The sequence below is a fragment of the Loxodonta africana genome, chromosome 18 (genome assembly GCF_030014295.1).
Source record: "Loxodonta africana isolate mLoxAfr1 chromosome 18, mLoxAfr1.hap2, whole genome shotgun sequence".
Taxonomy (NCBI): Eukaryota; Metazoa; Chordata; class Mammalia; order Proboscidea; family Elephantidae; genus Loxodonta; species Loxodonta africana.
In genome coordinates, this window is record NC_087359.1 from 60,172,306 (window position 1) to 60,302,454 (window position 130,149).

At 49.2% G+C, this 130,149-nt stretch overlaps 2 protein-coding genes across 6 annotated transcripts; both read right to left on the minus strand.

Moving 5' to 3' along the window:
• Positions 1-913: 913 nt before the first annotated feature.
• PHF12 (PHD finger protein 12) lies at positions 914-41,756 on the minus strand. Of its 5 annotated transcripts, XM_003416990.4 has the most exons (15): positions 41,531-41,756; positions 40,716-40,897; positions 20,113-20,185; positions 17,115-17,508; positions 15,597-15,717; positions 14,268-14,400; positions 12,323-12,487; positions 9,446-9,604; positions 8,086-8,881; positions 6,750-6,875; positions 5,853-5,996; positions 4,852-4,950; positions 4,022-4,104; positions 3,291-3,429; positions 914-2,977 (listed from the first exon to the last, which is right to left on the minus strand). In XM_003416990.4, the coding sequence occupies exons 1-15, from the start codon at positions 41,594-41,596 to the stop codon at positions 2,643-2,645; spliced, it is 3,015 nt and encodes a 1,004-aa protein (XP_003417038.1). In that variant the 5' UTR covers positions 41,597-41,756; the 3' UTR covers positions 914-2,642. The 5 variants fall into 5 exon arrangements, with proteins under 5 accessions (XP_003417038.1, XP_064127552.1, XP_064127553.1 ...); XM_064271482.1 differs by lacking the exon at positions 41,531-41,756 and having other exon boundaries at positions 40,716-41,524; XM_064271483.1 differs by lacking the exons at positions 40,716-40,897; positions 41,531-41,756 and adding an exon at positions 38,172-39,748.
• A 134-nt stretch (positions 41,757-41,890) lies between these two features.
• Positions 41,891-93,122, minus strand: SEZ6 (seizure related 6 homolog). The gene is made up of 25 exons (XM_064270335.1): positions 93,118-93,122; positions 92,225-92,838; positions 91,671-91,850; positions 91,142-91,414; positions 90,581-90,723; positions 85,930-86,021; positions 85,570-85,695; positions 82,865-82,995; positions 68,930-69,598; positions 68,360-68,493; positions 58,382-58,577; positions 54,421-54,606; positions 51,840-52,008; positions 51,543-51,709; positions 50,397-50,591; positions 50,022-50,160; positions 49,731-49,927; positions 48,930-49,124; positions 47,684-47,875; positions 47,380-47,577; positions 47,087-47,099; positions 46,693-46,830; positions 46,494-46,596; positions 42,105-42,288; positions 41,891-42,009 (listed from the first exon to the last, which is right to left on the minus strand). Exons 1-25 carry the CDS (start codon positions 93,120-93,122, stop codon positions 41,891-41,893), a joined length of 4,758 nt encoding a protein of 1,585 aa, XP_064126405.1.
• Positions 93,123-130,149: the final 37,027 nt, after the last annotated feature.

The window sequence follows — 130,149 nt, forward strand, 5'->3', positions numbered from 1 at the left end:
TTGCTTATCCTCACATCCAGCCCTCCACTTCTAAGATTCTTCCCTGTTCTCCCCACCAAGGCCAGAGAGATGAAGCAGTATGTTCAAGGTGGCATCTTCAGTTAATACGTGTCAGGATTCACTCATTCATTTGTTCTCTATCTCCCTGCCTTCGCAGTGTCCCTCCTGTTTCTGAAGGGAAGCAGGGAGACAGTAAATTCTGCTACCTGCCCTTCAGGAGGAAGGTTCTCCCAGGTGGTAGAAATAGGTAAGGAAGCTCCATCACTCAGTGGAAGAGCTATGATGGTGAGGTGGGTGGGGAAGCCAGGGAGGCACAGGTACAGATGTTGCTAGCCAGATGGCTTGCCAGGAGGAAGGGAAGCAAGGACCTTCTCAAAGAAATACAGTACAATTAGCATGTGTTGTTTGGCACTTACAGTGTGCACGGTAATGTGGTTAGTCTTGGAAATACCAAGCTCAACAATGTATATGCAGCTTCTGCCTTTGGGGGAGTTCAAGAGGCCCTTCTGGGCAGAAGGAACAGATGGGTAAGTGGAAGCCAGGCACAGACCTCAGATTCCAGGGGGATCTTCCTATATTTAGCTGCACCGTGGATTCTGGGCTCAATTGTAGGTGCTGTAGGATGAGGCTGGGGATGCAATAAAGGTGAAATAAATGGATACATTGTCCACCCCCAAGGCAAAATCCTGATACACCAACAGTTACTACCTACTCCCAAAAGTCCTGGGATACACACACATGGTGCTGTTTACGTAAAGGGTAGAAGAGGCTGTTCTCAGGAAAAACATAGTCTAGAGAGCTTCTGATGTAATGTCTGGGAGAAGGAAGGGATGGAGTTTGATGTGAGAGGGTCTCCGGAGCTTTAGGGTAAGGTAATGTGCACTCACCTCTTGATGAAGAACTGGCTGTTGAGAAGCTGTGATTTTAAGTCACACAAGCTAGAGGTGGCATGGCTCAGTCTCGAGACCGGATTTCACACTTTTTGTCGTCATGTTTCCAAGATATTTGAATCACCAAACTGCTAAACATTCCAGACTTAGGCTCTAAGGGGCAGGGACCGTATCTACCCTGCAGACTGCTGTGTCCACAAGACCTAGCACAGGCCTGGCAAAGAGGAGGGACTCAAGCATTACGTGAATAAACGAATTGCTCAATGCTCAGCTAAGGCTTGAGGGGTGGGGAAAAGTAAAACCAGTTGTTTAGATTTCTCCCAGAATCGGAGATAAATATGATAGCAAACACTTGGAATCAAAGGCAACCGAACTCCTTAGGTTAATGCTTCCAGACCAGAAAGCAGAGGTCTTGTACTAGCTTCAGTTTGATGTCTTGGTTTTGGAGCCAACAGGTGCAGGACTCCCATCCCACAGTCCAGGAACCTACAAGCTCTTGAATTCTTGCAGAATCTGATAGTGCCAAATGACTAAGCCCTCTAAACCCTCGAGTCACCCATAAAGCCATACAGTAGTCCCCACCCCAGCAGGTATACCCTATGCTTCCATTTTTCCCCACCCAGCTTAAGCTCCTTTCCTCCAATAACTCCCCTTTCCTGACTCCCCTTGGGGACTGAGTATCTGGCTATCAGACCTGTTTCAAAGGCTCCCTCACCTGTGGGACCAGGATCTAAGGGAGGGTCCCCTTTAGGGGTGATGACAGGTAGGACAGACAGGCAGAAAACATAATTTGAAGTATTTTTGTTTTTTTATATACAGAATACAGGAAAGTTTCTGTAAAGTCTAAAACATTACAATTACTATGTACATTGGTACTAGTTGTCCAGGTGGGAGGAGAGAAGGGAGCCAGGGAGGGGGGGAAGAGAAGTGGCAAGAGAACAAAAAAAGGAGACAAAACAGGTTTACGACAAAAACATTTTTGCTACAATAGACAATTTGAAGAAAACGCTCTACCACATGTAGTACTGTACACAGTTTTTAAAAACACTGAAAAAAAGTCATCACTAGATGTATTTACACAAAATCCAAATACACTTTTCCTTATCTGAAATAAAATAAGATGGACAGCCAGAAAAAGAATTCATTTCTCATTTGTCCATAATACACAGTAGCTACCTGTAGTGCAACCGCTGCAGAAAGGGAAAATAACTGGGAGGTGGGAACCATGGAAGGAGGGTGGGAACCATGGAAGGAGGGTGGGAACCATGGAAGGAGGGTGGGTAGCGATCTTTATATTAAATAAAACAATGATATTGTATAGATTTTGCTGTATGAAAACTGTATTTTTTTCTTTTAATATAAAACTATTGTCACTGCCACAAAATAGAACAAGTTTCTGATTATTTTACAACGGCGGGCGAGGGGGAGGGAGCAGGAGGTGGGTGGGGAACGGTTTTTGTGTTGTATCCAGAACATTGGCCTCCCCTCCCTGCCCTCGCTGTTCCTCAGCTCAGGTCTGCCGCTTTCCCATGAAATGTGGAGTACAAATATATGTGCAAATGCCCCCTAGAACTTGAGAAAAGAAAAAGGACTTTTATAAAACAGTCAAAAGGTTTTCTTCATTTCATGCAAAGATTGTAGTTGAAGGGTTTCTGGTGGAGTATAAAAAAACCCGGGCTTGGTTTGTGTACATTTTTGCATTGCAGGAGTCTTGGGTTGGGTGCCAGGTAGGTGGCGGGGTAGCCGCCAGCCCTAGGGAATGGAGTTGGAACGCAGCACAGGGCCCTGGTGGGGCTTGAGGGAGAGCTTCTCGGCCAAGACCCCATCCTGCAGCAGGCCGGCATCACCTTTGGGCTGTTTGGTCGCAAACTCAGTGATGCTGAAGACAAACTGCAGGCACCCCAGCTTGATGTAGCTGCCATGGTGCAACAAGGCCGTGCCCTCCCAGCCGGCCCCACTGCCCCCAATCAAGCTCGAGCTGCTGGCTTTGCAGTTGCAGGGTTTCCGGTTAGGCCCTTGGGCCTGGGAGCTCATCATGGCTGCCTCCTCACTTGGCTCTTCATCCTGTTTCTGGTGCCGGTGGCGCCCTGGGAAAGAGGGGGATGGTCACATGAGAGGAAGTGTGAACAGCCAACCCATCTGGGCTGTGTGCCACGCTGGCCCCACACCTCCCCCATTCTAACTGTGGCAGGACTAGGGTGAGGGATGCTCAGAAAGAACTAGAGGAGGCAAAAGTCCCAAAGCAGGCGTGTATACATGTGTGGGTGCAACAGACAACAGGGCTGAGAAGGCAAGGCATGAGCCGAGAGCCAGCAGGTCATCCGCAGCAAGCCAGAACCGCCCTGACTGGGGCCTTAGAGAATGTGTCGAAAAGCAGCTGGCCACTCTGCTCCAACTTACTGATGACACTCTGCACTTTGGCAACAATACTGCTTGGGGGGGTTGGCGGGGTCTTCTCAGAGAAGTCACACGAATACAGCACATTGTCCACCGTTGTCCCGTGCTCACTGTAGTTTAACAGCTCATAATGTTTGGTATTCTGAGGAGGAGGAGGGAAGATAAGATGTGTGGTCTGCTGCCTGGGGTTAAGGGGAGAGAGGACATATGGAGAAGGCTGTGCTGCTCTCCCAAGGGAACTCTCTTCCCAGTCGTGCCCCCCCCACTTCAGGATGGGGCTCAAGACTCACCTCCTCTAGGAAGCCTTCCTTCCTAGCACCCCACACCCCCTGCACTCCCACCACTCCTTTACTGTCTCCTCAGAACTGGCTCCTGTGATGTGATGTCACTGGCACATGACAATGAAGGCCTGTGGCCTACAAAATACTGATGGGGCCACACCCTGAGGGCTTGGCTTCTTTCTACGCTGGTCCCCTCCTCATCTTAGGTGGGCTCCCTCTGCTCTGCCTGTGAGCAGCCTCAGCGGAAATGGCAGCCCTGCTCCTGGGGAGCAGGTGGGCCATTGTAGGATACCCTTTCACACCAAGACTCTTCTCCTCCAGGAATGACAGGGAGGGAAGAAAAGGAGACGACCTCAACCCCCTTCCCTCACCCCAGTGCACTGAACAAAGACCCAATGCCTGGGAGAGGCCTCAGGTTGGAGAGCTCCCTCCCACCCCATCCCCAGCCCTCACCTCATCGTAGAATATGCAGGCGTGTTTCCCGGACACGTAGTTACAGTGACCATAGTTTGTAAGGCACACGTCCATGTCAGCTCCTGCAAGGTGGCAGGAGTAGAGGAAAAGGCAGAGAACAGATTGTAAGGTGTATGTGTGGGGGAGGTGAGGGGGGAGGGAGTCAGCTTTGGGGTGGGCACAAGTAGAGACCTCCAGGGGCAAGTAGCCCAGGGCCCTCTCCTTGTATTTTTGAACAAAAACTGATGTCATTTCCAATCTCCTGCTAAAGAACAACTCTCCCTGCTAGTAGACTGCTTTACAACATGTGGCTGCTGCCCAAGGGGAGCTCTGAGCTACTGTAGAAGACAGGATGTCTCCACAAGATACAGCATGGGAGTACAGGGTTATAAATCACATCACCTGACAGAGTGGGAAATCCCTAGGCTAAGGGCTCAGACCATCATTTGTCTGTCCTTTTGTACCAGATACAGGGTTAACTGACGGTTGGCCAGGTGTGAGCTCCATCACTTTTCCAAACACCTCCAGGGACGAGGCATTTGCCCTCTCTTGGGGGTATTTCCTTGCAGTGTTTAGGACGCCTCACTGAGCAGCAGTCAGAGCTGACTTTCATTCCTCCTGATGCCACAGTGGGCAAAGACAAAGCAAAAGGACTTCAGCCAGGGAAGACAAGCACCCATCTCCTTTCTTAGTCCTTGTCCAGACATTCACGGGGTTAAATCATTCGGCTTGGAGGGCTTCCCTCTCCCCTGTCTAGCCTCTGAGGTAGGGGTGTAGACTTTTAGGGATAAACAGATTTAGCACCTCTCCCAGCTTCCTGGCTGACTCACCTGTCCCGATGTAGAGGGTTCGATAGCACATGTTCACAGCTCCTCCCAACCCTAAGAGGGGGTAGAACACAGCTCGGGCCTGTATCTCCTTTCTTTGCACTATAAGCCAAACACAGGGATAGATCATTTAGAAACTCAGAAACTGTGGCCCAAACGTAAACCAACAGAAGCTGGATTTTCCCAATTCTTCTCTTTGGCTCATGGCCTGGAAAAAATAATTCCACTCATCTTTCCAAATTCACGTCTGACACTGGGAATTGGCTGCTTCAGGGTAAGGCATCCTCTCCCCACCCCGCAGCCTCTCCAACATGGGATGAGGGAGACCATCTTTGAGGACTGTCAGAGAATTCAAGGGTAGGCAACAACAGTTCCTTAAGCTCCTCGGGGATATACCAGCTGATACATAAGGAGGCTGTGGAAAACAGGAGTCAAGGACAGAATTTCGCAAACTTTAATGTGCATACGAATCATCTAGAGCTCTTCTGAGGTGGGGCCTGAGCTCTGCATTTCTAATAAGCTCTCAGGTGATGGTGATGCTGCTGGTCTGGAGACCACATTTTTGAGTAGCAAGACTCTTGGTAGCTAATGCACAAACAGATATCCTATGTGGAGTTAACCTCTTAGGAAGAATTTCCAGGAGGCTAGCTCACTGTTAGTCTGTTTCACACCTTGAACTTGAAAAGGTCCCTTTTGGGAAACCCCTCTAACATCTGAAAGCAACTGAGGAGAAAGAAAGCATACCACAAATACTAAATGTACTGTAGCTGCTTTCTGTGTCTCAGAGTGCACTGCTTTGAAAGCAAATTACAGCAGACTTTCCCAGGTCTATTTGAAAGCTGTGGTTGCCACCTCTCTGAGAAGAAAAGCCATGGTGCTTTATTGAGCCTATTAAAACACACATGGAGGGTTCAGATATTGAAAGCTGAGATTCTCCACAGAGGGGAGATCACATACACAGAGAGGAGATCTGAAGGCGGGATGGCAGGTGTATGCATGCCCACCTTCTGTGTGGTGCCCTCCAGAAGCCAGTGGATGTGCCCCGCCACTGCCTGGTGATGCTTGGACCCGGGAAGGGAAAAGCTGATGTATTCTCTGCAAGGCCAGAAACTTGATCAGCTTCTCGTCCAGCATATTTATCTCGATTTCTATTAACCAAAGAGAAAGATTGAAAAGCAGCTGAGGAGAAAATGGAATGCGGAAGTAGAAAAGGGTCAGAGGGCAAATAGCTGAGCATTCCTAAAATCCAGCCAAGTGACTTTTTTCTCAAACAGTATAAAGTACAAAATGGTACAGGGATCTAGAGGCAGGCATGTCACTAGCCAAACATCAGTGACAGATGGACCCCAAGGAGCCTGTGTAGATACCTCCTGCAGCTGGATAGCTTGATTTTAGGTAAGTAGTCCTAAAAAGGCAGAGCAAAACAAACTACTTGCCTGTCTGTGGGGAGAACCTGGGTGTCTGACATTGAGGTTTGGATTTTCCTCCCATCCTCTATTCCCAGAGATCAATATCTGCCCCTGTCCTCCTCGACTTTGGGAGTTTCCCACAGATGTGTGTGTGTGTGTGTGTGTCGGCGGGGGGGGATCCCCTCCTTTGGGAGCAAGGATCCCAGGGATTTTACTCTGCACATCCAGGTGATTTCGGTCTCTTCTCACTGGTTCACCTTGGCTCTGCTTCCCCTTTATCTTAGGTTATGGGTTTATATACAAGGCAGAATTGGAGAAGGGGTTTTGTTTTCTACCTCACCCCTCTACCCAAAGGGACACCGCTCATGCCCATTTCCCTAACCTTCTGAGATCAGGCATCCCTTTTCTCCCTTTCTGAAATGAGCTGAATGCTGCACAGGGCAGCATTTTCACCCCAACAGCTGGGTGAACAGCAGCAGCTCACTCACTCACCTCCATTGACATCCATAAACGCTCGAAGTGAGCTGGTGAGGTCCACCATGGCAGTAGAGTTGGCTGGGAAAGAGGGTACGGTTAAAGCGCTTCCTATGGATAACGTGCCGGGGCTGACCTTGCCATCTGGGGACGGAGCAGGAAGACCGTTACTTACGTCGCCTGAGGGAAACCCACCGGTCCAATCCCCCACTGCTGAGACAGGACTGGTTTCGGACCCAAGGTAATGTTCCCTTCTTGATTCTCAACCCATAGGCTCTGGAACTCCTAGAGCTAAAAACGTGTGGTGAGGAAGGGGAGATGGAACGACAACGCACCCGGGAACGCTGGAGTCTCCAGAGTACCAAAAACCAGTGAAATCTACTGCTCTGGGGAAAGTGGTGGGTAGCTGCATTCTCTGGGCCATGACCACCTCCCTGCTGTCTCTACTCTAAAGAAGTGGTACCTGCCCCTGCAACTCCTGCCTACTGAGGGGTGATTCACAGGGTGCAAAATCTCCAGGTTGGTACTGAAGGATGATCAGAGAAAAACAGCCTGACAGTAGGGGCCGTCCTGGGACCAGGGGCCCCCATGCAGAGAAATCACAGTCACCTGGTTACCGAGACTCCCAGCTGACTAGGAGGCCGGCTTCAGTTCAGACAGGAGAGACCACAGGGGGTTCCAGCAGCATCTGAAACCTGGTTCAGATGCTGGGGTCAGCAACCTCGAGGTCCTGAGTGCTTACTACGGACAACTGATAGAGCAAGTCCACACTAGGCCAAGTAGAGACTTAAGAGACTTCCCTTTGGCATATGGCCCAAGGGCAAGCTTCTGGGCAGACCAACCTAAGCAGTGGTGTTTTCTACTCCCTGTTTCCCTGACACGGAAGTTCCTCAAATGGGCTGGTTCTAAGAGTCTGGATCAGGCATGGGTCTAGTCCCCATGTGGACCATGAAACACTGAGGCCATCACCTAGAACCTCAGGCTGATCACAGCTGTTCCAGAGAGCAGGCTGCCTTTCTCTAAGGTGATGGAACAAAACAGGCAGAAAACTGGGTTTGGAAGGTGTGAGGTGGAGTTCAGGAGACCCAGGCTGCAGTTTCAAACCTTCAACCAACTTGGTAGGCCACTTTAATGAAATCACTTATCCTTTCAGTGGCTTAGCAGCCCCACCTATAAAATAGGGACAAGTTAACACGTGCTTCCCCTTCTATCACAGAAGTGGGGGAAGACAAACAGTACAGAGATCAAAATCCTCTGAAGCAGTTATCGGGATGTGTTTTTTGAATCTTAAGTGTTATATGCTAGGAAGAGCATAAAACCATCCCAAGTCATCCCAAGGATAAGCAGCACTCACCTGATGATGGTGCTGGTGAGCAGAATCGTTGGTTGGCCCCTGTGGCTAAGATACCGTCTCCTGCTGCTTGGGGGGGAGTGAGCACCCGGGTGGCATTTGGGGGTGAGCCCAGTGGCCTTGAATCTGTCAACGGAGGTCCTATCTGGGATTGGACAGTCTTTCTTTGCAAAGTGCTGGTGTTCTCAACGCTGGCACAAGAGCTGGCAATGGAAGGGGGCAGGCTTGGGACAGGAACCAAACTCCTCTGGGGGCAAGAGCTGGGGCCAGTGGCATTCTCTGTCTTCACAATGATGCCGACGGTGTGGTTCTGAAGCCCCCCAGCCGTTGGTGGCGTGAGGGGCCGGGGCCAGCCTTGCCGATGTGAGAGGCCTGGTAGTGGGGTGTTGGTGCCTGGAAGTCGCCGGGGGTCTGTGGAGTCAGTGGGGCTGCTGTAGAGGTGTGGGCCATTGACTTTCACCTCTGCGTTCACTGGCCCGTTGGCAGTCCCACAGGGGGCTTTCTTGGATTTTTCCGCACAAGAACTGCAGCTGATGTCTTCTAGGGCTGGGGGCTGATGGGGTGGAGAGCAGCTCAGGGAATTCTGGGTGTTAATCCCTGAGGGGCAGGACAGGGGGTAGTGGGAAGGGGTAGGTGCCTTGTCAGCTGTTTGCAGGGAGGTGGTGATTGAGCTGTCAGTCACAATAACAGGCTTAATATCAGCCTTCTCTGTCTGTTCAGAGTCCCAATGCGAAGGCATCTGCTTAGCAGATAAATGTTTCAATATGCTGCACTGGAGCGCAACAACACTACAGAGCCACTGCAACGGAAGGAGAGGAAAGGAGATGAGGGTGAGAGGCCTGGGAGGCGCTGGTCTTTCCTGCCACACCTACAGCAGAGCTGCCAAGTACCATTTCCAAGGTTCCATTGAGAATGCCCAGAAAGCATATGTTAGGCTTCTGAATAGGATTCCATTTCCATTCCCAAGCAAGATTTGTTGTTACACTTAGAAGGCAACACCCTGGTCAGTGCAGTCTGGAATTCTCATTCTGGCTCTGTCTCTAAGCCCTTACTGTGTGTCTAGCGCTGTCACAGAACCTCTATGGGTCTACTGATCTCGTTCTACAAAACAGATTTGCCCGTCTCCTGGTATATTAGGGGACTGATAGAGAGAAGTAGGCTGGCTGACTCTGGTCTTTCTTACTTGCCTTCAGAACTTTAGTCAGAGGTACTCTCTGAAATACTTACCTCTTGGAGGGCTAGGGGTTGGGGTGAGTAGAACTGTGGAAGATGAGGATGGGAATGACACTGAGGCTACTTTAATAACAGCTATGGTGAGACGGAAGGAACACTGGATCTGAATCCCGGCCCTGCCTTCACTCACCTCTTGCTGCTCTGCCTGGGTGGCTAAGTGCTCAGAGTTCAAAAGGTGTGTCTGTGTTTCCTCGGGGATCCCACTGCAGATCAGCTCCCCGTCCCGAATGGCCGCGGGTGCAATGAGAGGGGGTGGAAACTGGTACTGAGATTTTATAGCATCGGGAACCTGTTCAGGGTAGATAAAAGGAAAAAGAGGGAGATAGTGCCAATGCATCCAGGTGATCCTGCCCTGGCCATGCTGTTCTGTCTGAGGTGCTGATGCCCAGAATCATCCACTCTGGGTACAAGGAGGCTCGTGTGCTACGATTGCTCAGTGCCCCATCTCTTCGACTGGCCTGAGAAGACCCAGAGCTGGGTGAGCAGGCAGGGCCCCACTTTTCTTAATCAAGGTCTCAGGCTTGCAGAATCCACAAACTATTGCATGCTGGCTTCTGCTTTTGACCTGAATAAGTTCCACGGAAGACTGACACTTGACGGGACTTCCGAGTGGTATTCTACGCTTCTATTGCTCAGTGCCAAGTTTGGGAGGTGGGTGAGCAACAACTGAGAGGTCAGAAGTTAAATGAGGTCACATTCACTGTCAAAATGCCAGCCTAATGCCTGGCTCATGAGAAGCATTCAATCAATATTAGTTTTCTTCATCCATTCATTCATGACTCATGAAACAATTGAAGACCTCTTTGTTGCACAAAAACAGAAGACAAACTCTGAATCACACCATGTTAAGAATGAAACAGCCACACAAGCAAGAGTCATTCATACATTCAACCACCATTTATTGAGCACCTCCTGAGTCTGGGTACTGTGCCAAGTCCTAGTGATCCAGAGGTGAATAAAACTTAAGCCTTGCTCTCAAAGAGCTCACAGTCTAGTGGGGAGATAAACACACAAACATTACAATACAATATAATGGGTTCTAGAAGAGAGGCATGTCTAAGGTGCTATAAAAAAAATAGAGAAATGTGCTCATTTCTGTCTGGGGATGGGTGGGAGGGAGGCTGGGATTAGCAAAGATTTTATAATAAATAATACAGAGAAGGCAATATTTGAGCTGAGACTTGGAAGTTGCAAAGGAACTTCCAGGTAGGCAAAGGGACATAAACTGAAGGCATCTCTGGTAGGAGAGCAACATGTAACATACAGACTGGAAATATTTAGTGGATTTGGAAAACACTTGGAGAATCAACAGATTTGGTGACCAAGGGTTTATAGAAGATAGGGGAAGAGGAGCTGAAAGTGGTTCCTAGAATTTTGCCTTGAGGGGCTGAGTAGAGATCACTGTCATTAACTGAAATAGGAAATATAGGAAGAGGAACAGATTTGGAGGGGCAGAAGACTTTTGGTTGGACACACTGAGACTGAGGTATCTGTGGGACAGGCAGGCAGATATGAATCTGGTACGAGGAGAAAGGCAGAGAATATGGAATTGAGAGTCATCACCACAACAGTGTTAGCTGACGCTATGGGCTTCTCTGAGCTGACTCAGGCATGGGAGGGGGAAGGACAAGCAGTGGGCTCGTCTAAGGCTCTTCCTTGGAGGAGAGTAAAGGGGTAGGTGGAAGAGGAGCCTCTGGTGAAGATATCAAGTTCTTAGCAGCTTTTAGCCTGTATTGTTATGCATCAAAGATAAAGGCCAATGTTCTAAGAGAGAGCTGGAGTAGTTCTCTGTCACTGTCCTCTGGTGCTACAGTCCTCACTTCACTCTGAAACTGTCCAAGTACAAAAGGCTTTTTAGGCAATTCGTACTTTTGAATTTCCCTTAAATATGGAGAACTATTAAAAAAAGAGAAGAGTACCATAAAATCAGAGGGAAATTTCATCAAGATCCCTGGCCTGTTCACTCCAGCAGCCAAGATCTCTTCCAAATCTACACAATGGAATTCTACAGCCTGGATACTTTTACATCTGTTTAACTGAGGTTTGACACCTCCAATTTCCCCTATCTCCAAACTAAAATACCTCAATTTTGGAAAGCTTGTGTTTCTATGTAAGTATAAATATTTATGCAGTTAAGAGTCTGTTACACAATTTCCAACAGTTAACATCTTGCTATCGCTGACATTCACTGCAAATGACAGGAGGGTTTAAAGTGTGGCTGCCATCAAGTGGCCATATTTGTGAATTGCTGGTTTTTACTGACACAAAAGTATCTGAGAGGGTTATTTCAAAAGAGAAAAATCAATTTATTTGCAAGTTTATATATGGGTATATACTGTCGGACTCTCTAGGTTAACTGAATGAGGAGTCTGAATAGCCTAGGAGAAATGTTCTCATCTTCACCACCACCAATGGTTTTCAACAAAGGAAATCTTTGTGGACACACTAGAAACTGTAAAGTGCATACAAACATTAGGTATTATTACGGCAACACCATAATTTGGGTCATTGGTGACACATTAATAGCAGCCACAAAAAAAACCAGATTTAACTCTCTCTTGAACATTTTCCTGTTAAGTTCCTTGGCTGGGAATAGCTCCTCACTTTCCACATGGCTCTTTCGGTTTAATCACTCCTACTTCACCTCAGCAGAGAGCTCTGGGACAGGGGCCGCCTACAGTAACAGGTAACAGACAAGATGAGCACCAGGCAAGGGGACAGTAACAGCAGATCACACCTGGGTTCAGTGGGCTGGGCCAAAGGGTGCTTATTCTCAGGAGAACTAGAGGCTTACAGAGTCCAAAGGCCAGTTTGGGCTTTGGCCCTCACAATCCTGATCACTACCTCAAGCATGAAAACGTACGGTCACATCCATTACTTTCTGAGACACCACAGACAAATCTCAGGAGTGTCGGTTTCCACCTATAAAATTGGGACAATGATCCTCTTCTTATCCCACAAAGGCACTCAGAGAGCACTATCCTGCCTGCACTAGTTTGTGACTCACCTTCAAACTCCTTCTTTTGACCGACTGGAGCACACGGCGGTTAGGAGGGTGTTTCTTGTGGATTCGGTTCAGGAAGTCCACTTTGACGACATGCTGTGAAATGGTGTCCTGGAAACGGTCAAATACCTGGCACCGATTGCTCAGTGTCATATTCTTCTGGTTCAGCTAGGGACAAAACAGACACACTCCTGCAGTGAGCTTCCAAGTGCCCATCCCCCCATCACCAGCCCCATTTTCTAGGTTTGAAAAATAGAAGCCCTTAGTCAAATGTGTTCCTTCAGTCGGGCGGGGGCGGGGGGGGGAGGCGGCGCTAGGATGTTGTCAGAGAGCAAGGGAAAATGTCTGAGACTCTTCCTCAGCCCTGACCAAATCCAGTGGGGAGAAGCTAGTATATTCCTATCCCCTAGAGAGGTCTGAGGGGAAAGGAAATAGAGACTAAGCCAAGAAGTGCCCTTCCAAATTCAGCCCTCGACAGCCTTCTGTTCCAAGTCAGAACACCCTTTGTCGGGTAACCAAAAGCAATACATGTTTTAGGAGACCCAGGCCTTGGCCCTCAATAGACCCAGACTCCCCCTCTGCACGGGACTCTCTTACAGGAAGTAGGACTATTTCCTATATAAGAAGGAGAGTGGCTGACAACTGGAGTCGGCACCAGTATCCTGTGAGCCCTGTCCTGTTTCTACTCCGTGGTACCAGAGAACGTTAGTGAGCCCACCTGGATATCATTATTTTCCTCTATAGGTAGGGAAGCCTTGGGTTGTTTTTAGATGCCAAGTGGAGGGAAGAAAAGCATCCCTGCAGAGGCATACGAAAGGCATATGGAGATTTTGCCATTCTTCTCTCTACATTTGGTCTCCTACTCTAATTAAGAAAGGATCTACTGTAGCAGCTTCCTAATTAGTAAATTAGGGATTAACTCCTAAGCTGTAATAAAAAAAAATCACCAAATTAACGATTTCTCATCTGCTGGAGAGCTACTCTCTAAGATTCATACTTGGGTAGACTGCTCATGTCCCGTTTGTTCTTTCAGCAGAAGGCAAAACAAGATACTCCGATGTTGAGCCTCGAAGAGAAGATTTCTCCTAGCTAAACCTTCCTGAGCAGCATTAGCCAAAATAAGAATGCAAAGCAAGTTTTCTATTCCACGTGTGCAAGTCCCTAACTGAGGTTCCCTCGCCTCAGGGGCTGGGGCCACACTGCCATGTTTAGAGGCCAGCAGTCATTCCATAGTTACTGCCATAGAACAGATAACAGATCATAGGCAGCAACCTGTTTCACTGGAAAGGGTTCTCTTGTGAGGGAGCTCCTCTGCCTGAAGCCTCTTCCAGTCAACCTTGTGACTGACTTGTGAATGACTATTCCAACTGCCCGTAAGGAGACATCTTAAACCTCTTTTGGAAGTAACAAACTACAGCTCTGTTCTAGCCCCAGGAAGCAGTCTAGAAAATGTGCCCAGACTCGTGGGAGATAAAATAATAGGATCCTTGCATCGTTCATTCATTCAACAGGTTACTTATTAAACACCTATTATGCACCATCAGCACAAGGTGGTTATAAAGAATTAAAGCACGAGAAGGGGAAGAGTCTCATCTAGTGCCTGGGACACATTAGGTATTCAATAAATGAATGACTGCCTAGGATACCATTATCCATGTTAATGCTTCAAACCAGAGAAGTTACCATAGCCAGTGCTAATTCCTGAGATTTGAGAATATTTTAGAATTAGTTTGTTCCTTCTAAAAATAAGAGGTAGGAAAATATGGAAACAAATAATGCACAGCTGAAGTATGTCAAGATAATTGGAATTGAGTAGGATGGTCTGCAGAAGCCAGCATCTGAGAGATGAGTGAACTCTGGCACAAAGCTGCCCTTAATATGCTTTCTACTGAATCAGTCCCTGCCCAGCTGTGCCTATAGAGTACTGAATGCACGCTACTGTACTTACCACCACATGTTCGATGTGATTCGGACACATCCATCTGCCCAGAGGCATGGCAGTGAGCGGCGGCTCGAGGCAGTCCATGTGGAACAGGAGGGGGCAATAGTCACACTGGATGAGAGGGGCCACGCGGCAGCTCCTGCAAAGAAGAGATGTAGGCCATTTCTGGGGCAATATGGGGGAATTCAAACCAACTGTGCACTGTGAAACAGCCTCCTCTTGTCAACCCTAACCTCCTCCTCGCCTAGTGATTTAGTTACACTCAAGATCACTGATGACTGAAGTTGGGGGCTACTACCAGGCTCTTCATTATTCTCTCTCCTAAGACAAATGTGTCTTTTTGGGAAGTGAATGTTTATTTAGAGTATAGCTAAAGTGGTTGTCAGGGCAGAAATGATCAATGCTCAATACCCACCATGGGAAGACAGTCAACTTTGCTCTCATCTTCCTACTACTCAAAAAAGAGAGCAACTACCTCATTTAAAAAAATCACCAGCAACCTTTCTTCTTAACCACAGTGAGAAAACATTTCCGCATGAAGCACTTGGCAAAACTGGCAATCTGCCAAGGAGTAGTGTGCTGGGAAAAGGATTTTGTATCGTGTTCATGTAAGCATGGTTCAAGGAAAGGGGCTTGAGCAAATGCCAATGACTTGTAACCATGACACTCCTTGGGTCCCTGAGATGCGCTGAATGCCACAGTCTGGGCCTGGCTCAGGGTTCTGGTGTGCTACCATCTAGTTCCTTATAGCTTTTGGTATCTTTTTGATAACGATTTTCTCCTGCTATCTTGCCCTGTTCATAATATACAGTCCTTTTAATACACCCAAGCCAGTAAGTCTAGCTTGAGTAATTGAAGCAGCTGGTTCCCATCGTTGAGGAGGTCCAATCTGAAGGAAACCAATGTCCCAAGGAGGATACAACTGGGCAGCCAAGAGGCTTGTGGAAGTCATCCAGTCCTATACACACCATGGATACTTGTACTACTATTAAACTCATTTTTAGTGATTTAAAAACTCTACTTTTTCCAGGGACTTGTGTCCCACTGGCTAGAGTTCTTCCTGTTAGCTAAATATCTTATGCTTCAGTTTAAGCCCAATTCCTCTCATTTTAGCCTCTACAAACATAGTAAACTAGTTTCTATGTACTGAGATTCTTCACAGAATGTGTTAAGACATTCAAAGCTCTGGTCAGTTAGTCAGCCTCTGTGCCCTCGCACTATTAGAATATGGGTTATCAACATTTACCACACATGGTTTAGAAGAGGAGAAGGAAGACAGAAAAATCATCATTTGCTGAATTTGAGGGAGAACCCCTAGGTATGGAAGAAAAATACCTGTTACACGTGAAGCAGACTTTGACGGGTAAGGGAACAAGACCATTGTGATCTAACTCATGTTGTGTCTTCTTAACATTTTTCCCTGTAGTCTCCTCTTTTCTTCTCCTCTTGCTAGAACCTAGAAAAGAAAATGGTGGTGCTGAACTATTCCCCACTTCAGAGTTCCTAGCCTGGGATATGAAAACAACAGTAAGTAAAAGAAACAGATCTTAGCAAAAGCATGTGCCATGGAGTGGTCATGGACCTCTTTCTGATTTTAAGTGAGAAAGAAGAATGAGAAGGGAAGATAAGACATAAGTTAGAACTACATGTTCAGAAAAGTCACTTGCTCTCCGGCAGAAATACATTTTGATGCTTTGCAGCATAAAGTAGTCAGGAATGTAGCTTAAATATTGGCAACCTAAAAAATATAAATGCCCAACAGAGAACTATTCTGGGGAGAGGACTACGGAGAAGACTACAATTTCACCATATTTTTACAGAAATCAGAAAAGCTTTGATTCTATATACATCCTACTGACCAGTAGGCTTCTTAAGCCTTACAATTTATCTTTGTCTGGGAAAAGAAAATAGTGTCTATTAGATTCATATTATCAAGCAGAAGTTACAATGATTTATTTAAAAAAAAGAGCAGGGCAGTGCTCTATTAAAACTATAACCCCATGTAACTTTTGACCCAGCAACTCTATTATGAATTCATGTGACAGATACACTCCTACATGTGTACAATGATGTATTTACAAAGTTATTCCCTGAAGAATTGTCTGTAATAACAAAATATTGGGAATAACCTAAATGTCTATTAATAGGAAACTGGTTAAATAAATTATGGAACATCGGTATAACGGACTAGTATGCAATCATTTAAAAAAAAAAACTGAGGAAATTCTATATTAATATGGAAAGGTCTCTAGAGCATAAGTGAAAAAAGTAGTATAGCAAGTAGTATGCTATTTTTAATTGACATCACTGAACTGTACACCTGAAAAATGTTGAATCGGCAACTATATCATTAAAAAAAGTAAAATTGCAATAGCAACAAAAAATAAGTATGCTATTTTTGTTTAAATAAAAGGGGACATACAAGCCATGTATCTGCATTTACTTATATCTCCACAAAGAAATTCTACAAGTATACACAAGAACCAAATAGTGGTCATCTGTGAGGGGTAGGGAGTGGAAGCTAGACAGATGGCAGGCAGAAGTGAGAGGGAAACTTTTCATTGTTAAGTTTTTTCATGTGTTTTGATTTTTGAACTCTGTGGATGTATTACCTATTTAAAAAATGAGTACCGGCAAGTGGCGGAGAAAAGAGTTTAGAACTCAGAAAATGGAAAACAGAACGAGCACTGTAACAGCTAAAACCTTCAAAGGTCTCTCCAGGCAGAACTAAGAACAGGAAGTTGAGACAGCGGCTACAAGGACAGTGACCCTGCAGGCAGCACTGCCTTTTAGCTGGACGATAATCCTTTGGGGAAGCTGGAGTGGGGGAGGAGATGCGATGGTTTGGCTAACCTGGTAGTGCAGTGGTACAAGTCAGTTCATTGGGCAACTGAAATTGGGTGGGGTTCCGCTCCATGGCAGCAGCAATCAGCAGCTCAAAAGGCCGCCTCAGCTGGGGCTGCACATAGTCCGGCTCTGCTGCTACTGGCTCCTCGTCCACGTCAATGATGTCCTCGTCCATGTCGTTCTGCTCAGAGGTGGGGGTCTCTGTGCTGGCGTTGGATGTGGGTGTGCCAGGCCGGCTGGCCCTCCTCTCCAGGATCCGGGCATGGGCAATGGCCTTGAGTTCAGTTTTGCTAGCTGATCTGTCCAACAAGTCAGTGTCACTGCTGGGGGATGTAGTCCGTTTGCCAGATTTGTCCACCAGTCCATTGACATGGCCCAGCTCCTTTTTCTGCTCTCGTTTCTGTGCAAATGAACAGGTGGGCCCATCATACAAGTGCCACAAAACAGAAAGAGATGGATGCTACAAAGTCCTGCTAGACCACTAACCAAAACTATGAAAAACCCTAACATATCATAGAATCATCCACCTGGGAATGGAACACTGGTCTATTAAAGCTGACAAAACTATAGCTGGATAATGTTTGCAGGAAGGAAATCACCAAAAAATATGAGAAGTTAGAAACAATTACACACCATTTACTCTAACTCAGCACGTGACGCACAACATCTTAACGTGAAGTACAGAGGGCTAAAAAGTTAACACAGTGAGCATAAACTTATTCAATAACACACACAGGTCTGCACCTGGAGGCTGCCTTAGAGCATCCTGACCTTCTGAATGGTTTTTAAACCTTTGTTCAAAGTAAAGATAGTCTGCAAAAGCAAAGGTAAAAGAAAAGAACCAGGTAGAGCTCCCTGTACTGGGAGGCAGGGTGCTGACAAGGAAGGTAGCTTTGCTACAAAGAGGAGGGGGACAGGCACTCCAGCAATCATGATGTCCAAGGATGGTGGCTATCAATGTTTCAAGTTTAACCAGAACTCTGAAAATGCTACCTCTTAGAATAGGAAGGTGGAGAAATGAAAAAGACTAAATGTACTGGATAGGACTGGATGACTAATAAAATATATTTTCCTCCAGGACTCCAAACAGAATGATTGAATGAGGGTTTAACACTGGTTTCCAGTCAGAAAACCTGTAATCTTGTCCCAGTTCTGCCAGGGATCCCCTCTCACCTTGGGCGACTCAGGCTGGTAGGCAGGAATTTCTCCGTCTATAAAGTGAGACTAGTAAAAAACCTCAGCTCTCTTCCTGTCAGGGATATGGTAGGGATAAAGTGGGTCACATATATGAAGGGATGACGCTAAGCTGGGGAAGTTCTACTGTCCACTAGGAATTAAGGTAGGACCTAAACATCAGAGGTTGATGAGGCCCACAGAATGTATCATTTCAGTCTACTTTAGTAACTACAGGAGGCCAGAGAACAGGCAGTGGTGGTGGTAGAAAAAGCAGATTTGGGATTGGATGGCAAAGTGGTCCATGTGAGAGCCGGTCAGAAGAAGCACACTGTTAGAGAAAGACATAATATAATCCCCAGCACGCAGCTCTGCTTCTAGTGAACTGATGAACAGATGATAGAGCTTTGGAGCAAGGTAGAACTTGGTTCAAATATTGGCTCTGTCAATTCTTTTGAGCTCTTGGGGAAGTTACTCTACATTTCTGAGCCTCAGTTTCTTCATTTCTAAAACAGAGATATGATTACCTGTACCCACAGATAGCTATATGGATAAAACGATAACATAAGTAAAATACCTGGCATAAAATGGGCACTAAAATAACGCCAGTTCCTTTTCTCCGCCCCTTTGTCCTGGCTTCGCCTCTTTCCCTTCAGCTCTTCTCAACCCTTTCAGGTCCAACTTATTTGAGTGGGAAGTTTCTGAAAGACCTCCAGGCTGGCAGGTGCCTGAATAACGGGCCATGCTCTAATCTAATTGAGGATGCACAGAAAGGGATCACTGGAAGATGGACAGGCTGGAGGATAGCTGGTTTGTGGATTTTAGGAGAAATCGATCTGCAGCTGTGGTTAGGTGGTTGGCTTGGCTTTGGCTTGCTTCTTAATAGGAACCCTGAGCACATACTTGAAAAATAATGTCTGCCTAACTATTTACCTTCTTTCTTAAAGGCTGAAGACTGTTACACACACAAACCACAATCTCTGAATCATCTCCTCATCCTGTTTCTGCAACTAGGGAAGTCATCATTCATTGTGACATCATGTACAGGGGCCAGAAAAACAGAGGTGATGTCACAACAAAGGAAAGTTGCTCAGAGTATACTTAGGGTAGAAGTTGTGTGTGTGTGTGTGTGTGTGTGTGTGTGTGTGTGGGAGGGGTGATGCTGGTTTATAATTCACAGACAAATCCTAATCTACAGCCTATAATTTGAGGGTTGGGTCTCTCCTAATCTGGGTGGAAACACATCTACTTCTTTTTGTGATAAGAGAGAATTCAGCTTTTGCACCCCACAAAAATTCTCAAAATAGAAAATAAAGAGCCACATTCTCAAAGCCAGTACTGAATTATTAAGGCTAAGTGAAGGGGAACTCAAGAGAGATTAGGCAACCTGAGGTACAACTGGGTTTAAAGTCCTCTCAATCCCATACCTGGCCAAGCCTCTGGATAGCTGCAACTTATTTGCCTTGAGGTGAGGGAAATCCTTTTTTTAATCAAGCTTGAAAAGCAGCCTTTTTCTTCAGCCAGTTTCAAGCATGGAGGTGGCTGCCACGTTCAGTCCACTATCAGAAGATCAGACTACTCTTGTCACTAGTGATTGAACATGTCTCAGTCAATTAAGACAACTCTTCTGCCCATTTTGGCAGCCCATGTTTGGATTTTTAGGCCCTACTGGATTCCAAACAGTCACCATGGGGAGACGGGGGGTGATTCCAGGGGTGGAAGAGATAAGAAGGGACAAAAATGCCTTCAGGGCCAGGCTGTCTTAGCTCTAGAATATCAGCGCTCTAGATCTGGCATTCTGAGCAAAGTCTTCAAAAAGCAGCATTATTACCTTTCGGCGAACAGTGCACCGGTGACACATCCACTCCCCAGGAGGCAACATCTCTTCACTCAGTGGAGGGTTACTGTGGGGGAAAAGACAAGGGCAAGACTAAGTAACTAACCTTTTGATGTAGCGGGAAGAAACACAGCTAGGTCTGGCATAAAGCTGCATGTTCCTAAGCCCCTATCTGGCCAGTCCTGCAGCACAGCTAGGGTTCTGTCATCCTTCAAAACGCTCACTCAGCCCCATTTAGAATAACCCAGGGAGTGAGCATTCCTTCCCACACCTTAGAAAAAGCCAAATCCAAAGCTCTTAACACTGGGCTCACAGGAAAAGGTATTAAGCACTAGTGTGAGGCCCTGAGTTTTAGGGGCATTCCCCAAGTCTGTACCATGCTAACAAAACTACTGATAGATCCTCCACATTCTTTTCAAAGTCTGTATGTTTGAGTCCAAGCTTCCATCTGATGTTCAAAGGCCTGTGAAATATGGTCCCATTTCATCTTCTTGGACCCCCTTCATATAGCTTTCTCCATAGTCAAATTGATGGCTTGCTATTTCTTCCTCTAGAACACCCTTCCTCTAGAAAGCTATGCTCGTCAAAACCCCATTCATCCTTTAAGGGCTGCCTCAATCAGCTTATGGTGGATTAAAGACAACTACAAACTCTTTGCTATTTCTCCCATCCAGAGGTAGGGTCATTTCCTTCCTCTTGGATTGGGCTTGCTCTGTGACTTGCTTTGAATAACAGAATGCAATAGAGGTGACAAAGTTGAAACTTCTAAGGCTGGGTCTTAAGCGATCTGCAGATTTCATTTTTACGTGCTTGGAATGTTCCATCTCAGAGCCCTGCCATCATGCTGTGAGAGGCCACATGGAGGAGACCTGAGGCGCTCCAATCAATAGCTTCAGCTGAATTCCAAGCCAACAGCCGACACCACCTACTATACCTAAAGGCGCCATCTTGGACACTTCAGCTCAGTTGAGCCTCCAAATGAGTGCAGTCCCATTCAATAACACGTGGAGCAGAAAAACCAACCAGCTGAGCCCAGTCAACTCTCAGAATTATGAGAGATAATAACTGGTTTCTGTTTTAAGCCACTGAGTTTTGGGGTAGTTTGTTATATAGCAATAGATAACCAGAACATAGGTCCTCCGTGAGGTCTTTCCAGATTACTCATATACCTTGGAACTTTCACTGCATGGTGTAGTTCTCTTGTGGTACTTCTCATGCTTTGCCTTAGATGGCAATTCTTTTATTTCTATTAGAGGGACCAAGACAAGGGCTGAATCTTTTTTCCTCTTTGTATTTCTATAACAGAAACAGTTGTACACACAGTAGTCGCTCAGTGAATCAATACTGAATCAAATTTAGTGCTGTGTAGGGCTGGGTCTTATCTTCCAGGTCAGTGATTTCCATTAAGGTTATACCAAGAGCTGCAATGAGACTTTTTTAAATCCTTGGGAGGGCCATTTATAATGCCTATAAAGCAGTGGCTCTCAAAGTGTGATCCCTGAACCAGAAGCATCAGTATCATCTGGGGAAGCTCTCAGAAACACTGGGAGGTAGGCTCAGCAATCTCTGTTTAGCAAGCCCTCAGGGTAAGTCTCCTGAACACCAAAGTTTGAAAAGCAATTCTATCAGTATAAGGCTACCTTTATGTTTAAGAAATTCCTACCTTTCTTCTTTGGGAGTCACCTGTTTGGAATGGCAAGGAGAAAACTTTTTTTCAAAAAATGTGAGAAATATGCAAAAAATACTTGAGGGTTATATAAACAAGTTAAGGGCTCAGCTGCTAACCAAAAGGTCAGGAGTTTGAATCTACCAGCAGCTCCTTGGAAACCCTAGGGGGCAGTTCTTCTCTGCCCTACAGGGTTGCTATGAGTCTGAATTGACTCAGTGGCAATAGGTTTTTGGTATAGACAAGGACTCTCTTTTAAATGTCAGGGTTTAGAGAGAGGCTGCTTTACTCTTTCTATCTAAAACGGCACTTGGCTTGGCAAATTTTCTTGGCTCCTGCTTTGCTGCGCTTTCCTGGAGCCCTCAATATACGTGTCAGGATGTCTACCAAGCCCTCGCAGCTCATTGCTTCCCTTCCTCCTTGTTTCCTTGGTGGAATCTCAGGAGGGTACTTAACAGGAAGCAGAAAATTGGAGGTACATTGGCTCACTGGAACAAGTCTCCAGGCCCTGGAGGACCACAGGTAAATATCATCTACAAAATCTTCCCTAGTTCTCACCGATGTATTTATGCAACAGGCCACACTGAAACTAATGAAATGCATGCATGCAATCTGCAAAGGCCTACAGACTCTGGTATGCTTCAGTAGCTATCGTATTAAAATTAACCCTGAAGCCTGTCACTTCTGATTCTCTTTTTCATCAACTCTTTTCATCTGCCCGCTGGCTTTGTAGCAACATACCCTACACCAAACACATAAAGCAGAGAAGGGTGAGGGAAAGTAGTATGGGCTTAGATCTTTTACAAATATGTGAATGGCCTCCTGGCCACCCTTCATGTTTCCTTCAATCTATTCCTAACCTTGCTGGCAGGATGATTAATCTAAAATGCAATTCTCATCATAACACTCTCCTAATTAAAAAGCCATTCAATATGCCCCATCCCTTATAGAATAAAGTTTAAATTCCTTAGTACTGCAGTTAAGGCCCCTGTGGCCAGAGCCCTGCCTCTTTATTTAGCTCCATTGGTTGGGAGGCTCCCTATACAATTCATGCAGTGTCACCTCTGTCTTTGCTCATTCCAGAGCTTCTACCCACAACCATGTGAGCTAGGCCTTCCCCCACTCTTTCACCTGGTGAACTCCTAAATCTTTGGAGCCTCAAGTCAGGTTTTATCTCCAGGACGCCCTCTCTGATAGCCCAATTCCCCATAGCACTCCTGTGCATACCGCGCTTCTAGTGTATTATGTGTCTGAATCCCCTTCTCTATGCCTCATTTACCTTTGTACTTTCACACCCTGCACAAAGCCTGGCATGTAATAGGTGCTCAACAAAACTTTAGGCAGGCACTTGTTTAAATCATACATGAAATGACTTGCGTTGTCTAAGTAAGAAAAAATGAGAAGACATCAAAGTCCGTACTTGCAAGCCTCCAACATACTGAACTGCTCCCCACTTTCCCCATTTTCATTTTCGTGAAACAACTTGATCTTTAATCTCTTTTTTAATTTTTTATTGTGCTTTAAGTGAAAGTTTACGAATCAAGTCAGTCTCTCATATAAAAAAACTTAAACATGACTTGCTACATTCTCCTAGCTGCTCTCCCCCTAACAAGACAGCACACTCCCCCTCTCCACCTTGTATTCCCTGTGTCCATTCAACCAGCTCCTGGCCCCCTCTGGCCTCTCATCTCGCCTCCAGACAGAAGCTGCCCACATAGTCTCATGTGTCTACCTGAGCCAAGAAGCTCACTCCTCACCAGTATCATTTTCTGTCTTACAGTCCAGTCCAATCCCTATCTGAGGAGTTGGCTTTGGGAACGGTTCCAGTCTTGGGCTAAGAGAGGGTACGGGAACCATGACGTCTGGGGTCCCTCCAGTCTCATTCAGACCACTAAATCTGGTCTTTTTAGGTCTTTTTCTTGATACAGAGATAAAATACTTAAAAATTATATTAAGAGACTCTTAAAAGTAGCTTCTTGTTGATTTCTAAAGGACTCACTTTCAGAGATGCCAACTTTAAGAACACACATGTATTCCTCAGAGTTCTAGATAATGGCCACAGGCTCCTCTTGCCAAGTCTGTCGTAAAATGTGGGATGGAGACTGTCAGCTTAAGGAGTAGTCCAGGGAAGTCAATATGTGACTTCCAGGATGAATTCAAGACATTTAAAAGACTGAGGCCATCACTTGTTTACTTGTCAAGATTTGCTGCTTTTTTAGAGACAGAATATGCATCATGAAATAACAAATTTAGATGTGCAGTGTCTTCAGAGACAGCTACAACATCTAAGATGGGATAGATGGGGAAGGAAGGTCTAAGTTTCTAGAAAATCATCATCGCAAGCACAGCTGGAACAGAGAAATCGCTCTTCAAAAAGCTTTCTTATGGACCGGAAGAACTAGATGGTGCCCAGCTATAATCAATGACTGCCCTGACAGGGAACACAACAGAGAACCCCTGAGGGAGCAGGAGAGCAGTGGGATGCAGACCTCAAATTCCTGTAAAAAGACCAGGCTTAATGGTCTGGCTGAGACTAGAGGGACCCCCCGGAGGTCATGGTCCCCAGACCTTCTGTTAGCCTAAGACAGGAACCATGCAAAAAGCCAACTCTTCAGACAGGGAATGGACTGGACTATGGGATAGAAAATGATACTGGTGAAGAGTAAGCTTCTTGGATCAAGTAGACACATGAGACTATGTGGACAGCTCCCGTCTGGAGGACAGATCGGAGGACAGAAGGGGTCAGAAGCTGGCCGAATGGACGTGAAAAGAGAGAGTGGAGAGGAGTGTGCTGTCTCATTAGGGGGAGGACAACTAGGAGTACATAGCAAGGCGTATACAAATTTTTGTATGAGAGACTGACTTGATTCGTAAACTTTTACTTAAAAAACAAACAAACAAAAAAGCTTTCTCATGCTCATGCTTCCTCTCTGCTCAAAGCAACTCCTTTCAATCTATTTAGAAGGCAGCTTTTCAACTCAAGTTTCTAGGGGAAAAAGATTCATGATACAACTCCAGAAAAGGCAGACTGTCATTGGGGTGTGCTTAGGAACCAATTCTAAAGAGGCTGTTTTGCTCCGTATCAGAATGCTGCCGAGGGGAAAGGATTCCACGGAGAGAGGAGGTTCTGCAGTCTCAGGACTTCCTCACCTCAGCTGCCCATCTCAAAGCTTCTCCCCCATAAGAATGGTGTTCCCATAAATTTAATGTGCAGCTTTGAAATGATTATATGTGTGTAAGAGTCTTTAAATCACGATATGCCCATCAGGAAAAACAAGGTTCTGCCCCAGCTCCCTCTTATCCCAATATATCAAATCAATGAAGACAGGGTGCCAGAGGCCATCCTCTACAAAACAATATCACTAAAAATTAAAAGTCAGGTAATGTTGACATTACACTATCAGAGTTTTGGCTGTTCAGCAGTGAAAACCAGGAAAATACTATAATGAACCAGTACTGCTTGTAAAGACATCAATACACTCTCTAATCACTAGCACTTAGAAATGGCAGAGTGATAACCCCATCTTACATCTAAACATTATATTACAGTTCACAGAGTTTTAACAGGTGCTCTTATTTGATCTTTACCACCATACTGTGAGGTAATTTTTATTCCCACCGTACAGTGAGGAAACTGACTTTTCTAAAGCCATGAAGCCAGTAAGTAGCAGAATTAGAACCCAATCTAAGTCTTCCGGCTCTTTCAAATCTTGAGTCCAAGCCATGAAGCGGTTCTTAAGAACCTTTAACAGTCCTCTTATTTCTAGGGAACACGGAGGAGAATCCACCAGTGTACCTTCCTTAAATCTCAAGGCCAAGCCTCTTCTTCTTTATCAATCAATTATTTATTGAGTTCCCATTGCTTATTAACTAATACACCTGGATGAACACAAAGCAAACAAGTTATGATCTACCCCATCAAGAAATGTAGCCTTGGGGAGAAAGGACCAAAGCTATTCCACTCAAACATTTACTGGACACTTATTTTATGCAGGCAATGTGCTAAGTGCTGGGATTCCAGACATGGTCCTTGCTCTCAGGGATCACAGGCTAGAGACAATGTGAGGACACCCGACAATGAGACCACATGCAATGAACTACAAACTGTTTCTTGCCATACTTGCCATACAGACCCATATAACATTCAATTGCTTAGGGACGCCAGAATCATCAAAGAGCCCCAACAGTTTGGTCATTTGGTACAATGCCTTTTTCCCCATTCTGCCCAGAATTCAGAGCCATTTAGCGAATGCTAGTTTTTTTTAGTTTAGCTAGTGATCCTTTGAAGATGAAGTTCAGGAAGAAGTTATAGTTTCAGAAGAGGGTATATTTCCAAATTTTGAAAAGCTGGCTGATGAAAGGCAAGTTCTGGGAATGGGGGTATTTTTCTTGGGAATAGATATTTGGGTTAATCAAGGGCTCAATAGCGTTTGAACCTTGAGGTTCCCTCTGAGAACTGTGCAAGTCCTAACAAAGAAGGTGAGCCCTGGAATCACTGGCTTCTGTACCTGGGCTGGCTTGCCTTGGAAAACTAGTAGCTCGTCAGCAAGTAGGCCAAGGAGCTCTATTTTATTTTCTGGCTTCAAAAGCATATAGTTTATAATGCTATGAGATAGGCACTCTTCTCCACAGGCAAAGAGTGTGCTCTGGGAGGGTGGAGTTCTTGCAAAATATATTCCCATATTCACTGCTGTGGATAAGTTTCCTTCCAGATCATTTCTTAAAAAGCTCTGGCCTGCAGTTCCTGGCCAGAAGGGACTGCTCCCTGCTTTCTAACTCACTACTTCAACCACTACCTGATCTTAAAGACATTCTCTTAGCCATAAAATAGTTCATAATGGAGGTCTGAATCTTCCAGATTATACAATTAAAGGATACACTTCTCAGAGGTCACAGTGTGGCTCTCTAAGAGGCCTGAAAGGGTCTACAACCGCCTCCTCCAGCTCTGCCAAATTTATGATTGTTTTTCATTGACAACTGTGGTATTTATATTGTTTTATTAGGACCTACAAACTTTTTTTTAAATTGTACTTTAGATGAACGTTTACAGAACTAGCTTCTCATCAAACAGTACACGTACTGTTTTGACATTGGTTAACAACCCACAACATATCAACACTGTCCGTTCTCGACCTTTGGTTCCCTATTACTAGCTTTCCTGTCCCCTCCTGCCTTCTGGTCCTTGCCCCTGGGCTGGTGTGCCCCTTTAGTCTCATTTTGTTTCATGGGGCCTGTCTAATCTTTGGCTGAAGGGTGAACCTCAGGAGTAACTTCATTACTGAGTTAAAAGGGCGTCTGGGGGCCATAATCTTGTAGTTTCTCCAGTCTCTGTCAGGCCAGTGAGTCTGGTCTTTTTTTGTGAGTTAGAATTTTGTTCTACATTTTTCTCCAGCTCTGTCCGGGAACCTCTATTGTGATCCCTGTCAAAGCAGTCATTGGTGATAGCTGGGCACCATCTAGTTGTGCTGGACTCAGTCTGGTGGAGGCTGTGGTAGCTGTGGTCCCTTAGTCCCTCGGATTAATTTTTCCCTTGTGAAGGTCTACAGGAAACCCTGGTGGCGTAGCGGTTAAGTGCTAGAGCTGCTAATCAAAGCGCTGGCAGTTGGAATCCGCCAGGCGCTCCTTGGAAACCCTACGGGGCAGTTCTACTCTGTTCCATAGGGTCGCTATGAATTGGAATCGACTCGACAGCACTGGGTTTGGTTTTGGTTTGAGGGTCTACAAACTTTTAACAGTAGCATCTATACACAAACCAATTAGAAAGCTGGTCAAGCACATCATTTTTCAGAACAAAAACTTCCTAAAGCCAACCTCTGCAGCATGACTCCAGTATCTAGACTCCCTTAAACAAATCTAAAATGACCCACCTCTATTGCTGATGACAGTGTCTACATTAGTCTATTTCTGAAATCATCCCTGAGAAAACTACAAACACACCCCTCTCAGCTAACTGTAATGCCTGTACTGACATCTCTCCATGTCAAAGATTCAAAGCCCAGGGACAGATGACCCCAACTTACAGCCAAAGGATGGAGCCCAGTTTTAATTTAGAATGGCTCTTTCACTCACTAATGAGGCTATAGCTCACCACTGCAGGTGGAAGATGTTGGTAGTTGTCATGGTCCTTGGCTCTCTAATTAAGAGGATCTATTTCAAGTCACATACCAGTGGGGCTGATCTGAGTCCAACCTTGCTCATTTCCTTTGCCTGTTAATACATGTGAACCTGCAGGACACTAACGTTTACTTCAGATTTAGTCGCCACCAGTGGGACCTGTTGCTCCATAGCTCTGCGTTAATTATCCATCCAGTGAAAGCAGTTTTTCAACATGGAACTGGAAAGGAGAAGGGGGAGGAGACCAGGAGAACAAAAGGAGGAGGGGAGTGCTGGGGGGACAGAGGGAGACAGGAAAGCAGAAAAGACTGCCTTTTATTTCAGAGGCCCTTTTTGGTGTGTTATAACATGCAGACAAAAATGGTGTTGGGCTCTGGACATTTTTTTCTTTTAATATATAATGTTACTCGTATTTGGGTTGCAAATGGCCATCCAACTAAGTAGCAATGACATTTTAAAACTGTAGCCTGAGAAACAAGAAAATCTCATTTAACCAAATTAAAACCTTTGGGGTACATCTTAGGACAAAAGGAAGCAAGTGATGAAACGTATTCAAGAAAGGACACGCTCTATTTTCTCTTCCTGGACTGACAAAATATTCTATTTAATACAAAGACTTAACAGAAACACAATATGCCAACAGCCTTTCACTGAAAGAGGTCAATCACATCAGCTGGTGGGGGTTCCTCCCGTCAGAACCCATCATTCTCCAGGAACCAGAGGCTCTCTAGCCACATATGGCATAATTTCATGTGAGATAAAACATCAGTTAGACTAGGAAAGATTTCACTACTCCCCCCCCCATCATCTACATGTTCTCCCCCTTTTTTGGTGTGGGGAGGAGGTGTTCAGCACCAAACAATAGCACTGAGCAGTTTTGATTTTTAATTTCACAGTTCATGGGTCTCATCCATCCGAGGTCCACTACCAGATAAAAATTCTGCAATTATATTTCGTGGCATTGTGTAAGGCCAACTGCAGAAGACAAATACATGCTCAGTGCAGGCCTATTCTCTTTCGGACTGGTACTGCTGCCCTCAGCCAGCTTAGGAAAAGTGTTGGTTCCAGGGCTTCGAACTGGTTTGTTCCAGTTTGAACCCCTGCTGAGAATTTGCATTTCTACCCCAGATACACTGAATCAGAATCTACAGTTTAACAAGATTCCCAGGTGATTCTTACGTATAATAAATTTTGCAAACCACTACTCTACTAGTGATTCTCAGAATTAGTCCCTAACCAGCAGCATTAGCATCGCCTGGGAACTTGTCAGAAATAAATTCTTAGCAGGGGTTCAAACTGGAATGAAATGGTTCGAAGCTGGTTGGTACCAGTCAAAACAGGGAGTGAAGGTGATAGCTGAGAGGATCACAATCACTCCTCAGCCTCCCAGCGCCACCTTGATTTATCAAGGGATCTTTAAGAAAACAAGCCTTTTATAAATGAAAACCAACTTAAGTCCTAGAAAACCTAAGAGGTGATGGGTAAAGTTTAATGTAAAAAAAATTTTTTTAATTTAAATTAAAAGTTGTATTAGTATATCCAAATTTAATGGTGTATGTTTTGAGAGAAAAAAAATTTAATGACATTTAAATGTCAGCAGAAACAAAGATTCCTCTGGGCTTGTGTGAGGATTGGCCTTTTAACTTGAAGTATGGCCGGCCTTTTAACTTGAAGTATGGCCGACCTTTCAAAGGCAGAGAAGATGACCATACTGAAGGATAAAATTTCATGGGGTCCCTGAACCTCACCCTCCTTCATCCAAGCTACGAACTCAAATTCAGTTAATGTCACAAAGTACATATAAAGTACAAGGGCTGCTGGCTTTTTTATACACAGCCTCGGTGGCAATGTTAACAAGGAAACCAATCAAGTGCCAGGCTATTACAAATGCCCCATTGAGTAACTTAGCTAGTTGCGTCACTTCCACAGGCACACAATCCTTCCAAACTGGCTGCCTGTGCCCCCCAGTTTTACTGCCTTCTACGTAGAGCTGGCTTGTGGCATCCTCCCAGAGAAGGACACCTGGAGAAGAGCGTTACAAGTTAACGTAGGGAAGGAGGGAGGGAGGGTAGAGCACAATAATTATACCAGGTGTTTGCCTCTGCTACCTTCTTTACCAGCTGAGCCTTGGTGCCACAGGGCCTGATCTATCACTGGCCTGGTTTGGCTATTCTTGCAATCCTGGCTTCTCCACAATGGAAAACAGGCTGGCTATAAACATTTTTAAAAGGGGTTTTATTCATTCACCTCATAAGAGATATCGGAACCCACCTGCTTTGGAAAAGAGTCAGCATTCTGGCCTCAACAGTCACTTTCCAACACTCCTAGGGAACGTTCCATTGGAAGGAAGACCCAACAATTACAACTATGCATTCCAGAAGAGTCTGAGAGACATGGAAAACCGAATGCTATTCTATGGCCAAACTTTAGTGGACTATCAAGAGAAGAGAAATAGCCAGGCCACATTCTTGCAGACACAGTTCAGGGAATCTTGGTCAGTTTATAAATATCGGACCTAAAATTCCATAAAGGCTCAGGAGGCTAAAACACTAACATTATGTTCTTTATTTGAAACCAAATAAATCTAGAAATCAAGTTTCTACTTAAGACCCAGCTGTTCTTCCCTGAGGGATTTTTGTTTTATTTACCCTCCCCTGACAAGGTCTTATAAAAAAGGAAAAGGATAATAATTATTTGGGCCAAAATTGCATAGGACTCATTCTAGACTTCTTTTACCATTACTCTCCTCCCTCCCTCAGTTCTACTCATAAACCTCAAAGCTCCCCGCCTACTTGACTAAAGTAATCTTCTGGGCACGCTGTCAAACCGTGCTGTTGTGGTTTGATGCCATAGCTAAGTGCTGACTTGGGCTTCCGAAGCCTTCCAGTTATACCCTCAATGACCTATTTAGGAGCTGAACATATTTCTCAGAGATAGCCAGGATTTTTCCCCTTTGGCCCACTTTTCTCTCAGAGGGTCCCTAACCAAAAAATGATCACCCTAAATGCTTGAATGTGTGCACACAAATGGTAAGATCTGGGGAAAGTCCTCTAAGAAATGCAGCAAGCCTACAAGCCTTGGCCAAGAGTTGTCATACTTAAATAAACTGCAGACACTTAACATACAGTTCTTAACATACAGTTTACTTCAACACCAACCAAGACACCACAGCCTGCAGTCAAAGATGTCTGATACAGAATTAGGCGTTTCCTTTTTGCTAAGTTAGAATGGCCAAGTGCCTTCCATGCCAGGCAAAATCATGAGGACCACAAAGGAGGGATAAACAACATAAATGATAAAGCAAAACAGTGTTTCCTAAAAGGTCAAAATTAGTGACAGAACTCTCCCTGCTTTTAAGATACTCTTCCAAAAAACGGCAAGCAAAATCAAGGAAGGTTAAATATAGCCAGCCTATGTACAGAACTATGAAAAGTTATAGGTTTAGACATACTTATGAGCTTAATATAGGGTGGCTATGAGTCAGAATCGACTCGACAGCAATGGTTTTTTTTTGGGGGGGGGTTATGGGCTTAATAAGATTAATGGAGTATAATTTCCATAACGTATCCTGACCAATAATTGATGATTGTTGATTGAAAGTTCATTGGAGAGTTTCCCTCTAACACTTCCAAAGCTCTGTTAAAACCAAGAACCTGCAGAACTCTATCTGATGGGTTCCATGAATATGGGAATCACAAAGCTACCAGCTCATCACAGGAGAGCAGGGCTAGTGGGGTGAAGAGAGTAGCTCCACACTGCCCACTTCTGTAATGCACCAAACCAAAAAAACCAAACCCAGTGCCGTGGAGTCGATTCTGACGCATAGCGACCCTATAGGACCGAGTAGAACTGCCCCTTAGAGTTTCCAAGGAGCGCCTGGCGGATTTGAACTGCCGACGCTTTGGTTAGTAGCAGTAGCACTTAACCATTATGCCACTGTGCACAGGCTTCTCTAAATTCACTCTTACTGCAGTTCTGTGCATTTCATTGGTTTCTCTGCTCTGTTCTCTGCACAAACACAGACATGAGAAAAATAACATTCATCATCCCTCGGATCACAACTGTTAGGTAAAAACTTGTAAATGTGCTTGTGCTGCCACAAACAGGGCTCTACCCGGAACTCAAACTTGCCAGTAATTATGAGAGGTTTCCCCCAGGGCTTCGAACCAGTTTGGTCTGTTCGAACCCCTCTGAGAAACTGCGTTTCCACCCCAGATACACTGAATCAGAACCTACACTTTAACAAGATTCCAGGGGATTTTTATGTATAAGAAATTTCGAGAACCATTGCTCTACTAATGGTTCTCAGATATACACCACAATCAGCAGTGTTAGCATCGCCTGGGAACTTGTTAGAAGTACAAATTCTCAGCAGGGGTTCGAAGCCCTGGTTTCCCTACTCCTGCTTAGCTTGGCGGTAACGTGATGTCTTTGGACTATGATTAAATTCAAACCTCATAGAAAACCCTCTCTTGTTCACTTAAGCTTATTTTAAAAAGAGCCGCACGCAGCCCAGATCAGTGGGGAAGACTGACACTAGGTTCAGGCATGGAGTTTCTCCCCAAACTACTGTTACTCTATCTCTTGTTCTTTCAACACTAGGGGCCAATTCCTGGGAGGTATCCTGTACAAGCTATCGGAAAACAGGGGAAGGACAAAAACTGAATACCAAAGTTACTGATACACAGGAAGGCAAAAGTAATCAAGGAGTAAGTAATGGTCACCATGTATTTGTACTGACAAAGGTATCATCCACTTGGAATAACCCAGACATCACTTCAGTTCCCCAACCAGTGTTTATCTTGCATGTCTCTCATTTGTAACATCACTAGGTATTACACAGCAGTGAGCAGAGGAAACGGGTCATCTCTGCCTTTAAAGTAGTGTAGTGAGCATTTAGAACCAGGAGACCAAAAGGGAAAGATGGAGGAGCTCTTTGGATGTGCCAGCCAAGTTTTCATTACTCAGAAAAATTCACCAATGTGCAAGGTGTACTTGGAATTTGCTTATTGTGAGTTCAACAACAGCTCTATGTAGTAATCAAGTTTCTTCTTGCTGACAGGACAAATCAATGATTTCTTCCTTCACCAGCGTTCACTGTACCCTCAGCTTTTGCCTCTCACACAAATGCGCTAAAACCTCATCCTTATTCTAATTTGCCGAAACCTAGATTTAGAAATCACTTCAGGATTAAAGAATGAGGATTTCAATATCTGGAAATGGCAGGCAGAAAAAGGAGTCACCTTCTCATTCTTCTTAACTGCTCTCAAGTCATGGGAAAAGCAGTCAGCTAGTGACCTGTGCATGCGTCCTGGGCATGGTGACAACTCTGCAATACCAAAGTGCCTTTCTGAAATTTGGTCTAGGACTTGTGCTGAATACAATGTCCTCCTCTTTCAGGAAACTGGCAGGGGGACAGACGTACTCCTGTCCTGTCTCTAGGGAGGCTAGCATTATGCAGAGGTGCTCTTATGGGTGTCACTCATTGAATGGCAATGCCGCTGGCCATGTTGTACTCCCTGGGGCCTCTAAATCAAAGGAAGAGTACAGGGGAGGTGGGAAAATGAACCTATTTTTTTCTGCTCTGGTGATTTAAAACTCTTTGCACCTTAAAAACAAGAATGCAGCTCCAGAAGTGTGTGCTGCATTAACATAGAAAGTGCTTTCATGTCCCCAACCAGAAACTTTTATCAGGGTGACCTGCTTAAATTAAGCACACATCCAAGGAGCTGTGTTTGTGTTGAGATGAGACAAGAGAGTTCAGAGGCGGATTTCAACACTCTCACCCATAGCCAAAAATGAATAATATTCAGCTTCATCTATTTTCAATGGCCTGTCACTTACTGGAGAAAGGTGCACCCATTTCTGTTAAGAAGCGGGACAGCTGCATTTTAGGTAGCAAAAATCCTCTTGGGAGCATCAAAGCAGACTGCTTCTTTTAATGAGCTATATAAAGCCTTCAGGCAAATATTCTCTGCACTGTATTACCCTATTTATTGCTATCTGAGCCTACAGAAAGACACATAAAAACAGGTAAGTTTACTACGGTATACAAACAACTTTTTATCCTTGTTAACCTGGGTTCAAAAGACAGCCTATTAATTGATCTGAAGTTATTTTTGCCCCCAAGCCGTTATCCATTAAACTGAGGCAATTAAAAGCTTCCTTCTTAAATTAGAAGCCTCCAAGTACCAGAGGTGCCTCACGCAGACATTTTCTATTATGGCTGGTGGGTGCCAGGTAGGCATACCGCCTAAAGGCAGGTGGTTAAAAAATTTTTTTATAATCCTTCTAGGGTAAGTTCCAGCCTTAAACTTCTTTGCCAGGAAAGGTCACCCAAAAAAAGTTGAAGACAGCAAAAAGAAAGGGGAAGTGAAAAGATAACCTACAAATGGTACATCTGATAAAGGACTTGTACCTAGAATACATAAAGAATTCTTACAGCTTATTAAAATAATAAATAAAGAAACAAAGGCTCTAAATAGATATTTCTCAAAAAAAAAAAAAATTACACAAATGGCCAATAAGCACATGAAAAGATGCTTAACTTCATTAGCCATCAGGGAAATGCAAAGCAAAACCACAATGAGATACCACTTCGAACCCACTAGACAGAGATAAAAACAATTGTTAGAGAGGATGTGGAGAAATATGACCCTCATACAATACCAGCGGGAATGTCAAACGGTGCAGCCACATCGAAAAATAGTCCGGCGGGTCCTCAAAACGTTAAAATAGAGCTACCGTGTAACCTAGCAATTCTACCCTTAGGCATATACCCCAGAAAAATTAAAACATATGTCCACACAGAAACTTGGAGACAAATGTTCCAAGCAGCAGTATTAACAACAGCAAAAAGTGGAAACAACCCACTGTCCATTAACTGCTGAATGGGTAAACACAAAGCAGTACATCCTTACAGAGGAGTATTACGCTGCCATAAAAAGGAATCAAGTACTGAATCATGCTACAACATGGATGAACAGTGAAAATATCATGGTAAGTGAAAAGTAGCCAATCACAAAAGACCACATAGTATATGACTCTATTTACATGAAATGTCCAGAATAGGCAAATCCACAGACAAAAAGTGGAGCTCTGGTGGCACAGTGGCTAAGAGCTTGGCTGCTAACCAAAAGGTCAGCAGTTTGAATCTACCAGCGAGCAGCTCCTTGGAAACCCTGTGGGGGCAGTTCTTCTCTGCCCTATATGGTCGCTGTGAGTCAGAATCCACTCAGTGGCAATGGGTTTGGTTTTCATAGGGCTAAGGGGTTGGGGGAAATAGGGAATGACCGCTAAAAGGTACAGTGTTTCTTTTCTTTGCATTTTTAAAAATTGTGGTAAAATACATAACATAAAATTTACTATTTTAACCATTTTTGAGTGTACAAATCAGTGGAGTTAAGTACATTCACAATATTGTGTAACCATCACTATTACCTATTTCCAGATCTTTTCGGGGATTCTTTTTAAAGTGATGAAATGTTCCTGCAAAACTCTGCGAATGTATCAAAAACCTTTAAATTGTATACTTTAAATACATGAATTGTATGACATATGAATTTTATCTCAGTAATGCTATAACAACATCAAAAAAGACTGGGGAAAGAAAATACACAGGTGGCAACATAGAGCCTTTTTGATGAACTTTACATATTGTTACTTTCACTGAGAAGTTAATAAAATCAGTGTGTTCCATTCAACACAAGGTAGTGACTACCCTTGTCAGTTCAAATTAGATGACTTATTGGACATTCCTCTGATGTGACTTTTAAAAATTCTCTCGGAGACATATTTGACCAGGAATTTAAAACCGATCAACATGAATCCTGTCTCCAGATTCAAACGAGGGCAGTTCCTAAATATGTCTTTGACACACTTATGTTTACAAGAAACACACAAGTCATTTACTAAGACCAAAAAAAAAAAAAAAAAGACCTATTAAAAACAAAACAAAACAAAACCAAACCCAGTGCCGTCGAGTCGATTCCGACTCATAGCGACTCTAGCAGAGCTCATCCCTAAGGTACTTTGAGAGCCTTAAGGAACAGTAGAAGATTGATGAGACTTCAACTGCATCCTACCTTTCACTGAGTATGGTAATTGTTTTTTTCTGACAGGCCCAAAATGAAAAATTTCCTCCCATAGTATACTATGTACCTATCCGTTTTAAGTTACACAACAACTGTCATTTTTCAAGATTATTACCTCCTTTTCCACTTTTAATATTTCTGATGCTTCCAAGCCATTTGGATCACATACATTCTGTAACAACTCATACCAAATATTGTTCTTATATTTTTAAACAACGAGTATCCTGTACCTTTGAACTGAAGTACTCATCTCATAAGAATTAGTCCCTTAGGTCCACATTAAGTTTAAGAAGCACACAACTGAGCTTGAGTTAAAGCTAATGGTTTCAGGGCCCTCCATGTTTGGGCAGATCATTTCAAACAATACTACATGCCCAGGTTCCAGTGAAACACAGCAAATGCAAAAATAAATAAATAAATAAATAAATATGCATAAAAATCACAAGCCATTTGTAAATCATTTGACTATTGAGAAGGCAGAGTAAGGGGAAGCAGTTGTCACCTCCAGTGCATCAGTGCCAGGCTGCCAGGCACTCACAATGTCAGAAACAACAGATTCACAAGGTAATGTCAAAATAAATATATTTCTAAAGTAAATGTATTTTAATTCATTACATGCCTGATATTATTCTAGTGATACCAAGCGACTAAACAAAACAAAACAAAAAAAAAATCACATCCCCAAAAGTTCACAACAGCTAAGATTTTCTGCAAGGCAGTTTTCTATTCTACGTGTGAAACCTTTCTTGTTATGACTCACTGAAAATTAAATATGCAAAACTCCAAGCTTAGCTTCGTTTTGTCTGTGCACAGAGACTTTTTTACTCTCATTCTTCGAAAACCTCATTTTGGATCTTGCTGCCAACACCAGAGAGAAAAAAGCTGGCCAACAATTCCAAATATAACACGCGGAGGCAAATGCTACAGAAATCTGTCTGACGGGAAGCAACCATGCTGAGGTCTGTTGAGGTAGATGCACTACCTCAATCAGACTGTTTGGTCCCTCGGAGTCTGTTTGGAGCAAAATGCCATGAGAAGGCAATCAGAGGAAATCATCCCGTTTCCAGTCAGCCTCATTGCTTATGCCCTGTGGTACTGACTTTATCAGTGAGAAAAATTCCACCCACTTCAAACAGAAAGATGGGTCAGCCAGCAGCAACTAAAGCTCTATCACTTATTCAAATTTCTTACCCATTTTTAGGGACCAGTCCACATGACCAGTACTTTCAGGAAGCTCAACATCTGGCATGACACATTCATCAGGGAACACTTAAAAATATATCTCTTTCCAATTCCTCAGGAGCAGGTTCAGTAACCCCCACCACCACTCTGAATAATTGATAAACCAGTTAAACTTGGATAAAATGATTACACTATCACTTAAACAAATACAAAGACAGCAGCTCAAGTTGAATTCTTCAGTGAGGCCAGGATACTGAGCACTGGAAAATTCATTTCCTCACACAGACAGAGGATCATCATAGAAAACCCAAGAATATGGCTACGAGTCTAACTGGGGAGAGATGACTGCTTCTCATATAGACCATAAGCCCCTGAGAAAAGACAGTACAAATACAACAGTTTATCTGACCAGTCATTTCTTCCAACAGTTTATCTTAAAAAAATACCCTCTGGTTTATGGCTATGTCACTAAGCGCAGGAGGTAAAGTTTGCCTGCAATCACTTCTGGAACATTTTACCAGATCCTGTTCACTGTGAGGCAGGCTGGCAAAGCACGCTAGAGCCTGAAAGAGGACTTGTCTCACAGAACTTTGAATGGAAACCCACAGCAACTATGACCTACAGTGTTCGCAAAACTCCAGCGTCACTCCTGGACATTCTGTGAGATAAGGGAAATTATCATCACTATCCTTGTCTAAATAATTCAGCCTTAGCCAGTTAAGACAAGAAGTAACAGAAAATACAACCGTACTTCCTAACCTCACTCCCTTACGGCACAAGTAAGCAGTAACTGGGGGGACAAATTAATGCACACACCCAGGAATCAAAATTTTCTGAGACATTTTGACTGCTTGACTTAACTACTCTAGCTGAGTTGGTTAATAGAGTACTTCACTCATGTTGGAAAAATTACAGGGAAAGCCTGTGGGATAAGTCTCACTTCCTGAGTGAAACTCGTCTAAAAAACGAAGGCCCTCTGTCTTCACACCAATACTTACAATGTTTTGTGATTTGTGTAACAATTCTGATAAATCAGTGGTACATCCAGTTCTGGCATCTTCGAAGGGGAAACCGGAGATGTGAAAGAAATCCTACCTCATTTAATAGGATTCCCAAATCTCTGCTTACCAGTTCCCATTCATGTTCTCAAGAAAATAAAAAAGTTGTATTCAATGAAATGCACAGTCTGGGCAAGAATCTCACTAGCAGCTAAAGCGGAAACTGTTAATTGTTACAACTTGACGAGATTTAGACTCATCTAATTAAAAGATTCAGAGGTTAGGTTTCGAAGTTTGAAAAACCAATCTCAGGCAAAACCAACGACGCACTTTTTCCATGACTGAGGTTCCCAATAAACAATTTCAGCTTTATTAAACAAATGAGGCTAAAGATAATACAAACCCACTGCCATCAAGTCGATTTCAACTCATAGTGACCCTCTAGGACAGATCAGAGCTGCCCCACAGAGTTTCCAAGACTGTATATCTTTATGGAAGCAGACTGGCATATTTTTCTCCCATGGAGCAGCTGGTGGGTTTGAACAGCCGTGCAGCTGAGAGCACTTTACCACTGCACCACCAATGCTCCTTAAAGATAGTATCGGGCTTATCAAATTCTCACACTTAACATGAAAGTTACCATTCTTGGGTAACACCAACTTCATTCTACAGGTAAAACATTAACCCACACTCTAAATCCAAAAGTATACAACCCAGTCTTTTTATACAGCTCAAAGAAGCATGATAAAAGAAGTACTCAACCAGGAATAACTGGTAAGCAACACAAGGCACCCAGATACAAATCTCTCCTGTGCTCAACGGCACAGAAAACTTGATCAGAGATATTTTCTCCAGGTAGATTACACCTTATAAGAAGTAAAGCCTAAAAACCACAGACCCTTCTTGCTAGTATCAGTCACTTCATAATAAAAATTTTAAAGCCAGCAGCAAAGCTTCCTCCAGGATAGTCTTTTTTTGTCCCTCCAACATTACAAGCCAGCACGGGATGCATTCCTGGGCAAAGGTATCTTGGGAATGGTAATGGGACACTTCCTACACAACTTCTGACCACAGGCTTAATTTGCCCAATATCAGTCATCTATCTGCCTAATGAGTGTTCCAAAACCTGCAATTAGTACAAATACACAGTAGGCATCATTCCACAAACCAAAAGACGGAATGCGAATAGAACTGTGGAGAGAACTTGAGGAGAACCTTTTTTTCTTAAACAGAAAACTAAGAAAGGCCCCTGTTTAAGAAAAAAAACCGGTGGGAAGATAATAGCCTCCTGTCCTTCCCGCTCTCTCCAGCTCTTCTCCTCTCACAAACGCCGGCCTCAATCAACTGTTACTGAACAGAACAAGACCCAGCAGAACAAGAAGCCATCAGGGCTCTCTGCGCCGATAAGGGATTTTTTTTTTGGGGGGGGGGTGATTTCTCCCGGCAGAAACTGAAGTTTAAACTCTTCTTTGAGGGATTGTTCTGGGCTGAGCTGCTGAGGAGGATCAAGCAGCGGGACATCAACCCAGGTCCCTCCCTCTCTCTTCGGTATCTCCCCTCCCTTCTCTTTCAGTAAAGGGGGGGAGAAAAAAAAAAAAAAAAACGCACTGCTTTCCAGCTCTCCGCGCCTTAAAAATGCTCTCCTGGAGCCACCGCACACAATCCAGCCCCGGCGGCAAGGCATTCTGCGGCGAAGGGCTCGCCGATCCAAAGCGGAGAAGTGAAATCGGCGCCCAAGGGCAATTTTAATTGTCTAACCGGCCCGATTTCCTAAGAGGCGGCAGCGCGAGAAAGGAACGGAGGCGGGAGGCAGCTGAGAGGCAACAGGGGGCAAGCGGAGGCAGGGAAAGGGGAACGAAGCGGCGAGATCCCTGCCCCGGCCCCCAAGGAGCTTCTGCAGAAAGGGCTCCGGGACTACCACCCCCGCTGCCCGGGAGACGCCTGCAAATCATATATGCAGCCAAAATGGCGCTGAGAATAAAAATATAATTTAAAGGCAGGTCGCCATATTGTAAACAGAGAGGCAGCGAAGAGGCGGGCGCGACAGACACCCTCCATGATTTCCTCCAGAGCCGCAGACGCCCGGTCGCCCGGGTCCGGACGCAGGCAGCTCGGGCGGCCCGAGGGCCCCGCGCACCCACCCGAGGAGAGCCCGGCCCGGCAGGAGCCAGAGGGCGGCGGGCGCGCGGGCAGGCGAGCGGCACAGGGCCCGGAGCTCCTCCCCTTCCTCCGCCGCCGCCGCCGGCCGTGCTCGCCGGCCCGGTCCCCGCTCCCCGGCGACTTCCAATCCCAGACGGGCTCGCCTCACTCCTCCCAACCCCCACCTCCGGTCGGGACCCACCGCTGCTCCTCCCCCCAAAACGGCCAGCTCGGAGGAGACACCTGGGGGCGGGGAGGCGTTCGCCCCGGCGGCTGCAGAGTCAGCTAGCGGCTGCAGGCGCCCGTTATTTCGGCAGGCAGGCAGGCAGGCAGGGCCGGGCGGGTGGAGGAAGGTGACGGGGCGGGGGTCTGCCAAGGGGCTCCAGGGGGCTCCCCAGGCCTTACCAGCACTGGAGGTGGAAGGCGGCCGGGCAGTGGTCGCAGCACAGGAGATCCCCGCCTTCCTTGCAGCTATCGCAGCTGTCGTGGTTGGTGGCCCGGCCGCTTCGCCGGGGCTCCTTCTCAGGCTTCCGACTCCGCTTTTCCGCCTCGTCCGTCTTGGGGGGAGCCAGCAGAGCCTGGATTTGCTGCACACACATACAAACGGCGTGTGTGCACACTCGGAGCTCCCGGGCGGTTCGTCGCCCCCCCGACGCGGCTTCTCCGTCACCCACCCCTCTCCCCCCTTTTGTCCTTCTTCCTCCCATCCAGGCTGCTCCCAGAACCTCTTGGGCTCCGGAACCGGGGGGATCCCACCCGAACCGCGTTCCTGCGGCACGAGAACAGCTTCTTCCAAATGGAGAGGATCAGGATAGGGGGATGGGGCAAGGGTGCGAGGTTCCCTTCTCGCCACTTCCTTGTATGGACAGCGGGGGACTCCAAACCCGGCTCGGGAGAGGCCCGAAGCCGGGTACCCGGACGTGCAGGGGAAGCACAAAGGGGCCGACAAGAAGGGGGTGGGGAGGCCCGCCGGTGCTACGAGATGGAGTGGGCTGGCGTCTCGGGAGAGCGAATCGAGGGCGTCGGGTAGGTGAAACTGCGGCAACGTCCTCCGAGGCTGAGCCAAGCCCCCCGAATTGCAAAGATGGGAGGGGGAGGCTGGGTAAGGAAGGACCCCCCCCTCCCTGCAGCCCTCAGGCGCTGCGAGCTCAGGGCCGGCTTTGTAGGGCGGAGGTTCCCTCTCGACGCTGGGGTAAGGGGATGAGGAGGGCCACTCTTACCTCCATCAGCCCCCCCGACGTGTCCAAGTCGTACACGATCGTCTTGGTCTCCATTTTCTCCCACATTCATCCACCTCCCGGGCTGGGCGCTCTCTGCTCCGGCCCCCCCAGCCCCAGAGGGAGGGGGGAAGCGGGGGGAGGGGGCGCTCCTGACCCTGGCCCCCCTTCTTTTTTCTCAACACGGGTCCCGACTTCCTCGCCCTGGCTCCCCCCCACCCCCCGGCCCCCAGTCCCCGGGACGGCAGCGTCCTCCCCACGGGCCGTGAGGGGGGAGCGGCCCCTCAGCCCCGGCCCGGCGGCTGGCTGCACGGTGGGTCCCGGCTCCGGGGGTCAGGCCTCGGCGGGGCCTAGTCCCACAAGCTAAAGCCGGCGCTGGCGACCGCTGGTCCGGCCGGGAAGGCTGGCGGGCGCTGCCATCCCGGGGTTGGGGGATCGGAGGGGGGGTGAGAGGTTAGGTGAGGTTGTGGTACGTGAGGTGACTGGGGGGAGGGTGATGGGGGGTGGTCCCCGGGCTCCGCCTCTCGCCGCCGCCGCCGTCTGCGTCCCGGCTGCCGCGCACTTGGCGCAAACTTACCGCGAGCGCCCGCAAAGCCACCCGCGCAGGCGCCCCGGGATCGCCGCTCGCCGCGCGCAACCGCAGTGACAGCCGGCGGCCCGGCTCCCGCGCAGCCGCGGAGAGGGGGTACCCCCCAGCGCGCAGCCGCGCTGGCATTCGTCTGGCACCCCGAAGCCCCGCCTTTCCGCCTTGCGCCAGCGCACTGAGATAAAAGGGCGGGACTTGAGGTCTCGCGCAGGCGCCCAGGAGGGCTCGCAAGGGTCACAGCGCAGCCGCAGGAACCTGTAGACGCTCCATCCATTGATGTTTGTGTATAGACCAAAAGCACTCTGCTCCCGCGCAGGCGTGTTGGGGGCGCGTCCCCTCCCGCCCCACAACAACACAGCCGTCTCTCGCGCAGGCGTATTGTCATCTACTGGCCCTCACAAAAATGCTTCTCCTTTCGCCATTTTGGTAATGGGATATAGGCTATCATGCCCTTGGTCTTCAGGCAGGAGCAGGAAAAAGCAAGTGTAGCTTTGACTTGAGTTGGTAGGCTGCCGGTGGCAGCAATATTCCTAGAGATGTTGTACTAGACTGGTTTCAGCGTCAGGTGTGGCTGGACCAGGCCGCCATATTGGTAAAGAAAAAAAAGGCCACCGCGACGAAAACGCTTTTGGTAGCGGGTTGGTCGGCTGCGGTTAACAGTGCCCTCCCGCTCTCGAGTTAAATCTTAGCCCAAGCATCCCTGCCTTCCGTCGTGATGACACCATGGAGAGCTCTGCCTGCTCGTTATTATCCTCTCTTGAACACTGTCCCTGTGAACTGTTCAAGGCGAAGCCAAAAGCGGAGTTTCTAATGCCGACAACGCCCAGCCACCTGCCTAGAGCGGACTTCAATTCCCAGTTTGCAATACGCAAGCGACCCAAACGACGAAGGGGAACGCGTTGCACCTTGGGAGCAAGAATCGCGATAGGTCTGATGGGTTGTGGGAGTCGTAGTTCCTTGTGCGTGTGTTGCACACTATGACGGGATGGATTCGGGGAAGAGCTATTTGCCTGCCGGGAAGGAATACTTATGGAAACTAGAGTACTGCATGCTGGGATTTGTAGTCTGAGGTCCCCACTTCGAATTCTGGGCGGGACTTCATGCTCCGCTCTTGGGCGCCTGCCACTCCCCTTGGCATCGCTAGCAGGGATTGCCGGTTGTTTCAGCCTGACTGTGGATGAAGCAATGGGGAAGGAAATCACGTCATTGTGCCTGACACTAGGCGTTTAGTTGGCGTTGTTAAGCTGCGCCTACCCACCTTTGATGTTGAGGCAAGCTTCAAAAAAAAAACCAAACCCTTTTATTAAATTCTAATTTAACCTCAAAATCGTAAGATGAGAAAAGGTTCAAGAGACCATCTGATTTAACACCCTCATTTCCAGACGTCCAGAGGGGAGCAGTGATTTGCCTAGGTCACATAGTGAATTTATGGCAGAACTGGAAATGAATCAGATTTCTTCGTTTCCAGGCCAGGACACTGTCCACTACACCATGCTAACTGCCTCTGAGGAGCTGTTGCTGTTCTTCTTTTGAAACAGTAACGAGAATGAGTTAGACAGGATAGGGATGTCAATATGTGCAGTCTTAGGTTTCTGTTTTTCTGATGATCCTCCTGGTACCTAGAAGGATGATAAGGTTGTAGAGGGGTGTCATGTAAATTGCTGTCTGCCCTCTACCAGCTTCAGCTTAAAAGAGACATCTGTGTCTGGGGGTCAGAGATGTGGTCTTCAGAGAAGGGAGGGCTGTTCTAGATTGCTTGTATGGTGGCGGCCAGACCCCATCTCTCTTGGGGCTGTATTCCATGTGACAGGCCCTCCTAAATTGAGACCTTATGTGCCCTCTCTCATTGGCTTCCTTCCTACTTTCCAGTGCCCAGCTGTGCTGCTATGTCAGCCTGAACGTATCATGGGGCAGATAAGCCATTGGCACGTGCCAAATGAGCAAGGCTTTGCTTTGATCAACACCAACAGTTGCAGGTGAAAACAGAAACAAGAGGTGGGCTAAGGAAAGAAATAAGACTTGGCTTTGTTGACAAGTACCAGGGAACTACTCACTCCCTACACCTTCCTCTTGAAACTTGGAGCATGAGATCCGCCCAGCGGTGCCAGGAGTTGGTGCCACCTTGGAGAGCTCCAGCCCTGGCTGTTCAAGATAGACTGGGGAGATCGAGCAGGTGGGATACAAATGCCTTTGAAAGTGACCTCTTGTGGCTATCCTGGACACTGCACTCTGCACGGACTGGACCTCTGCTTCCTTTAAGGTGGCCTCTGCTAGAGTCCGGGGTGGAATGAGGGTGAGGATGAGGTTGAGGAGACAGTCATGAGTGGTAAAGACCTCCCTGTTGCTGCTATTATTTATTTCAGGGATTTTGTCTTCTGAGTTCCCATAACTCTCTGTTGACTGCCCCTTTCTCTTTCTCCGGAGAGCAGCCATGCCGGGCACACCTTTAAGCATGGCTGTGCATGCTGGGGAGCCAAGGCTGGGAAAATATTCCTATCTTAGGAGGTACTGGGGACAAGAGGGGAACAGGAGCTGGGAGGGACCAAACCTGACAAACTTACGCAGATCCTGCCTAGCCATTTCTCATGGGAGTCCATGGGTAGGGCTTTTGCCTGACTTGGGAGCCAAGCATGGCCCCCGTCCTGACAGTCTGCATGTTCTCTGAGGCCACACCGGACTAGGGCCTCACGCTCAGGGATTCAGTCTCTGGTTCCTATTCCAGTTCTCCAAGCTTTGTTTGCTTGCTGGGAAAGAAGGGGAAGGAGAGATGCATCAGGCTTTCTGGGCCTTGTCAGCAATCTAGTGGAGGACTTGGGAGTGTGCCAGCCTGTAGTTCTGGACCCAGCACAGAGGAAATGTGGCATTGGGGTGGATGAGTAGTTGGGTTCCTGGGCTCCCATGTCCCTGTGGCCCCAGTCATTGGGGCCTCTCATTTCATCTGCCACCTGTTGCTCTGACCTTTTTGGCACTGTGGTCCCTGCCCCAGCAGCACCTGCAAATAACTTTTTTTTTTTTTAAATAAAATCTGTGGATGATTGATTGATGGATCCAGCATGCCTTCTCGTTTCGAAGTCCACATCTCATTTATCTCCCACCTCCCTTTCCTCCAAGAAAGCACTGTCCACCTGGTCATTGCTTAGTTTTTTCAAAAACACCATTTTAATAAGGAAACAACAGAAATAAAAGATTGTTCTCTGACTGGAACCCAGACCCCCTATAATACATTACATGTACAAAGCGGCCTGCAGCCAGCTCCTGGGCCTCTATCTGCACTTCTCTGACCCCTGTTCCGTGCCTGGGTCCTCGGTCCTTTGCTCCTCTCCAGAATATGCCTGCCCACTTACCCTTTCTCAAAACACAGTGGCCAAAAGGGCAGCCTGCAAGTGGCTGGGGTTGCAGGAGGGACTAATGGGAAAGAGAATGTTTGAAACAGCCAGATTTGACATCAGGGGAAGGCCTCACTCTCCTCAGGGTATAGGGCTGCCCGGGGAGCAGTGTGGTGTCCTGCTTTGGTATGGAGCATGAGTGCCCAGGGAAGCCCAGCCTGAGCTTGGCATAGGGTCCCTGGACCCCTTAAAACCCCTTAGAATTATCACCTCTACTGGCAAGGGGCAGGAGGCAGAATTGTCCATTCTGGGGCCTAGAGAAGAACTAGAGACCTCCCCGAGGGGCTAGTGTGGTCATGCCAGGACTACCCTGAGGTCACCCTGGAGACAGCAGTTTTGGCTACTGGCTATGGCCCTGTGAGGAATGCCCAAGTTCAGCTTCCACCACCATCATGTTAACCTGCTGCAGGGCCCTACATGCCAGGGCTGGGTGGTGGTCACATGCAGAGAGGTGCTTGAGCTCTCCCTGTGAATTTCAGGCTGGAGGGTCGAGGCAGGAGGCGGGGTCAGGAGAGTGCTGGTCCTTGGTGCGTGTGCTCCAACTGTGTTCTGCCCATCAGCAGATGCCCCCTGGCTTGGACCCAAGGAAGGGCCCTAAGTGGGCAGTGGTACCAAGGAAATAGGCCCTGGTGGGCATTGCAGGTGGGGAAGGGCACAACTTCTTGAGGGATTGATGGCATCTCTTCCCAGGTGGTATGTACAGGAGGTGGTGGGACAGCCGAAAGCCAAGAGCCCTGTTGATGGGCCATGATGCAGGGCTGAGCCGGCTTCCTTGGGCTGCCTTCACCTAGATGGAGACTTCATATTCTCTCGTCTCCTGCAAAGGAAAGAAACTGCTGGGAGTTGGAAACTTGTATAAGGTTTGCCAGGCCTTAATCCATATTCCCATGGAAAAGGGAGAGTAAGAGGGCTCGGCAGTACGCTCAGGGGTACCTGCCCAAGGGTACAGAGAATCGAGTCCTAGGTAGGGTGCTAGGGCTGGCCTGGTACTTACTCCAGTTTCATAAGTTGGATTGTCAAACGCTGACTCTACGGTAATGCGGTCATAGGGGCGGGGATGGGGCTGGGGCAGCTGCAGGAGGCTTTTCCCCTGGAGCCTGTGGGGACAGAGCAGCCCGTGAGTCAGGAATACTGGGCAGAGCTGAGCCCAGTAGCCCCTGGGTATGACGGGCAGGCAGGGAAGCCAGACTCACCTGAAAAAGTAGAAGTACACACCTCCCACCAGCAGCACCATTGCCACTAGCGGCAAGAAGATGGCAGCTGCAATGTGGGCAGCATCCAGGGTTCTAGAGGCAGCAGGTGCCTTGGCAACTAAAAGCACAGAGGGTGGGCTTGAGGCAGAGATCCCTGTCACCTGGAGCCCATACCCCCTTACCCCTTCCCAGGGGCATCTGGCCACCAGCTCGCTCTAGCTGGCTGAGAGCAGGAAGGGAGTTCTGTGCTACTAGTCCCAGACTTCTCTCTTTCTCTGCCCTCCCTCCTAGGGGAGCCCAGGGCCTAGGAGCTAGGAGAACCAGGGGCAGGGAGATCACTTCCCTGGCCCTCAAGAGTGGCAGCTCACCATCCAGGCTGCGGCCGCTGTAGAACCCATCCAGAGAGGCTGGAACAAGAGGGGAGGGCCAAGGACAGTGTGTGAGCCCAATGGGCCAAACCACTAAGGCAGGGAGTGGAGGTAGTGTGCTGATCATGGGAAGGGTTTGTCCAAGGAGAGCCCAGCCCAGCATTGTCCTGGTGACACCAGGTCAGAAGGATCTGGCAGACTGGGGAGAGACCAAGGGTAACATGAAGGGGGCATGGGCAGGGGGTTTTGAACACTGGGCATCTTTGTCAGAGCAGCCCTATGGGCCAGTCAGGGGTCCTGGGGGTGGTAGGGCACTCACCAGCCCTACAGGTGGGTGGGGGGTGACTCCAGTGTGAGGGGTGCCCGGGTACACACTTGATGCTGGCCTGGCCCTTGAGCACATAGCCAGGGGCACATGAGAAGTGGATGGTGGTCCCCGCTGGGTGTAGCTGCTTTTCAGGACTGCGGGCACCATTCTCAGGGGCACTGAGGCCATGGCATGGCTTGAACTGTTCCACTGCAAAGCAGGCAGTGCTTAGTCAGGGTGCTGGGCCTCTAGTCTCCAAGGACTGCATCTTCTATCCCCTCCCAGAGGCTTCCCCTCCTACCCGTATGACACTTACAGAGACATTTGGGAGCCCGGTCACTCCACTTGGGGCTGCCAGCCTGGCGGTCATGGCAGGTGAGTATGGTGCTACCCGTCAGCACAAAACCTTGGTCACAGATATACTGCACGGTGGCCCCCACGGGAAACTTGGGGCTGGATATGAGGCGTCGGCTGTGTTCCACATCCCCAGGGTCATGGCAGGAAGTCACTATGGGGGGAGTTGGAGGGAAATAGCCCCAGGAGAACTCATCAAAAGCTAGTTCACCCCGCCTTTCTTCCAGCCTGCCAACTTCTTACTAGATAGCTCCACCCCCTATTTATCGGTCCCTACCACTGTGCTGGCATGTCCCCTAATTTGTCCCCGTACCATCCATCAGAGTTAATGAACACTGATTGACATCTACCAGGAACAGGGTATTTGGAGTTCTTGGCTGATAACCCTATGAAAAGATATTATTCCCATTTTACAGCTAAGGAAAATAAGGACATGAAAGACGAAGGAGCTTCAAGGATACCAGTAATAACAGCTGGAGTCTGGTTCAGAATCTGGGAGAAAGGCTTAAAGGTAGTGTTGGGCAGGGAAGCATGCAGACAGTGGTGTCACTAGGGGGGTACGGGAGTTGCAGACCACACCAGGTGACACTATCAGGGTGACACCAAAATGACTGTCTATAAAATTTCTGTGCAGTGTTTCAGCAGAAGTTTATTATTTTTTATAAAAACATCCCTGTAGTTATAACCACAAATTTTTTTTTTTTTTTTTGTAAACCTAGCTTACATATATCAATATACCTACAAGGCTAAAACTCTATGCTAATTTACTCTTTGAATCTTCTAATGCCCTCCACTCAGAGCTGTTATTACTACCCAATTACAATGACACTTTGAATCACCTGGTTTTGTCTGCACTGCCACAAGCGCAAAACCCAAAACCCAAACCTACAGCCATCGAGTCGATTCTGACTCATAGCTACCCTATAGGACAGAGCAGAACCGCCCCATGGAGTTTCCAAGGAGCGCCTGGCGGATTCGAACTGCCGACCTCTAGTACTTAACCACTGCGCCCCCAGGGTTTCCCCACAAGCGCGTGCTGTTGTTTTTCACTGCTGCCAGTGTTTTTACAGTTGCCGATTTGTCAAATTTTTTGGTGTTTTAGCTATAACACTGTGGTAATTAGCATAGGAGGAGGTGACACCATGAGTTACCATACTGGGTAATTCCAACTTTAGCGATGCCACTGCGTGTGGAACAGGTACACTCACCCCGCTGGCAGAAGGGCAGGTCCTCACTCCAGGTTAGGTCCCACTGACACATGAGGACACTAGATCCCACCACCTGGTAGCCAGGGTAGCACTGGTAAGTGACCACGGTGCCGTGTACCAGCTCCGGCTGTGACGGGCTCTTCCAGCCATTGGGGATCTCAGGCAGCTCCGGACACGTGTCGTTGCGGGGTACCTCTGGGGGCACAGGGGCAGCAAGGTGCAGGCCCTCAGCTAGCACCAAGGCGACGCTGTGCTTGCCCACCTCACTCAGGGCAGTCAGGCTCCTGCCAGCTTATCCTGGGCCTAGCCTGGCCTGCGCATGCTCAGTGATACATTCCTCCCTGCTCAAGGGCCACTCCTTGGCAGTCTCTGACATCCTTCAGTCTCATATAGGTAATCATATAGACTTTGGCCTTTCTTCCAAAAGCACTGTGGCCAGTTCCTCAGTCCAGAGAGATGGGGCCAGGTAAGGTGGGGGAAACTGCCACTTCTATTAAAGATCATGAGAAACCCCTAGAAACCTGTTTTTGTTATAAAGTTCTCCCTGCTGTCTAAACCAAGTCCCTCTTGCTGCAACAGAAGGCTCCTTTTCTCTTACAGGGCCCTCAGGGAAGATGGAGAGCAGGGCCAGCTTCCTTCATGTGGTACCTGAAGCACTTCAAGCATTCCCTTGTCGGATGGGAGCGCTCAGGCTCTTTGTTGCTCTGGCCTCACTACTGTCCATGGTGTGGGGTCTGCTCTCAGCTACCCTTTCCGCCTACGCCCGCCCCCGGCAGCACAGTGGGGCAGGGGCAAGCTCACCAAAGAAGTGGATGACAAAGCCCTGCTGGTAGCCCAGCACTGAGGCCCCGGGGTCCGACTGGAATTGGATAGTGACATCAGCCATGGAGGTAAAGAGCTTGAAGTGGCCACGGGGCCCTGAGTACTGGCCCAGGACCCGGGCTGTCAGGTCATCCCCGTCATAGAAGGTAAGCACGTCACCAGGGCCGATGCGCAGCCTGTGGAGGAGGACTGTCAGTGCAGGCCAGGCTAGGGGGCCGCAGGACGGGCTGGGCAGGAAGGTTGGCTTGGCCTGGCCCTGTGGGCACTCACACTCGGACGTCCAGCATGACGCGCTTGTCCTCCTCCACATGAACGCCCCAGATGCAGTCCTGCCCACGGCCATAGGGCTCTGGCCAGTTGGGGGAGAGTACCACGCCAGCTGAGTCTGTGATCTCCCCGCTGCACACGGCTGGAAGGCAGGGGAGGCCTGGGAGGCGCGTCTCCTCCACATTCCCCCCGGTACCATGTCCTGGGGTTGTGACCTGCCCGCAGGAGTGCTCGCCCATGGCTGGTAGCCTGCCCCCTCCGAGGGAAGCTTGAATCACAAGTGTTACAGGGCTTCTGTGCTCCCAGGCTCTGTGGCTGGCTCCCTGGTGCCCACCCTGCTCCCTGCCCCCACAGGCCCATCCACTGGTGCCTACTGACCTCGGCAGGCTGGCTCTGTCTCATTCCACTGGGGCTCATGGGGGTCAATACATTCGATGATGATGGAACCCTGCTCCAGGGTGTAGCCAGGGTCACAGCTGAACTCCACAGTGGTACCCACAGGGTAGGAGGGTGCACTGCTGCTGAAGTTGCCATATTTGACGAAAGGCTCATAACAATGGCCCTGCTGGAAAGCTGTAAACCATAGGGCCCAGCCCAGCTTAGCCTCAACTGGGGCAGACAAAGAGGGCAGGCATCCTCCTGCTCCCCAGGGCCTTTCTCTTCCCGAGTACTGATGGGCAAATTTATGTCCTGGCTTGGAGCAAGAGACACAGCCAGCCCAGGGCACCCATCCCAATTGTGCTCAAGAGACCATCTTGACCAGTGTTGTATTGCCAGTGTCTAGTTTTGTGTTCAGTACACAGCTCAGTCAGTCCAGTCGCCATTGAGTCAATTCTGACTCATGGCCGCCCCATGTGTGTCAGAGTAGAACTATGCTCTGTAGAGTTTCCAAATGGCTGATTTTTCTGAAGTAGATCACTAGGCCTTTCTCCTAAGGCACCTCTGGGGGGACTTGAACTGCCAATGTTTCAATTAGCAGGTAAGCGCTTAGTTGTTTGTGCCACCCCATTTAAAAAAAACAAACCCCTTGCCATCAAGTCAATTCTGACTCAAAGCGACCCTAAAGGACAGAGTAGAACTGCCCCATAGGGTTTCCAAGGAGTGCTTGGTGGATTCGAACCGCCAACCTTTTGGTTAGCAGTTGTAGCTCTTAACCACTACACCACCAACCACCCAAGGATGCCTAATACACGGTAGGTGCACAATAAATGCTTTTTTGAATGAATGAGCACATGCATACATGAGTGATTCTAGAACATCTCTTACAGCAATTCCTGCCTAAGAGTTGAAGCCTTCTCTGCCCTTCAAACTCTGGAGAATTCATTGCCTTGGACCAGGGGGGAGGGGCAGGGAAAAAGGTCTAAGTACAAGGTGGGCAGGGGCAGAGTTGGAAGGGGTGATGGAATAGAGGAAGAGAAGAAGGGGGTGTGAGAGAAGAGACCCTAGGCCCAGGATCCCCCATCCCCTCATCCCTCCAGTCCCCTCCAGCCCCTGACACCCCCCAGTCAGGCCCAGTGGGCTCACCCTCATAGCGCAGGGCCATGCCTGCAGCTGCCCCATTGCTGTCGGTACTGAGCTCCACAAAGAAGTGTCGGCCAGAGCTGAGGAGGCCCTCAATGGGCAGGTATTCCACCTCATAGGAGTCGTACACGGGTGGGGCCTCCACATTGTCACCATTGCGAATGATGAGCCTGGACCAGGAGAGTGCAGCTGGGTGACTGGTCCCTGACCCTGGTAGGCTGTGGCCCCAGGCCTGGGTACCACCCCTCCAGCAGGGTATTACCAGGCAAGCACTCCTATCCAGCTGTCACAGCCCCTCACCTGTCATCATCCTCTGCCAGGGAAACCTTCTCAAAGTGCAGGTGCAGCCGCTGGCCCTCGGGAGCCTCAAGTAGCCAGTGGCAGGTAAGGTTGTTGCTGTAGTTGCCCGGGAAGCCCGGGGAGACAACGCGGCCAGTGGTGGCATTGCGAATCACCCCACCACAGGCAGCTGCAAGACAGGGACCAGGATACTAGGCCAGTACTCTGACCGGATCCGAGGTAACCTCACTGCTCTGGGCCCTAACAAACCCTTCCTTTCCATCCCAGCTCTGTGCCCTCTGCATGGGGCACCAGCGACCTTTGGCTCTCTGCTATCCTTGCCTTCATGGTCCCAAAGGTCAGGCCTTTATCCCTGTGACCCAGCAGCTCCAGACAGCCTGGATTCACACCAGAACCCTACCTCCAAACCTTTCACACCTCTGGACTATTCATGTACAGCTTTCTTGACGGCAGGTGGATCTGCCACTGCTTGGCTGTGTGGCCCTGGGTAAGTCACTTCCCCTTTCTGCTGACTTCTACAGGAAGCCTTCCATGATCTCCCCAGGCAGACTATTAAAGCCTCTTACCTTTGACCCCAACCTTCTTGGGTACGTCATCTATCTCTACATCATGTCATTTTCCTAAAACCAGTTACATGCTTGGGTATGCCCCTTAACTAGGACCCCCTGGGGCAGGGGCCAGGTCTTTTTAGGTCAAGTAGAGTTGGTGTTGGTGTTTGTTGAATAAAAGTGTGAGTGAATGTAAAAGGGGGATAGGGCTAGATCAAGGATGACAAACACCTGGTATGCATGCTGTCCACTCCCAAATCTGGTGCCCTTAGCAGACATGGCTGTGCTAGCTGGTGGCTTGAAACTCTTTGTGAAATAGCTCCCCAGGCATCACTACCACTGTCATCTCTGGGCTGACCGCTTTCTTTTCTGAACAGCTCACCTGTCCCCATCAGTGAGGATTGCTGGCTGACTTGGCCATGAACTCCTGCCATTAAGTGGTCAGAGAAGGGCCTCAGGCAGGAGGAGCGTGGCTGGTTCCAGGCTGCACTTTCCTCTCCTGGACACAAAGCTCAGGGCCCTTCCGGCTTTCAGAGTCCAGGCTACCATGACTGATACACAGCGCTTTGTCTCTAAATGCTTTAGGTGACAGAATCTTTTAACCCAGTGAAGTTCTTGGGGGTGGAGGGATAAGTTTCTTCTCTGCAGAAAGGGCAGAGATACCTTTCTTCTTGGCCTCAGAATGGAACTGCCCTTCAAATTTGATTATGCTCCACCCTTTGCTTAAAATTCCTCAGTGGTTCCCTATTACCCTCAGGATAGAGTCCAAACTCAGTATGATATTCAAGGCCCACTGTGAAGGCAACTTCTCTACTCAGCTTCAGCCTCCTCTCCCCACATCCTTGTTCCTTCAGGCACAGCTCACTCTGTCCTCACTGTGTCAGGCCGTTTCATACCTCCACACCTTGCATATGCTGTTCCAGGAATCCACCCCACTTCTCCTAGCTAACATTCCTTTGACCTTCCTTGCACCCTCCCTTACTTTGGATTGGCTCTCCCTCCCTTGGATCCCCGCCCCTGGCCCCCGCCACCATCTTTGCCCCATCACAGCACTTTCTGCACTGCACTGTCTTCGTTGAGCTTCTCACCAGTCTTCCCACTAGATGGGGAGCTTCTGGAGAACAGAGATCACATCTGTCTTATGCATCTCCAGTTGTGCCTGGTACCCAGGAAGGGCTTATACAGTGAAATAAGGTTCTAAAGCTCAAGTGCCTCTCATATTCCAAACCAAACACTTCATTGTCCTTCCTCCAACAAGCCCCTTCTACTGGCAGCAATCCCAGACTTCCTGATGACCCAGGACCAGAACCTGGGAGCCCCCTTTTCCTCTTCAGTGTCTTTGGACCCTCTGCCCTGCTCTCCGTTGCCAAGGTCACTGTCTAAGAGCAGACCCTCTTGTCTGGCAGAGCCTCCAGACAACCACTTGGCTAGCTCTCCTGAGGCAGTTCTGAGCACCTCCTCCTCCTCTCTAAAACCTTCAGCAGCTCCCTGGTATCTAGGCCTAACGGTCAAGGCCCTTCCCCTGCCCCCTGCACATGCCTCAGGCTCAGCCAAACCTGGCTGTCTTCAGCGTCCCTAATCCCCCCTTCTTCCCGCCTCTGTATCACTGCCCAGGTATCCACCGAAAAGGCAAACTTTCAGTGTTGCTTCTCCCAAGAGGCCCTCTAAATACCCAACTAAGAGCGATTGCTTCCTCTCCTCCCAGGACACTTCGTGACTCCTCTATGGCACTTCTTACTTCCTGCTCTGGAAGTTGGACATCTGTGTGGTTTCTTCTTCCCCTCTTTCCGGAACTGTGGGTTCTTTGAGGGCCCTATTTAATTCAGCTCTGTATACCTGCGGTGCCTCCTTTTCCTTTTAGTAGGTGCTTAATAAGCGCATGTTGGATGAAAGTCATCGAAATGTGGCCATTTTCTGGCTCCTTGTGGAGAATGAGGTTCAGGGACAGTGCCAGCCAGCAACAGAGAGCAGGGATGAGCCGCCCACCCCACTCCCCTGCTCAGCATTGAGTCGTTTCCTTTGAGGCCACTCACCAATGCAGACAGGCTCCTGGGAATCCCAGAAGGGCTGGGTGGCATTGAGACAGGTAAGCAGCCTGGCACCCTTTAGCTGGTAGCCAGTGGCACAGTGGAAGCGGGCACTGCCTCCTGGGTGGAGGCTGGTGACAGTCACGTCTCCATAAGCCGGACGTCGGGGAAAGTGGCAGCTCAGGAGATAGGCTGTGGAGAGAGGAGGGGTGTTATGGGAAGGGGGGTGCTGAGCCATAGTCACGGGAAAAAGGGCCAGCCCCAGCCTCCACTGCCAAGAAGCATCATTTGGGTTCAGAGGAAGGATAAGAAATTGCAGAAAAGACTCCAATCCCCTTCCCTAAAGGTGCTGATGATATTTCCAGCAGCCTGGGCTGGTTAGTGGAGCAAGCACAGAGCCGGAAGTTAGGAGGCTTGGGTTCTGGTCCAAGCTTGGTGACACTTTGGGCAGGTTACTTAACTTTTTTGTGCCTGTTTCTTCATCTTAAAATGAGGTTCGAAATGGCAGCCTATCTACAGGGTTATTGTGAGACTGTAAAAGGGATTATATTTTATTCAACTTGGTATCCCTGGAACTCGGCTGATAGTATATCTTCAAGGCATGTTTTATTGAATGACTTATAAATGGGAACACTTGAAATAGTAAAAAGCCTACGTAATGCATCACTATTCTTCCTATAGAGGATAAATATGCATTGCAGGAGGAAAGGTTGAAGTCAGGCACTAAAAGCTTCTTTTTTATTCATACAGAAATACTAAAATGTTGGATGGAAACGGTGGTGGATTTTTAAAAACAGGATGGAGGCAAGGGTGAGGGTACAGGGCACACCTTCTTGGAAATTGAGGGAGGGACAAGTTGCCTGGGAAACCTGGTAGCTTTTGGAATTGTCATACTATGTATAGCCAAGTGGTGGCAGCAGATCCTACAAAACAACCTGGCAAAGTCCCACCTGGGACCAAGCGAGTCAGGGCTTGGGTCTGAGAGGTGGGGAGAAGGATTGGAGGGAGGCAAAGAGAGAAGCTGAGGGAAGGGTTGGGCTAAAGGTCCTGAAAACCATTAGGAGGTGATAGGAAGGATGAGGACTGGCTAGACTGAGACAAATTACCCTTACTGATGGCACCAGGTGGATGGGAAAAGAGGTCCAGGCAGGGGCTCCACTAGCCTCTATGTATGTTCTTTTGTGTGGCTAGAAAAGGGGTCAGCTCTGAGCAAACCAGGGTCCGACACTTGAGTTTTGCGGCTTTCAGTTTTGTGATTTTCACCTCTCCTGGCCTTAGTTACTATGTCTGTGAAATGATTCCCTGTCTCATAGAGTTCTTAAGTGAGTGATTAATTGAGGCAAATTGTGATTGGCAGGTAGCGCGTAGGAGGTGGGCTCTGGGTCTGACTGTCTGGGTTTGCTGTGCAACCTTGGGCAAGTTACCTCATGTCTGTTTCCTTGTTTACACTCCCATTTAGAGGATTGTGTTCAATGTTGTGGAGATAAAGTGAGAGGAAATATATGCAGTGTCTGACAGAACAAAACACCCAGCACACCAGCCTGCTGTTACTGTATGTAATCTTGATTAATAATAGCACCTTACATCTGCATGCACCTTCCAGCTTCTAAAATGCCTTCACTCTCTTGTTTGAAGCCTACAATATGTTTGGGAGAAAGGAAGGCAAGGTAGGGGTTTTAACCCATTTTCAAATGAGGAAAGCTAAGGTCCAGAGACAGACTGAGAGGCTTTCCCTCATCACACAGTAGTAGTGGTAGAACAGGCACTTGGAGCCCCTGGCTCTAAAGCCCACTTGCTTTATCTCCCCCACACCTGACGTGGAAGCCTGGGCTCAGGAGTCAGAGGAGCCTGAGAGTTAAAAAACACAGAGCTTAGGGCTTTGACATAAGAATCACCTACCTACGTATAACTTCCTGCGAACTTGTTGGAAAGGCAAATTCTCAGCAGGGGGTTGAGCCAGAACAAACTGAAGCCCTGTGCCCTGAGTGGTTGTTCAGTACAGCCACTCATGATGGCCTGGGGAAGGGTCTGGGCCCAGGAAGGGCTAAGAAGAGGATGTGGGGCACTGAACTCAGAATGGAAGGGGCTGAGAGGCTAACTGATGTGGGAGGGTCTAGGTGAGGACCAGATGTCATGCTCAACACTTGTACTTACATCTTCCCCGTGAGTTCCCATCACAACTCTGGGAAGGCAGGACCCCTATTTCACAGATAAGGAAACTAGGCCAGGATGGGGTAAGAGGCAGGGGGCTGGGGCAGAGGACAAGCCCCCAATCTCCACAGTGGGTGAAGTGCCACTTCCCAGGGTGAGCTTCTTCCTGTTGCCATGACGACTGTTCCCGGGGAGCCAGCACCACCGCAATCTGTCGAGTTATTTTCTCACTGGCGTCTGTTTCTGGGGCCAAGGCCAGGGCCAGGAAGGCTCGGGATGGAGGAGGAGGATGGTTGGCAGAGCCCTCTACCACCCCACCCTGCTTGAGCCTGTGGGAGGGGAATTGGAACTTGGCCTTGCGGATGCAGCCCTTGTAGGGGCCCATCCTTGTGTTCTCCAACACCAGCCAGCCCGGGCACCTCTGGCGGGGGTGTAGGTACAAGGTCCCTCACCCCTCTGACACGCTCTTTCTCCAGCCCACGGAGATGTATGTGGGCACACGCTTCTCCTGTTCTCCAGGATCAGGGCTAATTACGGCCTATAATTAGGAGAATTACACTCATTAACGAAAGAGCTGATCATTGACAAAAACTGGGCTGAGGAGGGAGGGCTTCTGGGAGCTGAGGAGGAGGCAGGACTGGGCCGGCTCTCCCAGCTCCTCTTTGGCTCCCCCTCGCCTGCCCAGCCTTCAACTCATTGCCTGTCAGCCACCTTTGTCTGGCCCAACAGAGAGGAGGTCCAGGGTTTTGTGCAAAGGAATTTGCAGGAAGAAAGAAGGTTACTGTGGCGCGAAATTATGCCCACCACTACGGAGGATTGATGAACCATTAGGGAGGCCGGCTGGGATGCCTTAGACACTCACCCTTGCCTTGGCTGGCCCCTGGCTTCTGCCCAGTCCCTGCCCACCACCAGGCTCCCTGCTGCCAATGCCAGGACTGCTGCTCCCAGCTTGGGTGGGGAGGTCAGGAGACAGTGACTGCTCCTTAGGTGTGGTTCCAAGCATCCAGGATTCCCAAAGGAATGCCTGCTCTCCTTCTGGCTATGGCCCCTTGCAGGGCTTCCGAAGTGGTCCATGACAATGCAAGACAGTCCTCTAATTGTTCGCACCGATTATTTCCCCGTTAGCGCCTCCCAATCTGAGTCCAGTTAACCGTCACAGCTGTGCAGAAGGAGCAAGGGCTAGAGCTGACTTTGCGCCTGGGGGTTGGAGGGGTGCTAAGGGAGAGCAGCAGAGTCTCACCTTTCCTCTCCCTTCCCCCTCCTGACAGTTGTTTACTAGTTTCCTTGACAGGGCCTGTGCTAAGCACTTGAGATGCACCATTTTGTTTAATCCTGGCCATGACTTTGTGGTATAGGTGTTGTGGTGTCAGTTTACAGCAGAGGAAAAGGAGGGTCAGAGAGGTCAGAAACCAGTGGGAAGTATACCCAAACACAGATCTGCCCTTCTCCTGAGTCTGTGATTTTCCTGCAGCATCATGCTATTCCCCTGCTTCCAGAGGTGTTCTGAGCAGCTGACTGGGGTGTGGGCCAGGTCCAGGGTGGATGAGGCAGTTCAGGAAGGCCGAGCTGGAAGCTAAGATCCTCCTAAGGCATTGTCAAACCCCTTTGACCTTGACCCTCTTGCATTTGTGGGGAGGGCTTCTATCGTTATTGCCCGTTTAAGTGTCTACCCACCTCCAGTTGTACGGAGCTTCACTGGGCACTTTGTTGTATGTTATTAACCCCTCTGTGTTTTCCCCCAGGGTATAATAGGATCAGAGACCTCCAGGAGGACAGCCAGTCTAGGCTGGCTCCTGTCTCAGCTGCCCACACCTACCTCGGTAGTGGAAATGGAAGGTGCCAGGCCCGGCAGGTGGCGGGAGGCTCTGGAACCTCAGGGCCGCTTGATGTGTAGGGCTGCGGATGACTTGGCCCCGCAGCAGGAAAGACTCGTTGGCCAGGGGCAGCGGGTCTGACCCCCCTAGGCCTTCCACTGTTACCATCTCCCCTTCCAGCAGGCTGATGTTCTGGACCTGCCAATGGAGTAGGAAGAGCAGTTAGGCTTCTTCCTGCCCTCAGGCTCCTGAAGGCCCTGGGCATGGACAACCCTGCTGCTTCCCCACCCCTTGGGCACCAGAGCCCCCAGGTCCTGAGCTAGGCACGTCTGTACAGGAGGGGCTCTACTTACCTTCCCACAACTCCATGAGATGGGACCTAAGGCTCAGAGACACTACGTAAATTACCCGAGGGCACACAGATTATTAGCAGAACTGGGATTTGTAAGCAAGTCTGCCTCCAAAGCCTTTCTACTAGTACACCGGCTGCTTCCTGTCCCTTCCCCTCCCTGGCTCAGTTTTCTCATCTGAGAAGTGGGGATGGGGTAGGCGTATTGAACTAGATGGTGTCTCAGAGTCTAGCCAGCAATGTGAGGTCTCAAGCATTGGACTCAGGTGCCCAGCTGCCCTTGGACATCTCCTGTTGGATGCCTCACCCAGTTTGAAGGATTTCAAACACCTAGCCTGTCTGGTACTGACTCAGCCACCCTGTCCTCCAACCAGTAGCTCCCCTGGCTCTCCATCTAAGGGAATGACTTCACCATCCACCTAGTGCTCAAGTCAGAACCTGGCGTCTTGCTTCCTCCCCCACACCCCATATCCAGTCATTCGGTCCTGTCAATTGGACCTCAAATCATCCCCACTGCCACTTGCCCAGGTCCCTCATAGCATTGCTCACCTATATCACCTCAGCAGTCTCCTGACAGCCTCCCTATCTGTAGGGCTTAACCCAGTCCTCCCCCAACATCAATATCCTGTGAGCTGCAGTCCCAAACCTGTTGCTGATCATGTTACTTCCTCATTTAAATCCTCCAGCGGCTCCCCATTGAGCCCATGGAACCTATTGGCTCTAGTCCAAGCTCCTTCCCAGGCCCTGTGGCCCTGCCCAACCTGGCCCCTGCCAACTGCTAAGCCTTATGCCACACCCCTCCACATGCCAGCCACACTGCTGTTCTCTCTCTCTTCTCTGGGCCTCTTTCTCAGTGCCCCTCCTTCTGGCTGTCACAGATCTACTACCACCCAAGTCCTCAGGCCGTCAACCCCTGGAGCATTCTTCTGGTCCCCATGTCGCCATTCAAACAAATCAAAGAATTGGACAGCAACAGACTCTGCCTGGAGGGGAAGTGGCAGTGTGGTCTGGTGGAAGGAGCACTGGATTACAGCCCAGAGATCTAGGACCTCATCAAAACCATGTGATCTTGGACAAGTATGCTGACTACCTGAGCTTCTGTTTCCTCATCTTATGAAATGGCCTAGGACAGGTCCTTGCTACTTAAAATGTGGCCCCTGGGCTGGCAGCATCAGCATTACCTAGGAGCTTGTTAGAAAAGCAGAATCTCATTCCTCACCTCAGATCTACTAAATCGTAATCTGCATTGTAACAAGATCCCTAGGCAGTTCAGCAGCACTGATCCTACATGGTCTCCAACACTGAATCTTCAGCGGTTAACTACTGGGGTTGGTTAAGTGTCATCCAGCAAGTCACCAATCTTACCTTCCAAATATCTTTCCAATAGGTTCCTCCTCTTCATCCCTTTGTCTTTGTCTTGGCTCTGATGACCCCCTACCCGTTATGTCTCACCTGGCGAATAGCCTTTAACCACCCCTGTCTCATTCCTCCCATACCCAACTCATCTCCAGGGCCTTGGCTGTCTCAGGTCAGATCACTTCTTTCTCCCACCCAAAACTGCTGGTGACTTCAGACTGCCCAGAGGACAAGGTCCAAACCTCCCAGCTGGCCCCACTGGCTTTACTAGCCTCACTTGCCTGCACTGCAGCCACAGGCCACCTCCTGCTCCCACTTCTCTGGGCGTTTGCATAGGTAAGAGCCTGCACAGAGAATACTTTCCCGTCTCCCTCTCCTGGGGAAGCTGGTCATCCCTTCGGATCTCAGAGCCACCAACCTCTGCTTTCCAGGTCAGTCCAGGCAGTCCCTCTCCTTCAGGCTCTCCCCACCTGTCCTCTACCCATTTCTCTATGAAAGTCCGGGATGCCCTGTTCCTTGGCCAGTCTCAATAAAGGTGTGTGGAGAGAATGAATGAGTGGGCCACTCACTCCTCCTGCCCTCAGTGGTGTCCCAGGAGACAGCTTCCTGCCAGGCTCTAGGCCCCCAGATTGGGGTGCTGATGTTGGCTGTCCTATGGGGACCCCAGAGGGGGCAGCTGGGCAGGGAAAGGTCCCCACTCCTGCCTGGAAGGAAGGACCTAGTAGGTCTTCAGGGGGCGAAAAGGAGGCTTAAGGCTGGGTGCTGGGGGCAGAAGTGCCTCCTCTCCATGAGGAGCCCCACCCGGGCACGTTTGGGTGGAGGCTGCCTGACCATCTGCTGGGGACATTCCTCAGGGAGTTCCTGCTGCAGGCGGAGGCTGGATGAGGTTTCTTCAAACGTGGAGATTCTGTGATTCTAGAGTTGGGAAAACAAGCCTCACACACGTGGAATCTGTAATTATCGAGAGATGCCAGACAGCCTCTGATTCTGCCTTAAGTGGTACTGAATGTGTGTGGCAGGAATCCTCAAGGGGGGAGCTGGAGGGGCTGGAGGCTCAGCAGAAGTGCGTGGAGCAGGTGGGGTCTGAGAGCACCTTGAAGGGGGGCTATGAAGAGTGGGAGGGAGGACGTTCACTGCAGGGAAATTAAGAAGGCGAAGTCGAAATGAACTTAGTATGTATTTTCTTCCTAGCTCTCCATATTCGCCCTCTTGACCTCTGGCTTCCAGCTCTGACCCTACTACTTTGTGGGGTCAAAGAGCAGCAGAACAAGAGCAGCAGAGTTAACGATTGTTGCTCACAGAGAGCCTGTGATGTGTCAAGCCTTGTACAAGGTGCTTTATGCCATTTGTTTCACCCTCACCCCAATTGAACAAGGAGCCCTGGTAGCACAACAGTTAAGCGCTTGGCTGCTATCTGAAAGGTTGGCGGTTTGAAGCCATCCAGTGGCTCCACAGGAGAAAATACCTGGCAATCTGCTCCCATAAAGAATACAGCCTAGAAAGCCCTATAGGGCAGTTCTACTCTACTAGTCACATGGGGTCACTATGAGTTAAAGTTGACTCTACAGGCACCCAACAATCACCACCGCACAATTCTATAAGGTAGGTGGTAAAATCCCCATAAATAGAGGCTCAGAGAGGCTAAGGAACTTGCCAAAGGCCACACTGGTGTTAAGTAGCAGAGTCTTGCCTTACAGGAAGCAAAAGGAGCTCTCTCCCCCTCTCAACTTTGTGGAGTGTCATCTACAGAAGCAGACTTGAAAACATCTTTATTCCCAGGCCCCCAGGTTTAGCAAGGAGGTAGATCTTAGCCTGGCCTAGCTTTTTCCGAGATACTGAGATTTGTGTTCTCACCAGTCATCCTTCCCCCGGAAGCCTGGGAAACTGGGAGCTGAGGCCTCTGGCAGCCTCTGGTCTGGGGAAGGCATGGCCCCTTCAAACCTGGTGAGGAGGGTTGAGATGAGAGCGTGGGATGGAGTGGGCTAAGGTTGCCTGGGGCTCCCTCCCGAAGGCACCCTGTTCTCAGACAGAGGTTATCTGGGCAGCTCTGGTCCCTGGGGTTTCAAGCACCTACTTGCGGGCTTGCCACAGTGGCTGGAATGTAATTTGTCACTTGTTTGAGGGCCAGGCCTGACAGGGGCCAGACAGGGCTGGGTGTCAGACAAGGGGGGTGATGAAGTCTTGATGCAATTTGCAGGCGTGTGAAGAGCTTGGGAGACAGATTGAAATGTCAGCTCTGCTCATCAGGGCTATCTTCCCACAACCCTAGCCAATGACAGGAGGGGACCTGGGGGAGGGGAGCAGGCAGGGGGAAGACAGAAGCAGAGGGAGCTGAGGACAATTCCCACAGGGCCCTGGGCCATCTAACACTGCAGCAGACCATGAGGTCACTTCAAAGAAGGAAATAGAGCCAGTTGGAGGCTGGCTCCTTCATGGGTGGGAAGTGGGGAGGGGATTCAGGTTTGCCCTCTGCCAACCTCTGGACATCAGCCTTGATTAGCCTGTCCGTACCCATGGAAACTGCCAGTTAGGTCCCCAGCTACATACCCTAATGGTGCTACCCATAGGTGGGAAGGTGACAGGATTTTTTGTATACATTTGCTGAAGGACCACCCTGTGAATGATCTCAAGGATGACTCTGGTGTGAGACCACCAATCCCAGTCCCTGAATCCCAGCCCCCAGCAATACCGGCTACTGCCCCTCCTCCACAGTGGACTCTCTTGGTCACCCCCTGACGCATATGGGCTCTGACACAGGCCAACCTGCACGCACACAGCCCCTCACGCCAATAGTATACTCACAATTTTCCCTACAAGGCCCTTTATAGTTTTCAAAGATCTTTCACACCCATTATCCTCTCAGATCTCTCAAAACCCCAATAAGGAGTGTCTACGTTCACTTTATAGATAAGGGAAACTTGTAATCAGAGAAGTTGACAGATCCCCCTTGGGTCATGTAGCAAGTCCAACTCCTGATGCCTGGTCCAGTCTTCATGCACAGTGCTCTGGCCCCTCCCCCGGACTGTGAAGACTCCAGATGGGCATCCTTTGGGCCTGGGTCAGGTAGGGCAAGGCTGAGGAAGAGGTTGGCTAGGGCTGTCCCTGCCCAGCATTTCCTCTCTGGACTTGTCCCATGCCCCACCCATGCCAACCTCCAGGGCTATGGGAAGAACAAGGGCTCTTGAGTTTTGGGGTCAAGTCCCAGCTCCATCATTGACTAGCTGAGGGTGCTTAGGCAAGTCACATGACCGTTCTGAGCCCAGTTTTGTCTGTTAAATCGGGAATTCATGCCTACCTCACAGGCTGGAAGGACTATGTTAGATTCTGTCTGTAAGGGGCTCAAGCACAGGTACCCAGAAGGGCAGGAGCATTACCAGTTCTCTCTCCCTTTCTTGGGGAGACATGGGCCCCACCCTGATGAACCCTTTGCATTTGCCATTGTGGTAGCTGGCTGTGGGCCCACCTCACCCTCAGGTTTGCCAGGCCTCTGTCTGGGAGGCACCAAAACCAGGAGCCACCCTCTTCCTGGCCCAGGCTCTGCAGCTGCCAGGAAATAAGAAGCGGGGCCAAGGGCTTGAGTGCTGCTGCTCTGTCTGGCCCACAAGAGAGCTTCTTGGACCCAGAAAATGAGCCACAGACACAGGGACTAGCTAGAATGGGCCTTCTGCATCATCTGGTTCAAACTTTTCCTTTTACAGAGAGGGAAACTGAGGCCCAGAGAAGGCAGGGCTCAGCCTAGTCATCCAGAAGTAGACAGAGCCAGGACTGGCACCTCAGTCCCACACAGACAGTCTCTGTGCCCTTGTATTGGGTGGGGTCTATTTTAGGGATGGGGTGGGGTGAGGGGCCTAAATCCATGGAGTAAGACTTGCCTTCTACTCTGGGGGTCCCCTCAGTTGCCCCTTCTGGGAACCATGAAAGAGGCTTAGGCTGGGGACACAAACTCCTCTAGGGTGGTTGCCCAAAAATCCCGCCCCATCAACCCCCTTCTCCATTCCTGGTGCCCACCTTGGGCCTGGTCCTGACCTAGCTGAAAGGGGCAGAGTGTTCTGGCTACCAAGCTAGGAGCCAACTGGCATGGGACAACGGTGCCAAAGGGGCCTCCGGGGGCACTGGGGCAGGGACTGTGGGCAGCTGTGCCCAGGCTCCAGATGGTGTGGAGAGCAGCCAGACCAAGGTGGAGGCTGGCAGTGGGAGTGCTCTTGGCATGTGAACTGTAGCAAGAGGCAGGTGCCCGGCCAAGAAAGGCCTAGAGCCCTCAGGGGAATACTGGCTGCTGGGGAGGGGGTTCAACCCACGTGGGCCATGGGCTTGTGCCATCCATCCTCAAGGGGATACTCTAAATAAAAAAAAACCCGTTGCCGTCGAGTCGATTCTGACTCATAGCGACCCTATAGGACAGAGTAGAACTACCCCACAGAGTTTCCAAGGAGCACCTGGTGGACTTGAACTGCCAACCTTTTGGTTAGTAGCCATAGCACTTAACCACTACGCCACTAGGCTTTCCTGTACCTCTCAGAAAAGAGCCTAGCCCAATGCCTGACCCCAGCTAAAGCAGGCAAGGCTCCTCTGACCATGGAGGGCCTGTGCTGGCCTCCTCCCTGTGCTACTCAGAGGTCATAAGCAGCTGCAGAGCCAAGACTCGGGGGGATGAAGCAGACTGTGAGGGGCTGTGGTCCAAGCCATGGAGAGCTGGGCTTTGAGAGATTCTGGCACCTCTGAGGCTACAAACAGGAAATTGAGAGAGGGTCTTGGCCGGCCCTGGAGCCTCTGGGTAGTGCAGTTAACACACTTAGCTGCTAACGGAAAGGTTGGAGGTTTGAGTTTACCCAGAGGTAACTCAGAAAAAAGGCCTGGTGATATATACTTCTGAAAAACCGGCCATTGAAAAGCTATGGGGCACAATTCTACTCTGACACACATGGGCCACCGTGCGTAGGAATCAGCTCGGAGGCAATGGTAACAACTGCCCAGCCCCAGACTCCAGCAAGAGCTGTGGTCACATGGCAGGAGCTAGCACAGCATCAAGCTGACCTGCTCAGTGGTGTAATCTGGGGTCCTTTAGATACTCCTCTCCTCCCATGGCTCCTCCCATCCCCCTTACCTCTACTCCACCCCTCTCCTCACCTACTCTGAGCTGTCCCTGTGAATTCATGGAGGGGGTGAGTGGGAGCTTATCCATGATATGGAGACACCATGGGTAGTCCCCTTTCCCCAAGACTGGAGGACAACAGGCAGCCTTCTAGACCCTCCAGCCCCTCACCTATCCCCCCTCCCCAATGCCCAGTGTGGCCTGGCTCAACTGCCAGCCTTGGGCAGGAGGGCACTGCTCTTGGGCCTGGCTTCTGGTAGGAGTCCTTAAGCCCACTCCCTGCTCCTATGCAACGTGCTGCTTCCCAGACCAGGTTTGGCTGCAGGCTTCTCATCTTCGAGCATCAGATCAGGGATCCTCACCTCCAGGAAGCCTTCCCTGACTCCCAGACTCATGGGGCAGGTCTGTTCCTGAACCCCCACAGCCCTACAGCTTCCTGCCCTGTCCCCAGCAGCACTGAGCATCCTGTGGTCATTGTTGATGATTTCTGTCTCCCCGATAACTGTGAAGGCCTGTGTCCACAGTGCCCAGCACAGGGCCAGGCACACAGCAAGCACTCAGTTTATGTTTGCAGAACAAATTTGTTTCTCAAAAAACCTGAGTGAATGATTAACTGAGTGACCTTGGGCAATTCCCTTTCCTTGCCTAGGCCCTGGTTTTTCAGCTCTCCAGTGGGTATAGGTCTGCAGTGTCAGTACTTCTTCAGGTCCCAGTGGCCTGTGTGGGTGACCAGAAGGCCTGGATGGGAGGAGGGGTTGCCAGAATCAGCCTTGGAAGCTGAAGAGCCTTAAGTCCTGCTTCAGCCCTGATTCTATCTCTTTATCCCCAATGCTGGTGCTGACCCAGCTCTGGCCACCCTGTGCCCTGCCCCCACATGGCTTCTGATACTATCTCAGGCCATCAGAGCCAACAGAGTCCTTGGGGATCCAGGATACTGAGATAGAGGGTGGAGCCAGCCTCTGCCTGCCACAATTCCTGACAACAATCCAGGGCTGTGGCAGGTCTTCGTCTCAAGGTTGCCTGGTAACGGCTTTCGCATTCTGATGAAAAACTGTGGCAGCATCAAACAACAGACACAGGGCTTGCATGAGGGGGTGGGCATGCAGGGTGGGGCCCAGGCCAGGGCAGGGCAGACTGAGCCAGCATTTGCCCTACTGTGGCAGGTACTAGGCCTGGGCCCAGCCTGGCTCAGTGGGCTTCAGTGGGAGTGGGAGGCCTGAGGGGCAGACAGCCCAGGCCTGCAGGGGGGCACCCAGCCTGGCATCTGCCCTTCCCAACCCCTTCCCCACACCTGCAGCTGATGCCTTCCACCCGGTGAACCACAGCCGGTGCCACCTCTCATTAGGTGATGATTTTACATTAATTACCTTAATTAAGCGGCGCTGAGTGCTAATGGCTGAGAGGGGGTGGCTGTTCCTAATTACCCTCCCAGTCAGCCCAGAGTGAGGGGCATAGGGCTTGGCAGAGCAGGAGCAAACAGTTGCAGAAAGAAGGGAAAAGGCTCACGGCGGGTGGGAGAGGGGCTGAAACAGGCTTCCTTTAAGATGGACCCTCCTCCTCCCCACAGGGCCTGGGTCAGAGAACTCCCCATCTGCTGGGCCTGGCAATCTCAGAGGGGAGGGGTGGAGCCACTGCCCCAGGACAGGGATAGGTGGCTCCAGGGCAAAAGCCGGGGGCTGGATCCAGCGCATCTCATGCTGGGAAGTGGGGACCAGGCAGCGGTGCTCACTCTGCTCCCTGGACTCCTCCTGTCCCCTCCCTGTGGCTCCTCAGTCACCTGCCTGATTCCCTCACCTGGGCTGAAGGCCTCTCTCCTCCCCACCCCTGTTCAGTCTCCAAGATCCAGGTCACATGTCACCTCATTCATTCATTCAGTCATTCATCCATTCGTTCAGTCAGCACGGGAGTGGCCATCTGTGCCCTGTACTCCAAGGCACCCTCAAGGAACTCACAGTCTAGCTGGGGAGGTAGAAAGCCATGAACAGACTGATAGAAGGCAGTGTGATAAGAGCTAGGATGTGGATGGCCCCAGGTTTGGGGATCAGGAGAGAATTTCCAGAGAAAATGATGACCGGGTTGAGTCCGAAGGAAGGGGATGGTGGGATGACTGTTCCAGGCAGAGGGAACAGCATGTGCAGTTGGGGCTTGTGGCCAAAGAAGGCTTGGCCCACTCAGTTAGTAGCAAGGTGTTCAGTGCAGAGGCAGAGTGGGGAACAAGGGAGCAAGTGGCTTGAGGTGAGCTGGATAGTGGATGGGGTCCAGAGGGAACGGCCTTGATTCAAGCGCCCTGGGAGGCTTAGGGGACAGGACTGATTTCATTTGAGAAAAATTACTCTGTGGGACCCTGGTCCAGGTTTCTGGCTGGTTGGGATCCGTCTCTGAGGGTGGGGTGGTGAGCAGGTTTGGGGGAATGCGGAGGAAGAGTTGGGTTTGGGGCATGTCAAGATTGAGGAGCTTGTGAGACATCCCGAGTTCCTGCAGGCTCAGGCCTTGGTGTTAAGAACGAGTCAGAGCTAGATTTAGGAATGTGAGAGTTGCCAGTAGGGAGATGCCACCATGGGAGGAATGAGATTGCCCCAGGGAGGCTGGGGCTGGGGGCAGGAGGCCAGTGCCACTTATTTCACAGTCACTGCTGCCTGTAGGTCTGACTCCCCCACCAGACTGTCTCTTCTTGGGTGGGGTGGCCATGTCTACCGATACCACCTCTGCAGCCCAGGAGCCAGCGCAGGGCCTGCCCTGAGGAGCCGCTGAGGGAGTATTTGCTGAAAGAATGAATGAATGAATGGGTCCATGGCCCTCAAGCCCAGTAAGGTGGCCCTGAAATCTCTCCACTCAGTCACACAGATTCAGACACTCATCTGAGGCTGCAGCCCCCTCTTCTCACTTTCCTGAGGCCCCAATCAGATCCTTGGGGGGAGGGGTGGGCATACCCTGCCCCTCCCACAGCTCCTCCCAGCCTAGAACATTCTAGAACACTGCTGAGGGGAAGCAGTAGCCCTCTTCACTCGCTGATGGACAGGACAGGATCTGACCTTTCTTTAGGCTCATCTCCCAACCCTGGCCCTAGGCCCCCTTCCAACTGATGCTTCTGGGCATTTTCCCCTCCCCCCATAGCTGGTACCTTTCCGGGAAAAGAGAATGCACTAGCCCCAGCTTTGCCCCTGCCAGATCCAGGCCTCTTACCTTGATTTCTACGCCATAGCCAGGATAGACGGAGATGTAGTAGAAACAGTCCAGGCCGACATCCGGGGGTGAGTTGGAGGCTGTAGGGGAGTCTAGAGAGCCCTCTGGGCCTGAGAAATTCCAGCTGCAGGGGCCTGGGAGGCAGGAGGAGACACAAGGGTAAGCTCAGCTCTAGTAAAGTAGGTTCGAATAAGGCTGGACCGTGTGTGTGTGTGTGTGTGTGTGTGAAGCCCACCTGTTATGATGCCTATTCTCCTGTTCTAAGAAGGAACCACCTTTTATTGAGCACCTACTATGTGCAAGCTTATCTCAACTCTCACAAAATCACCATTTTATGGATGAGGCTCAGAGAAGTTAAAATTCCTTGGGTCATGTTGTAGTTGGCAGAATCAGGATTTGAACCCCATCTCTCTGGCTCCAATCCATGTGTCTCCTGCAGGCTGGCCCTTGGTGCCAAAGGGCAGGCAAGTTGCATGATGTCAGAGACAGAGGAACTTAGGGTTCCCACAGCTCCTCCATCTCCCCCCCCACAAGCCCATTTCCAGATCTGCAAGCCAGCAGGTAGCTGACCTGGTGGCTGGACTGTGGTGATGGTGGTGGTGACGATGGTGGTAGTGGTGGTGGTCTCCTCGTCATCCCCTGAAGCTGTGGAGGTGGCAGTGGTCCCCTCGAGCCTGAGCCCTGTGGTCTGGGACATGACCTCTGGAGACCAGGGCCTTCCCATGTCACCTGGACCTTCTTGGGTTAGAGTCCATGCCCTGCCAGGGGGTATAGTACTGGGCCTCTCCTCTAGGCCTGGGGTGGGCACTGCCGTGCTGGGCCCTGGAGGTAGAGGAGCTGTGACAAGAAGCGCAGGGGGCTCTGACTCCAGGTTCCAGGGGTCCTCCCTGGACTGGGGTTGAGTGGGTGCTGCGGCTGTGGCTGGAGTGGGGCTGGTGAAAACAGGGCGGCTGTCCTGGTTGGCCAGGCGAGGGAGGGGACTCGGGGTGAAGGGCGTAGGTGGGTCAGGCTGGAAGGGCTGTGCTGGCCTCAGCTCCTCCTCTCCCCTCTCCAGCCCCTCTTGTACGAATTCCTCTAGCAGCGGGTGGTGGTTGAGCAGCTTCAGGGTGGGGGCTGTTGTGATGAAGTGGATGCCTCGTTCTGGCCGCTCGGGTGTGGGGGCTGCTGTCAGCTCCCCATCTGTCTCTTCGATGCCTGGGGCCTGCCCTTCACCCATGGTTGGGGGCTCTGAGGAGAGTCCTGAAATAATAACAAATGATCAGAGGGTCTCCTCCTGCCCCATGGGGAGCAGCGTCATACCCAGCCCAGAGAGGAGGAGATCCATCTCTCTTTTGACAGAGAACCTTGGGGAGTATGTTCACTGTTGAGAATCATGGAGCTATTGAATCTTAAACTGGGAGTGAGATGATATCACATACTTTAAGGATGGTGCACAAGATATCCTTCCCCCTCCAGCACCAGAGGCAGACATTGCTAATCCATCATTGCACTATTTCCTGCTATCCTGATTCTGATTTCAGAATCCTTCTCAACACAGGCAGCCATGCCTGAAACCTCAGATTGACATGACAAATAAATATTTGCCATCATTAACGTAGCTTAAGGGCCTATCTTACTGATGAGGAAACAGGCCAGAGAAAGGAAGTGATTTGCTCAGAGTCACATGGCCAGTCAGTTAAGGAACTGAGGTGAGACCATCAGCAAGAGTGCCACCCCTACTACAGTGCCTTTTATGCTTGAGATTATAGGACGTTCAAATTCGTTTTCTGTTCTCAGTGAATCTGCTGGTCATTAGCCTCAGTAAAATGCTTCATGTAGTTGGGGTTTTAATTTAGATTCCCTCATAGGTATACAACTTTTTTGTTAGGGTCCCATTACATCCCATTTCTCTCATGTTTCCTAGGACAATCATTTCTTCAATCCCTCTCCCTTTTTTATGGTTCTTCTAGAGCAGCACTGTGAGTAGAATGGGAAAAGCCAAGCTCTGGTGTCAGGCAGACGTGGCTTTAAATCCCAGATCCATCACTTTGGGACTGTGCAACCTCCAGGTAAATAAACTAAACTCTCTGAATCTCAGCTTTCTCATCTGTAATATGGACTTTTTTTTTTTTTTTTTTTGCTTAACTGAGATAATATTTGTTTCCTTTCCCATTTGCTGTATTTCCCTGAATTCTCTTTATCTTTAGGATACTAGTCAGGGTCCATCTAAGACAGTGTCTCAAAGCAGGGATAACAGCTGGACATCAGGCATGCTATAACCTCCTCTATCTGTGGCAGACATTGCTGATAATCGATTTGGCTCTTGCTGAAGCCACATGGGATTTCAGAATCCTTCTCAACACAGCTATCCAGGTAGCTACTACCAATAGATTAAATAGGCTATGGAAGATGAAACTTGTTTGCTGTCTCTGGTCTGAGGTACAGATGGCTCTGCTATTGATTATGTTTACTTGTTCAACCACAGAGCTGGAGAAATGATGCATATTCTACTTGTGGTCCACTGGGTTCCCCAGATCCTTAACTGCCAGGAAAAGATCAGTGGATACTGGCTCCAGACTCAGCTCACACAGAATTTTGCCACATTTGAGAAGGCCAGGAGGATATTCCTGACCCTTACAGCTCTCAAAATGGCTGCACGAGGATTTGAAGGGAATCACAGCCTGGGTGGGATTAACAGAGTTTACAAGGAGAAGGTCGGTCCCTCTGCACGTCTGGTGACGGGGCTGTCATTCCACGGGCTCACACCCACCCTATGGACTGGCAGGCATGAGGAAGCAGCAGATGGCCTACATTCTGTTCAGGAGATCACGCAGCTCTGATGTGTCAGACAAATGCGAGGAGGGAGGAAATTGAGGCGGGAGGTGGGTGCAGGTCAGAGAGCTCTCCATTCCTCTGGGTAGAAGGGTCTGAGAGCCCCAAAGCCCTGAGAAACTAGAACCCCTGTCCCTTGAGATGCCCACTGAAGCAGCACATCTGTGCCCTGGCATTCCATGCTGCGCATTGGCAACACAGTGTCCAGTTAGATGCCTGGCCAGGCTCATACCCCTAGAGCAGATGGTCCACCAGTGCCCTGTGCCTTTCATTTGAGTCAGAGACAGAGGGTCCAGGCAGTGCCTGTGACATGCCAGGACAGGCCTCTGCTCTTTGCTCACCCCCCAGATGTCACAGGTCTTTGCCAGGTGAGCAGAGACTCAGTATGGCTCAAGGAGGAGGACCCCCCTCCATACACTGGAACACCCTGGAGCTATGCATTGCTCCTGTCCCCTTCCAGGATTGTCCATGGCTCCCAGGGTAGGCACCTGTAGGACTTTTCACTGGGAGAGCATATAGAGGACCTCTGTCTTGGGAAATGACCACAGCAGGCACAGCCCCTCCCGTGGCTGCCAGGTAGGTGCTGGGCAATTGAGCGGAGCTAATGGGCACCTCCCGTCACTGTCAATCGCACTGATTGTGTTATCTGGGGGGACTGAGCACTTGGTTAAATGGGATAGAGATAGCACATCAAACGAGCAAATTGATTCCACAATCAGCTGCCACTTGGTCCCAGTGGGTACCACCCACTGTCAGAAAGAGTAAGATAATCTCTGGGAGACAAGCCATTTCTGGGGAGAGGGCATCTCCAGACACTGTGGTGGACTCTAGGAGGTGTCTGGGCCTGTGGCCAGGAGGTCACACGCTTCTCTCTACCTGTGATGACTGAATTCAGGAGTACAAGGACTGGACAAGGGTGGGCTCCCTGCCACTATACCCCCATGAACCCTCCTGTCCCACCTGTTGTCCTCCCCGCCTCCCCCAACCTGAGAGCGTGATGCAGGGGACAGTGGAAGGAAGTGTTGGGAGCCCAGATGCCCAGTCTCATCAGGCACCTCCTGTGTGCCAGACGTTGAGTTAGGCCTTTCACATACCTTATAGTATTTAATCCATACTGCAACTCTGTGAGATGGGTACTTTATTCCCACTTTACAGACAAAGAAACTGAAGCTTTGAAGCTGAGAGGGGCCTGGTGAGGTGATTTGCTCAAGGTCACACAGTGGGGACCTGAGATTTGAACCTACACATCTGTCTGGCTTCAAAGTTCAAGTCTTTCTCACGTAGATCAGAGGTGAACCTGGGACCAGAGCCCAGGGGCTGGGCTCCCAGGTCCTGGCCTCTGGGACCTGGGTTAAGCCTGAGCCTAGCTGGGCCCTCTGGAAGCCTCTGGTTGGGACCCAGGGGGCACCCACACCATGCCCAAGGCACATCTGAGTCTGGGACCCAAACCAGAGACCCAGCTCCACAGTCCCACAGGGCTAGGGCATGGATCACATGGGCCTGGGTTCAAGTGTGACCTCTGCCACTGCAAAGTCACGTGAGCTTGAGCAAGTTCCTTCTCAGAGCCTTTGCCTCCTCAGCTGTAAAGTGGGCACTGTGGAGGAGTTTTGAGAGGATCTGAATGCTCTAAAGGAAACCCTGCTGACGTAGTTGTAGTTAAGTGCTACGGCTGCTAACCAAAAGGTCCGCAGTTTGAATCCGCCAGGCGCTCCTTGGAAACTCTATGGGGCAGGTCTACCCTATCCTACAGGGTCGCTATGATTTGGTAGTGGGTTTGGTTTTGGTTTGAATGCTCTAAATAGTGTTGCCTAGAGAGTGAGGCTGGGCGACCTCCTGCCAGGGCCCCACTGAGGCAGTCCTCTAGGGTGGGAAGGGGGTGGCCTGGGGATGAAGCCTCTCCTCTCTGGGGGACCACGTTCCCTGTTAGGTGGTTGTATGTGTGACCCTGTGCATGTCAGCTTACCTCCCAGGCCTCAGTGTCCTCACCCTTGAAATAGGGATAATATTGCACCATCCGTGCAAAGGACAGCCACCTTCATGGCCCTGCATGTCACTGAAGGGGGGTAGAGCCATAGTCACAGCAAGACAGCCCTCCCAGGACCCCCACCTGGTGCCAGACCACGAGAACATACCCTCAGGCTGCCCCTGGGTCCCCCTCATCCCACAGCCTCCAAGTCACCTAGTCTGGGGAAACACCCCACTCCCTCCCTTCACCACCACCCTTTCAGTGGAGGAGGCCCAGGAGCTTCCCGGCAGCCCCCAGCCCTGGAGGAGCCCGCCGCCTGGGCCCTCCCCCTGCATTAGCTCTTAAGCTATGCAAATAGACTTCAAAGGGAGCCCTGTTTAAAGTATTTAGACAAAATGAAAAAAGGCTTTCATCGGCACTAATGAGCCATTCAGGATGCCTCCCCGGGGGATTCGTTCCTGCTCCACCTCCAGGCCCTCACTGCCACCCTTGGCCCCTCTCAGGGTTTTGAGGCCCTCTCCACCCTGGCCTTGGCCTGGGCTCCCCTGGGAGGGCCACCTGTCCTGTTTGTCCACCTCCTCTTAGCCTCTTGGGGCTCAGCTGGGTGAAGGTAGAGATGAGGGCCTGTGCCCCCACCCCTGCCAGACCTGAATCGAGATGGGGACCCAGCCTCTGTTTGGAGGAAGCCATAATAAATGGGGCTTCTTCTTCACAGCAGCCAGCTAGGTAGGTGTTATCATCCCCAACTTACAGAAGGGGAAACTGAGGCTCAGTGAGGCCCAGAAGGCGGCCCAGGGTCACAGTGCTGGTGGGCCTGGTGTTGGAATTGGTCTGTGTGAAGGCAGAGGCTGAGGACAAAAGGTCAGGGGTTGTTAGGCAGTGCCCCTGCCTGGGGGAACCCCTGTACCAGGCCATGATTAGACTCTGGATGCCACCTCAGCATCACCTGGCCTGCCCCTTGGTGCTAGTTTCTGCAGGTATTTCTGCACCAGACAGCCAGAAAGCCTCAGGTTCTAATCCCGAATCTGGGCCCCACTAGCTGGGTGACCTAGACAAGGGACTGGCCAGCTATCTCTGGTTCCTCATCTGTGGATTGGGTCTACCCTCGGTTTGGTGAGGGCCCAGTGAGAGACTGGCATGTGCCCCCATCTGCTAGTCCCACCCCATCCTCTGTGAGGGCAGGAGGAGCTACCTGTCACTCTGGCAACCCTGTGGCGACAGCAAGCATTCCCCATCCAGGGCCCAAGCAGCTAGCCCCTCAGTGCCTGGCAAGAGGCTGGTTAGGGGGCGGGGGGCAAAATTCTGAGGTGCGGTCAGGGTTGATTTCTACCTCTCACCATGGTAGCACTAGCTCTTAGCCTGTGGGGGGAGAACAGCAGGTAGGGGCGGGGTGGGGGGACACAGAGGGGTAGAGTGGGCAGGGAGCCCACCCCTCTGGGTTCCGGAGGTTAAGCTGGCCTAGCACTGGGAGAATGAGAATTTAATGGGACCCATTTATTATCCCATAAAAGTTAATGAGTTTATTCTGGAGGTTCCCTGGCCCCTTTCAAGTTTTAATAGGGGATTAGTGAGGGCTTGGCCACTGCAGACCCCCATTATCCCAGAGCCCCAAGTGAGGGGAAGGGGGCCCTCGGAGTGAGAGCCCCTGGCCCACTCCAGAGGCAGAGCTAGGTCTCCACAGCGACAGTTCCACTGGGCCCAGCCCTGTTCTGTGTTCTGAGGGACCCCAGCTAGAGGGTAGCAGGGCCATGTAGAGCCTCTGAGGCCTGAGGCAGTTCTAGAGGCTTCTGATTCTATGCTTTACTGAAATAATTACCCTCACAGTGCCCCAGTATACAAAGTAGGTTTGTTGCTGTTTGGCTCCTTGTATTGACAGGGGAGCAACATAACCCCCAAACACAGATGGGGAAGCTGAGGCCCACAGCTGGGAGGTAGCTTTTCCAAGGTCACCCAGAAGATATGGCAGAACCAGAAGGAGTCCTCAGTCTCCTGCCTCCTGTGGCCTGGGGCCAGACTCTCGGGATGGAAACAGCTGCCATTCACTTTCCCAGTGCTCGGTTTGTGCCAAACGTGACTTAATACGTATTCTCTCATCCCCTCCTCGGTCCAGGGAGGTTTGGGTCATTAACCCCAGAGATAAAGACACTGAGGCCCAGAATGGTTAAGTAACTTGCCCAAGGTCACACAGCTAGTGAGTGCCAGAGCCTGGACTAGAACTCCGAGCTGGGTAACTCCACAGCTCAGCTCTGTCCACTGCACCCACTGCCCCTCCACTGTAGCTACTCATCTCTGACCATCACTACCTTAGGGTTTCATGCTGGGAGCCCTGCAGCTCGGGGCCATGGGGAAAGAGGCCCTGGAGAGGCAGTTGTGGGGGTAGGCACACAGAGATACACTCAAAAGAACCTTCTTGTTGCCAGACAGGTGCTCTCCCCCTCTGCTCCTGCTCACATGGCTCCTCCCTCCCAAAGTGCCTTTTCCCTCCTTTGACTCTTCAAATCCTCTCCATCCTTTAAGGCCCAGCTCTTATCCCTATCCCCTCCTCTAGGGAGCCATCCTGCCTGCTTCCTCTGACCTGGGGTACTTCCTATTGGGGCCCTCAGCACCTGAATGTTGAGCCTCCAATACAAAGCCTGTGGGCAGGGATCCAGCATTAAGCACCTCTCTCCCCACATCTCTGCCCACAAATATTGGCCCCTGGTGCTAGACAGTGAAGGGTGGACTCAGGGCACACAGTTTCCAAGTCAGCAGTCTGCCTGCCTGTATACTCAGAAGACTCTCTGCTCCCTGAAGCCCCTGGCCCTTGGCCAGCAGGGGTGGGCAGGGGTGGGTTCTACAGCGAGAAGATGGGCAGCCAGCCCTTGGCAGTGCCCCAGCACAGCCCCAGCTGGCAATTGATGGAGAGAGGCTGCCGACATAAGCTGGTGGGTCCCCCAGCCCAGCTCCTCTATCTTCCCCTGCCACTGACCATCCCTCACCACACACTCTCACCACCCTGTTTTTCCTGATCAGCCCCTGAAAGCCTAGTCAAATCTGCACTGCAGACCTGAGTGGGGTCACCTCTTCTTGGCCATGTCCCACGCTCCAAATCTGAGCCCTTGTGAGCATCTCATTCCTCCCTCATTTACCCAGGAGGAAGCTGCGTCTGCAGGAGGAAAGGATTTTCGTAGGATCACACAGCAAACCTGGGGCAGAACTAGGACTCAGCATTGTCAGCGGCTCGAAGGGCATCTGGCCCTATCGCTCTTTGCAGTGAGCCCTCTGATGCCTCTGTCTGTCTACCACCTGTGGGCATACCTTCAGGGACAGTGCCTCCAGAGCTGCCAGGGTCAGCTACCTCGCCAGCCATCCTGGGTGGGGGTGGTGGGTAACTCTGGGTTTTGGCACCTCCAGAGTCGGGGTCTTCTTGACAGATGAGTGGAAGTATGGGTAGAAAAGTCAGACCACCCCATCCTGGTCCTGTCCTTAGCTTGATGGATCCCTCTGCACATGTCCCTTCCCCAACCTGAGCCTCCACTTGCCCAACGGAGAAAGTATTTAAGCTTTACATTCCAGGAGCCTGTGAGCCACAGAGGACTCTGTGAATGAGAATATTGAACTCTACCATCTGGCAGCATTCTAAGTGTTTTATCTGAATTAACTCACACATTCCCCACAATAGGTCCCTGGATGGCGCAAATGGTTTGCACGGGGCTACTAACTGAAGGGTTGACAGTTCAAATCCACCCAGCGGTGCTGGGGAAGAAAGGCCTGGTGATCTACTTCCATAAGGTTAAAAAAAAAAGATTACAGCCATTGAAAACCCTGTGGCATGCAGTTCTACTCTGACACATGGCATTACCATGAGTTAGAATCAACTTGAAGGCAATGGGTTTGGTTTTTTGGTTTACTCCCCACAATAACTTCTGAGGTAGGAATTTTTATTATCCTATATGAGGAAACCGGATGCAGTGAAATGCAGTTACCCAGGTCACCAGCATAGATGTGTCGGAACTAAGATTCAGACTCAGGCTGTCTAGCCCTGGAGCAGTGCTGTCCAATAGAACTTTTTACAGGGATGGAAATGTTTTACATGTGCATGTCCACACACAGCAGCCAGTAGCCACACGTGGCTACTGAGCACTTGGAATGGCTAGTGAGACTGAGAAGATGAATTTTTAATTTTATATTAATTAATTTAAACTTAAATAGCCACATGTGGTTCAAAAAAAAAATGTTGATGAGTTGGTTCTGACTCAAAGAGACCCTATAGGCCAAAGTAGAACTGCCCCATAGTGTTTCCAAGGAGCGGCTGATAGGTTCGAACTGCTGTTTGGTAGCAGTTGAGCTCTTAACCACTGAGCCACCAGGGCTCCAAAATCATTCTACTGGGAGTGGGGTTAGTGACACATAACACTACAGCTCCAGAGACTGATCTCTTGACTTCCCTTCTAAGGAGGGAAGAAGGAGCCCTGGTGGTAAGCACTCAGCTGTTAACTAAAAGGTTGGCAGTTCGAATCCATCAGCTGCCCCCCAGGAGAAAGATCTAACAGTCTGCTTCTGTAATGATTACAGCCTTGAAATTTCTATGAGGCAGTTCTAACCTGTCCTATAAAAAAAAACCAAACCCAGTGCTGTCGAGTGGATTCCAACTCATAGTGACCATATAGGACAGAGTAGAACTGCCCCACAGAGTTCCCAGTGAGCGCCTGGTGGTTTTGAACTGCAGCCATAGCACTTAACCACTATGCCACCAGGGTTTCCAGGAAGTAGAACTGCCCTATAGGGTTTCTAATGAGTGGCTGGTGGATTTGAGCTGCCGACCTTTTGGTTAACAGCTGGAGCTCTTAACTACTAAGCTACCACGCCTCCCTGTCCTGTAGAATCGCTATGAATTGGAATCAACTCGATAGCAAAGGTTTTTTTTTTGTTGTTGTTTGTTTGTTTTTTAAGGAGGAAAGAGGAGTCCTTGGATAGTACAAACAGTTAACATGCTTGGCTGCCAACCGGAAGGTTGGAGGTTTGAATCTACCCAGAGGTGCCTTGGAGAAAAGGCCTGGAGATCTAATTCTGAAAAATCAGTTGTTGAAAACCCTGTGGAGCACAGTTCTACGCTGACACATGTGGGATTGCCCTGAGTTGAAGTTGACTTGTGGGTAACTGGTTTAAGGAGGGAAGAACCTAGGCTGGTGGTTCCTGGAAGAGTTAAAATGGGTGACAGTGTCTGCTCCCCTCCTTTGGGGCCTGGGAAAACTGGGGTTTCCACTCTTTGCACGTGGAACCCTGGTGGAGCAGTAGTTGAAGTGCTCAACTGTTAACCAAAAGGTTGGCAGTTCGAACCCACCAACTGTTCCTTGGGAGAAGGATGTGGCAGCCTGCTTTCCTAAAGATTTCGTATAGGCCAGTTCTACTCTGGGGTTCGGGCTGGCTAAGTAAGAGAGGAGGCCCTGGACTTGTTTGGGTTTTCCACAAAGGCTTCAGGAAAGCTGGACCTATTAGCCATTCAGTCCTTCAGTGAGGGTTAGTTAGAGTTTTCTTCCCTACCTTGGCCCAGCACTGGTGTTCTGAGGGGTGGGAGTTTGATGGGTAATTTTGGGAAATGGGGCAGAGCCAGCTCAGGAGGACTTTGGATGGGTGGAGGACAGCCACAGGCACTTGGCCTCATGTGATTTGGCCCAGGATGGGGCCAGGCTGTGTGAATGGTCCATGGGAATGCCTGGCAGTGCCCTGTTGACTTGCCCCTGCCATATTATCCGGTCAGGAGCACAGAGTGCAGGCTGGCCACTGCCTCAGGGCTATGGAGGGCAGCCTCAGAGCAGCTGCCTGGCCTTGGGGGCAGGAGGACACTCACACTTATCAAACACCCTGTGAGCCAGGCATGACCTAACAGAGGGCTGTCGTCCCACAGCGGCCACCCTCAGAATAGCTAGGAATCGCTATTCTATACTTTACAAAGAAACAGAGGCTGAGAGGCAAAGTAAATCATCCCAGTTCATGCAGAAGGCAAGTGGCAAATAAGACGTTTGAACTGGATCTGTCTGTTCCATAGCCTGGGCTCAAAATTTCTACCACTTTGGGGCATCTGGGGTCTTAAATGCCAGCAAGCGCCCATCTAAGATGCAATAATTGGTCTCAACCCACCTGGAGCAAGGGAGAATGAGGAAAACCAAAGATACAAGGTAAATACGAGCCCAAGAGACAGAAAGGGCCACATAAACCAGAGGCTTCACCAGCCTGAGACCAGAAGAACTAGATGGTGCCCGGCTCCAACCGATAACAGCCCTGACGTGGAACACAACAGAGAATCCATGATGGAGCAGGAGAACAGTGGGATGCAGATCTCAAATTCTTGCAAAAAGACCAGACTTAATGGTCTGACTGAGACTGGAGGGACTCCAGAGATCATAGCCCCTGGACCCTCTGTTAGCCCAAGACTGGAACCATTCCCAAAGCCAACTCTGCAGGCAGGAATTGGACTGGACTGTAAGACAGAAATTGATACTGGTGAGGAGTGAGCTTCTTGGCTCAAGTAGACACATGAGCCTATGTGGGCAGCTCCTGCCTGGAGGCGAGATGAGAAGGCAGAGGGGGACAGGAGCTGGTTGAACGGACAAGGGGAACACAGAGTGGAGAGGAGGAATGTGCTGTCATATTAGGGGGAGAACAACTAGGAGTACATAGTGAGGTGTGTATAAGTTTTTGTATGAGAGACAGATTTGAATTGTAAACTTTGACTTAAAACACAATAAAGAAAATTGTCTTTTTGGTAAAAAAAAAAATTCTACCACATTGGGTTTCTGCTTTGTGTGAGCATGTTTGTGTGTGCGTGTGTGGGTGTATGTGCATTTGTGTGTGTGTGTGTGTGCGCACGTGCATGTGTGGGTATGTGTGTGTGTGCGTGTGTGTGCACACACACACGTGTATGTGCAGGTCTAGACACATGCATGAGGCCAAGTTCTGGCCACCCCCAGAACCTGGCTTCACACAGTCCTCAAGTCCAGAGAAGCCCAAGCTCCCAGAGGAAGGGCTGTGCTTCTCACTGGGATGGCTGTTGTGCCCCCTTCTTAGACCTCGCCTGACCCTTCCCAAGGGCATCTGGCCTTACAGCCCCTTGGGCTAGGAGACGGGGGTGGCTTCTTGGGCTATGGCTGGGCAGGGCTCTCTTCTTCCCACTGACCCCCTCCCCTGAGGCTGTGACCAGGGGCCCAGGGTAGAGGGAGCTCCCAGCTAACAGCCACATTCTCCGCTTTCCAATTTAAAATCTAATACGGTCTCACCACTGCAGAGCTGGGGGCTGGAGAGGTGATTAATGAGGCCTCTGCTACGGCGTCACCTGCTGCGTTCTACACCTTCCTCTGCAGCCCTGTGTTCCCCCTCTTGCTGGCCTGCTGGCCTTGAAGATCTGGGGTCTTGGCCCTGCCCTCCCACTGTTTCTGGGCAGGACAGGTGGGCTGGGGGCTTGGAGTAGGGTTTAGGGGAATGGAAGGGGCTAGCTTTGGAGGTGGAGGCAGTGCAGTTGACCTCAGCCCCTGGGGCAAGCTGGCGGGGTCAGGCGGAGCAGTGGGGGCCACCTTTGGCATCACCCCCACCAATCTGGTAACTAATCAGCCTACTGTACCCCTACCCTGATTATGCCAGCTCCAGTAGTGTGGTCAGGACAGGGGTCTAGATAGGGGTGGAGGTGCGGTGCTAGACCTCCTTCCTTCCCTACCTGGAGGGAATTCTGTCCATCTTTTTTGCTACCCTCAGGCCCCACAGTCCCTTCTGCCTGCTGTGTAAGGCAGGAGGTGGAGGAGCAAGGGAGCTATCTGCTGGTCCTGAGGTAGAAGTGTGCAGTGGGTGGCCAGAGGGTAGAGGCCTGAGCTGGGTGTTCAGGTCAGCCCTCCCCCCAGTGCCAGCTGCTTACCACCACCTTATCAGCAGCAGAGACCGTAATTCTCTGAATGGAAAACCTTGGAAATGTCAGCCGGGACTGCATTCTCCCTGGAGCCAGCAGGAGGTCCAGCGCAGCCCAGCCCAGCCCAATGGTGGAATCAGTGGACTGGACTTGTTCTAGGGAGGAACAGCCACCCTTCCATCCTCTGCTCCCCAGCCTGGCTCCAGACACTCTTCAAGGACAGCCAGTGAGCCCAGCAAGACAGTGCCATAGGTGCCAGGGCTCAAGAGCAGGTACTTTCTTGTGCCCCAGCCCAGCATCTCTGGGCTGCTGCTCCTTCCTAGTTCTTACCCCAAGATTCAAAAGCCAACACCATTGAGGCTGCTCCCAGGGGCTATGTCCACCTCTGAGATGAACTAACAGCCCAGGGACCCCAAGATTCTGCGGCCTTTGGTCAGGTGAAGGGGCTTGTTCTGGGTGCCAGGGCCAAAGTCACCTTCCTGCCTTTGTGACCTTTTGCCCTGTGGCTGCCTCTTGTCAGCTGTGCCTGGGAAGAAATGGATTAGGGAAGCTGGGCTGGGGGTGGAGGGGTCCTTAACCCAGACCCCTGGGCTGCCCTGACCCTTAATGCTGAGGTGGGCTCTGGTCGCCCCTCCCATGGAGGTCATTGGGGTGTCTATTCTTAGGTGAAAGCTGAGGAGCTTTTGAGGCCTTGTCAGGGCCCTGACTCCAGCATAGTAGATAGAGTTCAGCCACTTACAAGCTGTGTGACCTTGGGTTTGTCCTGCCCTCTCTGGGCCTGTTTGGCTTTCCAATACTTAGTTTGTGGATTTTTAGAAAGTCTTTGGGTGGGTGGGGCAACGACATGGCCTTTTTATTACTGATGCGCAATGCCTGGTGGGCAGGGGTAAAGGTAGGGGCGGGGGCTGGCAGGATGAGGGCACAGGCAGGCACTAGACCCCAGGCTCCTCATCTCCATCTTTTGGCTAATATTTTCCGAGCATTGGAAGGTCGGGCTGTGTGGGTGTTTGTATGAGAGGGTACGAGTGTGTATGTGTGCATGTGTGTGTGTGTGTATACTTGGTGGGGGTGACGGGTGGAGGTGTGAGGAGAAGAGGGAAATGTAATTGTGAGCACCTACTGTATGACAGGCTCTGCGCAGGGCCTTCACTTACACCATCTGATTCACCCTTTCAATCCTACAGATAGAGGCTCAGAGAGCTGATGTGACCCGTGGGAGGAGGCCTAGCTAAACCCAGGAGGCAGACCTGGAGCCATGTCTGCCCTGCCAAGCCTAGGAGACAGACATAAGGACAGACACAGAAACAATACAGCCCTGAAAGCAAGGGCAGCCTGAGCCCAGCAGGCAGGCACACCCTCTGAGGGGCCTGGGCTGCCTCCCCACTTCGTCCCTCTGTTAAAGCCCCTCGCACTGTCTACCCTACCCTCTCCTAGCTATTGCTAGGAGTTTCCAGGGCAGCTGGACCAGTGGTGGGGTGAGACCTAGGGTCCCCAAGAGCTCTAATGGTGGCTTTTTGGCCAAGCTGAGCCTCAGGAGGGGCCTGAAACCTTTCCAGGAAGTGCAAGAGCAGATGCAGACGTCCTTGGGTGTGCAGCCTCATCCAGGTGTGGCTTCCTCCCCCTTTCCTGACACTTTGAGTCCCTCCTTGCTCCTTTCAGCTTCCAGGGGGGCTGGGGGAGACCCAGGAGCTTCAGCTTTACTTTCAAATGGCCTGGGGAGGAGTCCCTGGAGCCTTGGGCACTGCCAGATGCTGGGGGCTTGGTGCTGGTGGGGGGAGGGCAGTCAGGGACCTTCTCCCAGGCCTAGGCAAGTGGGATGGAGCCTAACCTGCCTTGAACCTGAGCCCTGTACCTGTGGAATAGCCCAGGCTTTTCTTGCCTCCGTGGTCTTGTGGGGCTGAAGGGAAGCGGCTTCTCTTGCCCAGCACCCCAGCCTGTGAGGCTCCCCGGGCTTGGCCTGTTCCCTCCACTTCCCTGGCAAGCCTGAGTGGGGGAGGGGAGGGGTGCAGAGCTGCTAAAAATAGCAGCAGCAGCTCCAGCTAGAGTCTCCTTGAGGGGTCAGTGGAGCCCAAGATTGGGGAGGAAGAGAGTGGAGGGGCTTTGGGGTGGGGGAAAGACCAGCCTGAGCTGGGATCTGCTGAGCCTACCCCTAGGGCCATAGCCCCTGGGATGCAGAGACAGAGGCTTCCGAGGACAGAAGGGCAGAGATCTGCAGTGACTTATGGACACAGACACCCAGGGGTAGGTGGACAAGCCAGACAGAGATGCACACAGACATGGCAACCTGTACATTTGCGGCTCCTTCCTCCTCAGACCCTCGGGAACACTGGATGGACCCAGCTGTTCAGCCCCTAAGCCCTTAGGTCTCTCCCTTGCCCCAATCTCACCTTGATCTCCAGCGACCACTGAAGGCTGGGTATGTGGACACCTTGAATTGAAGAGGGCTAAGGCCTGCCCCCTCCATGTTCCTCTGCTTGAGGCCCAGGACAAGAGAGGGCCAGGGGGCAGGAGAGAGGCAGGACCAGGAATGCGGGCACAGCAGGGACCAGATTCAAGGCACCACCCAGTCAACTGGGGCCTCAGTAACACTGCCTTGCCCCCATCCCTTGCCCCCAATCTGAGCAAAATCTATTTCTGAGCTGAGGCTGGAAGGCAGAGAGGAAGACAGGAGGGAGCTGGCAGGACCAGTAGGGCAGGAGAAAGGCCTGGAGATGGCAGAACTGAGTGTGCCCTGGGGGAGGGGAAGGGAGTCTGGCTGAGGAACTGCATGCATATGTCATATTTGTCCTATCTTCTCATCTACCTTCTTTGCCCTCAAAAGAAGGTGACCCCATCTCCCCCAATTCCTCTGACCAGCCAGAAAATAGGGCCTCATGACAGGAGGAGGCCTGCCAGGTGCTGGACCTGATGGTTGTAAATGATCTAAGACAATGCCCATCAGAGTATCAAGCAGCGGAGGCTGTGAAGCACCCTGAACCCCAATCTTTAACCCTCTGCACTGTCAATCTCACCTCCCTGGGCCAGCTGGTATCCCCACCCCTCTCCTGCCACAGCAGCCCAGCCCTGGGCTCCTCTAGCTTCTGACGGAGCCCCTCAGTGACTACCTGACCAATCAACCCCTCTGAGTGCTGGGTAGCTCTGGCTGTCAAGAACTCTTTCCTCACGTGGGAGTTCTGGCTTCTTCCCAGTCACCACGCCCTCTGATTTCCTTTGATTCTAACGCTGTTCCACGGAAGAGGTGAGATAGGCACCATGAATTTCTGAGGAAACCGAGGCACAGGGAGGTGACACGATTTGCTCAAGGTCACTCAGCCAACAAGAGCCCTGGGGTCCTGGCTCCCTGGCCAGTGCTCCTGTGGTCCAGTTCTTCCTTTGGGGCTGCCTCCTCCTTTCTGAGAACAAACTGCTTCCCTCACACAGCCTGATACATCCCCTGGAAGGCTCTGGGACTCCCTGGGCACCCGCTGGCTGGTGGGAGGGACCCAGGCCAGTCAGTCAGCAGGTGGCTGCTTGGGGGACAAAGAAGTTGATGCTCAGCTGCTGGCCTTGGAGGGAGGGAGAAACTATGGGCGTGTGTGTGTGTGTGTGTGTGTGTGTGTGTGTGTGTGTGTAGGGATCTGTTGGGAGGGGGAGGGGCAAGGTCTGGTTCTGTGCCTTTAACAAGGACCCCGCCTGCTAACACGGATAAAACGATAAAACGGCATGCAAATGAACATCTGGGGGAGGGTGTACTCAGTGGTTCAGGCCCTTTTCACAGGGGCCTGCAGTTCTGCCCTCCCAGCCCAATGATCAGCTGGAGGGAGGGTGCTGAGCCTGGAGACAGAAGCCTTTGGGGAGGAGAGGGATGAGGGACTGAGGGCAGAGGCTGGGGTTGATGCCAGGGTGTCAGCGTTCCTGTTGGGCTGCTGAAGACAGCACTGGGACCCACTGCATGAGTGCGGCACATAAGGGGTCCTTGCATCTGCTCTGCTGTATTGGGTGCTAGAGGGAAACCCAGACCCAGTAGAGAGGAAAAGAGTTGTGATGGAGGAGGACACCCGGACACTTTTCGGGCTCTCGAAGACTCAAAAGGTAAACTCTTTTGCTACAGATGGGAAACTGAGGCCCAGAGCAGTCCTTGGCCAGAGTGTCGAATCATATAGCTGCTATTTGGCATCTCATTTAATTAAAACCAGAGAGTCCTTGGTCTAGCTAGGAAGGCAGTCACAGCTGAGGCTATTAAGAAGGCAGCTTCCCCTCCAAACTCAGTTCCTTAAGGGCAGAGATGATGTTGTATTCCTTCCTAGCAAGACACTTGGGATGTTGAATGGAGAATGGATGGGTGGATGAAGGATGGACAGGCTGAGTTCCTAATGGTGATAGAGAGCACCGCTGGTGTTTAGAGGACAGAGGGTGTCCTTTGGGCTGGGTGATCAGGAAAGGAGGCGATGGGAGAACTGAAATAAGCAGAAGGACCCAGGATGGCATTCCAGGTAAGGAAAAATGGCTGAGCAGAAATGTAGAGGTTGGACCAAACAAGGCATGCACAGGGTCTAGGATTCACCCTAGCATCCTCACCTGGTCTCCCCATTGTCCTCCTTGTCATGCCTACTCAGTCCCTGCTCATCTCCTGGCAGAGCTGCTTGTTCCTGCTGGGCCCAGCCAGGACCTCCCACTCCTGCCCCTTCCTGCCAGCCAGCCTGCCTGCAAGCAAGCTGCAGACTCTGCAGCCAGAGACCTGGATTGTTGTTGGAGAAGCAGCAGGTTTGTTTGCTCCAGAGCCCGCTGAGAAATCTCGACAATCAATGGCCAGCAACACTCTGCTGGCGGCTGTGGCATCGATCCTCCCCTCCTAGGGCTGAGCTGGCAGGTAGGCAGGTGGAGGGAAGCCCACCCCTGCCCAGGAGCTGAGATGCAGGCAAGCCTGAGCCTTCCCACCTGGGGGCTGAACGCTGGTAGGGGCTGGGGAGCGGCATGGGGCAGCCCAGGATGCCAGAGCAGGAGTGACTGTCTTTCTCATTCACCAAGGCCTCCAGAGGTTGGGAAAGTGGGAGTCACCCAAAGTCACCAACCTCTGGGCTAAGACTCCAGCAAGGACAGTTCACCTGAATCCCAGCCACTAAGCACTGAGCAAGATCAAAGGTCCCTAGCATTTGACTGAGGATAGATATCAGGCAGGTAAGCAACTATCATCACTGGAAATGGGTGCTAGAGGAAATTTAGAGGCATTTCTGTCTTGAGACTGGCTGACAACATGAACTTGAACTTGGCCTATAGAATGCAGATAACTTCTATTTCATAGAGGTGATATGAGGACTAAACAAGCTAATGTATATAACGCACTTAGTACAGTATCTGGTACACAGTTAAAAAAAAAACAAAAACTAAACCCGTCACTGTCAAGTTGATTCCAACTCATAATGACCCTATAGAACAGAGTAGAACTGCCCTATAGGGTTTCCAAGGATCAGCTGGTGGATTCAAACAGCCATCCTTTTGGTTAGCAGCCGAGCTTTTTAACCACTACACCACCAGGGCTCCGGTACCTAGTTGGTACCTAATAAATATTTACTATTATTGTTGCTGGAAACCCTGGTGGCATAGTGGTTAAGTGCTATCTATGGCTGCTAACCCAAAGGCTGGCAGTTCAAATCCACCAGGCACTCCTTGGAAACTTTATGGGGCAGTTCTACCCTGTCCTATAGGGTCGCTATGAGTTGGAATCGACTCGTTGGCAATGGGTTTGGGTTTTTTTTTTTTTTTGTTTATTACTGTTGCTGTTATTATTATTACTTGGATAGTGATACTGTCCTGGGTTCTGATCTTCCTGTACTGAAGCTCTGCCCCAGGCTGGAGTAGACTTTCTATTTCTGAGTGTAAAAGCCACAGTGAGTGATTTAATCTCTCTGAAACTCAGTTTCCCCACATGTAAAGTGGGGATAATTAGTCTCTTGTGAAAATCTTGACATGTGAATCCCCTGGGAGTCCTAGGGCAGGCATCACACTTCAGTATATATTTCAGGAATGAATGAATGAATGGTGGCAGATGGATGTACCCCAGGGCTTGCTCTTTAGGACCTGTGAAAAGTTTGTGAACCTGAACCGTGATGGTTCTGAAAGATTCCCAGGTCACCACCTCTCCATTCAAGGGCATACCATGCTCAGAATTGTTCCCAACATTCCAGGTTGTTCCTTCCAAGCTGGACCAGGGCTAGTCCAAAGCTGAGGTGAGGGGCCTATGAAGGCAGAAGAAATGGGGTTACCCCCTCTTTACCCCAGTCCTTAAGTTCATACATGACATCTCAGCCAGCAGAGGTGTCGGGTGGGTGTTTAGTGTGGGTGCTGTGAGAAGGAGTCAGGAAGCCTGGGCTCCAAGCTTAACTCTGCCGCTGTCTTCCTGCGCAACTCTCATGAATTTATTCAACACGTATTTAATGTCTACACGTGCTAGGCTCTGTGCCACTGGGACACAAGCAGTGGTGGCACTGTGGGGTGGCTGAGGAGGAGCTTTAGTCCTCTCAGAACGGCCAGCAGCAACCCACCCCCAAGCCACCTCCAGCTGACGGCATGACAGCTTAATATGTGGAAGGGAAAAACGAAGTAAAGGCTATAATTTACAGTTGGGATAATTGGCCAACCGTTAGGACGAGAGGAAAATCCTAACATACAATCTGTGTAAAAATAGCGTGCTTTCTACCCAAATGCACCTTCAAGATGCCATGAGCCTTCCTCCCTATTCCAACCAGCCAGCTAACCCTCGACTTCTCCCGAATTAGGTATAGGGGGTGAGGAAGACAGACTTTGTACCCTCCTTTCTGAGTTCAGCCTTGTTGCTGGGGAGAAGCTTCAAGCAACCAGGTGCTGATGACCCAACGAGATGGGTACCCTGATGCAGGAAGTCAGGACATGGTGGAGTACAGAGGAGTGCCCTGATTCAGATCAGGAGAGGCTTCCCCTGTGAAGCCACGTAGTAAATGCCCCATAAATACATGCTGAAGAACTGCATGAATTGTCAGCTAAGCCAAAACCTGAAGCATGAGATGGAGAGAGCCAGGTGAGCTCAGAACGGGGAAGAATTTCAGGCAGAGGGAATGGCAAAAGCCCACAGGCTGTTGAGAATGTGGTTGGTTTGGGGAACTGAAGCTGAAACTCTCAGCCTGGCTGGGTAAGTTGGCTTCCTGAACCTGCTGCTTCCCTGCTGGAATTGCAGATTCAGGTCTGGAAGGGGCCTTGGAGACCTCCTAGTGCCTTCTTCCCACCTTCCAACTGCTGACCAGGGCTGGCAGCGTTGACTCCCATAGGAGCCTCTTGCATAGAGGTCCTGGCTCCCTCTCCCTGAGGCAGGCCAGTAAGCTGGGGATCCAGAGATCTGCCTGACTGACAAGCCCTGTAAGTCCCTGTTGTGCTCCCTGGCTTGGGAACCATGGGCTTGGTGTAGCCTTACATCGAATGCTCCAGAAAGTAGAGGAACAGAAGAGGCAGGAGCTTGCCTGAGACCACATGGGGGGAGCCTGGGCTTCTAACTGTCTGCGCTGAGAGGTTCCTTCGCTAAAGTAACCCCAGTCTGTAGACCCTTTTCTGTGCCCTCTTTTCTTGCTTTGGGGGGGGGGGTGGGAGTGGGTTACAAGCCCTGCCTAACAGCTCTGCCAAGTGGGAGTGCAGCATCTCTGAGCTGAACTGGGAGGCTGGGGCCTGGTGGGATTGTTGTCCTTGTTGTTAGGAGTTCTGGAGTCAATTTCAACACATACGGACCCCATGTGACGGAGCAGAACTGCTCCATAGGGTTTTATTGGCTGTAATCTTTACTAGAGCAGATCACCAGGTCTTTCTCCTTTGAAGCTGCTGGGTGGGTTCAAACCACCAAACTTTTGGTTAGAAGCTGAGTGCTTAACTGTTGTGTAACCATGTGTCCTCCAGTGGGACTAAAAAAAAAAAAAAAAAAACGCATTGCTAACCCTATAGCACAGAGTAGAACTGCCCCACAGGGTTTCCAAGGAGCAGCTGGTGTATTCCAACTGCCTACCTTTTGGTCAGCAGCTGAGCTCTTAACCACTGCACTACCAGGGCTCCCTAGTGAGACTAGGAGGGGCTTAAGGAAGCAGGCTTTCAGATTTGCCCCCCACCATTCAGGCAGCCATGGGAGGGGATGGCAAGGGAGAAGAAAGAGGCTTAGTTTCTAATTAAGCACAGTTTCCAATTAAGCCCAGTCTCTTTTGTGTCTCCTTGCCTCCCTTTTAACACCCCAAGCCCTCCCCAAGGCATTTTAAGCTACCACCCTGCTGAGGAGGCCGGGACCATCGCCAGGGCCTGCCAAGCTTAATGGGCTTAGGCCGGTGAGGGGCCATAGCCAGTCTAGCCTTCCCCTCCTCCCTATTGCAGACTCAGGGTCCTCCAGTCTCCCTAGAAGCCCACGGGAGCCTCCTATCCGCTACGTCAACCCCTAAGGCTCTGAGTGGAATCCAATCTGTCTTACGTGGGCCTTTTCCCCAGCTCCCACTTCATAATCCAAAGTGCCAGGCTGAGGGACAGGGAGCAGGGTCTGGCGTTAGCTTTAGCTGCAGCCCTAGACTCAGGAACGTGCCATAAGAACCTCCGCACGCGCTGCGTCTGCAGGAAACAGTAATTACCATTTTAGGTTAAGGCAGCCTGGGTTTGTTAACCCCCGCAGCACTGGGGATCCCGGAGGGCAAGCCCTCCTCCCCCTTCTCTCCTTCCTCCAGGCCTCCCCTCTCAGATACCCTTTCCCAGTTCCTGGCAGAGTGAGCAAATCCCACTTGCCGACCTCTTTTCCCCCTTTCCGCCACACACTCAAATGGAGCTCAGAGACGGGGAGCAGCGTGTCGGAGGTCACACAGCCAAGGAGGCAACCTTCTCTCCTGGAGACGCAAGTCCACCCCAGTCCCTGCTTCTTCCACCCTCACAATCTCCCCAGGCCACATTCACACATGCAGAGTTTAATTAACTTTATTGATATTCAGAAATTAGGAGAATGACTAAAGGTAATTGCTCATTAAAAATCGTTAAACTGACACAGCAAACACTGGCACGGCACCGCCCCTCCCATCCTGCTTCCTTCACCACCCAGTGGCAGGGCCTCCATGGGAGGGACCCTCAGGTTTGGGGGATGCCGAGCGGCGCAAGGTGCCTCTTACACCAGAGGCTAATGAGCTCAGGTGATTGCGGGGGAGATATGGGACTGAGCTAGCAGGGTTAGGCTGGGCCTAACGCCATCACGCCCTCGCCCTACAGCCTCTGGCTCCCCAGCCTCCCATGGCTTTTGGACCTGGCCCCGGCTGCATCCTGCTGCCTGCGATGCAACCTGCTCCTTTCGTTCTGTGGCCTGCTCCTTCCTACCACGGCCTGTGTGTGAGCAGAGCCCCAAGGACCCTGTCGCATGGCCTCAAGACTGCAGGACGCACGCTCGGCCTCAAAGGCCCACAAACCAAGGTCTTTGCTCCTCGAGGCTTGTCTTCTTGAGGCTGAAGCCCCCAGGAGCTGGGAGATGGCTGAGTGCACCTCTAAGCCAAGATGAGAAGGGGCATCCCTAACCAGCTCTAGTGGCCCATCTCCAAGGTCCCAGCCCTCTCACCTGTCGGGGTTCTGACCTGGCCCTGTGGGGCCTCTTCTTCTCCACTGGGGAGTGGATGATCCTCGAGATTGTCCCCAGCAGGTGCATCCCTACCCCACAAGCCCTTGGGCAGGTGGTTCCATGGGCACTGGAGAAGTTCAAGTCTAGGTGGGTCAGGGACGGACACTGACCAGGGACATACAAACTTGACCACAGAACGGACAGATTACTTTCAACACCCCCACCTCCAGGAGGGCTCCTACACTCTCCAACTCAAGGCCACAGCAGCCTTCCTCCTGGAGACCCGCAGTCTCATTCCAGCCTTGAAGGGGAGCTCTCTGGCAGTGGCTGCACCATGTACTAGTGGCCTCATACACAGGTCACAGGCGCTCACTGCCGAACCCTCACCAACATCCAGACCTTTGAAGCGCAATCACATTCGGATTACTACTCCACACACACAAGGCCTTGATCATAGGCTCAGATCCACACACCCACACAGGGGGGCATCAGACTACACCCCTCCAAACACACACACAGGGCCTTCACCCCAGGGGAGCTGTCCAGCCCAACCCGAAATACCCTTGGACAGCTGAGCCTGGGAGGTGGGCTCCTCCTTCCGCAGCCCCTTCCATGCGGCTTTGCGGAACCTTACCCCCCGCCCCCGCAACAGAAACACGCGACTGTGAGTTCCCTGAGCTGTCTGAGGACCCAGTGTGGGCAGCCAGGGGCGGGGTGAGGGCACTGGGCACCGTGGGGATAGAGCCAGAGGTCCAAAAAGGTGCTTCCGCTTGCCTGGGGCCGCAGATCCAAACTGCAGTTCAGGAGCCCAGCCTGGTCCCGGCCCGATGCGGCCTGGAAGGATCCAGCGAGGCTAGAAACTCCCACCTTCTCCCCGTTCCACATCAGGTGCTAGGAACCATATGGCAATGGACGGCTGGTCCCAACTCCGAGCGCCTCCCGGGCGGCCCCACCAACCAACTGGATGCTGCGAGAGAATACCCGTGCATCCGTAGCTTTGATGAGAGCTTAGCTGAGCCGGGACGCAGATCTGGAGGAGACTCGGAAACCTTCCTTCTCCTACCCTCTCTCCAACACCCCCTTGCTGCACACTCCATGGCAAAGATTCCCTCGACCGGGGACGACGAAGTTGGGGCCAGGCTTTGAGCGGGGCTCTGGGGGCCGCGGGATGTGGGGCCAGTCCTCTCACGACGAGTATGACACCGAGGGATGGGCCGGAGCCGGTAAGGCCGGTAGAACGACAGGCCGGAGGGAGGCACAGCTGGGGCTCCTGCCGGGATCGGTGGACGGGTGGGTTCAAGGAAAGGACTTCAGGAGGACAGAGTCCCCCTCCTGGACCTTGGCGGCTGCAGCCCCGGGAAGAACGAGGAGCCGGACAGGGGCCCCGGGCCCCCAGACTTTCTCCCTAGAATTGCTACCTAAGCTCCGACTCCGGTGTGGCAGCGCCAAGGCGGAGGAACGTGAGCGATGTTTCAAAGCCGGGTCCGGCCGCCATCCCGCTCAGTCCTTCCGCAGTGAGGACGCGAGAGGTCCCTGAACCGGCGTCAAAGTCGAGCGAAGTTTGGCGGGCGGCAGGGAAGGCGGGGCAGCGGGCCGCCAGCCCCACAGTCCCGACTCACCGCCCCGCGCCCCCTCCCCCCGCACGCGCCCTGGCGTCCCCCGACGCCTGGAGTGTGGCGAGGTAGCGCGCGGGTGAGCGCGTGAGTGTGAGTGCGGTGAGGGGGTGGCGTGATGAATTGCAGCAGAGATATCCCATTAGATCCGGGGAGATGATTAAAGGCGAGGTCTCGGCCGGGCACGAATGGCGGGAGTCGCGGTAGCTTCCCGCCAGCGGAACCCGCGCCCCGCCGGGCTTGGCCGGCGCCGGGGGCAGCGCAGCCGACGCGGCGCGATGTCTGGCTGGGCGGCTGAACATCAGGACCTGGGCGCCGGGACCGTCCCCCACCCCCAGCACTCTCCCCCTAAGGCCCCGGCCCCGCCCCAGTCCTGCCGCTGGACGCCGGGGTCCCTTACCATGAGCCAGGAGTGCCAGCAGCGAGGGCAGGAGGAGCAGGGTTGCCGGGCGCATGGTGCCGCCTGCGGCCGCGCCCCTGGCCGGGGCCGCGGCCTGAGGGCTGGGGACTCGGTGGCGCCTGGGGGCCGGGGCAGAGCCGGGTCCGGACCGGGAGAGGCAGCGGGGCCGCCGCCGCTGCCAGCGCCTGACAGAATCAGCACCACGGCCAGCGCCTGGCGTCGGCACCCGGGACAGCCGCGCGGGGCTGGGGGCGGGGGCGCGGAAGGAGCGGTTTACCGTAAAGTCTCAAGCAAAGGCGCAGAAGACCCAGCGGCAAGAGCACAGGCTCCCGCGCCGCCGCCAGCTCAGGGGAGGGATTGCCCTACTAATGTGGGCACAGGGCCCCCGCCCCTCTGCGCTGCCCACGCCCAGCCAAGCTTGCCACCCTCTTCCCCATTAGCTGCCTGCCCAAAGAGGTGGGGTCCTAATCCGATTCTCCACGACGGGGAAAGAACCCAGCAACCCCCTCCCCACCTCTTCCCACCCCATCTTGGTACCTGAGGGCGAAAAGGGTGACCTGGGAACACTTCTGCCTGCGAGTGAAGCAGCTGGTGAGGCCCCTATGCCCTTGTTGCAGCTCCGTCCTGCGCTGATAAAGAAGATGGCTTTTGAGCGTACAAAGGACAATAAATTATTACTTTGTGCTCAATAAATGCCAGGGCTCCAGGCAGCTGCATCAGCAGCAAACTGGGCTCACAGAAAAGCTTAATTATCCTGATATTATAGTTAAAAACCAATGGCACTCGTATCCTGGGGAGACATTCTTCATTTGGCAGGAGGCAACCTGGGCCAAGCTGTGGGCAGTAGAAGGTGGTAACCTGGGTCCCCATGCAGCTCTGGATCTCCAGGACTCTGACTTGGCCCCTCTGAAGAATCAGAGAAGCCACACTGCTAGCCAGTTAGCACAGACACTTGATGCCAGTCACCGCCCAGGTTCCTGGAGCTGAGTGAGAAAATGAGACAGGCACTGGGGAGGGGATATCTTTAAGGCTATTTTAGGCAAAGACATCAAGAAAGTCCTAGGCGGTAGCCAGGGAGTCTCTACCATTCACTGTATGGAAAAACAAGTTTCCAAGAATCTGCTTGGGCAGAAGAGTCCAGTGAGCTACAGGACAGCAAAAGGTGTGTGTGTGGGGTGTGGGGGGGGGGAGCAGCAGGCACAGCTGTGCTATTCCTGAGCTCTGTGGTTTAGATCCAGAGATTATGGCTCCATGGACTTGGTGGGACATGACCCTGTGGCTGATGTTATTGTTCTCTGTAGAGGAAGATGAGGGCTGAGTTACCTGTGGCCCTCAAGAGAAGGATAACCTTGTGTCTAGTTTTTTTCACATGAACTTGGCTCCTCCCCAAAGCTTCCAGAGCCCAGTCATTGTCCAATGCCATTCCTGACCCAATCCTGGAAGCAGATGGCAAGACTTCTGCTCTAAGTCTCATTCCTCAGACAGTCTTATGGTCCTTAGAACTCCCACAGTCTTCTAGCTTTGTTCACTGGATTCTCTCCAGATCCTCTGACTGTGGGCTCTGGGGAGCCCCCTTGACTGCTGTAAAGAATCTCAAGCAGCAGGCAGGTGGTGTGTGGAATTAGCCAAGAGAGAAGCTGGAAGAGGATTTCAGGAACAGTCATTTCAAGAAGCCAAGAGAAAGAGAGGGCAGTAGCAGAAAGATGGCAGGAAGGGGGGTGATGAAAGGATCAGAAGTGAGAGGAGGAACCCAAGAAAGAGGGTACATAGGGGAGTGGCCAACAGATGAGGAGAAAAGGAACAGAAGTGGAAGGTTCTGTGGCTGAAGGAACTTTGGGGACATATTGACAAATGTCATGAGATTCCCCATTTCCTCCTTGAAGATATTCCTGAAAACCTGCTGACGACTGGGAAGCTTGCGTAGAGGAAGGTGAGTCATGACCCAGGGGTGAACCTTGTATGCCAGGATGACTCACGGAGGTTTGGAGGCTGGTGGCAGGCTTGTCTGACTCCCTTGGCAGCTGGGCTCTTTGATGAGCTGGGCACTACCCACAGGAAGAAGACTGAGATTAGCCACCCAGGGACTTGACACATTTGGCTCCTTGCTGCCTGAACCAAACATTCATAAGGGGGTCCAATGGAGACTACAAGTCCCAGAATGCAGCATTCTGCCCTGAGCTCAGAGAATGGATTTGTGCTGCCTGATGGGAGTAGTAATGTACCTGGGCTGCCCTCTCTCCTGAAGATGGCCAGTGTGGTCTCTATGCAATGGGTTCCTAGTTAGGTTGAGGCACAGCCTTGGCCAAACTGGGAAGAGGTGGAGATTCTGTCAGGCATCTTTACCTTCCCCTGTCTCATGCCTTCCAAGGGGCCCATTCTGCCCAGATCCCAATATCATCCACAAATTGAAAATGATGCCCTTGTGGACGTTCAGCTCTACAGACAGGGCTTGCAGGCTTATAGCGTATAAAGGTCATATTCACATTTGAAAGGACAGCCTGAGGGGACTTGCAAGGCTCTTCTCACTGGGCTTCTCCCATTCTCTCTGTATCTCCTGCCTGGCTCTTTGCCCCCGAGATGACCCTGGGTTTCCCCTGTCTATGTAATTTAGTTATCTGTCTTCTCTACTGGATTGTCAATTCTGTGAAGGCACAGACCTTGTCAGTCTCGCCCACCCTCAGTGCCCAGCACACAGTTGATGCTCAATAAATGTTAGGGAATAAACGGGGAAGGGGAAGTGTCTAAAGCTCAGGGCAGGTCATTAGTGCCTAATAAGTGCTGTGAGATGATGGAGAAGGGGAAATTGTTTCTTTTGGGGGTGAGGGGAGGTCAGTGAAGCCCTCACATAGCAGAAAGGTGGGTTGAAGCCAAGTCTTAAATATGTTTTAGGTTTCGGTCAATGGAGGAGAAGGAGGAGGTCATGTAAAGTGGGGCCAGGGGATGGCTTATGCAAAGGTAAAGTGGCGGTAAAATGCAAGATAGTCTGGGGTCAGTGACAAGCCCATTCTGGTGGAGCACAGTCCCTGCAGGGAAGTAGGAGGAAGCGTAGGAGTAGTTGGCTGTGGCCAGGCTGTGAGAAGCTTTGTGGTCATCTAAGGAGCCCTGGGAGCCCTGGTTAAGGGCTACGGCTGCTAACCAAAATGTTGGCAGTTCAAATCCAACAGGAGCTCCTTGGAAACTCTATGGGGCAGCTCTACTCTGTCTTATAGGGTCACAATGAGTCAGAATCCCCTCGACAGCACCTAACAACGAAGCCACAGGATGTCCTTGGTGGTTACTCTGAAGGGGTTATGCCATCCCAAAGATATTTGCACCAAAACAGGGGAGTCTGGAATCATTAAAATGGATTTTCAAGCACCATGACAAGTGGTAGAAGCTGAGGGGTTCACTGTTGACTCGGAAGGGGCGTCTGTGCTACAATCCCTGCATTAAGACTGAGAGTCAGAGAGAATGGAGAAAGGGCCCAAAACAGCCTCTCCAGTTCTGCAGACCTTCACAGCTCTCCCCATACAATGCCAGACATCCCTAGAGAAGTCAGCTTCGCTTCCCCACTTTCACACAGCCCACCAATTTGTGGGATCACAGGCACATTGAGGACTTATTTTGAAGTGTCTGCCGGGATGACACTTGCTTTCTGAACAAGAGCAGGAAAAAATTACTGTCCTCCAAGACAGCTTTCTAACCTAAGCTATATCTTCTATGAAGCCAAGGGAGTTTGGGGTAGGGGCTTCCGCCTCACTCCAGAGACTCCTAGGGGGCAGAGAACTGCCTCCTCACCTTATCCCACTCCTTGGAGGGGGCTCCCAGACCTTGCAGCATCTGGGACAGCGGTGCTGGAGTCCAACCAGGCTTCTGGGATTATCCAAAGTCAACCCTTTGAATGTGGGGACAGAAGGAGGGCTCTGCCCAGGTAAATGGGGAGTACTGTTCTTGGGCACTTGCTCCTGCTCCAGGAGCAGGACCAGATCAGCTGCGGCAAGAAACTGGGATGGTTGCAGAAAGCAGCAGATAGTGGTTTGATGTGGGCTGTTTTCCATCTCCAAACCGTGGCCTCCAGCCTGCCCAGCACCCCCAGCTGAGGCCTTTGATTGTCCACAGCTCCATCAATGTTTAATGCTACTGGCTGGACAGAAATAAGGCAGGCGTTGGAACAGGGAGATCGGGGCACGACTTAAGATCTAAGATATTGGCTAGTTTATTTTCACTTAGGGAGCCCTGGGATAGGTGGGAGGAGGCCTCTCCCACTCCATGTAGTGGGAGAAGTCCCAGGGTTCGAGTTTGTGGCACTAATAAAGGAAACTCTTTGAAAACCCACCAAGGGGCTGAAAATAAAATGAATAATCAATTGCAAAAACCCAATCCCTGGTTTGATTGAAGGAGAAAGATGGAAAGTTAAATGACAATCAAATGCAAATACAGCTCAACAAACACCACAGTAATTACCAGGTGTAGGAACCACATGGTGCTTGCAGGCAGCGGGTGGGGGGGGGGTGGGGGGGGCGGCAATTTGGAAGCCTGGGCCTGTGCAGAGGTGATGGGCGTGGGGCCATTTTAATGGACAGTTAAATAGATGCAAAAAACCCCTGTACTTCCTTTGCATACGCTGCTGATGAGTGGGGACCTGGAATCCAGACATCCAGAGGGAGGTAAGGCCACCTTCTGTAGCTGCCCCTGCACTATTTCAGAATGAAAGAGGCCCTGAGTGCTGGGCAGGGGCAGATTATCCAATAGGCAAGGTACGCATGGCGATTACCTTGCTTACCAGACTGTCTATAGTGAACAATTTCACATTTTTCACCACATCAATGATTCTGCTTCTAGGTATGGCAGGAATGTGTCTCCCTCCCAACCCCACAGCACCTTCCTACAGAATCAAAGGCTCTTTTAAAATTTACGATCCCTGACAGGGACGGACTGACGTGGTGAAAACTAGGTGAAATTGTTCGCTACAGATTAGGAAGTAAGCACAAGTAAGCCCATGCTTACCTTGCTTATTGTGTAATCTGCCCCTGCCTGGGACCTTGAGGGGCCCTCACTAGTCTCATCGGATTCTTCATACTAGCTGGTATTGACGGTGCAAGGGTTGAGTTAAAAGGAGCCCCGGGGGATCCTCCAGGTAAGGGCTCAATGTGCGGCCTTTCCAACAGCCCAAAGGTCCTAGAAAAGTGGCCTTCTCCCCTAGATTTGCATAATGCTTTGCATCTCATTGGAATGCTATTAATTTGGTGCCAGACTAAGTTGGCTTGGTGTAGAAAAGAGAACAGCTGGTCCTCTCCCTCTCCTCTGTACCCTGGGGCTTACCCCAAGCATGGCCCTCCCCAACTCTGGGGCCATGGGGCCTCCACACTACCACCCCCTCAATGTTCCCTGACACTTGGAGAATCTTTTATTGAAGCCATATCCTAAAAGCCAAGCTGCCTGGGGGCGGTGTGGCCACTTGCAGAGGTATGCAGGAGGAAGAAGAAAGGGTCTCCTGAGGTCACCCCCACCAGATCCAGAGACACCCATAGGAGGATCCTGGGAGCCTTGGTTTCTCCAAGCAATCAAAGTGGCTTGGCTTGGAACGGGTCCAAAGATAATAACCAGGAGAGGGAGGGAACAAAGGCAGGTGATCATCCCAGAGAAATATAGAGGGCTCTAGAAATAAAATCCCCTGAACTCAATATTTCTAGTGCTTGAACTTATATAAAATACATCTGTCCAGAGGCATTGGGTTTATGGTGCGGTTCTGGGGCTAGGGGCCTGGTGTCAGGTTGATGGCCATATGATGAGGCAGTGGGTTGCCAGGAAAGGGAGAGGGGGCCCTGGGTGCATCCCATGGGCTGCCGCTGGCAGGTGGGCCTCAGGGAGCTAAAGAGAACTGAGGGTGGGGATGCGGTAAGCAAAGCTTCCCAGGTTGGCTGAGGATGCCCCAGTCTGCTTGCCTGGAAGACCTGACCTGGGACCTTGGTCAAAAGACTCGGGAATATTTACGGGTAGGACAGGCAGTGGGGAGCCACTACTGGCCAAAGGCTGGTCCCCTCCACCCTACAGAATCCCAGAGCAAGCGCCACCCATTTCTGAGGACAAGGATGGGGAGGCATGAACAAATATTCCAGCTGGATTGGTTTCACACCCCCTACCCCAGGCAGTGCGCATCCTGGGTCAAAACGTGGTTGGGGAAAAGAGAATTCTTCTCCCCCTTTTTTTGTGCCTGAGACATGATTGGGGGTTGGTTCTGAATAATGTGAGAGGATAATTGTGTTTTTCCCTTTGCACAAACCCAGGCATGAAGCTTTGGAATTACATAAAGGATGGAGTTGTAGCTGATTCACATTTTACAGAAGGGCTTTAAGTATTTCCTCTTTAAAAAGACTGCCATATGCATTTCAAGCAGATTCACAAGAATTCAATATACTCCCCATTTTTTAGGAAGTCAGCCCCTGAGTCAAGTGGACTGTGTTTGACCTCTAAAAACAATAGTAATAGCACTATTTCTTATTTACCATTATTAGGTCTTAAACTGAGGGATTTAACTATGCCCTTACAATGGCCCTATGAAGTGCTGTTATTGTCTCCATTGTACAGATGAGGAAACTGAGGCTCCAGAAGGCTAAGTGATTTGTAGTTAGTAAGTGGTGAAACCAAGATATGTTACCAAGGCAGGGCAGAAAGGCACAGACGTTGGCCGGCCTTTGCAGGAGCAGGTGTGGAGGGATCTCTCACATTCCCTGGACCTCTGGCCTGTGCCTCCGGTTCACCTTCACAAGGCCTGTGCTAAGATGCTTTCTACTACTGCAGTCCGTGGAAGGTAGGCTGCTTGGAACTGCTGGGGCAGGGTTGATTAATTATTAATTTATTCTTTCAACGAATAATTACTAAGTACCACTGCACTAAGTGCAAATGTCCCTGGGTGGTACAAACAGCGCTCAACGACTAGCCTGAAGATTGGTGAGTTGAACCCCCCCAAGCAGTGCCATGAAAGAAAGGCCTGGTAATCTTGTTCTGTAACTATTATAGCCAGGAAACCCTATGGAGCAGTTCTACTCTGCGCATATGGGGTCATCATGACTCAGAATTGACTCAATGTTAGCAGGTTTGTTTGTTTATTTGTCTTTGGTGCTAAGTGATGGGGCTATAAAGATGAGTGAAAACAGATACTGTTCCCACTCACGCAGAGCTCACAGTCTAGTGTGGGAGACATTACTCAGAACCACCCGACTAAGTACAAAATTGCAATCTGGCAGGTACTTGGAAGGAAAGGTCCCCAGGGCCTGGCCTACAGTCAAGGGCTGTAGTCAGGGAAAGTTTCCGTGAGGAGGTAGTGATTGAATCGAAAGCCAAAGATGAGTATGAGTTACTTGACTAAAGAAGGAAGGGAAGTATCTTCCATGCAGAGGGAACAACACATGCAGAGTCCTGTGGTAGGGAGGACTAAAGGTGGCTATTGTGGCTGGATCGCAGAGAACAAGAAGTGTGGTGTGGGATATAGCTAGAGACACAGGCAGATATAGAGCTCCAAACTTGGGGGGTTATAGATGATCTCCGGGCTCCCCACCTGCCCATCTGTTTGCCCTTCCACTCATCTGTTCAACCACCAATCCCTACCCAGTTCATTCATCACCCTATCACCCATTCATTTACTGAATGAGGGAATATTTTTGAGCACCTTGTATGTGTCAGGACCTGAGCTGACTACCGGAGAGGTAGAGCCCTCAAGAAGCTGCCAGACCAGGGAGGGAAGACAGCCTCACCACACTGTAATGCCACATGTCTGTCTCTACCAGGCACTTAAACAGCACTCTGGAAGCCTTAGAGGCCAAGTGTCTCCCATGTTCAAGCTTCGTAAGGCAAGGCAACATCGTCTCCTCCAAGGAGATCTTCCAGCCACATGGTTCCTCTTAGCATCTGCTCTCATTCCTTCCTGCTACAAAAGCAGCCCACTTCTTACAGCCAAAAGGTGGTGGGGAATGTATCTGATATTCCTTTTCACTGACCCTCTCTCTGTGTCTCAGAAGCATCTCAGTCCCAGGAGAACACAGGGAAATTTGGTCAGGTCTTCTTCAGATATCAAAATTTAGCTCCAAACAGACCTACGGCCGCTTCCTCTTTTGGGCACGAAAATAGGACAGAAATCCCATTTGTCCCTCAATCCTAGCCAAGCATTCTCACCCCCTACTCCTCCTTGAACTATCTGTCCTCCGCTTGTGACATCACAATGGTCTCCATGGCAACTGATTGTGAGGTCACTAGTCCTTAAAGCCACAGAATCCACAGGTCCAGACAATGGCCTGGAGGAGACAGGGAGAATGAAAATGAAGGCCTGAGATGGAAATCATAGCCCATGGGGAAGGAGGAAGGCCATCCAAGACTTAAGGGAGGGAGGAGGACTCTACATCTCAGCCCATCTGCAGTGAAAAGTAAAAATAGCTTCTTAGTCTTGTCCATCCTTGGAAAGCTTCAACGCTGACACCGAGCCAGTAGGAAATTGCCCACGAAGGAAGAACTTCATATAACCCTATTTGGATGAGCTGATTGCACGTGGTTAGCAGCATCCTGAGATCGCTGACTTGGCCCCATGGAGCACTAGGGGAGAAGTAGAAGCACAGCTCTTGTCTCAGGCACACTGGCTGGGAGGGCCTGGTCAAACAGGAGCCCTGTTCCCTGACCCAGAGAGAGACAAGAGATTGGCTTCATGCTGTTGGGCTTGCCCTCCACCCTCTGTGCAGTAAGTGGCAGGAAGTTGTGAGTGGAGAAGGGCAGAGGCGTGCACATGTGGGGTGCACTCTGGGTAGGACTGGACGGACCCACTGGCTCCTCTGAGGCCATGTTAGTGGTTTGCAAGAGCAAGGACTGCTGGAAAAGAATACTGTTCATCGAGAGGCTGAGAGGCACCCTGAATTGCGTTCAGGCTTCCAAGTCAGTCCTGGGTTCAAATCATCCCAGCTTTATGCTTCCCTTGGGCAAGTTTCTGAGCCTCCACTTCTTTATCTATAAAAAGGAAATGGTTCCACTTGCCTTTCAGAAAAGTATTAAGTGAGAAAACCTGTAGGAGGAGTTGGCACATAGTAGATGCTCAACAAATGCTTGTTTAAGTCGTTTCTCTCTCCGCTCAGCCCTTAGCCTAGGGCCTTGCATATAACATGTACTTCAGTAATGCTTATAACTATATGTGCAGTGTGAGGAATAGAAAGTAGTGTTTAAAACAGTAGTGTTTAAAATAGAAAGTAGTGTTTAAATTCAGTGGACTTGGGATCAAATTCTGACTCTGCCACTTACCAGATTTGCTTTAAGCAAATCACCTGACCTCTCTGTGTCTCAGTTTCCTTATCTGTAAAGTGGAAGACAATAATAGTATTATCCTTATAAGGTTGCTTCGGACTAAATGAGATACTGGAAGTAAAGAGCAGAACCTGGCACACGTCAATGTGTGGATGGTGGACTGCGCACAGTCTTGAGTGGGGCTGTTTCTGCAGCCCAACTGGGAACCACTGTGACTGGCATGCAGCATTTCTGGGGACCTGGGGGGACCCAGAAAGAGAGTAGTGACCCCTTCCTGGTGAGGCTGCCATCTTTTGACCCTGTCTTAAGGCTCACTCACTCTCTAACTCTAAACATCCCACAGATGAACTCACGTTTCCTTAAAGCTGATTGTAAACAAATTGTGTGTCATGAGCTGGGTGCTCCTTGAAGACAAGGCCATTTTTCGCTCATCTGTGAAGCCTAGGCCAGGGCCTGACAAGACCGCAAGGACTCAGCACCAGTTAAGCTGAACCTAGTTGGATGGTGTCATAATAATCGTATAATGGCTAATATACATCCAGCACATGTCTGCACCAGGCTCAGCTCTAAGCACTTTACATGTTGATCTTTAGCAGATGTTATTATTACCCACATTGTTAAAATGAGGAAACAGAGACACAGAGAGGCTCAGTAACTTGCCCAAGGTCACACAGCTAGTAAGCAATGGTGGTGCTGGGATTTGAACCCAGACGACCTGGCTCTAGAACCCACACTGTTAACTACCACATTACTCCCTACTCCATAGGCCTTGTCCATTCATTCTGCCAGATTCGACACCACGAACTTCCTTCTCCAGCTCTCTCTCCCACCCCTTTCGTCTCTCAGCTGAAGAGAGGCCCGAGGTAGTCCAAAGAGTGCAAATTCTCCCTCCACTGACCTCAGCCACCTGCCTCCCTCTTTGCTGAAATAAAACTGTGGAAGCCACCACCACAGCCGGGGCCATCACTGGATCCCTTCCTTATTTCAAGTCCTCCTAAAGCTTGTTGAGTTCTTAGCTTATTAAAGATAAGCACGTGGAAATAGGGAGCAAATCTCTTTATTTATGACATAATCTCCAGCCCAGAAAAGTGGCAGGAATTTGGTTGGCTATATTAGGGAACCAATAGGAAAAAAAAAATCAATTAGATCCGCCGGAGCGTTTCACTATTAGCTTTCTTCTGATGTTTCTCTTAAGGCTGGTGATGGAGGTCTCCGCCAGCAGCCTTAGTGCCGAGCTGAAGGAGAAAGGAGAGCTGAGTAGGAATAGAAGAAGGAATGTTGCAAAGAAGGCAGCAGGCCTGGCTCTCAGACAGACACAGGGGTCTCTCCACCCATGGTCTCCTTCACTGCTTTCCAAGCCCCAACCTGGAAGTCCTTCTGGTGGTTTAACCTCCATGTTTCTTGCTGCAATTTCACTTGGGTTTTTCAGGGGCGGTGGGAGTCAGCTGGTTATTCTTTGGTTGTTGCAGTCACGACCTCGGCCTTGCCTCCTACAGGCTGAACCCCAAGTCTGACCGTGTTTCTGTTAGATCCTTTGAGGGCAGGATCATCTTCTTTCTGGAACAGCATTATTCTGGAGGACTCTTGCTGACTGATTTATACTCTGCTGGGTAACACTGCCACAGATCTGCCCCCACCCGACGAGGTCCTCACTTCCATCTGCCTGCCTCTAGGAGAAAGTCTACCAAGCTTGTGTTGGAATAGGACCATTGTGATTCATAGGGTTTTCACTGGCTGATTTTTGGAAGTAGGTCACCAGGCCTTTCTTCCTAGTTCATCTTAATCGGGAAGTTCCATTGAAATCTGTTCAGGATCATAGCAACACACAAGCCTCCACTGAGAGAAGAGTGGTGGTTGTGCATGAGGTGTTTTGGCCAGGAATCAAACCCAGGTCTCTCACATGGAAGGTGAGAATTCTACCACTGGACCACCACTACCCTCTCCCAGAGAAAGAATTCTCCCTTATTCCTGAGAGCCTCCAGCAGAGGGGATGCCCTGGCTCCTATAACGTATTACTTTCCTAGCGCAGTACCACAAACTGGGTGGCTTATAAGAACAAATTTATTGTCTCACTGTTCTGGAGGCTAGGAGCCTGAATTCAAGGTGTCAGCAGGACTACGTTCTCTCCAAAGGCTCTAGGGGAAGATCCTTTCTCCTCTCTTCCAGCTTCTGGTAGCCCCAGGCATTCCTTGGCTTGCAGCTGCCGCATGACTCTGTCTTCGTATATGGCTGTTTTCCCTCTGAGTCTCTTCTTTTTTATAAGGACACCACTCAGAATGGATTAGAACCCACCTCACTCCAGCATGGCCTCATGTTAACTTAACTAATAATATCTTCAAGGACACTGTCTCCAAATAAGTTCATGTTCACAGGTATCAGCAGATAGGACTTCAACATATATTTTTTGGGGACACAATTCAATCCATAATCCATAGTTAACTCCAGATTTCATTTCCTCAAAGGAAGGGGATTATGGCTTGTTTGACAGCTTTCCCTCTGGGCCAGGCATGTAGCAGTCACCCAATAAAAATTCATTGAATCAATAATTATTATAATAATAGCTCCATTGACTGAGTGCTCACTCTGTGCCAAGGCTGAGATGGGAAGGTGCTTTTTTAACTGAAGTAGGCAGGAATCCTCTGCTTCTGCCTTATTGAGAAAAACCTTCCAGCTTTTTTGTTTTGTTTTGGCCAGGAGCAGCAAAATAGCAGCTCTGAGAGGTAAGACCGGAAAAGACAATCCTCCCTTTACAGATGAGAAACAGGCTCAGAGAGGAGAAGCAACCTGTTCAGGCTAATGAATGAATAACCTGCTTCATGTCCATTCACTTTTGGCCATTAGAAAGTCCTTCTTGAGGTCTAACCTAAGACTTTCCTGCTTTAGCTGCTTGTTCTGTCACAGTCCCATGGAAGCAGAGAACAGCATGGCATCCCGTATAGGGGTGTCCACCAGCTTTTTGTACATTGTTGACCCTCAGTGAATATTAAACACAAAACCTCACAGAGGCCAGTCCTGCTGGGCAGGCAATGAACCAACCCTCCTCATGCCTGTTCATTATTACAATTAATATTGAGCTGAGGTTGGTGATGACCTTGCCCTCACCAGGTATTTGGGCTATTTTAGAAGCTTATTCAGATCAATGACAGACAGCTCCAAATAGATAAACTCTGCGCCATCCAGACGAATCAATTGCAACACTGCCGTCACAACAAGCCCAAGAAATCAATCTGATTTCAGGCGACATGGTAACTCAGCGCCGGGCAAGCCGGTTTTAATTTCCGCGAGACTGAAACCCAGCTTCCTCTGCTCACTGGGAGCACCGACCTTTTCCCAGCTCTTGTTCCTTGCACACAGGTGCGGGGGCACTCGGAGGGCTCAGGCCAAGGGGGCAGGCGATAGAGGACAGCGTGACCAGGAGGCTGCATGACCTTGAGGAAGGCTCTGGAACCCCCAGACCCAGAAGGAGCTGACTCAGACCGCTGCTGGGATCCTTGTTTTGCTGGCTTCAGCTCCGATTTTCCGCTGCCTTCTGCAAAAACAAAGCCTGGAGGCCTTTCTGGGCTGCCTCCCAAATCAGGGAGCTGCAGAGGTAGGTTGCCTACCTCAGGCACCAGGACAATTGCCTTTCTTAGTCTTGGAGATTATTTGTCTAGCAGGGCAACAAAAAAGTCAACAGGACAGATATAGCCACGATTTCTTGGTTCCTCTTGGAATTTTATCCTGTTTATGTCGTTGTTAGCTGGCATCAAGTCAGCTCCTGACTCATGACAATCCATGCACGAAGGAACAAAATGCTACCTGGTCCTACACCATGGCCACGATCTGTTGCGGATTGAACCACTGTGATCCAGAAGGTTTTCATAGGCTGATTTTCAGAAGTAGATCTCCAGCTCTTTCTTCTTAACCTGTCCGGAAGTTCTGCTGAAACCTGTTTGCTATCATAGCAACATGTAAGCCATCCACTGACAGATGGGTGGTGGCTGCACATGATGTGCACTGGCCAGGAATCAAACGAGGGCCTTCCACATGGAAGGTGAGAATTCTGCCATTGAACCATCAGTGCCCCCTATCTGATCTATACAACGGGGATAATACTACCCAAACCATAGTTTGTAAGCATTAAAATAAAACACTGCATGTAAAGTGCCTGGGACAGCGCCTGGTATGGAGTAGGTGCTCAATATATGTTGGCCCTTTTCCGCTTCTCTTGCTCCTGCTGTTTCTGGAACCCCGTGTCTTGGGTGCCCAGTTCTGAATGGCCAGGTTCAGGAGTTTTTAGATACGTTTTAGCTAAGAAACTCTTCAGTCAGGAGACACCTTACGAGGAAAGCAAAGACATAAGCCAGATGAAAAAGGAGTTGGTTAGATGGAGATGAGAGCCTGGCAGCCCTCCTGCTTGACTCCTTCCCACCCCAGCCCCGTAGTAGCCCCCTACCCCCAGGTACTTTCACAAAGCCTTGGGCCTGGGTGATTTTCTGGCTCCGACACTTTCTCTCAGCCACCACTACCTTGAGCCTGTTCTAGATTTAAACCATGACAATTTAGGTGCCAAATGGGCAAAGCTGCCCCTGGCCATTGGGGAGGCCAGGTATCCATTTGCTCTGGGGGGCAGGGATGGGCATTGTGGCTGGGGAAGCACTGACCTGGGGGCGAGGTATCCACCAGGTGAAGGGGGTCTTCTATCTGTTCTGGGGAGCAATAGGCTTGGGTTGGCTCTCGTATGCATCAGACTTCCACATCATGTCGTCTCTGAGGGAGACAGGGACCTCAGGAAACGGAAGCCCAGTGATGAAGGTTGACGTCTAATACCATACAGCCCGCAAGTGACAGAAGCAGATTCAAACCCAGGCCTGTATGACTCCAGAGGGCTGGGATGGGCCGTGGCTCTCTCCCCTCAGCTGTGCAGGGGCGCTCCCCTCCCACCAATTTCCCCACCAATACTCCCAGTTCTGCAGAGAATTATCTATCAACTCTTTTGCCCACCAAGGACAAAACATGAAGAGAGGAGCTCAAATTACAGCGGGAGGGAATGGAGTTAGATCCTGGGAAGGACTTCCGGACTCATTAGCTTGTCGGGTAGGTTATGAGAGGCAGAGTGCTCACTTTGGAGGGGTTTCAGGCAGAGGCTCAGTCCAGCTGAGCTCCTGTGGCTTCCACTTCCTGAAAGCGGCTGAGAGACAAGATGACCTCTGATGTGTGTGGCTTTGTCTTTGTCTTAACCTTTAATTTTTGAATAGGTAATACTTGACATGGCTCAAAAAATAAGTAGGAAAAGGTTGTTTGGTGCAAAATCTCCCTCCCATCCCAGTTTCCCAGTTCCCCTCCCCAGAGGCAAGCAATGTTACGTGTTTCCCAGGGGAGAGGTATACAAGCAAATACCTACACCTATTCTTTTCCTTTAGTCCTATTTTTAATACACAGGCGGTAGCATACCCTGCACACTGTTCTGAGCCTTGTTTTTGTCACCTGATAATATATCTTGGAGATTACTCCGAATCAGTACATAAAGAGCTGCCTCACTCTTAGGTGTCTTTTTATGGTCACAGGCTTCTCTGGAGCTCAGAAGTAATCACATCTGGTTTGATTAGCTTCACATTTCCATTTACTACATCCCCGCCCAGAGAGGGCAGGAAACCTCTCCAAGGTCACGCAGCAAGGACTAGGAATGCGCACCCGAGTTCTCCCACTCCGTGCCCAGCTCCTGCCCCCAGCCACTTCAAGGCCAGGCGCTGCCCAGGCGAGGGAAGGAGAGGGGAGGGGTCCTCTCTAACTGAAATGCTCTCTGCGCTGCTCATTTGCAATCGGCACTTGGCGGGGTGCGCAGTGCGGGGTGCGAGGTGCGAGGTGCAGTGGGGCGCCAGGTGCTGGGAGGGCTGGCGGCGGCTGCCGGGAATCCACGTGAGTGCAGGCGGGCTCAGGCCGCTTCCCCTGGAAAGGCGCGCGGCGCGCTTCCCGGTAATGAGTTCCCAGGGCCCGAGGTGAGCTTCCCTGGTTGCTCACACAGCAGCCGCGTGGCACCAAAGAAAACGGGCACTTTTTTTCTTCCGTGCCTGACAGCTCATTAGAAGAATTAATTTACTCCAGCGTTTGCAGTTTAAAGGACATTATTTACTGGTTAATTGTTGTTATTACAAAATGTTAAATATCATTATTTATTTCCCAGGCACTGACAGCTTCTCTGACAGGAATTTATTAGGTGAGCCGGTATCACCGGTGGTCGCTCCTATGCGGGGCAGCTTAAGGTGGGGGCCAGGTCTCTGGGAAGGGCAGGCACTCTGAGGGGGCAGAATGTGAGGGGCTCCACCCTGGCACACCCCAGGGCAGGTGACCACTGTCTCCTCCTCCCTCTTCCCCTCGATTTCTGAGCAGAATGTGTGCTTGGGAGCGGGGGTGGCAGACAGGGGACCCACACCTGTATAAAGCTGCAGTTTGGGGGCCAAAGTGACAGTTGCCAGAAGAGGCCCAGTGGGCAGAATGAGGCCTGAACTTTGGGTCTGTCCCTTAAAATGTTACCCTAAGAACATATGTCTTCAGGCTACTTTCTTGAACTCACAGAATTTAAGAGCTGGAAGGCCACTGAAGGATCAGCTGGGGCTCACATCACAGACTGGTGGCCTCCAGGCTGTGAATGGCCTGTGGATCTGAGTTTGACCCATTTAGGAGACTTCACATAAAAAATTCAGATTTCCCACTTCTCTTGAAAAATCAGAAAGACTTGTCACACTTGACTCTTGCATCAATTGGCAATGATTGGCTGGCACTGAAGGGCAAGGCCATTTGAGAGGCTCAGGCCTGCCCCTAAAACAGTCCCCTCCTCCTTTAGCTTCCCTCTCTGCATTATTTTCCTAGCCACTTGAGGCATTTGAGTTTTCAAGACCTGATATGGTTTAATGATATGTATAGATGACGAAACCGAGCACAGAGGTTAAGTCTCTGACGGCCAGGACCACAGCCCAGTCCCCTTTTCACCACACCACCCTGCTCCCTGAATCTTTCTGCCCCCACCCCCTCTGGGCTCAGGTTTGAGCGAATGTGGGCAGAGAGCTCAGGTCTTCATGCAGCCTCAGGGCCAGGAGCCAGAGGCAGTCTGGTGAGAACTGACAAGGATTGCGGCTCTACAAACAGCATTCATTTATTCATTCTGGAAATCACTTCTGAGGACCTACTACCCAAAACCACCAAAAAACCCAGTGCCACGTGTCATATAAAAATAATTTGGACACAATCCTGCTCTCAAGGAACTCAGCAAGGTGAGACTGTGTTTGTGAAATATGAATATGGTTACAATAGGATGAGATGTGTACATAGTGGAGGGATGGGGCAGCACAGAGGAAGAAGGGAGATCCGGGAGGAGACTTTGCAGGGGACAGAATTAATAGCTTATGAAGCACTTTCTACAGGTCACTGGGTGGCAAAAATGGTTTGCTCTCAGCTACTAACAGCAAGGCTGGCAGTTCGAATCCACCCAGTGGTTCTGCAGAGGAAAGACCTGGCAACCTGCTTTGGTAAGATCGTTATTGTTGTTGCTAAGTTCCAACTCATAGCGACCCTTTGTACCACAGAATGAAATGCTCTGTGTTTCACCCAGTCCTGCGCCATGTTCACAATCCTTGTTATTATGCTTTAGCCCATTGTCGCAGCCACTGTGTCAATCCATCTCTGTTGAGGGTCTTCCTCTTTTCTGCTGACCCTCTGCTTTCCCAAGCATGACGTCCTTCTCCAGGGACTCATCCCTCCTGATAACATGTCCAAAGCATGTAAGACGCAGTCTCGCCATCCTTGCTTCTAAGGAGCATTCTGGTTGTACATCTTCCAAGACAGATTTATTCGTTCTTTTGGCAGCCCGTGGTATATTCAACATTCTTTGCCAACACCAACAATGCAAAGGCATCAATTCTTCTGCAGTCTTCCTTATTCACTGTCCAGCTTTTGCGTGCATGTGATGTAATTGAAAATACATGGCTTGGGTCAGGCGCACCTTAGTCTTCAAGGTGACATGTTTGCTCTTCAACACTTTAAAGAGGTCCTTTGCAGCAGATTTACCCAATGTAATGTCTCTCTTGATTTCTTGACTGCTGCTTCCATGACTGTTGATTGTGGATCCAAGTAAAATGAAATCCTTGACAATTTCAATCTTTTCTCTGTTTATCATGATGTTGCTCATTGGTCCAGTTGTGAGGATTTTTGTTTTCTTTATGTTGAGGTGTAATCCATACTGAAGGCTGTGGTCTTTGATCTTCATTAGTAAGTGCTTCAAGTCTCCTTCACTTGTTAAGATTACAGTCAAGAAAACCCTGTGGGGCACAGTTCTACTCTGAAGTACACGGGTCGCCATGAGCCCCAATCAACTTGACGACGACAGGTTTGGGGCATTCTCTAGGCCAGGCAGAATGCCTGTGTTCTCATACACAGACACAGACACACATCCTCTCATTTCATTTGCATTGTATTTTCTATGTGAACAGGAAAGAGAAATGTATTACTATTTTACAATATAGGAAAACACAAGGTATTGCACCACTGGTTGCCTCTGAGAAGGAGTGAGAGAGACAGCTCACCATGTACTCTTTTGTACTTTTTAAATTTTGCGCTTTGGGTATGTATTACCTATTCTAAAAAATGAAAAAAAAATTAAAAATTTCATGTGGTAATAAAATAAAACAAGGCGGGGGGCTCATCCTCACAATCCTCACAGCATGGCTGATTAAAAATTTCTGTGTCAGTTGGTAAATATCCGCTACCCCAGGTCTTAGAGAGCCCCCTACCCCGCTACCTAGCTCCAGCAGGGGTCCCAGAAACCATTCTGGTCCTGAGGACCCACTGTTCTGCCGGGGCAGCGCCTTTGCCATAGTTTATCAACGGCCACCCACAGCTTGCAGTCTATGGAGCAAGGCTGATTACCCTCAGTTTACAAGGGAGGAACCTGAGGCTCAGAGACGGGCTTGCAGGCCTACTTCAAATGGCGGCCCTTTTGACAAGGTCTTCAGCCCCATCCTTCCCTCCCTAGGAACCTGACACCACAGGTAACCTCAAGGAAATTGTGGAGAACCAAAGGAAGATGAGAAGTACTTTGAAAAAAGTATGAAAATGGGCTCAACCGAGCCATTGCTATTGCTATGCTGTAAATTATTATAAAATTATTTCTGGCTGGCGGCCTAGTTTATTTTAGACCCTACTTCATTTCTTCCAGGTTATAGGCCCTAATTCCTTGCCTGGTGAGTCAGAAAAGACCAGCACAACTGGATTGACGCCTGAGTAGATTCAGAAACTGTAACTTCAGCTTGAGGAATTTCACAGATTCTCAGGATATCAGGGCTTGCCGTCCTTTGGAGGGCTTCTCCACCAGCCACCTCATTTTATTTTATGACCATATGAAATTTTAAAAATTTTTATTCATTTTTTTGAATAGGTAATACGTGCCCAAGGTGCAAAATTCAAAAGATATAAAACAGTACATGGTGAGTGATCTCTCTCCTCAGAGCCAGCCAATGGTACAATTTCTTGTGTTTTACTACGTTTAAAAATAGCATTCTCTTTTCTGTTCGCATAGAAAACACAATAATTCCTTGAGAAGAAAATAGAAATCACACACAATCCCACCACTTAGAGCTGAATACTATTAACATTTTGGTGTATAATCAGCAGTCTTTCCTCTTCACGTAGACACATGTATCTATAGTTACAAACTTGCATAACCTGATTTCCTTCCTTGTTTACATGAAATATTATTCTTCAAAAATAAAGGTCTGAGAGGGTTCATGCTAAACTGATGACAATGGATACCTTTGAGGAGAGAGATGAGGTTGGGTTAGGATTAAGGGGGAACACCCACTTTATCTTTATTATCTAAATTTTTTTTAGAATGAAAAGATATTTATATATCACATGCTCTGATATTCTTCTAGAATCTGATTTCAAATGGGGGCCTCATAAGGATTCTCCCATTTAACCAATCCCTTATTATTGTGGTTTTACAATATTTGCAGGCTCTTTACTATTACAAACAAAGCTGTCATGGACATTTTGAAACATGCTTTGCACATCTGTCCAATATTTCCTTGGGGCAATTTCTAAGAAATGGAATTGCTAGGTCAAAGGGTATGTCTACTTGAAGGTTTTTTTTTTTTTTCTTCAGTAATATTTTATTGTGTTCCGGTGAAAGTTTACACAGCAAATTAGGTTCCCATTTAACAATTTTTATACAAATTGTTATGTGACATTGGTTACAATTTTTACAATGTGTCAGCATTTTCATTATTTCCATTCTATTTGTTCTGTTTCCATGAATCTAGCGTCCCTTCCCCTTCTTGCCTTCTCATCTTTGCTTTTGGGTAAATTTGACCGTTTGGTCTCATATAGTTAATGGTTAAAGGGAGCACGTTACTCATGGGTGATATTGCTTATTTTATAAGCCAATCTATTATTTTGCTGAAAGGTGACCTGTGGAAATAGCTTCAGTTCCAAGTTCACAGGGTATCTTAGGGTGATAGTCTCAGGGATTCGGTAAGTCTGTACTTGAAGGCTTTTTGATCCATCATGTCAAATTTCCTTCCTTCTGCACTTGTCCTACTGCAGTGCCCACCTTCCCTTTAGATTTGTTAGATGCAAGTGTAAGGTTTGTGAGCCAGTGGGAAAAACTGGGAAGCTGGGGTGGCTTCTTCTCTGGGTGAAGTTGAAGAAGGGGGCAGTATGCAGTCTGGAAAGCACTGCTATCTTGGAGCCCTGGGATCTTGGGCAGGAGCCTAGTGGGGACCTCAGTGGCCAAAGCTTTCCAACGGATGGGAGCAGAGACTCCAGGGATGTGGGGCAGGAGCCTCTGCCAGTCCAGATCACAAGGCCACATGGTTGTGCAGTAAGCACCCTGAGGTTGGACCCAGGTCCTTCCCCAAGGGGTCCAAGTATCTGGTGAGTCCAGCTCCACCATTTCTGCAGAATTTGCAATTGGGATGGGCTGGGGGAGACCCAGGAGAACCTGGAGCTAAAGGCATGGCTGAGATAGCTCCTCTAAGAGCTTTCCTGCCCATAAGGAGTTACATCCTCAAGTTCTTGTGGGACACGGAGGACCTTCCAGAGTTAAAGTCTCCATCTCCTGCCTCCTCTAAGTGTCACAATCAGTCTTCTCTTTGATTCCAAGGGCTCATTTTTTTTTTTTTTTATCACTGCCCAGTTCTCATGGGTCTCACCCACAGCCCTCACACCCTTCCTTTTCAGGCAAGTTGGCCCATCTCATTTAGAAAGCTTCAGGGCGAACAAGAGGGACATGAGACGGACTCTCTGATTTAATATTGAAAAGATGGTGTTGTGCAAATGCCCCCTTCTCTCTGGAGTCTGGCATCTCCACAGTCGCTGAGGCTTCCTATTGATGGGGCAAACAGAGAAAGCCCAAGATTGCATCTCATTGGTGAGATGAATAATACATTTGAAGCATCTCACAAACTGTGTTTGATCCGCCTGAAGCTTCAACCATTAACGTATTTCTATCCCAGCAAGGGAGGGCTGGGAACGGTCAACATTTTCCTTTCTGCCTAATTTGTGCCTTCTCCATCAAGAGAAAAGCAGGGGCTGGGGGAGGCAAGAAGGCAGAGAGGGTGGGTGGTACACACACTCCCTGGAATGGAGCTCCCAGACCCGGGAACCCTGGGGTCACTGTGACAGGGCAGGGGAGGAGGTGTCTGAGGAGAGGAGCCAGCCGTGCTGTGCTGGGGACACATTGGTGCCTGTTTGCAGATCTGTGTGCACCTCTGAAGTTGGTCCCTGTGGAGGTCCATCTCCAGTGTCTCTGGCGGGAGACCAGAGGTGGGATGTTGAGGTTTGCCAGCTTCTGAGCCCCAAAGATGGTCCCTTCATTTCATGGGAAGCAGACAGTAAATGTCAAAAACTACCATTGGCTGAACTCAGGGGCCAGGCACTGTACCAGGTGTTTTAACCTGCATGATTTCAGTCACTTCTCACCTCTCTTTGAGAAAAAAAAAAAAAATTTTTTTTTTTTGTGATGTTAAATGCTAGGAGCCAATCCAAGGTCACACTGCTAGTAAGTGTCAGGCTGTTTGACTCAGAAGTCCATGTTCTTAACCAATGCTGATCACCCTCTCAACTGGTCTCAGATACTTTGCCAAACCTGCCATCTCCTGCCCTGGAGAGGGAGTAGGGAAAAGGTTTAGAGCACAGACTCGGGAGGTGGGCCCAGTGGCATCACTAGGGTTGGTGTCACCCAGTGTGGGCCTCCTTCTATAGCAGACCGTACAGAATCCTTAGTAATGTTTTTCATACTAATGTTACTCATACATCGTAATTCCCATATACCACTCCTTTTCCTTTCATTACCACTCCATTCTCAAAAAAATTATTGATATAGGTTCACAAATACTAATTACCACAATATTGTAGCTAAAACACCAGAAAATTTGACAAAAACACCAGCAGCAATGAAAACAATAGCACGTGTTTGTAACACGTGCAGATAAAATCCCGGGGGATTCCAGGTGTCATCGTAATGGGGTAATAATGACAGCTCTGACCTGAGGGCATCAGAAGGTTCAAAAAGTAAATTAGCATAGAGTTTTAGCCTTGTAGGTATATTGATACATCTAAGCTGGGCTTACAAAAAATGCTTTTGTTGTTATAACTAACTACACAGGGATATTTTTATAAATTTCTGCTGAAACAGTGCACAAAAATTTTATAGACAATCATTTTGGTGACACCCGGTGCGATCTGCACCCCTGCAGCCCCCTTAGTGATGCCACTGGGTGGGCCCCCTGCATTTTTAATCCTGGATCCTCCACTTAACGTCTCACTGTGCCTCAGTGTCCTCATGTGTAAAATGGAAATGTTAATAATAGCAGCAATCTCATAGGGTCATGGCGAAAATTAAATAAGTAAATATCCTCAGGTTTTCAGAGCAGTGCCTGGAGCATAGGAAGCAGGATGTGTATTAGCTCCGATTCCCTGCGCTGTGTCTACTTTACTCCACAATCAAGTAGCAACCCCCCTTATCTTCCCCCCTCCCCCCGACCTTGAACTTATTCCGTCCTTCCTCTTGGGACTACCCATTCTCATCCTCATCTAACTTGGAGCTCCACTGCTAGACTCAGTGTTCCCCAGAGGCTTTCCTGTGACTCTGAGGTTCCATTGACATGTATCAGATCTTTTGCCTGATTTCTAACAGGTCCTTTTATCCCCCTGGACCTTGCTGATTTGCATGGCTCTTTCATCTTCTGCAATGGTCGGTGCAGGAACCTCCCATTCCCTAGGCAGCCAGCAGCAGACTTTCACAGGAGGCAGAGTGTGGATAGAGATGACTTCCCTGGGGAGGAAACACTGGGGAAGGAGCAAGGGATAGAGGATGGAGTGATTTTCCTAATAACTAACAATATGTCTCCATCCTGAGCCATTCATTCCTTCTTACTTCACAGGCTTCCCTCTCAGGGGGAAGCCACTCATTGTGTTCACCCTCAGTCCCTCTGACTGCAGCTGTGAACTTAGGGAGCAATGAAACACCTCGGAATTCCCAAGTGTGGAACAGCAGGAAAGGAGTCAGCCAAAACAAGTCATGAAACCAAATTTTGGAGAAGACTGCCTTCCAGTGTGGGGGGTGAAAGGACAGTCCTCGGGAAGCCGGACCGCTCCCTGTAGGGCAGGCCAGGCCCAGGGGTCTCCAGCAGGCTGGCCAGCCTGCCTAGCCCGTGCCCCAGAGCCCTCTGCTCAGGCCTGGCATCTCACGGAGGTGGCATTCTGCTCGGCGGCACAGAGCACAGACAGACGGGAAGGCAGGCATTGCTGAGAAGTGATTTGCGGTAGCAGCGGGGGCTTTCTCTTCCTCCTTACGTCCCTGGTCTTTGATCTCCTGTCCTCCCACCATAGTTCCATCTTTTCCCTCCTTCTTCCCTTGATCTCTCCCTTTCTTCCTCCCTTCAACCCAGCCGAATCACATCTGCTCCCTAGAAGGCAAGGCGGGGAGAGGCAGCTCTTTGTCTTCTTGCTGCATCGGGCAGGGTGGGTCCCCTCTGCCCAAGGCCTCAGCTCCTACTCAAGTCAAGAGAGGCAGGATTTAGCCACGGTGAAAGGACACACACACACACACACGCACGCACACACACCACACACACACGCACACAGAGATTTGAAAAGCAAGAGCTGAAACTGAGGGAGAGAAACCAGGGAAGAGGCGGAGTGGCAAAGAGAGAGAGAGAGACAGAGGCAAGATTCAGAACACCAGAAGGATGGGGAAAGATTGAGATGGGGAGAGTCAGAGACAACGAAAAAAGAGAATTCAGCAAATTAAAAATTTTACAACCATCCAGCAAGTCTGCAAAAATGATCTTCCCTGCGGTCTTTCATTTATCTCATTATCTGACTCCTAATGTGCTTTTTCCCCCCTTTCTTTTCTCGCCACACTTGGTGCAAAATCTTATTAGCTTTTTTTTTTTCCTTCTGGCAGGGGCTTCATATAGTCTTTTTCATTACATTTCCTAATAAAAGCAATCACTAAACTGCACGGCTGGAGGATTAAAAAGCCACCTCAGCAGCCTCCTGGCCAGCAGAGCCCCGACTCACGGTAGCCTTGTGCACGCTGCCAGGGGAGGGGGCCAGGTCAGGGAGACCCAGGCTGTACTGCAGAATATTCCAGAGCTGGGAGAGGCGCGAGGTTGGCGGCAGGCAGAGGATGTTTTGGGAGATGTGAGGACAGACGAATCCTGGTGGTGCAGTGCTTAAGGGCTTGGCTGCTACCGAAAGGTCAGCAGTTCGAACACACCAGCCACCGTGCAGAAGAAAGATGTGGTAATCTGCTTCCGTAAAAATTACAGCCTAGGAAACCCTAGGGGGCAGTTCTACTCTGTCCTCTAGGGTCGCTAGGATTTGGAGTTGAGTCGATGACAGTGGGTTTGGTTTGGGGAGGACAGAAGACCTGCAGGAAGAAGTCCCTTCCCAGAGCTGTTTCAGGAGTGACAGATACCTGCCTGACCCAAGGACTTTAAAAAAAGCAGCCACAGTCAAGTTGGCTCCAACTCAAGTGACCCCATATGTGTCAGAGTAGAACTGAGTCCCACAGGGTTTTTAATTGCTGGTTTTTTGGAAGTAGATTGCCAGGACTTTCTTCCAAAGTGCTTCTGTGTTACTTCCAACCTCAACCTTTCAGTTAGCAGCTGAACGTGCTAACCATTTGCACCACCCAGGGACTCCCCAGGCTTTACTCTTGATGAAAAAAATATTTGAGGCCTTTCTTTTTGGACATTGGCCCATCCTCTAGCACATTCTTTTACGAACATCATTGATGTCAAATCTTCCCCTTCTGAGGGTAGATTTGATTTTCTTATCCACACTTTTAAAAAAAAAATTTTGTTGTGCTTTAAGTGAAAGTTTACAGATCAAGTCAGTCCCTCATACAAATATTTATACACACCTTGCTGTATACTCCTAATTGCTCTCCCCCTAATGAGACAGCACACTCCTTCCCTCCACTCTCTCTTTTCGTGTCCATTCGGCCAGCTTCTGTCCCCCTCCGCCCTCCTCTCTCCCCTCCAGACAGGTGATGCCAACATAGTCTCATGTGTCTACTTGATCCAAGAAGCTCACTTCTCACCAGTATCATTTTCTATCCCATTGTCCAGTTCAATCCCTGTCTGAAGAGTTGGCTTTGGGAATGGCTCCTGTCTTGGGCTAATAGAAGATCTGGGGACCATGACCTCTGGGGTCCTTCTAGACTCAGTCAGACCATTAAGTCTGGTTTTTTTAAGGAGAATTTGAGGTCTGCATCCCACTGCTCTCTGCTTCCTCAGGGGTTCTCTGTTGTGTTCCCTGTCAGGGCAGTCATCGATTGTAGTCAGGCACCATCTAGTTCTTCTGGTCTCACGCTGATGTAGTCTCTGGTTTATGTGGCCCTTTCTGTCTCTTGGGCTCATAATTACCTTGTGTCTTTGGTGTTCTTCATTGTCATTTGGTCCAGGTGGGTTTAGACCAACTGATGCATCTTAGATGGCCGCTTGCTAGTGGTTAAGACCCCAGATGCCACTCTCCAAAGTGTGATGCAGAATGTTATCTTAATAGATTTTATTATGCCAGTTGACTTAGATGTCCTCTGAAACCATGCTCCCCAAACCCCTGCCCCTGCTACGCTGGCTTTGAATTGTTCAGTTTATTCAGGAGACTTCTTTGCTTTTGGTTTAGTCCAGTTGGGCTGACCTCTCCTGTATTGTCCACATGACTTAAAACAAAAATATTTCTATCCATATAAAGAAAGTGAGAAGAAGAGAAAGCCCACCCGGATTCCCATTGCATTAATACAATGACTCTTCTCCCTCTGTTAATCAAGCTGGTTTTAGTCTAGATTTCTTTCTCTCCTTTGCTAATAATTATACCTCCATCCCATCATTGAACAATCCTGTCCTCTGAGGGCCATTCTAAACCACGTTGAGAAAGCAGCTTGGTAGAGGATTTGATATTTGGTAAGGGCCAAAAGTTACTGGGAAACCGGTCTGATAAATAGAGTTGAGGGGAAGGAAGGAAACCCCTATAAAGTAACAAGACGATTTATGGCCTAGGTTATAAACTGGTCCTGAAGGTATTTCACTCAACGCCCTCCAAGATGATCTGGGCCACACACTGAGCACCAGTGGATTAACTACACGACCTCTCAGAAAGGCAACTCAGACGGCAAGAGTGGTCATTTGAAAGTATTTGTTTGTGGGATGTTTTAAAATAAAGTTGCAGAAAATCAAATTAAAAACAACTTTTAAATGTCTTGTTGCTTTGGAAGCCACTTAGGCCATCTTCTCCAGAGAGCTGGGGGTGGGAACCAAGGCCTCTGGTTAGCTGCTGTGTCCCTCAGGTGGTTGGCCAGGGCTGGATGAGCTGGTCCCACCGGCACTTCTCAAAGCCCAGAGAGAATCACAGATCTAGGAGAGCCGCAAAGAAAGGCATTCTTGCAGAAGTGTGTACTTAGGACCCGTTAGAGATTGAATTGTGTCCCACCCAGAAATACGTGTTAGAATCCTAACCTTTGGAGCCCTGATGGAGCAGTGGTTAAGAGCTTGGCTACTAACCAAAAGGTTGGCAATCTGGATCCACCAGTCGCTTCTTGGAAACCCTATGGGGCAGTTCTACTCTGTCCTATAGGGTTGCTGTGTGTTGGAATCGATTCGATGGCAATGTGTTTGTTTGTTTGTTTTGGTTTTATACCTGTGGAAGTAATCCTGTTTGGGAACAGGGTTTTCTTTGTTATGTTAATGAGGACGTATCAATGTAGGATATGTCCTTAGCCTAATCACCTCTGAGTTATAAAAAAGGCAGCTTAGACCCAAGCAAAGCACAGATGAGGATGGGGAAAGATGGATGCTATGTGAAGATTTCCAAGGAATGACAGGGCTACAGAAGCTGAGGCGAGGATCTTCCCCCAGAGCTGACAGAGAGAGAGAGCTTTCCCCTAGAGCTGGTGCCCTGGATTTGGACTTCTGGCCTCCTAAACCATGAGAAAATAAATTTCTGCTCTTTAAAGTCACCCACTTGTGGTATTTCTGTTACAGCAGCACTAGGAAACGAAGACGGTACCTATAGTACCACAAGCTTGTCCCAGCAGGGTTTCTCCAATCTCAGCCACGGGTTAATTTAATAAAAAGAGGCCTTGTATCTCTGTGGTCCTTTCAGGTTATCCTTTCTTTGTAGGCTTCTGCCAGGACCCCCTTTTCTCTAAGTCTCTGCCAACCTCTCTCTGCCCCAGGCCCCAGAGGACAGCATCTCCTACTCAGGGAGGTCACAGAGACAACCTCACAGACCCCCTTTCCTTCACTGAGCCCCTGAAAGAAAACATGGATTTCAGTACTTCTCCTCTCTCTGCACAAGCATAAGTTATTTATTTTCCATATGGTCTTAAAAATTGTGTCCTTTCAGGGGAGAAGGCCATGTGAAGACAGAGACAGAAACTGGAATTATTCTGCCACAAGTCAAGCAATGCCTGGAGCCACCAGGACCTGGAAAAGGCAAGAAAGCATTCTCTCCTAGAGTCTTCAGAGGGATCATGGCCCAGCTGATACCTTGTCTTTGGACTTCTGGCCTCCAGAACTGTAAGAGAATAAATTTCTCTTGTTTTAAGTTCCCAAGTTTGTGGTAATTTGTTATGGCAGCCTTAGGAAACTAACACAATGAGCTTTTAAATTTTGCTCTTAAAATACACACATGAATTCTATTAGTCATTGCTTTTTTGTTTACAGACTCTCCCATGTTAATCAAAATGGTTTTGGCCTTGAAAACAGTGACAGTAATTAAGTTGGTCAAAGAACAATTGAGTTTCAAAAACATCACTTTAACAATTTTGTGCACATAATTTTTAAACAAGATATCTCCCCTGTAAAGAAATGTTTGTTAAAAAAAAAAAATCACGTTTTTTCCTTACACACTGACAGACACAGACAAACATCCACCCCTCTCTACCTGCCACTAATACCACCGTACTTTTTGGATTGCTCCTTTTCTTCTCCTGAGAAGCTGCCCCTCCCTTCCATCCGTGCTCCAGGGGGCTTTTATTTTTCTTTTTATTCTCTGCTCCCTATAAATCAAGGGGGGGGGAAACGCTTTATCTGAACCCTTGGTGAGCAACAGCAGCAACCAGCAGCTGCCAGGGCAGTGGGAACTTCATTTCTGGTGCTGACGTTTATAAATGTGGCACAGAATTCCAGTAGGGACTGGAATAAATCAAACAGCTTCTCCGAAGGTCCCTAGGGCCTGTTTTAAAATTTCTTCCCATTGGATGTTATGTTCTTTCTCTTTCTTAGCAGGGGTGGGGGGTGGGAATGCTGTTACTTGCAATATGGAGCAAGTCACAGTCTTGCCTGTTCTCTACAAAAGAATTGAGCGCTGGACCCAAGGTATGATGCAGTGAGAGCCTGGGGCATATGTCTGGATGTGAGAAAGGCTCTGGGTATGAAACCCTGGGTGGGGGGTTAGAACGTTGGCTCTGCCGCTTATTAACTATCAGTTTCCTCATCTGCAAAATGAGGGTATTGCGGAGATTGAATGAGATGCCTAGGAAGTCAGCACCCTGCCACCTGTGACAAGCTAGGCAATGTGAGAGGTTATTAAGGAGCCATGAGAAGGATCAGTGTTTCCCGGACCCCCAGGGTGTCCACAGCGCTTTTTTAAACGTGTTCCAGGCAGACCTCCCCAGCCCATTCCAGGAAAAGCAGCTTTCTCTTTCCTTTAAGAATTCTGGACAAGGAGCACTTATAGTCTGTTCCCAACAGAGCTGGATGGAACCTTCCCAATGTCTTTTCCAAATCTTCCCTTCTGTTGCCCCTCTCAACATGAAAAAGAAAATAAAGGTGGATAAGTATGAGAGGTGGAGAGTGAGAAAGCAAGCTAGAGAGCAAGGGAGAAGGAATCTAAAGCCAGGAAGTGCTGCCAAGGATGAGGCAGGAAGCTGGGGAGCAGTTGGCTAATGCCCACCACGTCACTGCGAAATCGGCACAGATCCCTTCAGGGTCCTGTACAAGGACCCTACTTCAGTGGGGTGAGACCCAGTGTGCGGCCAGCAATCCCAGTCCCTTTATATTCTCTAAATTGTCAGGTGCTGCAGACAACCCTTTACCTGCTCTCGGACCTTTCCCGACTTTCCATCTCACCCAGGCCAAAAGCCTGGCTGAGTTCAGGAGCTGAGCTGTAAGTAAGCAGAATCCTGATGATGCCAAGAGCCCATCCCTGAGCCCCATCAGGACTGGTGTGTATGGCAATTATCTGTACAGCATTTTCTTCTCAAGCTTTTCCTATATGTAACAAGATTCCAGCCAGTGTCACTCCCCAGGGGCAACTACTCTTGCCAGGTTCTTGCTATCCTTATTAAGAGAAAACAGATTTTCTTCAAATATTTGTTCAACACCTTATTTACAGAGGTTAGGTATTCCAAAGAGGAAAGGTGAAGACAGGACCACGCTTCTCTATTATTCTGAACAATTCAGCTTGGCTGACAATTTGCAAGGCCTGTTCCTCAAAATAAAAGCTGTGTAGTAAACAGGACCCAATCTCATCCGCTGGCAGTTGACCTGGGGTGGGGGTGGGGGGGTGGGGGGGTCACACCTTTATACCTATTATCTTATCAAAATAATCCTCCTTCTAAGCAAATACAGTAAGTCTGTGAAAAGGAGTTCTGGCTAACAAAATTCTCTTCTATCTTATTCCAATTCATGATGATGCTTTAGGGTTCCATGTATATTGGCCCCTCTGCCAACTGGGCTCACCCATCCCTAAATCTGGCTTTCATAGTGGCTATTATTATTAAAATTCCCACTCCTGTTGCCCTCTGAGGGAGGTGGTCATCTTTATTGACAATCGCCATTGTCTTTTTTCACTCTTTGTATCTGAGGAAGAAAGCAGGGGAGGAGTGGGGAGATGGCCTGCAAATGTGCAAACGGAGGACATACTGGAGGGTTGGTGTATTCTGGGTATCAGTAATCTGATTGCAAACAAGTTGAAAGCCTGATAATGACAGGCTAGGTTATTTGGACCAATTATCCCACTAAAAACAAAAAATGATAGATAAAATACTAAAAACATCTTAAAAGCAGTGGAGAGCTGAATTAGCAGGCCAATGTTGAAGAAAGAATCAGAGCATAGAAACCGCTTTTCCCTTGAAGAGCATCTGTCAATCCCAGAAGATCTGAATTTTCATTTCAATGGCCTGGTAGAGTGAGGAGATAGAAATCCAAGCCCAGTGTCTGCACATGGTGGATAGTCTAATAGAAGGTTCTCCCCTCGATAAGCTGAGACCCCCAAAGAGCTAAACATCAGGGTTAGGGTAAGCTGAATGAAGCCAGCCCAGGTTCACAATGCCTAGGTGATCCAGGAAACCCAAGTTGGAAACTGGGTTTAGATAGCTCTGGACTAGTAGTACCCATAGTGCCTGGCAGAAGTAAACAGTCCTCTCCAGAGGAAGTCCCCTTCATACTCAAATTATTCTTAAACATACTTTGCTCAAGATCAGTTAACAGAAAATGGTTAAAGATGCCCAAGCCCACAAGAAAATAAGGCCAGTAGAACCCTAGAAACAAGAGACAACTGGAAAATGCCTGTGAAGACTTCACATATTAGAATTACCAGGCATAGACTATAAAAGAACCATGCTTATCGTGATCAAATAAATAAAAGACAAGCTTGAAGATAACTGCTGGCAGCTAGAAATTATACAAAGTGATGTAAACAAGACCTCAATGAAATTCTAGAAATAAAAAATATATATAATAACTGCAATTAAAACTTAATTAGTTGACTGTAAAATGGTGTAGCCACTGTGAAAAACATAGCGGTTTCTCAAAAAATTGAACATAGACTTACCATAGGACCCAGCAATACCATCCTAGGTTTATAACCAAAAGAACTAAAAACAGTGAGTCAGACAGATATTTGTACACCAGTGTTCATTGTAGCATTATTCACAACAGCCAAAAGGTGGAAACAACTCAAGTGCCCATCAGCAGATGAATGGATAAACAAAATGTGGTATATCCATAAAAAAAAAAAAAATACTGGAGTATTATTCAGCCATAAAGAGAAATGAAATTCTGGTACATGCTACAACATGGATGAACCTTGAAAACATTATGCTGAGTGAAAAAAAGTCAGAAACAAAAGGACAAATATTTTAATAATCCCACTTATCAGAAATATCTAGAATAGGCAAATGCACAGAGACCAAAGTTTATCAGTGGTTACCAAGGGTGGGTGGGAGGGGGAAATGGGAAGGTATTACTTAAGGGGTAAGAGTTTCTGTTAAGGGTGATGAAAAAATTTGGAAACGGATACTGGTGATGGTTGTACAGTGTGATGAACATAATTAATGTCAATGAATTATACATGTAAAAATGGCTGAAATGGCAAGTGTTTTTATATATATTTCACACACAATAAAAATTTTAAAATCTAAATTAATTAATTTAAAAGCAGCTTAGATGGTGCTGAACAGAGAATTAATGAAGTACAGGATAACAAGAAATTACCCGGTATGCAGCATATAGAGAAAAAAAGGGAATGAAATAGAGAAGATACAGTGGCTAGAAAGAAAGGTCTAATATATGTTTAATTACAGTCTCAGAAAGTGAGGCAAATATTTGAAGAGATAATGGCTGAAAGTTTTCCAGAATTGTTGGGAGACACCAAACCACAGATTCGAGAGGCCAGTAAATTCCAATAAGGAAAACTCTGTCTAATCCAGCAGCCAGATGAGAGCGAAAGAAGGGGGGATACGGCTGAGAGTTGCCAGCCCTGTCCCAGCAGGCTTTAACTTTACATAAAAACCTCTCAACTAGAAGAGCATTGTTGTTGGCAGCTGTCCTTGCATTAGCCCCTGACTGATGGTGACTCCATGCACAACTGAATGAAACACTGCCCGATCCTGCACCATTTCCATGATCAGTTGTGGATCGGACTGTTGTGATCCATAGGGTTTTCATTGGCTGATTTTCAGAATTAGATCTTCAGGCCTTTCTTCCTAGTCCATCTTAGTCTGGAAGCTTTGCTGAAATCTGTTCAGCATAATAGCAACATGCAAGCCTCCTCTGACAGTTGGGTGGTGGCTGTGCATGAGGTACACTGGCCAGGAATTGAACCTGGGTCTCCCATATGAAAGGTGAGATTTCTACCACTGAACCACCACTCCCCTCGAAAAAGCATTAGGCCTCCCAATAAGAAGAAAAGCCTTGTAGCTTCAATGCCTGAGGTTTACCTGCTCCCCTAGGCCCTTCTCCTTTCCCATTGTCTTGAGGCCTTGCCCTTAGTCAGGCTCTGGCAACCTACCACCCATCCCTTAATATCTCAATCCCTGACCTCAAAAGAAGGAAGGGGCCCAAGGTAGAAATAGAAAAAAGAACAGAGAAATAAAAACCAATATGAAAGAGTAAGAGATCAAAAAGAAAGACCAGGCTTGCTGGCCTGACAGAGACTGGAGAAACCCTGAGAGTATGGCCCGCGGATACCCCTTCAGCTCAGTAATGAGGCCACTCCTGAGGTTCACCCTTCAGCCAAAGATTGAACAGGCCCATGGAACAAAACAAGACTAAAGGGGTCCAACGGCCCTGGGGCAAGGACTGGAAGGTAGGAGGTAACAGGAAACCTGATAACAGGGAACCCAGGGTTGAGAAGGGAGAGTGTTGACATGTTGTGGGGTTGTTAACTAATGTCATACAACCATGTTTGTACTAACTGTTTGATGAGAAACTAGTTTGTTCTGTAAACCTTCATCTAAAGTTCAATTTAAAAAAAAAAAAGAAAGAGTAAGAGAGGTGGGTCCTGAAGACATTGTGGTGCAGGAGATGGGCAATGCTTTGGAGGCAACAGCCAAAGGTGGCAATTGAACATGACTTAGAAGTTGCCAGAGCCCCTGGGTGGTGCAATTAATGTACTCAGCTGTTAACCAAAAGGTTGGAGGTTTAAATCCACCCAGAGCTGCCTTGGAAAAAGGCCTGACAATCTACTTCTGAAAAATCAGCCATTGAAAACCCAATGGTAGAGGCGGGGCCAAGATGGCAGAGTAGTCAGGCACTTCCTGTGGTCTCTCTTACAACAAAGACCCAAATAAACAGGTGAATTGATTATATATTACAATCTAGGAGCCTTGAACATCAATGACAAAGTTGAGGAGTGGATTGAGTGGCAGGGAGAGGGAGAGACACTTCAGAAGCAGCAAGGATTTGCCAGACCTGACCTGGCCAGCACCTTGCAGCTGGATCAGCCGATGTGCAGGCTGAGGAAAGCAGTAGCAGTCTGGACATATTTTCCATACCGGGAGAAACCAAGCGGTGAAGAGCCTGCTCAAGCCTCTGGAACCAGGGAGAAGTGTCGCTGAATCTGCAAAAGTTAAGTGCAAGCATCTAACCTATTGCGGGGGATCAAAAAAACTCTTCCCTCCTCTGGGAAGTACCTCTCTCCCATTTACCTGCCTCTTCCCTATTCTGCTCCAGTCCTGGTCCAGCTTCAGCAATTGCCATGCCCCCTGGGCCGGAAGTGGGACCCATTGCTTTCCCCGAGCCACTCTCCCACCTTTGGAGAGGGAATGAATTAACAAACGGGGAAAAATAATCTGCCAGCTCCCCTAAGCCGGGAACTCAGGACAGGCACAGCCCCTTTGCCTAGGCACAGGCATAAGGGGTCCACAGACTTTCAGTGTCTTTCGCCCCTGCTTAGACCTGTGTGGACCCATTTCAACAGTGTAGACCCTCATTAGCACAGTACAACAAGGTATATACATGAAGCCTATTTTCAACTGCAACAGCCAAGGAGAGTGGCAGATTCGTGACATTTGACACCACTCTACCCATTAAGCAGGGTCTTTACCTACTCACATCAGGTGCCTGAGGGCTGGTGGCTCCACACACTCCACCCAGCCACCCTCGACAGTGGTCTGAGAATAAGTGGTGCCTCCCAGTCCTTACAGCCAATAGCGTTGGATGCCCAAAGTCTGGCTGCAAAACCCACCCACCTATGTGCTCTAGGGAACAGGCACATGCCTTCCACCCAGGCACTCAGGGGCAGCCAACAGCCCCCTAACTTGCTCAGCACATAACCCCCTACTACAGCCAGATACCCGTGCCTACTCCAATCACCCCTATGTAGCCCTGCCCATCTAGGACTGTAGGTGAGAGCCTGCACCACACACTTGGTGACTGACAACCTGGATACCTGAGCTGAATTCACACAAGAAAAGTAAATGGACTCCTGCGCTCACATACCTGGTAACAGCTCTAACCACCTGGTGACAGGACGTGAAAGCTTCAAAGACGCCAATAATCAAAGCATCTCACACGACCGGCCTATTTGGGCATATTGAAACGTAACAAAACAAGAAGCTAGAACACAGTAAGCAAACTAAAAATAAATATAATAACTTATTGATGGGTTGGAGACAATAGTCAATGTCAAATCACATAAAGAGGCAACCAAAACAAAGAACCAAGAAACCTCCCAGAGGAAGATAATATCTTGGAATTACCAGAGGTAGAATTCAAAAGATTAACATACAGACCTCTTCAAGAGATCAGGAAGGAGATCAGGCAAAATGCAAACCAAGCCAAGGAACACATAGACAAAGCAACAGAGGAACTTAAGAAGGTTATACAAGAGCATAATGACAAATTTAACAGGCTGTAAGAATCCATAGAGAGACAGCAAATAGAAATCCAAAAGATTAACAATAAAATTTCAGAATTAGACAACTCAATGGAAAGTCATAGGAGCAAAATTGAGGCAATGGAAGTCAGAATTAGTGAGACTGACAATAAAGCACTTGACACCAATTTATCTGAGGAAAAATCAGACAAAAGAATTAAAAAAAATGAAGAAACCCTAAGAATTATGAGGGACTCTATCAAGAGGAATAACCTATGAGTGATCTGAGTGCCAGAACGGGGTTGGGGGTGGGGAGAGAAATAACAGAAAATACAGAGGGAATTGTTGAAGATTTGTTGGCAGAAAACTTCCTGATATCTTGAAAGATGAAAAGATATCTATTCAAGAAGCTTATTCAACCCTGCACAGGGTAGGCCCCAAAAGAACGTCACCAAGAATATTATAATCAAACTTGCCAAAACTGAAGATAAAGAGAGCATTTTAAGAGCAGCTAGGGATTTTTTAGGGATAAATGAAAAGTCATCTACAAAGGAGAGTCAATAAGACTAAACTCTGACTACGCAGCAGAAACTATGCAGGTAAGAAGGCAATAGAATGACATATACAAAGCCTTGAAGGAAAAAGAAATGTCAGCCAAGAATTATATATCCAGCAAAACTGTCTCTCAAACATGATGGTGAAATTAGGGCATTTCCAGATAAACAGAAGTTAAGGGAATTTGTAAAAACCAAACCAAAATTACAAGAAATACTAAAAGGGGTCCTCTGGTTAGAAAATCGATAACATGAGATAACAACCCAAGACTAGAACACAGGACAGAACAACCAGATATCAACCCAAATAAGGAAGTCACAAAAATAAATCAAAGGTAAAACACTGAAAATAGGGAAACAGAGATGTTAATATGTAAAAGATGACAATATTAAAACAAAAAAGAAGGACTAATTAATGTAGTTGTAGTACTTCCATATGGAAAGGAAGTCAAGGGATATCAAGAAATAAAATATTGGCTTAAACTTAGAAAAATAGAGGTAAATATTAAGATAACCACAAAGGAAACTAACAATTCTACACATCAAAAAAAAATAACATAAAGACTCAGCAAATATAAAATCAACAACAATGAGAAAGATGAAAAGAAAATACATAAAGAAAAATGACTCAGCACAGAAAATAAAGTAGAACAAAAAACTGTCAATGGCACACACACAAAAAAAACATCAAAACGACAGCACTAAACTCATACCTATCAATAATTACACTGAATATAAATGGACTAAATGCACCAATAAAGAGACAGAGAATGGCAGATTGGATACAAAAATATGATTCATCTATATGCTGCCTACAAGAGATCTTAAATGCAAAGATACAAACTAAAACCGAAAGGATGGGAAAAAAAATCAAGACAAACAACAATCAAAACAGAGCAGGCATGGCAATATTAATCTCTGACAAAATAGACTTTAAAGCAAAATCCACCACAAAGGATATGAAAGGACACCACATAGTGATTAAAGGGTCAATACACCAGGAGGACATAACCATAATAAATATTTACCCACCCAATGACAGGACTCCAAAAAAAAAAAAAAAACCAAACTCCAAAATATATAAAACAAACTTTAACAGCATTGAAAAGAGAAAATAGACAGCTCCACAATATAGTAGGAGACTTCAACACGTCACTTTCAGTGAAGGACAGAACATCCAGAAAGAAGCTCAGTAAAGACTTGGAAGATCTAAACACTACAATCAATCACCTCGATCTTATAGACATATACAGAACACTCCACCTAACAGCAGCCAATGATACTTTCTTTTCCAACACACATGGAACATCCTCCAGGATAGACCACATATTAGGCCACAAAGCAAGCCTTAACAGAATCAAAACATTGAAATATTACAAAGCACCTTTTCTGACCATAAAGCCATAAAAGTAGAAATCAATAACAGAAAAAGCAAGGGAAAAAAATCAAATACATTGAAACTGAACAACACCTTGCTCAAAAACTACTGGGTTATAAAAGAAATCAAGGATGGAATAAAGAAATTCACAGAATCAAATGAGAATGAAAACACATTCTACCAGGACCTTTGGGACACAGCAAAAGCAGTGCTCAGAGGTCAATTTATGCCAATAAATGCAAATGTCCAAAAAGAAGAAAGGGCCCAAATCAAAACATTAACTCTACAAGTCAAACAAACAGAAAGAGAGCAGCAAAAGAAGCCCATGGGCACTAAAAGAAAGGAAATAATAAAAATTAGAGCAGAAATAAATGAAATTTAAAAAAAAATGAAATAGAGAATAGAAAAACAATTGAAAGAGTTAACAAGGCCAAAAGCTGGCTCTTTGAAAAGATCAACAAAAAATAAACCATTGGCCAAACTGACAAGAGAAAAACAGGAGAGGAAGTAAATAACCCAAATAAGAAATGAGATGGGCAATATCACAACTGAAGCCTAAAAGAATCATAACAGAATACTATGAAAAATTGTACTCTAACAAATTTGAAAACCTAGGGGAAACGGACAAATTTCTAGAAACACACTACTTACCTAAACTAACACAAACAGAGGTAGAACAACTAAATAAACCTGTAACAAAAGAAGACATTGAAGAGGTAGTTAAAAAACTCCCAACAAAAAAAAAGCCCTGGTGCTGATGGCTTCAGTGGAGAATTCTACCAAACTTTCAGAGAGGGGTTAACACCATTACTAGTGAAGATATTTCAGAGCACAGAAAAGGATGGAATACTCCCAAACTCATTCTATGAAGACAGCATAACCCTGATACCAAAACCAGGTAAAGACACCACAAAAAAAGAAAATTATCCCTCACAAACATAGACATGAAAACAAAATTCTAGCCAATAGAATTCAACAACATATAAAAAAAAAAAAAATTTCATCATGACCAAGTGGGATTCATACCCGGTATGCAGAGATGGTGCAACATTAGAAAAACAATCAATGTAATCCATCACATAAATAAGAGACAAGAACCACATGATCTTATCAATTGATGCAGAGAAGGCATTTGACAAAGTCCAACACCCATTCATGATAAAAACTCTCAACAAAATAGGAATAGAAGGGAATTCCTCAACATAATGAAGGGCATTTATACAAAGCCAACAGCCAACATCTTCCTAAATGGACAGAGTCTGAAAGCATTCCTCTTGAGA

Bases quoted from the DNA above. Each gene is read 5' to 3' on its own strand.
- PHF12 (XM_064271482.1), bottom strand. From the start codon at position 41,017: ATGGGAGGAAGAAGGACAAAAGGGGGGAGAGGGGTGGGTGACGGAGAA. The intron at 15,718-17,114 runs GTTAGCCAAACC...TTTCTTTTCTAG, and splicing joins TTGTACCACTGCACTACCAG to GTTCTAGCAAGAGGAGAAGA. The intron at 12,488-14,267 runs GTAAGTACAGTA...TTTTGTCCCTAG, and splicing joins ATCACATCGAACATGTGGTG to CTGAACCAGAAGAATATGAC.
- SEZ6 (XM_064270335.1), bottom strand. The intron at 90,724-91,141 runs GTATTTCGGGTT...TGACCCACCTAG, and splicing joins CCAGGCTCAGCTGTCCAAGG to ACTTGAACTTCTCCAGTGCC. The intron at 50,161-50,396 runs GTCAGTAGGCAC...CCTGCCTTCCAG, and splicing joins GACAGAGCCAGCCTGCCGAG to CCGTGTGCAGCGGGGAGATC.